A 117,821-nucleotide genomic window follows, 5' to 3' on the forward strand; every position below is an offset into this window, starting at 1 on the left:
TGAGCTATGCAACAAGATGGTGATACGCTTAGGAAATAACATGAGGAAGAAACCCCAAAAGGATAAATCCTTAGGTTCCTCTGATATGTCCCAAACGATGAAGGCTTCAACCTTAGAAGTAGCTAGGGATGCAAGCATGATGCCCAAGGTGCTCAACATGGAAGAGTTGGCCATAGATCTATTAAATAAGTTGAGCCAACAATGGAAGATAGAAGCACCAAAAGATGCTCCCAGCAACCCCCATCTATTTCCACAAAGAGATAACATACGGTGTGGGGTATGCAATGGAAATTATTCCACTAAGGAATGCCCTCGTCTTAGAGCCAGACCAGCACTCTATTGTGCTCATTGTGTTGGTTGGGGAAATCATGACACATCCCAATGTCATTATCCTAGGGTGATTCCTCAACCCATGTATCAACAAAGGCCGCATCTACCAGTGCTTGCACTACCCAATCCATCAAATCAGGCACAATTGGCAATACAAGGAGCCACATCAGCCAATCAAGGGAAATTTAGGGCTCAAAATAATCCATTACCCCCACTAGTACTGGGACCTCAACCACCACCACCACGAATTACTCCCCTAAATCAAGTATTGGTGGAAGAGCTATCTAGTGTTTGGGGAGACCCCAAACATACCTTCAATGGAAAGAACTATCCCCAAAATGGTGACAATGCAAATTGGTCTAGCATTATAAGTCACTACATTATACAAGATGGCCAATACATTATAGTATACCACACAGCACTAATTCCTCAAAAAATGGGATATATGAACAACCTGGACAAGACACCACCCATTCAATGCCATATGTGTCAGGGGCCACACCCAGCCAATGAGTGTCCATATAAGGGGCAATCTAAGAAGCCAATCACATGTGCACCAGCATCTGATATACCACCACCATTGTGCACTGGGTGTGGTGTGGACCATCATTTTAAGGATTTCTCAATGAGAACGCCATCTAAGACCACAAGTCTTAACTTGCTAAGCATTGAGAGAGGCCAAGTGTCTTCAGTATCTTGAATGTAATCACGAGGTTGCAAGCTAAAGCCATTAATAAAGAGCTTCACAAACAAGCCAAAAGGGATAAAGCTAGCGCGTCACAACCTAGAGAGGCAACTGAATTAGCACGAGTAAGCACCAACGGTGCAACAAAGATTGGGAAGGGACAAAATAAGGTCCCACAAGAACCTTCCACTGTGAACAATGAATTATCTTCATCCCTGACAGCTTTCTCAGCTGAAACTTGGGCTTAACAAAAGCAAAAGATCTCTGAGACATCGTAATCCTACTCACATTTGATACATAGAACATATATCACTTTATTAAGATGAGTATCATAGAAGTGGTACATATGGGAGATCGCAATGTTCAATGGTGCAACACTCACAACAAGAAACATGCCAAGAGTAGATCCACAAGAACCTTATCCTAAAAATGGAGGAGCTCCACAAGAACCTGCTGCTGCAATCAAGGATCTCAAAGAACTTCAAGCAACGTTGTTGCCAACGGGATGACAACTACTCGCCAACAAAGATCTCCATTGTTGTCTTAGTGACTCTCCTTCAAAGTGTATCAGACTTACACGAGGTCCCCAAGAGCGATACAATTCATATTCCTTTGGTGGTCTACAAAATGATGTTCTTGCTAGGTCTGGGTCACAATTGGTCAATGTGTCATTGCACTCACCTTTCGATGTACTCATAGGTACTAAGGCCTTTAAGGTGAATAGGAACTCAGTTCCAAGTGTTAGGTTTAGGTGTGTTCATAAAGAGCAATAAAGTTATTACTTGTGGAAGTCCAAGGTGAAAATAGGCAGTCAGTCCTCTTCAGGTCTTCAGCATGGCACACTCAGCAAATCACAACTTCATCAGCCTAAGGGCTCCTTGGTCGGGAAGATAAGCTACAAACACTATGGAAATTCAATACACCAATCAACATCAACAACAAATCCCATTAGCAAAGCCAAAATAGAACAGGGCACTAACTTATGCCTAAGTCAACAAGGTCTTGGATTTGAGTTCACACATGGAACGACAAGTGGTTCTCCATAAGCAGCTCTCGAGGATACATTCAGCTGCAAGGTGAAGGTGATTACAGCAATATGAGTTTGGATGAGTTTCTTGTGACCCTCAAAGCATTTTTCACATTACTAACATCACCATTAACTATCTAACTTCTACTCATCCTCTTTTCTTTATTTTTCTTTTCTTTCAATTCTAGCTTAGAATCCTTTCCTAGAATCCCACTTCCATAAACCTCTTCAGCCATATTCCTCATTTTAAGGGGTTTGTATGCTTTATTATCAGACTCCTCTCGATTTCATGGCTCAGACAAATAAGCTCCAGATGGTGCCACAACCTTATTGGGCTCAAATATTTCTAAGCAAAGCCCTCAATGAAATATAATCCATAAAATGGATTTTAAAGGAACTTCAGTGTAGAGAAGCAAGACAAAATGTCATGCAGAACTCCGGACATTCAAACATGGCATGTCAAAGACATAGTCTAATGAGAATCCATTAGAAGTCCCACTCAAATCAAATATGGGACTTAAGAGGAGCATGAGAATACACTTTACTTACTCTGCTAACACTAACACCACTAAGATCTTACATCAATCCCTACTAACACCTTCTCCCTAATAACTTACCCCTTAGATTTTTCTTTTTCTTTTTCTTATTCCTTCTTTGAATGGTCACAAGTACTCAACTCAGCTCACTCAAACCCTGAGGTGCTAGTTCCATAAGAATCACTCATCCATACATCCAACAATCATTCCATAACAAGGAGCCAATACATCCCTCTATTGCAGTGGACCAAAAGAAGCTTCAGCCCAGTGCACAAGAAAGACTACTTTGCATGATCTTCATTGTGACAACAGTCCAACAACCATGAACATTACACAATCCAGAGGACTAGATCGAGATCAAGAAGGGGGGCATGTTAACCAATTGGTTAACAATATGCCACTGCTAGTTAGTGATGTGATTTGATGGACAGTGGCAAGTCCGTATAGCCAGGATTGTGTCTTGGAGCTAGATGGGCCCAAGAGATGGTAAAAGAATGAGAACAGAGAGTGGTATAAAGAGATTAGGGTTGGCCCTCCCTTCAAAAGGTGACATGTATAAAAGGCCAAGTGGTTGAATTTGGTCTTCATTGTTGTATGCACAAGTTTGGGATACAAGCTCCCTCTTCTCTTTGAAGAGTGTCTTTGGGTGTTCTCTTGTGTCCTTTGTAGTGCCTTTGTATTTGCCACTCCATCCCCCTTCACTCTCTCCTTCCCTTCTCCTTCTTCTCCCCTTCTCCCTCTCTCCTCTCAAGGAAACACATTGCAACAATCTAAGAGCCGCTTAAGTGACACTTGCGGACAGCTCCTGCTTTGCATTGCTATCACAAGGAGTAGTTTAGAGTGGAGGCTCCAGCGGCATTCCTTTAAGGTCCCCACAATACGTGAGTCACCATTGAGACTACACAACTTCTTGGATTGCTATCACAAGGAGTAGCTTGGAGTGGAGGCTCCGTCGACATTCCTTCAAGGTTCCCACGACACGTGAGTCACCATTGAGACTACACAACTTCAGCTGTGGTAGCATTTTCTTGGAAGCAAATAAAAGATGAACACTTTGTTGTCTTCTCCCTTTTGGAGCAAAATGCTAGCCAATGTATCGCTAGAATTTCCAACATTGAGATAGAATGTTCCCTCCGAAATGGAGTATCTAAGAATGGGCATCATTGGCAAGACTTTCTTCAAAGAATCAAAATTGGTTTAGATTTCTACTGTCAATATATGTAGAGAACACCTTTGTGAAGAAACTAGTGAGGTGTTTTGCTATGCAAGAAACATCAAAGATGAATCTTTGATAATATCTAGACCCAAGAATCCACGGAGTTGAGATACATTTATCAAGGCCCTTGTACCTGGGACTTTGCTTATGTTTGTCTTGATACTTTCTAATGAAATAATATGGCCAATCATCCTTTCTTCCCTCATCCCTATCCATTGGAGTATTTAGGCATCCCCAAGCTTCATCTATCCTTTGAGAAGGCTTTCTTTGCTTCCCCTAAATGACTCAGCTAAGTACTATAAATGGCAAAATTGTCAAGGTAAACTTGCATGAAGACATATCAGATAACGTGCAAAAATATTATTAATTAACCTTTGGAAAGCTGTAGGGGCATTGTTGTACCCCTGTCAAGATCAAGGTGAAGGATGGAAGAAGGGTTTCTTGATCAAGTATAATGGAAGATATGTAGGTAGAATTTCATATCAATGTAGGCCCTTCGAAGTATAAGCGTAGCATTTCGATCCACCTTCGCTTTTTTTAATCCCCTTGCGCCATCAATATCATTTAAATCCTTTGATGTAGTCTTTGATGTCTTCTTTATCACGACCCGCCATGAACAATTGGAATGTGGCCATACTTACAAGTTTTTTGCTTTCCCATCTAGCTTTTCTAGCTAGAATTCGAATCCCTAGAGCATCACTTACCCCCATAACTAAGGGTTTTGTTTTTCAACCCCAACATAGAAAGCCTATTCTAGTGGTTCTCCTCAACACAACCTGGTTCCTAGTAAAGGATAACCCTTCTTAGTACTTTGAAGGCTGGTGGAGGTGTGAACTTTACTTTTGACTTTCCAATCACTGCCTTCTTGCGCACTAATTGGGAATCCCCCCACACTTCAAAGTTTTGGATGCTTAGAGATCCTGCATACTCCCATTCCAAGATTAAAGCATGATACTCAACTTGATTAGAAGTATCAATTGGTGCCAATGGCTCTAACAGAAACCATAATTGCCTCTAGAGGAGTCACTACAACTCCATTCCCAGCTTTTCCTTTCAAGGGTTGATGTGCATCGTCAAAGTGCAGCTGCCGCTGTGAGATGAGTAGAGGCACAAGATGCTAACATCCTAGGTAACATTATAATCAAGGAAGAATGAAGGGGTGAGAAGAGGCCAACACTTCCATTGACTGGTCTATCCCAAGCCACAATGCAATCCTTTATTGATAAAGAACCTTCTTGTTGACAAACACGATTATACTCAATCAAACCACAATTCTCCTAGATATATAGCAAGCTTGACAAGCAACAAACCTTTAAAATGTGCTTGTGAGTCAGCACAAATGTCCGCCTCAAACGTCAAACTCCATAGCTATAAAGATCTTGTAGAGCTCAATACTCTTATTTTTCATTAGGGGAGATTCGGAGTCCAAAAGGGCCCTTTACTTAAGGGGCTAATTTGTGCTCTAATAAAAAAATTAGGAATCTGCCAACGAGGAGGCTCAAGCATTTAAAGAAGGTTAGAAATTTTCCTCCTCCTCATTGGTGGAAGGAAAATCGTTTCAAAACCTTTGCCCCCTTCAACCAGGTAAAGAGAATTTTCAAAACTTAAAAAGGGACCTTGGCCATTGGATTAGGGGCAATCATCAGTGGTCTCGATTTATAGCCTTCATGGTGTGAAGAGAGTGGGAGAGAAGTAAGGAGTCTCACTTGCAGCTTTCTCACATACACAATGGGGGAATATACACAAAGGTGGAGGCTAAAAACAGTTTTCCTCTTCTTAAATCTGAAAGCCAAAAGAACTCTCTCTAAGTACAAAAGGAATAGGTGAACCCTATATGTGGGTCTCAAACCAAACTCAGCTAACCTAGGTGGCATACTAATTGAGCCACGAACTAGAGTACATAAAGATAGCTGCCATCTAGCTATTATTCATGGGCGGTGTACCAACCGCATCTGCAGCTAATAAGTTGGTGACATAAATGCACAACGGTTACCCTGGCATATCACAAGTGGAGCTTGATATCTCAACACATGGCCTATGATAGCCATTGATCCCGTGAGATCCAACGGATTGGATCCCTTTTTGTAGGTGGCTTGTCGCGGCTCTACATGGCAAAAATACCTTAATGGCATGGGCCACTCTATATTCATGGCCATTGGAGCTCTCAAGATCCAATGACTGAGATCCACTGGTGGTTGCTGCAGATTGCCATCAACTACATTGCCGCAAACTCGAGCACGCATCTCTTTATGAGGCTTATCTCCATCGTTGGATGGAGATATGCATCAACGGACCAAAACGCACACCAAATGTGAGCCTTTGATTACAAATCGATCCTATGGCTAACGATACATGATGCCGAGATCCACGAGTAGTTGCTGGCCGATTGAACCACCACAAACTCAATTTGAATGCCACATGCGCCTCTTTGTGAGGCTTAGCTCCATCGTTGGATGGAGATATGCGTCAATGGAACAAAATGCATGCTAAAATGCGAGCCCTTCGATTACAAATCAATCCTATGGCTAAAAATAGGTGATGTGCATGAGCCCTTGGATGACCACCATGATCAAATGGCATACACTTCGAGCCTTTATCCACCATCGAAAACTCAACAAGGTCCATCTACACCGTCCATAGTTTCAAATTTCAAATTTTTAAATTGGGGGCACGTCCTCAAATAGTGAAACTATTCATTTAATGCACCTTACCATACAAAAATTTGCCTAATATTAGTGAGATTACCCATTTCAAATCCGTATGAGGTTTTTCTAAACCCTGATGATGGACCCTCCAAATTCATCCCCCAAATTCCCTATGGATGTGAGGCTATGGGTGCTTGAAGATCCCCCATAGTAATACGATATTAGCTAGTCATCCCTTTGAGATTACAGGTGAAGTCAAATGCCCACATGGTTACCTCAATGCATTGAGAATTGAAAAGGTGGGTTCAAATGTTTGTGAGATGGACCTCCACATGGATCTCTTTTTTCATGAATTATCTTCATTTATCACAAAAAACTTCTCATATTGTGAGTGCCACGTGTCCATTTCTGTTAACCTTGCAAATGCAAAGCTAGAAAAAAGAATAATTCTTCTTTTTTTACAACTCCATGGCGATGATGTGACTATGTGGCACGTTGCGGGGTCCCTGGGGCAGCTTTAGAGTGGGGGAGGGGGTGTGAGAGCCAAGGAGGTAGGGAAGAGGAAGTGGAAATGCAAGGAGGTCAAGGGAGAAGTCAAGTGAGGGAGAGCAAGGGTGGTCGGGTCGTGATGAGCGGACAGTGAGTGGAGACACTTACCGAAAACGAATGCAAGTGAGTAGAGATGTAGGGGGAGGGCCTTAGTGCAGCCAAGGGGCAATTTGTGATCCAAAAGGGGGAAGACAGCATTTAGAATCCAATATAGAGTAAATGATAAATTTGAACATAAATGCCATCCTATCTTCCATATTTGGGATTTCCACCTACCGAGTGATTTGACAAAGTGAAAGAATTATCCTCCATAGCGTCAATCTATTCCATATCTTGAACATGCTACAATTCTCGAACTTCAAACCTTACGAGTGAGCCTAACCCCTTCCATCCATCCTTCTTGTCCCTTACCATATCAAAAGCACTTTAAACAACAATAATGCGGTGATGCTAGCTTCCCCTATCCTAAACAGTTAGACCTTGGATCCTTGGATTGAGTAATGTGCAAATCCTCAAGGACACCTCCGCATGGCTCCCACCTATCTGCTGCTCTCCTAAATTTGGAAAAACTCTGACTTCTGCCTTGAAATCCTTCTCTGTTCCCTAAGCCTGAGCCGCCCCAACCTCTTGCATGGTTAAAGAAAAACCATCGTCTACTCTTATCTATCTTCTTGAATGAACATGCTAGATGTTCACCTTCTAAACTCCCAAAAGGCCAATAAAACTTGAAATGATTACAACCCTATTTTAAGCATACCATGTTTAAATTACCTATAAGAGCTTTTGAACATTTACTCCTAAATAAGTGAGTTTGTCTTGCTTATATTGAGCATTCTTACATTTTTCTTAGAATGGTTTGTTCTTGTAGCTAGACAATTTTGTACTCCATCCCTTAAGAGTTTGTTTTCTTTGATTGTTGACCAATACTTCACCAAATCCATATATCAATTGAATCTTTTGCCAAGTAAAGAGTGAGGATAAAAACTCACATGTGGCAATAAAAGGGAATTCAAACACGTAACAATTTACAATGATTAACATGGAAAATGCTTTTAAACTCATTCATGCTTTGTCACAAACATATCAAAAAAGTATCATGGAATGTACTCTTTTTAGTTCACTTGATCTCTTCCATGCTTATTTAGGAGAACGCTGTCATTATAGGTTGGGGCACAGTGCCTTATACTTCAATGGGAAGTCATCATTGTAACTTGGACATAAAGAGGTGAAAGGATACACCAGAGGACCAACCTTGCGATTTTGAAGAAATGTTAGAAAAGAAATATGTATTTACACTATGATCAAAAGGATCAAACCAACACTTTGCTTATGGCACATGGGATTCAACCAAGGCAACCTTCACAATCTCATCATTAAGGACATCGAAGATGTATATACTCTTCACAAAAGGCCACCTCCTTATTGCAATTACTTTTGTATGAGCGCATGGATGTGGATTGAACTATAAGAAATTTATATCAAGTGTGCCTCTAGGTTTTTATGAGAAATTGATGTTTAAACTCAAGGGTTATGGAGTATTTTGTGCTTATTGCCATTAGCATATGGAGGCGCCAAATAGAGAAGGGTATGATGGGCACCAAGTTGAAACTAAGAACAAATGACTCTAGCACTTGTGGCTCGCTTGGTTGCTAGTGCATGCCACATTTTTGCTTTTAGTATGCATGGGAGATTCAAGATAGTCGAGGCACACTTAGTTGACAAGGGTCCCCTCTTCAAGATCTGCCCTTTAAATCAAGACGTACCCTTTGAATTCAAAGGTTGCCAAGAACAATGAATTATCAAAGCTCACAGTATCTCTAGAAGCCATAATCCCACAATATCTCTAGAAGTTCTATCTTTTATGAGATGTGCTCTTGAAATACACTCAAATGTTCAGAGGCCATGATAGATTTGAATAGCTAAAAAAACCTTCCTTTTACCTACACACCTCAATCTTTCTCCAAACTTAGCAGTGATCATGTCATTTTCAGGATTCTTAATCCGACTCTACACCATTCCAATAAATTAGAAACTACACACCTTGTAGGAAATTCCAAAGTTACTCTCAAAATTTGTCATTTGGTATAGCCTTGTTTAAACAGAGCTGGAATTTCCTCCGCAGAGATTATAGCTTGGTAATTACATCAAGTCACCTGCATTCCAGAACACTTTTAATTCATGCTATGTTACTGATGCTGATCCACCAAGCCATTACAAAGGAAATATCATTTCAATACATTTTTCCATGCATGATAACTTTCCATCACCTGCTAATGCCATGAAAGGCTGATTTTTACTACAAATTACTCATTTTGCCAATCTCAATTTTCATCCTCAGTGACTCCAATCATTGCAGGCATCATCATATTCTTAATGTTGTTCCCCATCATGATACTCAACGGAGTCATCAGGCTAGCATGATTGAATTGCTAGCAGCAATTCGTGCAATATTCATTAAACTGATCTGCTCAACAAAATCCGAGCATTACACCCTCAACCAGCTTTTAAAAAGCTAAAATTTGTGTACTATCAGACACAGATGACATCTATAAAGCTTCAATAATAATCCCACTTGTCAACCCGCAGCTAGTCCATTTACTGCAGGCAAAGCATCGTCTCCCTGTTCTCCGTCAGCATCTTCATACTTTGAAAATGCGTTAGGATGTTCAAGCATGCATGCCTGCATTGCTAGGAAAGGCTTGACGCAGTCCGAGCCCTGCAAGATTCACAAAATTGTGGGTATTTAAGCCAATAACAAATACATTATACCATAACTTGATGTACTAGACACAGTCTGAGCCCTGTAGCAAAGGATTTCAATATAGTAATAAAGAGACAAAATCTATTGTAGCAGATGGCATTCAAAGTATGCAATAACTCCAAACATTAATAATAAGGCTAAAACCACGACTTGGTGGAGCAATATCGGAACCCAATGCACAGGAATCACTAAGTTTACTGCATTTATATGGATTCTGTCAATGTGAAAAGTTTGGCCTAAAGATATGATGTATTCCTTGACCCTTCTCAAGAATTGAATTTTAGTTCTCTTGAATCTTTCGGAGAAAGTATGTGTTTCTGCTGGAGTAAACAAAAATGTGGTTCTTCTTAAACAAAACTTGCCTAGTTCTTTGTCTTCAGGTGAATAGAACAAAACAGCTTCTAATTCTTTATGATCTTTTTGATATTTTCTATTTTCCATCTTTTCCCTCTAAGTTGAAAATGCCTTCACAAAAATATGTACCACACTTTGTGATGCCTTTGTCAAGGCTCGAGAATAGCTTATGATCTTAAGGACGTACAGGGTCAGATGTATTATCTTCATTTGATTGTCGAATCAGCAGAACCATCTGGCATTTCATTGCTAATTGGTTGATGGTGGGGAGTTACCAGTTCCACACCCTTCTCCCCCTTTTTCAAACATATCATTTGCTTCCTCGGAAGTCGATTCCGATCCATCCAGATAGGTGAGAGCTACTGAAGGATTTCCTCCTCTCCACATATGGGTTGGAGGCAAAAGAGCACGATACCCACGAGTTCTAGTTAGATGTGATTGCTACATCTCATTCGTCGAATCCCCTTTTTTCCCCGGTCTATTCGCAAAGCGAACCAGATATCGAATTCAATCCCCTTCTTTGCTTCTACTGACCAGTCTAACCATGAAAAGATTCCCGAGTCAATGTATCGAGATGTATTACGATCTAATTCTTCAAGCAACTTCCTTGCGAAACAACATGTGGGATGTATTATAAAATACTAATGTCTCATGCTTGAGGTAGAGTTTCGACAAACGTCTCCAGTCGAATCTATCAGGACCTATTCCACGCTTCACGTTGAATTTTTCCATCTATGTCGAGCAGATCTCATCCTTGCAGGATTTACTAATTGAATTGTAAGGAGTGACTCATGTCACCACAAACAAAGATTAAAACAAGTATTGGGTTCAAAGCTGGTAATTAAAGATTATCGACTAACTTACTACACTCCATGAGAAGTCACACTGGGTTTCGTCGATTTGCTACGCGACGATTTTATCGAAAAGACCAAAGCCGTGGTATATATTTCACTCAGGATTGGGTATCCATGCCAAGTGTATTTCCCGTAGCCTCAGGAGGTATCCATGTCTGGCATATGCCTGCTCTAACTGAAATCTTCGGAGATGATTCTGTCTCACAGTTCAGCAGAGGAACCTTGGGACACCCCTGGGGAAACGCACCAGGCGCCGTAGTTAATCAAGTTGCATTGGAGGCTTGTGTACAAGCTCATAATGACGGCGGGAGTATCATTCACAGAATATCTGTATCTCCTTTCGGAGAGGATGTAGAAAAAGCATTGCAATAGTTATATGGAAAACTGGAATCTGGACATTAGCACAAATTATTTTCCAAAACAGGGTTGACAGTGAGTCACGCTGAAACATTTTTCCTTAATGCAAAGCCCTGGGGCTTTGCATGGTACAACCCAGCTGCTTTACCTTCTTCAATGTTTTCCTTGCCCCTTCTCTTGTTCAACCCGTATTTTACTTGCTGTGTGACCACCTTATTCCCTGTTTCCTTCCCCTTGTCTACTTTCAGTGAGCAGCTTTGCGCAGCTCCCTTAGGGGAGACCTTTTTAACCCTATAGTCCCTTACGCCCTTTGTGGTCTGTTTTTTCTAGTTGTTTACCTCACGTTTCCTCCCTCTCCCTCTAAAAAGCTGTTTTCAAGGGATCTCTCGCTCCGTCAGCCAACACATGCAGGTAACCATTTCTGTTATTCCCTTCTCTAAGTTCTCCTCTTCAATTGACTTAGGCACCCAAACTTGAGCAAATGCCTACCTTTCAAGCAGCTCCCCCCAATGTCAGTTCATTTCAAAAAACTAATGGCAGACAATACGGCACAAGGTCTTCCCATAAGAATACATATTTATATTTAGGTTTCCATTCCTCTTTTGCCTTTTGTAAACTAAATACCTCGGTTGCACAAAAGTCCAGCTGTGGCTGCAACCTTGGGGAAATATGAACTACTTAGCGGTTGCACACATTTCGATCATGTAATGAAAGAAAAAAGAAATCACAGACAAAAGAGTTGAATCATGACAAGTGGTAGTGTTGAAAAGAAAATTGTGATGCCGACTCTACAAAATTTTGAGAAGACGTCATCAATTCCAGCCACCCAACAGGCACCCTGATAGTGATTTTAATGGTCCATAAAGTGAGGATGAGATCGCTTCAAATGGATGTGAGAATCTCCAAGGCATCATGAGTATGTCCATCTATCACCTATGGATATTGAGCCTTCCGAGTTTGCCATTTGACAAGACTCTGAACCCTCTAATCTAAGTGGCCGTGCCTTGAATAATGTGCCAAGCTATTCTTGAAGACATTCTTAACAGTGACGATATGTTTCTCTTTAATAAGCCATGCAACTAATCCCTAAGTTAGTAAAGATGATTTGAATGCCAAAGGAGTTGAGCTAAACCACATTAAGCTTCAACAATACCAAAGACAATGTCTAGAGCTCAAGCAGCCATCAAAAGAAGTGTGCGTTGAAGGTGCAAAGGCAACCTCTCACCAATGGAGAACAAGTGCAAAGCAATTACAAGTTGGAATGTGCTCGAATTATTAGAGAATCCAGCTTTCAGGTTCAAAGCTCACTAGTGTGCACATGTGAGTTTGTCCCTTTGCTATTTCAATAATATATACCACATGTCATAGCTGCTAATATAGATACCATCATCATGAGACAGGCACCAATGGCTTCCCCATGGCCAACATTGCAGCAAGAATTATGCCAATTATCACAGCCTATCCAACATAACTACCAATACACCATTGCCAGCACCTTAGCCATAATAACCCTGCTCTCAAGACTTCAAGACATTTTTGAGAAGCAAAGGTCAACAACAGCACCATTTTTCTTCAGCATCTTATCGATGTGGTTTGCCAGAATACATTGTTTGACGACCTTATTACACAACACAGCAGCACTGAAAATTGTTAAGTGCACCATAGCAAATACATGAATGGTGTCTAACACAAACACCATGGCAAGACTTTGCCATTCTTAATCTTCAATGACCTAGCTCCCTTTCATTAATGAGGCCCCTCAAAGTACATCCTCCACCCCTGATCATCGTAGATACAATTCTGCAGATTGAGCAGCAACGGAAACTTATTACTGGATAAAGTCAAAAAGGAGGCGGGAACATCCAGAATGAGGGTGTGCTAGAATAGTTATTCGACACATAATGTAATATTGTGAGTCATCAATCTGCCAAAACAGTTAGAACCAACAAATGCAGCTAGATGGTAGAGATGAAGACATTAGTTGCAATCACAATTTTCTAGAGAAAATCTCTCCATTTTAACAATAGCAGTGTGGCCTTTTTTGTTAAGAAACTATCTTCACACCATGCATGCATCTTTAGGTTGATATGCACAAGCTCTCAAATACCTTTACAGAAGATAACAGGAGTGTTGCATTGTTAATGAGGCCAAGCCACCAACCTGGTTTGAACACAATCTACTAAGGGTTAGGGGACAAAATCCAGGAATGAGTCCCTATCAGAAAGAACTGTGCAGCAGTGTCAGAGTAATCTCTAGGGTGAGTGAGTATGCTGGGCATATGCATAGAGAGTGCTCCTCTGTCTCCACCTCTCCTAAGGTGCAGAGTCTGCATATCCGATGCTCTCTCAGTATCCCGGTGGCTCTGTGTGCCTCTATTCCCAGTTGGTGGGATGAGACTCTCATTTGTCCGATGGCAATCCTGAGCGAGTGTGAGATGCGTCTATTCTCCAAGTATGAGGGTCTGATGAAATGGTCTCGGTAGAGACCATCTAGTGATCCCTGAGCTCCTAAAGCTGCTGCCCGCTGCCCCGCCAACACCTCCCTCCCTACTCCGCCCCCCCTGCCCTCCTCCTCCTCCGCCTCCACCCCATCAACTCCTCCCCCCGCCGTCTCATCCACCCCCCTCTCCTTCTTTGCCGCCCTCTCCTCAGGCCCCCTTCCGCCGTCTCCTCCGTCTCCCACCTCCTCCCCTCTGCCGGCTCCTCCGCCCCCCGCCATTTCTTCCACCTACCCCTGCCTTCTCCTCTTCCTCCCGTCGCCATCTCCTCCTCATCCTCCCGACGTCCCCCCCACTCCCCCTTCCGCTGCCCCCCCCCTGCCTTCTCACCTTCCTTGCCTCCCCCCCGCCCTCTCCACCTCTCTCCCCCCATCTCTTCGCCTCCTCTTCTCTGCCATCCCCCCCCCCGCCGCCCCTCTTCCCTTTCCCACCTCCTTCCCTGCCTTCTTCCTCCTTCCCTCGTCCCCTCCCCGCCTCGCCTCGTCTCCACCTCCTCTGACATCTCTCCGACTCACCCCCCCCCCCCCCTTTTTTAATCTTCTTCCTCCCTGTAGCAGGAGCGTTTGTGCTTGTTTGGCGAAAGAAAATCTTGGTGGTGACCTTGGTCTGCCAGAGGGACTCTATGGCAGCACCCTCGAATCCCACAGCCATTAAGGTTCGTCTTTCCCCAACCGACACGCAACAGGTACATCAAGCAGTGCAATCCCTCCAGGACAAGGCGATCGTGGGGTAGAATTGTGGGCCTCACTCCCACAAGGAGACAGGTGCAAGAGTGGATCCAGGCGAGCTTGGCACTAGAGGGTGACCACATTCAGGAGGTCACTATCTACGGAAGAGGCTTATTCCTCATCTAGCTGAGCTCCCCCGATACTGCCTCGACACTCGTGGAGCAGAGCCCCATCCTCCTTGGCCCGCATCTGGTGTACCTCTTCCCTTGGTACCATGGCTTTATAGTGGAGGACATGGACATGACACACCATGTTTCCCGTTTTCTGGTTACGCTCCGCTTCCCATGGCTCCCAAAGGAATATTGAGCCATCCTCCCCTCCATTGGTCAAGCATTTGACACTATGCTGGAGTCTCCGCCAGATTCGGCCGCATCAATAGTAGCAGATGACGGGGTCCCTAGGATCAGACTGGTGGTTGAGAGCCCAGAGTCCCTCTCACAGATGATCCTCCAAGAGACCCTCGAAGGAGGTACACTTCGCCAACGAGTGGAGATTTTTGGGTTACCAGGATAGCGTCTTCGTTGCAGACAGATGGGTCACCTAGCACGAGATTGCCCCCGCGACCAAGGCCAAGCTCCTCCCCCCCCACCCCCGCAGAGCAAGCAGAGTTAGCAGGCTAGAGTCCAGCACCACTCCAAACAGGAGTAGCAAGAGTCTCAGACCCCCCTGGGTGACCCCTTCAGAAGGGGACTGGACCCAGGTTAAAACCAAGCAAACACGCCCGAAAGCGCCGCAGGCAGAGGGCTAGACGCAAAGAGAGAGAGAGAGTTTTTCGAGAGGCACCTGAGGAGCAGCAGCAGTAGCAGCCCATATGTGGATAACCACCCCCCCAGCGACAGGGGCCACTGCCTAGCCCGGTGATCCTCCCATGATGGAGGTTCAGCATCCGCATTCACCCTTGCATCAGTAGCGAGCCCCAGGAGCTCCTGATGCTGCGATGGCGGAAGCTACAGACGTTAGCTCGACAGCGGCTGAGGAGGAGCGGATCCAGAGCCCCGGCAAGCTTGATCAGCAAGGGGGGCCTATGGTCGCCCCTACTCCCCCCCGCCCCCCTCCCCCTCCAAATGCCTCTCCCTCTCCACTACCCCCCCCCCTCCTAGATTCCCTCCGCCCCTTCCCCCCTCCTACTATGGTCATCCTCACCACCCATTCCCCTCCCCCTCTGCCCCCCTCTCCACCTCCTTAGCAAGTTCTTCAGCCTCCCTCCCCTCCCCTACCTCGATACCCCTGCCAACAAGCAAGGGTAAGATGGTGTCCCCTTCCGCTTACCATAGCATCATGTCTCCTCGCTCCATTCGGGAAGGGAGCCAAAGAAAAGGGGCTCATCCTCCCGGTCAGCAGCTCGCCTGGGCGTCCCTTACCACGGGAGTTCTAGAGATTGGGACCCTGGAATTATTTGGAGATTCCAAACTCTTACCCTCGACCCTTAGAGGTAACGCATGTGATCTTACAACCCCGAAAAGGGGGTTCGATCAGTGTAGTGGGGTCCCAGACACAACCAGTTTGGAGATTCCAATTCACCTCCACAGGGTTGGAGAAGTGGTTCCCAATGGTGTTTGATGCTATTATGGGAGATCAAATTTCACGCATGATGGACGAGTGGATGGGGCCACTAGGACTGGACCTGGGAGAAGCCGATGTGTGGTTTGGTAGTAGGAGTTATCAGAGTGCCGCTTGAGGCAAAGGTTGATCATGCATACTACTGGCCACTCCAAAAGTGAGGAGTTGTTCCGAGTGGAAGTCTCCTTCATGATGAAGTGGGAACGAAAGATTGGCATTGAGCCGGCGTCCACCTTAGTATGTCGACGTACAGACACAGACTATTCGCCCTCCAAACCCCCAGCAAAGTCACATAGGGCAGTCTTTCTTAAACAGGCACCCACTCACAGGAGAGCCTTGTTCTCTGCATCCCGGTCCTCATGAGCTGGACCATAGTGAGTTAGAACATGCACGGGCTCCATGACCATGCTCGTAGACAGCCGAAGTACCTGATCCTTTGGCAGGAGTTGCAGAGGGCAGTGGTAGGGCGGGCAGCGGACATCCTTTTGATTCAAGAGCATATGTTCTCAGCATCAGACATTAGACACCAACACCACCTTCTCCTCGGGAGAGGCCCAGAGGTGTGGTCCCCTGCAGTAGGACGGAGCGGAGGGGTCTGCATCTCGGTCTCACAGACAGTAGCTCTAGAGGTTTATGATCAAGTCGAGCTTATCCCAAGACGAGCAGTTTGGATGGGAGTTAGGATGGGAGAGTCCAGGATTGAAATCCTGAACATGTATGCCCCAGCGTGCAAACAGCACCATCCGGCCTCTTGGGGGAGGCCGTCAGAGTGTCTTCGAATTGTAGACTCCTGGATTAGTGGAGGGGACTTCAACAACCTCGAATTTGGGAAGGACAAGCAGGGCAGCGCCTCCTTCTCTAAGATGCCAATAGCAGAGCGGAGCACCTAGGAGCAATTCATTTTCATGATCCATGGCAGAGACCCGTGGCAAGAGCCAGAGTTCCGCAGGATACGTAGCAGGCTCCTCTTCTCTTTCAAATAGAAGAGACATGATGGACTGCTTGAGAGGATAGACCACTTCTACGTTGGGGACTGGGCACTGCACAAAGGAGACTCTACCGAGATTCTGGCAGGCACCACGATGTCAGACCACTCTCCAATAGTACTCCACTTAGAGCAGCCCCGCCGAGGCCTTCCTCAAAAGGGGGTCTGCATTCCAAAGGACCTCCTGCAAGATGAGAAGATTCAGCAGGTCATGGCAGAGATTTGGCAGTAGGCAGAGACGGCACCGTGCAAGGGTTGCGCTTTGTGGGTGGCCGATGCAATCCAGAGGAGTAGTGAGGAGTTGCAGGCTCATGCCCTTAGGCAGAGGAGGGCTCTTCAGGAGCGTGAGCGGACACTGCGGAGAAACTTGGCCTCCATAGAGAGGCTCAGGGAGCAAGACCCAAGATCTCAGTGGCTTAGTGGCAAGTTTGAGAGCACTTGCCTTGAGCTACAGGACACGGACATTCAGCGGGCTGAGTTCTCCTATCACTCTTCCCGGGCCCAGTGGGTACAGCAAGGGGACAGGATGATGAAGCAGTTCTTTCAAACCATTAGGCCCCGATCAACGGGCATGCAGCTGCAACGTCTTCGAGATCCGCAGGGCATCATGCACACTGACCCGCATGAGATTTTAGACCTGACAACAGGTTTTTACAGCCAACTCTTTTAGACCAAGAGGATGACTCCAGCTTGTCTTGTGGCCCGTGAGGTAGTTTGGGATCACGTTCCAACAGTGGTCTCGCAGGATCTATGTAGCAGTCTGGAGGAGCCTTTCACGGATGAGGAGCTTTGGGAAGCCCTCAAGGCTCTCCCAACCCAGAAGTGTCCTAGCGAGGATGGCTTGACTCAGGCCTTCTTCCAGAACTTCTAGGAGATCATCTCCACCCCTTTCCGACTAGCTTGCCAGGAGATTTTCGACACGGACTCGCTTCTTGAGCAGGGGATGGATTTGTTTGATCCCAAAAGGGGGAGATAGGTCAAACATCCGGCAGTGGAGACTAATCACTTTGCTTGATATTGCATACAAGATCCTCGCCAAGGTCTTGAGTTTGCAGTTACGGCCCCATCTTACTGACATCATTCACGACACAGATCGGTTCGTCCCGGAGCGCAGCTTCACGTTTAGGGAGGCAGTGGATTGGTCCAGGGAGGAGTCACAGCCGTTGGCCGTCCTCTTGGATTTTGAGAAGGCCTACAACAGGGTGGAGTGGTCTTTCCTAGAGGGTACTATGCGGAGATTGGGTTTCTCAGAGAAATGGATCAGAGGAGTTTCTGTGCTTTATGTGGGGAGCTCTAGCCAGAGGCTTATCGGAGGACACAACGGTGAGGGCTTTCCTCTCTCTCGCGGTCCGCCAGGGCTGCCCCCTTGCTCCCTTCCTCTTCTTGTTTGTGGCAGAGGCTTTGGGCTACTACTTGAGATCACACGTGGCAAGCCTCACAGGTTTGAGGCTCCCAATTAGACAAGAGAAGGAGCTATTGAACTCTGAGTTTGTAGATGACACAGCCTTGTATGTAGAGGGCACCACAGCGAGTTTGGAGAGAGTCAAGGGAGCCCTAGCTATCTACTATGAGGCCTCGGTTGCGTAAATCAACTGGACAAAATCCATAGGTTTCTTCACGGGCTCTGAGGAGACGGGAGATTCGAGAGTGGGGGAGTGACTTTGGCTTCAGATGGATACTGCGGGGCCAGACAACAAGATACCTCGGATGCGGGGTTGGTATTGATATTATAGCAAAGCAGCAGATCGTCCCGATCCTCGAGAGTGTTTGGCGCAAGCTTCTCTACTAGAGCTCAGCCAAACTCTCCCTAGCGGGCCGTGCCTTAGTAGCAAACCAGGTCCTTCTTGCCATGGCCTGGTATATCGCCTCCAGCTGGTGTGTTCACAGAGGGTGCATTGGGTAGCTCCAAAGGGTGGTTTGGAACTTCCTTTGGGCATGTTCAAACGGCACGAGGAATACTAGAGCCTGGGTTGCTTGGCATACGGTGATCATGCTACAGGCACTGGGAGGCTTGGGTATCATTGATCCGGAGATCCAAACCAGATCCCTCTTGGGCAAGTTGTTTGTTCGCAGCGTCACCCCAGGTGCTAAGCATTGGAAGCTTCTCTTATAGCGAGGGCTTCTCAGGAACACCCCACGCACTGGGGGGTAGTGGGAGCATTCACACAGATGGATCTTCTCAGAGGCCCCCCTTACGGAAAAGGGTTCCCCCTTGATGAGGAGCCTCCATAGGGTCTAGCAAAGATTAGCAAGGGGCCTCATTCGTGCTCAGCCTAGATGCAGAGAGGAGTTTGAGCATCAGTCTCTTGTTTGGCACCCAGAGATAAGAGATCAGGAGGGGTGTATGCTCGGTCAGTGGACTGACATTGGTTGGGCACAGTGAGACAGTGGACCGGCCGGCTCCTTTGGCAGATGGAGCAGATTACCCATGGAGGCAAAGGCGAGGCTTGGCGCCTTAGTGCATTTGTGAGGGACAGGGCAGCGGATGAGAGAGATTGACCTAGCCATCCCTGAGTCCTGCTGGAAGGGACTTCGCATGTGGATGGACAGCAGATGGTTAGACTGGTGTCCCCTTGAGGATGATGATAAAGCAAGGTAGCACGGAGCCCGGTTTTTTCTGTGTAGGACCTAGAGGCCTACTCCAGGCACTCACTGAGACAGACCCAGAGATGGATGGGAGTCTAGATAGGATTCATTGGCAGATGATTAAAGTGGTGGGACGTTTGGGAAAGGAGTGGCACATTGACCCTCCCAATATCTCAGAGCAGGATGCTCCCAGATGGCGCCTCTGGCTTTGGGAGGGTAGGCCCTTCAGGAAGGTCCAATGGGATCCAGGAGAGTGGTTATGGCCCTCCAAGGGCGGCCTTGCCGAGCAGGTGGACGAGGTGCCCTTCTTTTCCTACACCACACGGATTGGCAAGAGGCTTCAGATGGACTCTTTGATGTGGACCCCTTTGAGGGAGGGGCATTGGGTGGCCTAGAGAGTGCCTCGGGATTCGGTTATGATCCAATTTGCGGCCGAGGAAGATCTACTTCTTCTGGCTGGCCTCCCACAGAGGCTTGCCCATCAGCACGTGGTTGGAGCAGATGCGGGTGGAGGGGCACTGTCATTGTTGCTTTGCTGGTTTTCTAGAGACAATCCCTCACTACCTCTGGAGCTGTCATAGCGTAGGGAGGATTTGGATGGGAGCCCTCAAGATTATGACCTGTATGCAGAGCCTTCAGAGGAACTACACTTGGGGGATGGTGGCCTAGTTGACTGAGGGAGGACACGTTTCCAGATTGATGAGATCTCCCCAGCTTACCGGATACAGGATCAGAGCATTCAGAGGATAGAGCTCCATGAGGCAGTCCCTCCTAATCATAGTTGCACGAAACGGCCGTTTCTTGCCAGAAAACAAAAACGGCATTTTCGTAATACCTTTTTTTCTTTTTTTTTAAATAGTGGGTGTGGGTTTGTTTGTTGGGTGGCTTTGCGTAAAGGGGAGGGGGGGTTTGTTTTGTTGGGGGTGGTTGGCTCTCTTTCGATTAAATTATTTTTTGCCCTCTTTTGATTAAAACATTTTTCGCCAATTCGTCGCCTCATGTCGTCGTTTCCGCCACCTCCTGTGCTGCTGCTCTCCATCCTGCTGCTCTCCAACCTCTCCATCTTTGATTCCTGGGCCTTGGCACCCGCAGCCTACTCTCCTCTCCATCCCTCCATTCAGTAGGTTGCTCTCTACCCTACAGGCTGCAGCCTGCTCTCCATCCTGCAGGCTGGCAGTTGCTCTCCATCCTCAGCCTGCTCTCCATCCCTCCACTACCTCTCGTCTCTTACCTCTCCATCCTCCTTCTACCTCTCATCCTCCTCCTCCGACTCCTTCTACCTCTCCATCCTCTTTCACCTCCCCATCCTTTCTCACCTCTCCATCCTCCCTCTCACCTCTCCATCCTCCCTTTCAAACTTTGGATTGTGATAACTTCAAACTTGTTAGAACTTGGAACTTGGAACTTGGAACTTAGAACACATGTTGATTGTTGAAGCATCATTCATGGATAATAGATGATACGAGATAGATCAATCATCATAGGAATTTAGAATCATAGAAGCATGCATGATGCTTCAAGTATAGATAATTGTATTATGTATGATTTGCACTCTATTGATAATTATATTACGTATAAAAAATAAATTTTTATACATAAATTGTATCATATTGCCGTTTCTTCCGTTTTTGTTTCGACACGAGCCGGAAACTCCATTTCTTCTGTTTCTTTTGTTTCTTCCGTTTCCGTTTCGGCTGGCAACTATGCTCCTGATAGCCTCACTCCTCCGGAGGAGGAGGAGGACAGCATATGGGAGGCAGTAGCCAGTATTACTGCGTGGAACATTTGGGTTGCTTGCTGCAGTCTGGTGATGGGTGAGCATCCGGTTCCACCCTCCGCTACCTTGGTCACCATCTAGCAATATATCATCTATACCCTCGCTCCACCTGGGAGCATGGGACCCCAGGCTCTAGGGCAATTGTCGCAAGGCGCGCTCGATTCTGCAAGGCCTGGCCTGCAGGAGTTTTTACATACTCACTCTGCAAGGGATTTGCTGGTTGTATAGTCCCCCCACCTGGCTGTGGCCCCAGTACCAGAGATCCCCTAGGCAGTGAGCTCGGTTTCTCTGGAACAGGCCGGTTTTTCTTTCAGCCTTTTCCCGGTTCTTTTCCATACTCAGCACCTTCGGGGATGCTGTTTTGTATGAAGTCCTTCAAGCATTAATAGAAGATTCCTTTCTTAGCGCACAAAAAAAAAAAAAAAAAAAACTCTAGGGTGAGTATTCAAAAAAGTGAATACACACCAAATGACATTAAAGGAATGCATTATATCGTCTATTACAAAATGTGCTCCTGAAATACAAAGGCATCCCTCCACTTTCCATTATGTATGAGATCCCCTAGGGTACCACCTGGCATCTCCCCCACTGCATCTCCTCAGATCTCGTTGAGATTTTAAAAACTTTATACATCCATTGTGAGCAAAGGCCCCGATCTGAAGGGACAAAGGGGCAGTAGGCACCACTGCAGCATAGGGGGCCTGCACATAGGACCTCCAAGAGCGGCTGGAAGAAGGCTGGCTGTAGGGCAGCAAAGGCCCTACATCAGGGCCTTACATAGGCCCAGATTTGGGCCTGGTTGGTCGGCCAAATAGCCGATGGCAGGGTGCCCCATGGGGATGCTGCCCAGGTCGGCTGAAGTGGCTGAGTCGGCCCTTTCTGGTCGGTTGATTTGCCCCAGCCCCTGGGCTATAAGACGGGCTCATATCCCCCCCATCCAAGGCTCTTGGCAATATATTTACTCTCTTTTCATAATAGAAATCCCTTCTTGCTAAGAAGAGGGTGTTCAAAAAAGAAATGGGATGTATATTAAAAGTCAAGGATGAGAGAAGGTGAAAGTAATTCGATAGAAAGAAGATGGAGCACAAAAAGGAGCAGTTACAATAGACAAAATAAATAGTCAATCTGACAAACTTGGATACAAAAGAGGCAGGTAAAAGCACTTTCTAAAACATGCAAAATTAGAGCAAAAAATCATGCCTGCACTGCATCTTTGAGCCTGAAAAACTGCAGCCATAATCCTTTTATTTGATGTTGACAGAAAATCCATGTAAAGACTCAATGGTACATATGACCAGTATAGAATAAGAGGAAACCAAAGACCATCTTCCCTGCCTAGCTAGCAAAACTAACTAAGACATTTGAAATGTGCACCTTCTCTTCAGCTGTACTTTTGATAAAGCATACAAAAGCATCAGAGAAAGCCTTTCCACATGGCCCTTCTCGTAGCTCAGCAACGCAAGGACAGTCCAATGCCCTTTGAGCCTTTAACTCCAAGTCCTGTACAAAATATCGAGGTTTTAGAAAGTTCCTTGCTAGTCCATAAACAATATCAAAGCATAGCAACTACAAGAAACTTCCCATGTGATTTCAAAACAAAAATAGAAACAATACAAGACCCTATCAACTGCTGAGAAAACTCGACAACTCAGTTTGAAAAGAGAGAACATCATTGAGTTGGTTCAAAATGCTGATTTCTTTATAAATTTTACATTGCTTGAAAGTTAGCTCGATCACCCAAGGATTCTAGATGCAGCAAATTATCAAATTGTATCAAACTGTACACATGAGCTAAAGCTGATTCCAAGCATGCAGCACCTACTAATAGGGGCAGTGGAGCATTCGAGCTTCTAGGAACACTATGAATGGTTTGAAACTCCTATTTTGGCACGTAAACATAGTCCCCAAAATAGCTTACCTTTTGCTACGATGCCTTTTCCACCTCCATTCTGCTCGATTCTGCCAGTCATCACTCCATCTCGGCTCTCAGCCCTCTCTTAGTGCTCGGGCCCTCCCAAACCCCCTTTCCTTTTCAGCCCTCTCTACTTTGACAATTTCAATTGATCATCTACTTTTGATTCATTGATATGTGCCACTTTAATGTCACGTCATAGGCATGTATACATTATTTTATTTTTGCACTAGGGCATAGATCTTGCCACTCGGATGATGGATCAGAGATATCAATCATTTATGTATAAACGATGCATATCTAGTATCTCACAGCTCCTTGATAATTGTGTAAGGTTGAATTTTGACAATTTCCCTATGCTTCTCTCTATGTCCCGTGAATGCCATAGTGATGAGATACCTTGTACACAAGGCCAATGCGCATATTCTGAGAATATTTTTGGCTTCTCAAATAAGCATGTTGACATTCTAAGAAAACTCAAGGCACTTCTAATTAGCATAAAACTGTGCTCTATCTTGAGCACTTGATGCTTTCCCTTGCTAACTGCAACATATCTTGTTGCTGTTGCAGCCAATCAATAGCAGAGCTCACCTTGACATTTTATAAGCCAACTTCTCAAGGGGCTCTAGGCTCTTATCCATACATTAACACGAATCGACCGTTTTGGGTTGCTGATGCTTAGCACTATAGTACGCAAGTTCCACCAAAGGGAACCTTTCGAATTAGACTGCCTTAGGGAGGCATAAGCTCCCCAATTTCTTGAGAACAGCCTGCCGGAAATGCCCAGTAAACTTAGTGTCTCTGCCATTGACTATTTCAGCCGGTAAGCCATAAAGACTACACAGCTTCTCAACAAACGAGTGAGCAAGCTGGGTGGCTATAATAGTCTCTCATAGGTATGAATCTAGCCAACTTGGTGAGTCAGTCAACAATTACCCAAATTGCATCATGCCCACGAGAGGTTCATGGTAAGCCTACCACAAAATCCATGGAAATACTTTGCCGTTTATTCTTAGGTGTTTCCAAAGGAGGCAACAATCCACCTCAGTCTCAAACGCTTTGCTTTATTGACTTGGCATTGTTGACAGTTTCAAGCATAAAGTTCGACATCCACTTTAAATTTGGGCCAAAATAAAGTTATTTTGACTAGATCCAAAGTTCTTTGTACCCCAGGATGACCCGCACTGGAACTGTCATGACATTCAAACAAGATACGTCTCGTACTCTCACCTCAGGTACCCATACCTTACCCTTTCGGAAAAGCAAACTATTCCGAATGGATTACTCTCTTAGTTTACTCCTTAGAGAGTCATTCCTAGCTTGTACTTTATCCCAAACACTTTGAAAGAATTCATCATTGTAATAATGGCCCGTGAGAGAGTCATACAGATCAGAATGGATCTTTGTGAAACAAAATTGATTCACAGTACCGATTCTACTCAAGGCATCAGCTACCTTATTGGTAGAACCCTTTCAATAACGAATCCTGAAGTCAAATTCCTGCATCAACTTCAACCAATGAGCTTTTTGCCCCTAAGATCAGAGGCGTTGCAAAAATACTTCAGAGAACAGTTATCTACATAGACGACAAAAGTAGAGCCACATAAATAATGTTTCCACTTTTTCAACGCATGAATAACAGCATACATCTCTTTTTCGTGCATTGGCCACCTCTACTGTAGCTCGGTTAGCTTTTTACTCTCAAAAGCTACTGGTCTACAAGCCTAGACTACAGCTGCTCCAACAGCAAAGTCACTAGCATCTGTTTCAACCACGAATGGTTTACTTGGATCGACTATTTGTAATATAGAAGCTCTAGTGACAACATGTTTTAATTGCTTAAAACATGTGTCAAGTTCCTATGTCCACACAATGGGTCTATACTTATTGTATTTAACCTTCTCCACCCCTTTAGACAAATCTGACAGGCGTAATGCGGCCGACCCACTCAGCCCCTCCTTGACCGACTTTACTGCCTCAAAATGCCCCTTTTGGGGCTCACTTTTCAAGGGCCTTTGGCCCACACTCCAAGGGCTTTAGCCCTCCTTCCAAGGCAGGGTCCCAGCCCCTTCTGTCTGCCTATATAAGGCTGGTTGGAGCCTTCCAAGGCAGGGTACCAGCCCCTTCTGTCTGCCTATATAAGGCTTGGTTGGCTGGCTCCAACCAGCCCCTCCAAGATGGCCGACCCTCCTGCTGGTACACACACCACAAGCCTTGAAGTGCCTCTGCCAGGCTGCTGTGCTGCCAGCATGGCAGTTCATGTGCTGCCCATGTGGCAGCCCCTTGTGGCTGTCCTTTCCCTGTGAGGTGCTGCCTATATGGCAGCTCCCTCCCTCACCTTTTCTTTTGGGCACATGCCCTAGGTCTCCCTCCCCCATGCTCTCCTCATATGCATTAAGAATGAATTGGTACATAGTACAGCAGAGCCCCCTTTTATTTGTGTGGGCATGGCATCAATTACAAGTTTACTTATGGGATTGCCAGCCTATGATGCCATGTGGCAACTTATGGCTCCCTTACTAAAGTACTACACAATTACAAAGCCATTTAAAAGGCCCACCATTCTACAAACAAACTAAGTAGATTTACCCTTTGGTATAGTCACCCGGACCCAAAAGAGATTTGCCCTCAAATTGGCAATGGCTGTAACAAGGAATCACATCACTAGAAATGGACAAGTGTCTCATATCTGGTCAAAACATGCTGCGACAGCAAGTCCAAGTGACGCAGTCATCTCTTATACATGTTGGTCTGCAGCAACAATGACCTTTCCAACACCCCCCACATGCCTTCTTGACTTTATCATGGTCAATACAAACACCATTTATCAAAATGACATGTGTCCAACGTACATGAGTTCCCATTTGAAGAACTCACATTTACTCTATTTAGCATAGAGATTCTCTGTTCCCCCCCCCCCCCGCCCCCCAAAGAAAGGAACCTTCTATTAATGCTTGACAGATTTCATACAAGACAGCAGCCCCGAAGGTGCTGAGTATGGTAAAAAACCGGAAAAGGCTGAAAGAAAAACCGGCCTGTTCTTGAGAAACCCCAGCTCACTGCCTAGGGGATCTCTGGAACTGGGGCTAACAGCCAAGTGGGGGGACTATACAGCCAGCGAATCCCTCGCGGAGTGAAGATGTAGAAAACACCTGCAGGTCAAGCCTTGCAGAAGCGAGCACACCTCTCGATAGTCGCCCTGGAGCCTGGAGTCCCGCGCTCCCAGGTGGATCATAGAGTGTAGACGATATCCTGCCATATGGCAACTAGGGTAGCCGCGCGTGGAACCGGGTGCTCACCCATCACAAGACTGCAGCGAGCCACCCAAATGTTCCAAGCCGTGATGCTGGCTACTACCTCCCAAACACTGTCCTCCTTAGGAGGAGGAGCTAGACTGTCAGGGGGGACTGCCTCGTGGAGTGAGACCCTCTGGATGCTCTGACCCTATATCCAATAGGCTGGGGAGATCTCATCAATCTGAAGCGCATGTCCTCCCTCTGTCAACCAAGCCACCATCCCTCAGGTGTAGTCTCTATGAAGACTCTGCATACAAGTCATGATCCTGAGGGCTCCCATCCAGATCCTCGTTGCGCTACGACAGCTCCACAGGTAATGCGAGATAGTCTCCAGGACACCATCAAAGCAACAATGGCACTGCCCGTCCACTCGCATCTGCTCCAACCACGGTCCGATGGGCAAGCCTCCATGGGCGGCCAGCTAGAAGAAGTAAGAGATCTTCCTCGGCCGCAAGCTGGACCACAACTGCATCCAAAACCTGGAGCGCACATCCCGGGGCACTCTCTTGGTCACCCAATGTCTCTCCCTCGAAGGGGTTCACCTCGACGAGTCCATCTGAAGCCTCCTGCCAATCTGTGTGGTGTAGGAAAAAAAGGCACCTCATCCACCTGCTCGAGGACCAAAACCACTCTCCCGAATCCCACTGGACCTCCCTCAGGGGTCTACCCTCCCACAACCAAAGGCACCTCTAGAACCTGGGGTGAGGCCATGAACCACCAACTTGCCCAGAAGGGCCCTGCTCTGCATCTCCGGATCAATGACACCCAAGCCTTTCAATGCCTGTGGCATGATCAATGTCTGTCAAGCTACTCGGGCCCTAGTGTTCCTCGTGCCATCTGAACCTGCCCAAAGGAAGTTCCGTACCAACCGTCGGAGCTGCCCAATGCAACCTCTGTAAAAGCACCAGCAAGAGGCGATATACCAGGCCGTGGCAAGGACCTGGTTTGCCACTAAGGCACGACCTACTAAGGAGAGTTTGGCCGAGCTTCAATAGAGAAGCTTGCGCCAAACACTCTCAAGGACCGAGGTAATCTGCTGCTCTGCTGCAATGTCAATACCCACTTGGCATCCAAGGTATCTCGCTGTCTGGCCCTACGGTATCCAGCTGAAGCCAAAGTCACTCCCCCACTCACGGATCTCCAATGTCTCCTCAAAGCCTGTGAAGAAACCTATAGATTTCATCCAGTTGATCTGTGCCCCCGAGGCCTCACAATAAATAGCTAGGACGCCCCTAACTCTCTCTAGACTCGCTATGGTGCCCTCAACATACAAGGCCATGTTGTCTATAAACTTCGAGTCCAGTAGCTCCTCCTCCTGTCTGATTGGGAGCTTCAGCCCTGTGAGACCCGCCACCTGTGATCTCAAATAGTAGCCCAAAGCCTCCACTACAAACAGGAAGAGAAAGGGAGCGAGTGGGCAGCCCTGGCGGATTGAGCGAGAGAGAGGAAAGGCCTCTCCTGTGTGTCCCCCGATAAGGATCTGGCTAGAGCTCCCTGCATATAGCGCTAAAAATCCTCTGACCCATCTGTCTGAGAAACCCAATCTCCTCATAGTGCCCTCCAAGAACGACCACTCCACCCTGTCGTAGGCCTTCTCAAAGTCCAAGAGAAGGACGGCCAACGGCTGTGACTCCTCCCTGTACCAATCCACTGCCTCCCAGAACGTGAAGATGTTGTCCAGGATGCTACACTCCTGGACAAACCCAGTCTGTGTGTCATGGATGATGTCGGTAAGATGGGACTGTAACCGCAAACTCAAGACCTTGGCGAGGATCTTGTATGCAGTGTCAAGCAGAGTGATCGTCCTCCACTGTCGGATGTCTGACCTATCTCCCCCTTTCGGGATCAAACAAATCCAACCCCTACTCAAAGACTGAGGGAGAAGGCCTGTGTCAAAAATCTCCTGGCAAGCTAGACGGAAAGGAGTGGAGATAATCTCCCAGAAGTTCCGGAAGAAGGCCGGAGTCAAGCCATCCGCACCCGGACACTTCTGGGTCGGGAGAGCCTTGAGGGCTTCCCAGAGCTCCTCATCTGTGAAAGGCTCCTCAAGTCTGCTGCATAAGTCCTGCAAGACTACTAGCGGAACGTGATCCCAAACTAGCTCTCGGGCCACAAGACCAACTGGGGTCATCCTCTCCATCTGAAAGAGCTGGCTGTAAAAACCGGTGGTCATGTCCAGAATCTCCTGCGGGTCAGTGTGCATGATGCCCTGCGAGTCCTGAAGACGCTGTAGCTGTGTGCCTCCCAATCGGGGCCCAGTGGTTTGAAAGAACTGCTTCGTCATCCTGTCCCCCTGTTACACCCATCAGGCCCGGGAGGAATGATAGGAAAACTCAGCCCGCCGCACCTCCGTGTCCTGGAGCTCGAGACAAGCGCTCTCGAATCTCTCACTAAGCGACTAGGACATTGGATCCTACTCCCTGAGCCTCTCAATGGAGGCAAGGTCTCTCCTCAAAGCCCGCTCACGCTCCTAAAGGATACTCCTCCGCCTAAGGGCATGAGCCTGCAGCTCCTCACTGCTCCTCTGCATCGCATTAGCCACCCATGCAGCCCAGCCCTCACACGGTGCCGTCTCTGACTACTCCCAAATCCCTGCCATGACCTGCTCAATCTCCTCGTCCTGCAGGAGGTCCTCTGGAATGCAGGCCCCCTTCTGGGGGAGACCTTGACGTGGCTGATCCAAGTGAAGTACCACTGGAGAGTGGTCTAACATCGTGTACCTGCCAGAATCCCGATAGATCCACCTCTGTGTAATGCCCAGTCCCAACATAGAAATGATCTAGTCTCTCTAGCAAACCATCGTGTCTCCTCTGTCCAAAGGAGAAGAGAAGGCTGCCAAGTGTCCTACTAAAATCCGGCTCTCTCCATGGGTCTCTGCCACTGATCATGAAAATGAACTGCTCCCAAGTGCTACGCTCTCTTGCTGGCATCTCAGAAAAAGAGGCTCCACCCTGCTTGTCTTCCCCAAACTCCAGGTTGTTGAAGTCACCTCCAATAATCCAGGAGTCTACATCTGGGATCCCTCCTTGAGCGGACCTGCTGCTGTGATAAGGAAGCAAAAGAGGCGTCATCGTTCCCCTGCCAGCTGGTAGGGGTGTCGAAGCGGAAGAACCTGCTGCTGAAGTGGAGAGGGGAGCAGCAGGAGAGGGAGCGGTAGGGGCACGGGTAATAGAGGAAGGGGGGTGGGTGGTAAGGGTGACTATAGGAGGGGGGAGGGGGCAGGGGGGGACCCTGGAGGGGGAGGGGGAAGTGAGGAGCAAGAGGGGGAAGGGTCTGGGGGGGGAGGGGGAGGAGGAGGGACAAGGACCACAGAGCCCCTCTGCTGATCAGGCTCGTCGGGGCTCTGGATCGGCTCATCCGCGACCCCCATCAAGCTAGCAGCTTCCGCCATCACCGCATCTAGAGCTCTTGGGGCTCGCCGCTGCTGCAAGGGTGGATTTGGAGGCTGAACCTCCAAAGCTGAAGGACCGTCTAGATGGGCGGTGGCCCCTACCGCTAGAGGAGGTGGCTCCTGCTGTTCCTCCTTCGGGGCCTCTCGGTCAATCCTGTCCCTCTCTTTGCGATTGGCCCTGCCTGCGACGCTTGCGGGCCTGCTTGTTTGTTTTCTTTTTCTTTTTAACTTGGGTCCAGTCCCAATCTGAGGGGGTAACCCAAGGGATCTGAGACTCCTACTGCTCCTGTGTGAGAGGCCACTGGGCTCGGACCTGCTGACTCTGTCTACTCTGCGAGGGGGGGGGGGGAAACGAGGGAGGCCACGGGGCAACAATCTCTGGCAAGGTGACCCATCTGTCTGCACCGAAGACACTGGCCTGGTAACCCAAAAATCTCCACCCTTTGGCGAAGTGTGCCCCCTTCAAGGGTCTCGAGAAGGGTCAGCTCTGGGAGGGACTCTAGGCTCTCAACCACCAGTCTGATCCTAGGGACTCCATCATCTGCTAAAACTGAGGCGGCCGACTCTGGCAAGGACTCGAGCATTGTACTAAGTGCCCAACCAATGGAAGGGAGGGTGGCTCCATACTCCTTTGGGAGCCTTGGGAAGCGAAGTGTAACCGGGAAACGTGGAACATGGTGTGTCGTATCCATGTCCTCCACTGTGAACCCATGATACCAAGGAAAGAGGTAAACAAGATGTGGGCCGAGGAGGATGGGGCTCTGCTCCACAAGTGTCGAGGCAATGTCTTAACAAGCGCAAATGCTCCCGCTGGAAGGAAGTCGGAGGAGGAGCGATGGAGGTGGGAATTCGAAGATGTAGGGCGAGATTCTATGTTTTGAGTATGGACAGCACAATCTGCAGATGGTGTCATTGCTCAAAGAGAGTCTTGTTGTAAATCAAGATGTCATCGAGAAAGACCACTACAAATTTTCTCAGATATGAATGAAATAAATCATTCGCCATCTGCTAAAAGGTTGCTGGTACATTAGTGAGTCCAAATGGTAACACCAAGAACTCATAGTGTCCAAATCTCGTACGAAATGTCGTCTTAAAGACGTCTTTTTCAAATATCTTTATCTGATGATAGCCCATTTTCAAATCGATCTCAGTAAAATACTTAGCTCCGCAAAGCCGATCGATAAGATCGTCCACCTGAGGTAGCTGATATTTGTTCTTAATTGTTAATCGACTAAGACCCTTGTAGTCTATGCATAGACACACACCTAAGTTTTTCTTCCTCACCAATAGCACCGGTGCATCCCAAGGTGACTTGCTAAGTCTCACGTGAGACCAGCCGGAGATCCTCTTGAAGTTGCCTGCAATTTTGCCCTCCACAATCAAACTTGTCCTATAGGGCTGCCCGAACACACACAGTGCACAAGGCACAAGATCGATCCAATGGTCAACAAGATGGATCCTTATAAATCTACCTAATGTTTCATTTACATCCCTCGATTCTCAACTGTCTGCCAATTGATCCTCAACCCTCAAATAGTAAATTGTCATGTAGATTCGCCTAACATCCCAATTCATACTTCTCTATCCACAGTATCTAAACGAAAGGACTACGCACCCAATATGATGATATCCCACCAACTTCAAAACTATACAACCGATAAGCAAATTCCAAATTCAAATATAACTACAATTTACCTAACATGATAGGTATATCACACCCATACTAACTCTTGCAACACTAATTTGAACATCTTTAACAAGTTGATGCAGACAAGTTTGATGCATAAAGTCCCCTTCAAGACCACACACGAAGGAAAAGATTGACCTTGCCAGACACGGTTTCTATCCAAAATACTGCAGCGAATCGCCCTTCGACAGATTCACCTACAGCTAACAAATCATTTCACCAAAACACACTCTATTTGCTGTAAATTCTCTCCCTTCTCTTTTCTCGACCCTCCTCTACACTTGCAAAGTGTTCTAACTTGCAAATAGAGGTAGGAGAAGCAAAAACGAAATTCCCAATACAGCTTGAACAAAAAGAAATTACCGTACAGCTACAAACTACTTGAAACTCCAAGCAAAACCTCAAAATTCAAGCGCCACAAATTCTCCATTCCACGTAATCACACACAAGCAATTGCAGCAGGCAAACAAGCATTCAAAGCTCTAGAATCAATAAGATAGAGTTCGCTTTGATAAGAAATGAAACAAGCCCTAAGCTAGGGATCCAGGATCTCCTCTATCTCCATGCTAACCTGCAAGCATAGACCAATATCAGAATAAACACACGGGGACACTTGTGGTATCTTCTAGTGTGTCGCCACCCACCTGTAGATCCCTCCGGATCACCCCTGAGCTAGAGGTCACACAACCTCTGCCCCATAGTCCATCCTATCTAAGCCATACCACACAGTCTCATCCATGCATACATGTTATTAGGGAGAGACAGACCTGGAAAGGCTCTCAACCTAGCTAGGTATTCTCAGGAGGCCCCACTCCCAAGAATGTCCAAAGTGAGCAATGGCTCTCACTTATATAGATGTAGGCTGTCTTAGGTGTCTCAAGCCTAAGACTCCCCTAGTGTACTAAAGGTACCATATGTCCTAGCTATCCCAAGTTTAGGAGACATGACCATGGGTTAACCTGACCTCCATAACACTAGCCTAGTTATGTCCATGCGTGGACATAATAGTTGGAGCACTCATGATTCTAATGGCACCAACTTTCATGATCCACTTCATCCCTTGAGCACAAACACACAATGCACACAAACAACAGTCCACCATAAAACCATCTATGTGGTGCAACTCGCGAGGGCTTGTTTCCAATAACCACTTGTTGGATATTGTTTGCAGCCTCATTGAGATTGGCACATTTGTTGATGAGCAAGGTTCAATCAAGTCTTGTGAAATGTACGGCATGGAAAATCTGGGTTGCTCACTGCAACTGGGTTATGGGCCAGCACCATGTCCCACCGTCGGCCACCTTGGTAGCCATCTCGTGGGACATCATCTTCACGCTTCGCGCCATTTGGGAGCAAGGCTCTCCAGGTTCTCGAGCTACCGTCGCACGACGCGAACGTTTCTGCAAGGCTTGGCCTGCAGGTGTTTTCTACAACATCACCCCAAGAGGGATCAGATGGTTGTCTAGTCCGCCACCCTGGTTGTTAGCCCCTATTACAGAGAATCCCTAGGCAGTGAGCTGGGGTCTCTGGCAGCAGGAGTGTCTTTCTGACAGCCAACGTTTATTTTTTCGTTGATTTTCATGGTTGGCACCTTTATGGTATTTGCCAACTTGTATGATCTACGGGATCCAAACCTCAACTCAACACTTTGCATCACAATCCCACCTAATCCCATTCTAAAAGGTGTTGCAAGTACACCACACACCATGCTTGCATGTTCTTATTCTAACTCTCTCTGCCTACCTATCCCTAGCTGCCCCTCAACTTCTCGTTATAACCTAACCCTCCCAAGCTCACATACACCCAAGGTCAAGGCACTAATTCATCCATTAGCACCTAATAATCCTAGGTGCTCAAAGCCAATTTATGCTTCTAGCCTTCAATTTCTTGCACCCCTAGAAATACATTGGAACAATAGTGTCGCTAGACAAGGCACCTAGGGGCATTGTGGCCCATGTTCATAGCACATGCATTTCTAACTCTAGAATTAGGTATGGGCATGGGTTTGCCATATGACTGGGTGGTTAGTCACATGTGATGATGCCTTCTTTCTTTGCAACTGTGTGACATGTGCGTAGAAGGGTCATAGTGTGAGGTTGTCCTTCACTTTTGGATGGGTTCATTCTTGGCTTTCTAGCTTGTGAGATTATGCAGATGGAAAGCTGCTTCACACTCATAAATGCCTAGAAGGATGTGGATAATGTGTGCCTATAAGCCTGATTAGACTATTTGGATAAAGGGTACAACATTTCACATGATTTTTTTGTTTTCCAGAGAAAAGAACTTCTATTGATGCTTGTAGCTTTCTTTCCATAGTAACAGCAGGTTCAAGATGTGGTTATCAAAGACCTTCAATACTTTTGTCATTCTGGTATTTAAAATCATGATCCTGCATAACGTCAACAGTCTTTGGAGTCCATGTCATCATCTTTTTGGCTGTCCATAAATACAGCATCAAACCAGTTTTTTTTTTTTTGCGCAAAAAGTAGTGCTAGTTATATTACTTGAAAGCGAGAGTACAAGAAGGCCTAAAGGCCAGCGGGCTGCAATCACAAAATGGATACAGCTCGAGGAGCCAAAATGCTAATTACAAGCCTCTCAGGGCATAATCATCGGAGAGTGGACAAACAGCCACGGTGGGGGGGCGTAGTGCCACTGAAGACTCTAAGCAGAGTGCTGGAAGAACAACTCCCGGTGGTCCCAGTCGCGAAGGAAGCGCCGTCTCTTTTCCTTCCCTGCCCGGGACTCCCCCTGAATCTGATCACACTGACCCTTGAGCATGTGAATGATCGTGCTCCAAATGTCTCCTAGGGTCTGGGTAGCCGAAGAAGCCTGATCTCCTACGGTCTGCGCGCATCTAGAAGTCCAGATATGCCAGCCTGCAATGCTCCCTATGATCTCCCAAACTGGGTGCCGAGTCATCGCTCCTGCATCTGTCTCTGTCAGATGCCAAGGGAAGCTGTCCATGTATGCCCAGGTGGCCTGCGTGATGAAGAAGACGGGATCCTGCCTAGAGAACTCATAAGCCAAGTGATGTCCCATCTCAGTGCTGCACCAGCAAACGGCTCCCCAAGTGATCGGTCCTAGCTCGGGTGCAGCCCTCGCTATAATCCCCATGACTCCCTTCCAAACTGTTTGCGCATGCGAGCAGCTCCAGAGGCAGTGCTTCAGGGACGACTCCTCCTGAAAACACATCTGGTAGTGCCCCTCCTGCCCCATCTGCCTCAGCCAACTGCCAACTGGTAGCCCCTTGTGTGCCACCATCCAAAGGAAGTAAGAGATCTTCCTCGGCCGCCAGCTAGCCCAAAGAGTTTTCCAGAAAGTGTGAAGAAAGACCAGAGATATCCCCTGGGCATACCAACTGTGTGCCTCTGTGGGTAGCCCGCCCTAGAGAGCCCCAAGAGCACGCCTACCTGTACGCGCACTGTAAGAGAAGAAGGGGGTAGGGTTCTCTGAGGTCTCCAATGGTGGCCAACGCCAGTCCCCTGGGTCCCACTCCACCTCTGTCAAGGAACGGCCCTCCCATATCCAGAGTCTCCAATCCTGGTCCTGCATAATCAGGGGGTCTATATGCCACGTTTTCCCTTGCAGCCCTACAATGCCAAGGCGCTGCCAGGGAAGCTGGGGGTCGATCACGGCCTCTCTGCTCTGTAGGTGGCTATCATCGGCGACGGAGAAGAAGTGGATCAAGGAGTCCGAGAAAAGGCCTGCAACCACCAAAGGAATTCCCCGTGGAGTGAACTGTCCTAGCCACCTCTCATCTCCCGGGAAGAGCTATCCGGTGACCATGGGAATCCTCCAACCTACAAGAATGGCAACATCGATCTCCGCTCGCCGAGCCTGGATCCCACGTGCCGTACCTACTGCTGCTGCTAGCTCGCCTGGGCTCAGCTGGCTGTAGACATCCCTCCAAACCCGGAGCGAGCGCACGGGCCCACGCGCCTAGAGCGCCCAAGGGATATGGGATCTCTCTCCAAGCTGGCGACCTGTATCATCTGTCACCTGGCTGCTCCAGATCAAGGGCTGTCTGTCTATCTCCTCTCAGTAGCTAGGGGGAACCTGGGAGAGGCTGTGTCGCAACTTCCTCCAGACCGAGATGAGGCTACGGAGGAAGGGGAAACGGGGCTACGTCAATGGGGCAGAAGTGAAGATCCACCGGATAGATGGCTGCCAAACACCCCCTCTCTGGGAGGTACACGCGCTGAGACCATGCTGCAGCAAGAGCTTCCACGTCTGCCCTCCTGGGGTCAGACCGCGGATGACTAACTTGCCAAGTAGTGCCTGACTCTGCAGTTATGGATCTATGATGCCAAGGCCGCCCTCTGTCTGGGGAAGAATGACCGTCTGCCAGGCGACCCTGGCTCTGGTGGTGCCCGAACCATCTGAACCAGACCAGAGGAAGTTCCGCACCAGTCTCCTCAACTGGGCTACACATGATCTCGAGAAACACCAACAAGAGGCCACATACCAAGCAGTGGCAAGAAGGACCTGGTTGACCACAAGGGCCATGCCTGCCAAGGAAAGCCGAGCCGTGCTCTAGAAAGCAAGCTTTCGTCATATGGAGGCTAGGACCCGGCAAGAACTACTGAGCTGGCGTGATGTCCAGGCCTACCTGGAATCCCAGGTAACGTGTCGTCTGTCCTCTAGGGATCCAACGAAACCCCAGGAAAATACCCCACTGTGAGCTGGCTCCCGGATCCGTAAGAAAACCAACGGACTTATGCCAGTTGATTTTCACCCCAACGGCAAGGCACAAAACCTCTAGGGACAGTCTCACTCACTCCAATGACTCAACATCATCCTGCACATATAAGGCTGTGTCGTCTGCATACTCGGAGTCCAGAAGTTCTGCATCATCTCGAATAGGGAGACGCATCCCGCGAAGACCAGTGGTACGGGCTCGTAGGAAGTGGGTCATGGCCTCCGCAAAAAATAGGAAGAGGTAGGGCGCTAGCGGACAGCCCTGACGCACCGGGCGCTCAAGGGTGAATCTCTCCCCCATCCTGCCACTGATGATAACCCGGCTGGGGGCCGACCTGTAGGGCTAGCAATACCTCTGATCCACTCGTTCGGGAAACTGAACCGAGAGAGTGTACCTTCCAAGAAAGACCAATCTACCCTGTCGTACGCCTTCTCAAAGTCGAGAAGGAGTATGGCAAGGTGCTGGCCACTGTGCTGGGCCCATTCCGTCGCCTCTGAGAAAGTGAAGATGTTGTCCAAAATGCTGCGATCTTGGACAAAACCAGTCTGGGTGTCATGGATCAAGTCGTGTAGCAGGGGGCGGATGCGGCTACTGATCATCTTGGCGAGGATTTTGTAGGCGGTCGGGAGGAGGGTGATAGGGCGCCACTGTCTGATCTCCTGACGGTCCCCCCCTTTGGGGATTAGGCATATCAAGCCTGTCGCAAGGCTCTCTGGCATCTACCCGCTGGAGAAGATATGTTGGAAGGCTGCGAGCAAGGGCCGGTGGATCTGCTCCCAAAAGGTGGTGAAGAAGGCTTTAGAGAGGCCATCCTCACCTGGGCATTTCTGCCCATCAATAGCACTCACCGCATCCTGCATCTCTGCCACGGTGAAAGGAGCGAGAAGGGAGTCACTCATGCTAGGTTGCACGAGCCGCGGTGTAGACCTCCACACCTCCTCCCTGCATAGGCGGCCACGAGGGTCTGGGGGCTCCTGCTGAAACAATGATCTGTAGATATCTGTCGCCAAGTCCCGGACCTTGTCTGGATCTGTCCTGACACTACCATCCTGTGCTCTAAGAGAACGGAGCTGTTCCCCTGCTGACCTCTGTCCATGAGTCCTGAAGAACTCTCTGCACATCCTGTCGCCTTTCCTAGCCCAGAAGGACTTGGAAGCATGAAATGAGAACTCTGAGCGACACTGGGTGATCTCCTCTAGCATGGCTCGGGCCCGAACCTCCTGCTGTCTGAGCTCCTCAGAGCCTGGAGAAGACTGCTGCATCCGCTGAATCGAAGCGAGATCTCATCTGAGACCCATCTCCTTCGCCCAACACTGCTGCCTGACCTGAATCGCCTCCTGCTGATAGATGAGGCTAGACTCAGCAAGCGCCTGAGCTACCTGTGCTGCCATATCCCCGGTGGGGTCCCAATCCTGCTCCCATAGGTCCACTATCTTGCTGTGAACCGCTGCTCTGGAGTAGATGGAGTCTGGGATCCGGCATGAGCGTGGAGGTGAGGAGTGAGAGGCTGAGTCCAGGACTAGGATGACTGGGGCATGGTCTGAGAGTGTCGTCCCTGGAACCACTCCTGACTCTCCACCTCTGCCAAGCGCCCAATCACTGACATAGAAACGGTCCAACCGCTCCAAAATTCTGCCTCCCTCCCTCCTGTAACCCCAAGAGAAGTCCAGACTCCCTGTCCATCTACGAAAGGAAGGCTCCCTCCAGCTGTCCCGACCTCCCACTGCGAATAGGAAGGAGTCCCAATCTGCCTGCTCTGCCTGAGCTATACCAAGAAACTCTGGGCCCCGTCCCTATTGATCCTCTAGGGTCTCAAGGTTGTTGAAGTCCCCTCCTACAATCCAAGAATCCATCTCTGGCAACAAGTCTGTCAAGGATCTCCAAAAAGCGGCTCTCCGTCTGAGATCGGTCGGGACATAGATATTGAGGATGCCGATACGGAATCCCTCAATATTCAAGCCCACCCAAAGCGCACGTCCTCGGATCAGAGTGCCAAAACCATACACATGCTGAACTAGAGAAGCGTCGATGGAGGTACAAACACCCCCGCTTCTCCCCTGCTCACCAATCAAAGGTTCCCAGTAGGTGTGGGAGCGTCCTGTGAGGACCTTCCCACAAATACTAGTCTGAGAAGCCGAAAGATTGTGTTCCTGTGGTAGGAGCACATCTACCCTTCCCACCAAGGCTAGCTGGAGCTCCTATCTGAGCACCATCTTCCTGGGGCCGCGGGTTCCTGATGAGTGGAACCCGTTGACGTTCCAAGAGATAATGCGTAAACTCATGAGGAGGGAAGGTGGGCCACAAACAACTGTCTGCTTGCGGTCGATGTCGAGGTGGTCGGAGGATGTCCAGTGTGCAGACGAAGGCGCTTCTGTGAGGGTTTCGAAAGAGAGGTCGGATCATTGGACCCATCCTCTAAAACCTTCAACAGAGGTGAGAGACCCTTCGTCCCGTGGTGGTAGGCTCTCTCTAACCAGCTCGACGCCTCTGCCAAGGAAATACTGTAGAAACCCGCTACCTCTGAGGTCCTCCACGGGCGGAGCCCTTCCACGTAGACCCACTCCAGAGGTGGCCGAATGATGGCCAAGAGTCGGAAACGTTTGGCGCTGTGGCGCCATCTCAGACGAACGTCACCCTCCTGCCACTGCTACTGAAGAAGCTCCGCTGCTCTACTACCGATCCAGTCCTGCACCTGCTCCTGGGACTGATCTCGTATTGTCTCCCAAACATTTTCATTCGTCCATTGCTCATTCCCTTCACTGGAGATAGTGAAGGAATAGCTAGGACCATCGTGAGGGGCAAGGACGGACACCTTTCCCTCCGCCCCCTTGCGGAGGAAGAAGATGCTGATGTCTAGGCATGTAGGGAAGGAGCCAATACCCGCTGCATCCAAATAATTCCAAGGACCTGCTCGATAAAACTCCAAAGGTAGAGCTCTAGGAGCAGCCCTTGGGTGTGGGGACGAGGATGAGGAGTCTGAACCAGAGAGAGGGGTGCTGGCCTTCTACGGGGAAGGGCCTCTCCCCTCCGCCGGGCCAGGGGGGATAAGCGCGGGGGAGGTCTGTGCTAGCTTTGGGGCTGCAGGTGGCTCAGGCAGAGGGGGGGGTTCCCTCTGGATCATGCTCGAGGAAGAGAGTGGAGCGGAATCCACCGGTGCTGGGGGGGATCCTGGAGGGGGTGGGGGTCGGGGGACCGAGGAGGAGGGGGGAGGGGAAGGAGGGTGGGGTGAAGGATGAGGGGGAGGCTGGCTGATCTTCTCCTTTCCAATTCTCCTTCCCCTTACCGGGCTGCTGCTGAGTAGTGACCACAAGGGGGGGCTCTTGCTGTAGATGGGAAGGCTTTTTCGGTCCTGCTTTGTTACCCTTCCGTTTTCTTTTGACCTCCGTCCAGCCTTCCCCTTCGGGAGGAGGTGTCGCTGACTGGTGGGGGGGATCCTGAGTTGCCTGAAAGGGGGCCTTCTGAGGTTCTGTACCCGTGAAGCGAGGACAAAAGCGCGCCTGGTGCCCGAAGCCATGGCATCTCAGACACTGATTTGGGCGACCAGTGACCAGAATGCGCTGAGTCACCACACCTGTGTTCGTCTCGATCTCGAACTCCGAGGGGATGCTTTGCGGATCGAGGACTGTCACTTTGACACGTGGCACCCCTTGGGCTGCCGCCGCATCAACGTAGGTGTCTTGCATAGGCCAGCCAAAGTGCGCCCCCAGGTCCTTGATGATCGGGCAAAGCTCGGTTGCAAGACCTGGGAAGATGAGGGTAACTGGATGGCGAGGAATGCGAAAGCGGGCATCGAAGTCCGCTACACTGAAACCCCTATACCATGGGACCATGAGGATGATCTTCCCACCCACAAAAGTAGGGGATCGCCTGACCATATCGCTCGCAGCCTGTGCTGAGGAGAGCTTGAGCCAGAAGATACCACGTCCCATGAGTGCAACCTCCTCAATGTGGCTGTCCTTAAGGTAGAAGGTGGACTGCAACCAGTCCCTGATGTCTGCTCATGAAGGGGAGTAGCCAATGACTCTCCCATAAACGGATGTCTAGGAGAAGTCCGTGGCGGCCCGCTTCACCAAGGAGACATGGTGCTTTGTCAATGTTACGCGATAGGCTGATGGAGGGGGGGGGTCCGTCTGGGCCACCGGTTCCGAGCACGTGGCCGCCATACCGCACTGACTAACTGCGAACGCTCCAAAGTCACGGGAAAGAAAGGAAACGGAAGAGGCGGGGATGGGGGATTGAGGCGGGGGAGGGAAGAGGGAGGGATGGAGAGGTACGGGGAAGCGGGGGGGGAGAGAGAGAGGTGGTGACGAAGGGGCGGGTGGCGGAGGAAGGAGGAGGAGAAAGAAGGGGGGGGGGGGGGGCAGCACAGCGCAGGGAGGGTGAGAGGAAGGGGGAAAGGGAGGTGTGGCAGCGCCGCACGAGAGGGGGTGGGGAGAGAGGCGAGGAAGGGGGGGGAGGGGGGGGGGCAGCGTTGCACCGTAGCGGGGGGGGCAGGAGGGGGCGGGGGGGGTGGTAGCGCAACGCGAGGGGGGGGAGGCGGGTGGGGGAGCTGAGTGCGGAGAGGGGAGGAGCGGAGAGGAGAGGGGAGGAGCAGAGCGGGGGGGGGAGCGACGGGCGGAGAGGAGAGGAGTGGAGCGGAGAAGCGGGGGCAGGGGCGAGCGGAGCGTGGAGAGGGGAGGAGCTGAGCGACGGGCGGAGGGGGAGGAGAGGGGGAGGAGGGCCGCGCGGGAGGCGGCAGTGAGGGAGGAGGTGGAGGGGAGGGCCGCGCAGTGCGAGGGGGAGGTAGACGGGAGTGAGGGAGGGGAGTGAGTTCGCAGGAGCTGCATAAAAGGTACTTTCCACCCACAATGTTGAGCAAGCTTGGACGGAGAGTCTACATACGTTTGAGGTAGAGCACGCGGGCTCAAGTCTACAGATATCTCAAACCAGTTAACTTCTGCTCCGAGCTCAACACGATTTAAGGCATTTCCTGTTCATATTAGTGAGCCATAGAAAGACGCTTTGACACATAATTACTGCTTTCACGAGTACAAACCTGCAAATTAACAATATCTGGACATTCACTCAAAGGCTCTTCAAATAGAGATCTCCTTCATGCATTGGATGAGGAAATGCTATCTTTTTCAGAGCAACAAAAGAAAGAGTACGTTTTCCCTACGTATCAGATTTGCTTACCCTCTAAAACTTCTATAATTAAATTGGGAGCAGACACAAACTCCTGATCCTCCTCACCGACAAGGGGGGTGCTATCTTTTTCAGAGCAACAAAAGAAAGAGTTACCTTTTCCCTACGTATCAGATTTGCTTACCCTCTAAAACTTCTATAATTAAATTGGGAGCAGACACAAACTCCTGATCCTCCTCACCGACAAGGGGGGGTCAGTACATGTCTCGTGAATTTTTTTAGTGGCTCGCATTATAACATCAATGCACAGTGCCATATACTGTGCAGCAAAATTGAGTTGCAGAGTGGAAGAATCGAACTTTGATGGAAATGGCCAGATACATGCTTAAGGGGAAGTCTTCACCCAACGAGTTTTGGTTGGATGCAATAACTATGTGCTCAATAGAGCACCCACATGGGCATTGAAGACCATTACTCCTTATGAAGCACCCACATGGGCACTGAACACCGTTAATCCTTAAGAAGCATAGATAGGACGGAAGCCTGTGATTTCACACATGCAGGTATTTTGGGTGTTTGGCCTATGCACATGTTCCTCTCAGTTGAGGCATAAATTGGAGGACAAAGCATTGAAGTGCATATTCCTTGCTATAGCTCACAAAGCAAAGGCTATAGATTTTACCAGCCTAGCACAGGGAAGGTTATTGTTAGCAAAGATGCGGTTTTTGCTGAGCATGCATCTCTCCCCTCCCCGCCTCCCCCCTCCATCTCCACCACCCCCTTTCCCCTTGCCCCCTCCCCCCTCCATCTGCTCCCCCCTTCCCCCCTCCCCCCCTTGGCTGTTAAAACGAGATTCTTGTGAATGCCTCTGATGTGTTTGATTCCTTGTCTCTCTTGCAGTCAAATACAGATTCAGATATCAATTGCAGGGTTCAACTCCCTCAACTTCTAGCAGTTCTCAGCGTCCTCACATTGATGCCGTTTATCCTGATTTGACACAGCTTGATGATCATGCTATTGAACAAGTAGTTGCAGAGAAGAGGGCTGTTATTAAACAGCAGAAAACAGTCCCCAGATGGCTTTTGGATACTCTTGGGGGGGCAAAGTAGGCTGAACCCCTAGCTTCCGGCACAAGAGGTGCACAAAGGCAGATGCATGGCAATTTTTGGGATGTTGCTTTGATTTTTACAACCTACAATGAGGAACCTTTATGCCATAAGAATCCTTTTGACAACAGGTAATGAATGGATGCTATGAAAACTGAACTTGATTCCATTCACCAAAATGGCACATGGGAGTTGTGTGACTTGCCTCCTCGCAGGTGTGCCATAGGCACTAAGTGGGTTTAAAATTAAACCAGAAAGCTGATGATAGCATCAACTGCTACACAGCCCGTCTTGTTGCCAAGGGCAATGCTCAGCTACACAGAATTGATTTCGAGGAAACCTTTGCTCTCACGTCACGCATCACTACCATATGGTGTGTCATAGCTATTGCATCCTTAGGCATTGAGAGGTTCATTTAAGACTGCATTTCTTCACGGTGATTTGCTTGAGGAAGTCTATGTCAGCCAACCTCTTGGTTTTGAGGTTGAGGCTAAGAATAAGCTATGATGGCTGCAAAAGGCCCTTTATGGATCGATGCAAGCACCCCAGGCATGGTATGCACAAATTCATGCACATTTAGCATGCCTTGGTTTTTAAAACAGCCCCACAGAAGCAACTCTCTATGTCCAGAAGAGTGGATCAGATTTGCTCATATAAATTCTTTATTTGCTCATATTAATTTCTCATTTGCTCATATTAATTCTTTATGTGGATGACATGCTTATCATTGGGCCAGATACTCAGTAAATTGCAGCCTTCAAGGCTGATTTGCAGAGATCATTTATCATGTCAAATATGGGCCACTTGCATTATTACCTTGGCATCCAGTTTGCACATTTTCCAGGGGGCATAGTCATTCCAAGTATATTGGACAGCTCTTACATCGCTTCTGGTTCAAGGATTGTAAGCTGATTTTCCCACCATTGCAGCCTAGCTTCCGTTTCTCCGCCGAGGATGGGAGTGATCAATTTGATGCTCTCTTTACCAGCAAGCTGTTGGCTGCCTTGTCTATTATGTCATACTAGGCCTGATTTGCAGTATACACTCTCTCAGTCAAGCAGGTTCATGCACAAACGTACTTCACAACATTGGCAAGCATTGAAATGTGTCTTCCAATACTTGAAAGGCACGCAGCATTTGGGGCTTCTATATGATGATAAGTCTTCACTAGTTGTGCATACTTTTACGGACAGTGACTGGGCTGGCTGTTACGACATGCGGATGTGTCACAATGGCAAACTATTTTATGCTTAGCTCTTCATGTATTGCTTGGCTCAACAAGAAATAGCCTGTAGTTGCTACTTCTAGTTGTGAGGCAAGGTAGAATTTATAGCTCCTGTGGAGTGCGTTTGGCTCCGTAAGCTACCTACACATCTTGATGTCTGCCAAACTTCTACTACCATCTACACTGATAGCCAGAGTGCTTTGGCCATTGCATCTAATCTAGTCTTTCTGCACATACCAAGCACATAAAAGTCCACTATAACTATGTTCGAGAGCGACTGTCAGCTAGAGACATACAATTGTCCTATGTTCTGACAAAGGATACTTAGCATCTCTCTTCCCAAAGGCTCTATTGCGACCCAAATTTGAAGCTTTTTGGTAGGCTTTGCATTTGGTACCCCTTGTCATGTGATTCTCCTCTCCTTGTACTATCATAGGTTGCTATATCCATCACAAATGAACATGTGCCAACAAGTTTTAGTTTCCAGGTATTCTTGAGATGTTCCCAAGATACTTCAGCCATACCATAGATGGGGGTTTGTTGCCACTTTAGCCCTGGTATGGCCTTGTACGCCAATAAGACCTTTGGTGCACTTGGGACATCTAGGACATCTAGGGGTCCACTTGGGACACCTAGGACATCTAGGGAGAATACTTGCTCCACCTAGGATACTAGGGTGTACTTGGGTCTATATGACTCCTCACTTGTACTTTCACTCTATCTGACTTGCAAGTTCACTCCATTGCATTCTCAACTTATTGTCTTCCATCCCACTGCATCCAACAACTACGATATGATTTGACCTTTTTAAATATGTGACATCATCCACCAAGCCATAACTAATACATATTATAATCAATATTTCCATATCAAGTTTAGTAATAAAGAGGATTTACCATCATGCAAGCTATGGTGGAAGGCAAGTTATGACATCTTTGAAATCGTTCCATATCTAAGAGAAGGAAGAAAAAGAACACCTTGCAAGAAAGCACATGATGTGCATATTTATATAGCAACTACATAATTTCATTTCAAGCCACCAAGAAAAAGCATGTAAAAGACCAAAAACCCAAGAGCCCCCAAGGAAAACACAATATAGAAACTTGCAATAGTGGCACTAACCTCTTCATCATGACCCTCCCCTGAAGTCAGTGCCTCTGTTAAGGTTTTAACAAAAAAGTAACAATTAGCTCTTGTCTTCAACCAAAACAATGCTATACAACCAATGAGCCTTTCCTGCTTCAGAAGCATACCTTAGATAGTGGATTGTGCATGGAGATAGAGTATTGCATGTGTGGTGAAGACTTTTTTTTTAACTCAAGTATAATAGGCCTTTCTTCGCTAATTTTCAGAGTACAAATAAAGAGGGACGATTAGACCCACATTGAGAAAATACCCAAGCCCGATACATATGTAGCCAAATTATACTAATAAACAGCAAAACAATTAGGGATAGAAGAAGGAAGCAAAGAGAGAGAGAGAGAGAGAAAGAAAGAAAGAAAGAAAGATATATTAACGTCCTCGAAAGGCATCGTGGGCCTATGGGACAAAGTACATCAAAAGAAGAAACTCATGCAAGCCTCTGTGGGCTAAACCAAAGGGTGCGCTAGGGCCCTTGCTAAGTGCTATGCTAAAGCTAACTCAAAAACTCCAAAACCCCCAAAAAACAAAAAAGTGAAAAACTCAAAATCCAAAACCCAGTGCCGTGTTGGCTCTCCAGTAGGCTACAAAGATATCCCGAATCTACGTCTATCGAGCTGTCTCTCTCTGTGGTGGAGGGCGTGGTCTCCTCGACCTCTGTATCCGGAGAAGGGGGGGAAAGGGGGGGGGAGAGAGAGAATCTTAAAAGTCTACTAAAGACCGAAAGGTTTGCGAACCTAAAGAAACCATATAAAAATAGAGGTAGGTTGCACCTAAGGGGCCAACACTACTCCGCACTTGAAGATCACCCCAAGATCACAAGATACTAATGCAAAACACATGTCAAATAAATGTGCTTTACTTAAATGTAAGAGGACAATTGAAAGAGTACTTAGATGTATAGCCAAAACAAAAAGACGAACATATGTAAGAGAGCAATTGAAAGAGTACTCAGATGAATCTCTGTTGGGATATTTGTGATCAAGGGCTTGCTCTAGTAGCAGTCACGTGTGTGTGTGTGTGTGTGTGTGTGTGTGTGTGTGTGTTAAGAAGAATCACAAGGGCAAAAAACAGATGGTTTTTATTGACGGTGCAGTTTCTTCACTACATCAATTTTTACAAAGCAACAATCTGAAACTGGAGGATGTTGTGTTTGATCCTCCTCCAGTTTGATCTTGTAACTTTTTACTTGGCTGCCTCATGACTTTTGCTCTAAGGCTTTACATGTAAATTTTCCTTTCGTAATCACTGGTAGGTTTTTACCTCTTTTTGGGTTTCCCACACAGAAATAAAAGATTTCACTTAAAAAAAAGTGTGTGTGTGTAGTGCTATGGACCATGACACAGGTGATGATGCACTAAAAGGTGTGGGGGTTAAAGTCCACTGTGCCTTAACCCCAGTTATGTACAATACTCAAAACACATATATATATGGATGATATAAAAGATCAGGGTGTTCTGTACCCACCCAAACTTATGTGGCTCTCTTCTTGCTCTCCCTCTCTCTCACCCTCTTTCGTTCTGCTTCCATTGTAGAGATCTCTCAACTGGTATCAGAGCACGGGTGTTCTAGCTGGACCCAGGTGTGAGCCTGGAGCCCGAAGTCTGCTACTGTAGCTCTATTGGAGGAAGGAGAACCTCCGTTGGGTGACTTTAACTGCATCCTAGTGTGCATAAACCTTTGGAAAGTTCTCTAAGTGATTTTGGAGCCAAAAAAACGATTTTTCCTGATTCCCCTTATCCTTTCCACGATTGAGAGTCCGGAATGACCTGCAAAGGCAACCATTGCCTACTTTTGGTGTCCATTGCACTTCGGGAGTTCAAACACCCCTTCATTCTTGAATTTGGGATCATTTCATTGGATTTCTGACTCACTATCTTTGCTTCAACGTTTTTCTACCAGTGTGTTGGAACTCCAGTTTGAAGCAACCATTCGCAAATCTGTCAGTTCCGATGGCCTCAGAGGTCCTCAAACTTCTGTGTTGCTCATCATTCACCCTCTGGTGGTGTTTACAAGCAAGTCTGTTTGCAAAAACGTTTTTTGGTCCGTGTGTTGGACCCAATAATTTGGACCACAGTTTCCAAAACCATATGTTCCATTGCATTCCGGAGGCCCCAAAACCCCTACCTGTTAGCTCTTGCATAATTCTGTGAAGACTTTGAGAACTTCCGTCTCTCTGAGACGCTGAATCGTCTGTTTCTTTATCAAAAATCCATTCAAAGGTTCAAACCTTTGATTTTTTAACTACAAACTTGAACCTTTGATTTTTTTAATACAAGTCAATTGCAAGGGTTGACTCTCCGTTTCCCATTCATCAGTTGGGATTTTGGAGTTCCAGCAAAAGAGAGATATTTGCAGATTTTCTTGCTGAGTTTGATTATGCAATAACGCCCATGTTTTGAGGCTTCTCAGGTCCTATTTTCAATAGCGATCATTGCCGTGGGGCCGTGACTTTTGGGACATACCTTATGCAAATCATTCTGGTTGCAGTCTGAGCCATGTGCGCTCATTTGTGGTTTGTATTGAGTTGCAGTGAATGCTTTACAGGCCATTTGGATGCATTGCGATCCTTCTTGGATGCGCTGATAGCCCAGATTGCCTTGTGGGATGCTTTATTGATGGATGTTTAGCACACATATGCTATTTTATAAGGGACAGCTTTGACAGCAGTTGATGCACTGATAGTGCTAGGCTCTCTTAGATGCCCATGGATGGTGTTTATGCTTGAGGCATTTGGCTCTTATTGGCATTGGGTTTGCCATTGTTTTGTCATTGCAGCTTGACATTTTCTTTTGGGCCAGATTGCTCATATGGATGCATAGTATATGCACATGAGTCAGATGCATTTTGATGCTTTGAGCCTTTGAGGTTTGGTGATATTACATTTCATTTGGCACACATTTGGGTGCACCTGGTATTTTGTGTGATTCTTTCTTACAGATACTAGCATTTGGAATTTTGCTTATTTGCATCATGGCATCCTCTTCCATGTCCGAAAATGAGTTTTTCAGCATTAAAAAGTTTGATGGGACAAACTTTTCTTTGTGGAAAGAACAGATAAGGGATATGCTTATTCAAAAGAAGCAGATTACACCCTTGGCAAGGATTGAAGCTAAGCCTGCAGATATGTATGAGGATGATTGGAATGAGTTGGATGCATTAGCAAAGTCTATTGTTAGACTTCATCTTGCAGAGTCAGTTTATTTCACAGTAGTAAATGAGTAGACAACGGAAGATTTGTGGAAGGAATGCGCCACTTATGAAAAGGAAACCGCCTCTAATAAAGTTTACCTCATGAAGAGGCTGTTTGAGCTACAGATGAAGGAAAGGGTCTCCATTGCTTCTCACTTGAATGAATTCAATATTATTATCAGCCAGCTTCAAGCTCAAAAGATGAATTTTGATGCGGAGACTAAGGCAATATTCATCTTATGTTCATTGCCATCCTCATGGGATACCTTCCGTACAGCTGTCAGTAACTCTGCACCTAGTGGAGTACTGAAGTTTGATGATGTTGTGGATAGCTTGTTGGCCGAGGAGATTACACGGAAGTCTATGGATGACAACAAGCAGGATGCAGCCTTAAATGTGCAAAGGGGCAAATCACAATTCAGGGGGAAGTCCCAAGAAAGAGAGAAGTCCCATAGCAAATCCAGGACACGGAACATTGAGTGTAAACATTGTGGCAAGAAGGGCCACATGAAAAAGGATTGCTATAAGCTGAAAACAGAGCATAAGGATAAGAAAAAGAATGCAAATTGGGGTGTAAATAAGAAGGAAGAGAGTCTAAGGGAGAACAAAGGAAAAGTGAAGATCAAGGAGATCAATGCAGTCACTGATGATAGTAACAATGATAGTCTCTTCATGTCTAGTCTACTTACAGAGTTGCTTACCACTTCGGATGATGCATATTCCCAAGATTAGATTTTGGATTCTGGTGCTTCATTCCATGTTACTCCCCATAGGAAATGGTTCTCCACTTATGACAGTGGAAAGACACATTGTGTGCATCTTGGAAATAACTATGTATGTGACATAGTGGGAGCATGTGACATAAAGTTTTCTTTTGCGAATGAGTCTGCATTTGTTTTGAAAAATGTGAGATATGTGCCTAAGTTGACCAAGAGTCTCATTTCAACGGGTCAGCTAAATAATGCTGGTTTTCAGACCACCTTTGGCTTTCAGAGTTTGAAAATTCAGAAGGGCTCTATGGTTTTGGCAAGGGGTGCCATATCAAGGGTGTCTGATCATATTGTTGCAATAACTGAGCAGCTAAGTACTTCTTGTGGCATTGCCGGTTAGGGTACATGGCCCAAAATGGAATGAAACTCTTATGCCGTTTAGATTATGTACCGCATTTGAGTTTTTCTGATTTTGAATTTTGTGAGCACTGTCTCTATGGGAAGCAGACTAAATCAGCCCATAAAAGAAGGGGAAAGAAAGAGCTTGAAAAGCTTGATCTTGTGTATTTAGACATATGTGGTCCCATGCCTGCACGGTCATTAGGCGTGGCTGAATACTGTGTGACATTCATTGATGATGCAACTTGGAAAGTGTGGGCTTATGCGATAGTTCGGAAGAGCGATGTATTCCAGGTTTTTCAGAAATGACTGGCTTTGGTCGAAAATCGGCCAGGTGAAACGCTTAAATGCCTAATGGTGGAGAGTATCTCATCATGACTTTCAACATTTCTGTGATACATGTGGGATCAAGAGGGAGCTCACGTCCCCTCGTACTATAAAACAAAATCCAGCTGCAGAACAGATTAGCTACACCATTTAGGAAAGGTTACAATGTATGCTTTCCAATGCAAGTCTTTCTGCTGCTTTTTGGGCTGAAGCAATGGAGACTGCAATGCATGTGATCAATAGATCACCTAATAAGAGTTTGGATGGTGGTATTCAGGCATGGAGTGACAAGAGGCTCTCTTACTCTCATTTGCGTCTATTTGGGTGTGAGGCATATGCACATGTGCCAAAAGAGCTTCAGCAGAAGCTAGATCCTAAGTCTAGGAAATGCATCTTTTTAGGTTATAGTGAAAGTGGAGAGATGGGCTATCATCTCTGGGATCCAAAAGCAAAGAAGATCATACGAAGACATGATGTGGTCTTCAATGAGAAGAAGATGCATAAGATACCCATGAGGGATGTGGAAATGATGAGAATCACTTTCCAGGATGTGAATCTACCCATATATGTTGATAGACCGCAAGTTGCCCATGAACCGAATGTGTAGGAAATGATGCCACCACGTACTCCCACAGGTATACAATCAAGGACAGATGATGGATCATCTATTGGTGGAAATGATGAGCCAAATGTGGCTGATATGCAGGCATGACAACAAGCTGAAATGCCCCTCAGAAGATCAGCTAGATTGTCTAGACCGCCTAAAAGATTTATTCCAAGGGCAGACTATGTGATGCTTACTTATTGCGGAGACCTTTCTTGCTACAGAGAGACTATGATGTGTGAGCATCAGCGCAAGTGGAAGTATGCTATGCAATCAAAGATGAGTTCACTCATGAAGACTAAGACTTGAGACTTGGTTTCTTTGCCACATGGAAAGAAAGCATTGCCATGTAAATGGGTCTACAAGATGAAAGTCAAAAGTGATGATGTCCCTAAGTAAAAGGCCCATTTGGTTGCTAAAGAGTTCAAGCAAGAAAAGGGTGTAGACTTCGATGAGATCTTCTCTCCGGTTGTGAAGATGACCACACTTAGATGCGTACTTGGACTTGTGGCAGCAAAGGATATGGAGCTTGTTGGGGTAAAGGCACATTGCCACCCCTTATTAAAGATAAGACATCTATGACTGTCTTAAGACAGTCATAGGTTAAAACCTAATCCTAATAAAACTAATGAGTTTGTGGTGTGACTCATCACTTCACACCCGCACACTTGAGTCTTCTCTCTCTCACACTCTCTCCCTCTTGCTCTTCTTTCCCCTTCTATCCCCCTTCAACTGGTATCAAAGCCACTTCTCCCTCTACCCTTGCCTACCCACCCCCCTCGAACTCTACCTAGCCTCTTCACGGGCCAACGGGCCAGCAGGTGACAGCGCCGTACGGACGTACATCGTCCGTACATCCGTACGGACGGGTGTCGCAGGTCTGCAGGCAGCACCGGCGGCAAGCGGAGCACAGCGGCGCGGACGCGGGCACAGATCACGGGCGCGGGCATAGAGCTGGGCGCGGGCTATATAGCAGCTTGCTAGCTGCAGCAGGGCGGCGCCGCGTCACGCCAGCAGCTGCATAGCAGCTGCTAGCTGTTAAGCCCTCGAGCGTCGCACAGGCTACAGCAAGGTACACGACCGTACGGCCGTCCGTACCGTCGTACGGACTCCGTACGGGCGTCCGTACAGTACGGACGACGTCGCCGTACCTACAGGGAGCTGCATCAAGGGAACTTTTGATTTTTTTTTTTTTCCTTCTTCTGGGATTCCGTGTACTGCACAGGTACAGGAAGTACAGTAGGCGCAGATTTTTTTTGGGAAGAAAAAGGAGAAAGAGCTCTCTGCTCTTGATTCAGGATCATCTTTCAGTTCACAGAACTGTGTTTTCTTGAAAGTACAGCAAGTACCTTCATTTACCTCGTGCTTGAGGTGAAGAGAACCACAGTGTGTGGTTGATTGCACAGTTATCTGTTTTCGTGAAGGATATGCCTTGATTTTGCAGAGGACTTTTATGCTTTTACTGGGCTTGAATCTCAGTTTCCGGGTGAGCAAATCATAGGGCTTTTGCCTGGCAGTTGATGCTTTGTATGCCTTGAGGTAGTGTGGTGCCAGAGAGCACACATTTGCCTCGATTTCCGCAGTGTGGAGGTGACATTTTCTTGCAGGTCACATTTCTTGTGCAACACTCAGAGAACCTCAGTTGAGCCACGCTTGGCCAGGGCGCATCGAGTTTACTCGATCCCTAACTGTCCATCGTTGACAGTGCTCAAAAGGTTCCTCATTGAGTGTTTGTACGTTGGGATCTGTGTATGTCATTTCTACACAGGGCAGTATATGCATTACACTGTTGGATGATTTTGTCAGAGAGATTTTCATATTGCATGCTACCTCAGTGTTGAGGTGTTCTTCACTTGGTTCAGGTGTCAGATCAAGGGGCTTTTGCCCAGATTTTGTTTGATAGCACTTGGGTTACCGACAGAGATCTTCAGATGCATTTTATCCCCTTGGCAGAAGGGTGATTGCTTGGGATTCATCCCATTTTCTGTTGCAGGTTTGTGACAGGCTGAAGTGTCATTTTTTTTTGGGTGTTTGCCAAGTGGTTTATGCATATTAACTCAGTGCAATACCTCATCTGAGGTGGGAGAAGTGATCAGTACAGCAGTGTTTACAGCAGTGTTTGTGTTTTGTCAGCTGATTATGCACTGTTAAAGCACTTGTTGAGCAGCTGCAGCAGTCTGAAATTACTGTTTTTTATGCCTATTTGAGCACGGTACAGTGTTTCAGAAGGTACAGTAACTGGGGGAATGTTCTGTTTTGCTGCAGATTTTCTGACAGTAAAAAACAGCACTATTGTGAGTGCTCCTGGCTCTTGATAGAGCAGTTTTTTTTTCGAGAAATCAGAATTTTTATTCAGTCTTTTTTTTTACTTCCAGGGAGTCAGATACTTTCCTTATCTGATATGGCATCAGGGGGAAGTGAATCTTCAATTCTGAACATAAAGAAACTGGAAGGAGCACACAATTATGCATTATGGGCAGAACAGTGCTTGAATGTACTTCTGTTAAAGAAGATTTCTAAGCCCATAAGGGTGAAGGGTGTCAAGCCATCTGACATGGCAGCTGATGACTGGGACGAGCTTGATTTGTCCGCAAGGGCAGCTATCATGCTCACTATTTCTGACACTCTTGTGTTCAATGTTCAGGCTGAGAAGACCTCTTATGGTCTATGGCAAAGGCTAGAAGAATTGTATGCCCAAAAGAGTTCAGCCAGTAAGGTTTATTGGTTGAAGAAGCTGGTTGATCTTCGCATGAAGGAAGGTACAGCTATGACCTCACACTTGAGTGAGTTCAATGCCATCTTTACACAGCTGATTGCACAGGGATTGAACCTTGATGAGGAGTTCAAGGCTACTTTCTTGTTGTGTACCCTCCCTGAGAGTTGGGACACTTTCAAGACCACCCTGTCAAATTCGAATGTCACTCTTATGTATGCTGATGTAGAGAGCTCTCTCCTTATGGAGGAGATGAGCAGGAAGAATAATGCGAGCAGCAAGTCTTCAAATGCCTAGCAGGTACAGGATAGAGGCAGGACTCAGCAGAAGGGGAGATCTGCTAGTAAGTCCAAATCCCGCAGTCAGTCCCGTGGCAAAAAGGATATTGAATGCTTTTATTGTGGCAAGAAGGGACATGTGAAGTCTAAGTGCTTCAAGTTCATACGGGATCAGAAAGCCAAGAAGGCTGAAACAAAGGATGCAGGCAATGGAAGCAAAGGCAAAGGCAAGGCCAAGGCAGATGACTTGGATGCAGTGAATGTTGCAGCAGAGGACAGTGACAATGACATACATGATGTTTTATGCTCTTCTGCTGTAATAACATGCTTTGGTTATTGATGGCCATGACATGCACACCTGGCTCTTGGACTCAGGTGCTTCTTTTCATGTTACTCCTCATAGGGAGTGGTTTACCTCCTACACAGGTACTCATGGAGTTGTTCATCTTGGGAACAACTATGCATGTCAGATTGCAGGGATTGGCAGTATACAGATAGTATTCCCTGATGGACGCATATTTATGCTTGATGGTGTCCGTCATGTGCCGCAAATCAAGAAAAATCTGATTAGCACTGGCTTGTTGGATGACAGTGGTTACCACACCACATTTGGGGATTCCAAATGGGTGATTACTGATGGCCAGGCTGTAGTGGCTGAGGGTTTTAAGAGTGATACCTTGTACCCTCTTTATGTTTCCAGTGTGGGTAATCATGTTGTTGCCATAACCGAGCTGCCAAAGGTTTCATTGTGGCATAGCCGGTTGGGACACATGTCTGTTAAAGGAATGCAAGAACTGTCACGTTTGGGTTATCTGCCATCTCTTTCTTTTTCAGATTTGCCTACTTGTGATCATTGTATATTTGGCAAGCATTCTGTGACTCCTCATAAGAGGAGAACTCCCCAGAATAGAGCACCACTTGATCTAGTGCACACTGATTTGTGTGAGATGCCACAGTTATCACTAGGGGGTGCAAAATATTTTATTACTTTCATTGATGATGCCACACGCAAAGTGTGGGTCTATTTCTTGAAGCATAAGGGCGATGCCTTAGATGCTTTCAAGAAGTTTGTCGCTCAGGTTGAGAATCGGACAGGTCATAGGCTGAAATGCCTCAGATCCGATAATGGGGGTGAGTATGTGTCACATGCTTTTGTGCAGTTTTGCCAAGCTAAGGGCATCAAACAGGAACTCACAGCCCCTCATAATGCATCTTAAAATGGTGCAAGTGAGCGTATGAATCGAACTATTCAGGAGAAGGTTCGATGTATGTTGTCTTATGCTGCATTACCCCATGGCTTTTGGGCAGAAGCCGTGCAAACAGCAGTTCACATTATTAACAGGTCGCCAAACAAGGCTTTGGAGTTGAAAGTGCCAGAGGAGGTGTGGTCTGGCAAGCCACCTTCATATAAGCACTTACGTGTATTTGGCTGCGAGTGCTTTGCTCATGTACGCAAAGAACTGCACACCAAACTGGATCCAAAGTCTATCAGATGCATCTTTATGGGTTATGGTGACGAAGGTGAAATGGGGTACAGGTTATGGGATCCCGTTAAACGGAAGATTATACGCAGCAATGATGTCATCTTTAAAGAGGATAGTGTACACAAGGAACCCGTGCAACCTGTGGAATACAGGAGGGTTATTTATGATGATGTTGGACAGCAAAGAATGCCCATTTATATGCAGCAGCAGGCTGCTGCAGATAACCCTGTTCAAGAGGGTATACAGGCTGAAAATCAGCCAGATAATTTTGCCAATGATGCACCACTGGATATGCCAGCAAATGGGGCTGTAGAACAGCCAGATATGGTGGTACAGCCACCCGTCATGCATGACGAACAGGCTGGACAGCAGCCTAATCCGGAACATTTTGTTAGGAGGAGCACCCGTGTACAACGGCCTCCTGCCAGGTTTGTTCCAGGAGCCAATAATGTGGCTGATTTTATCATGCTGACAGATTGTGGTGAGCCTTCCAGCTTCAAGGAAGCTATGGGAAGAACAGAGAAAAAGAAGTGGGAGAAAGCCATGCAGTCAGAAATGGACTCCCTACTTCAAAATGATACATGGGACTTGGTGCAGCTACCTGCAGGCAGACAGGTTTTGCCATGCAAGTGGGTTTACAAAGTCAAAGTGGATTCAAATGCTTTACCGAGGTATAAGGCCAGATTGGTTGCCAAGGGATTTAAGCAGGAGAAGGGCATTGACTTTGATGAGATATTTTCCCCTGTAGTCAAGATGACTACTTTGAGAGCAGTGTTAGCTCTTGTTGCTCATGACGACATGGATTTATGTCAGATGGATGTGAAGACAGCCTTTCTTCACGGAGATCTCCATGATGAGATCTATATGAGTCAGCCAGAGGGATATGCTGTTAAAGGGAAAGAGCAGCTTGTGTGTAAGCTCAAGAGGAGCTTGTATGGACTCAAGCAGGCGCCAAGAGAATGGTACAAGAAGTTTGATGCTTTCATGCAGTCCCAAGGGTATCATAGGTGTGAGACCGATCATTGCTTGTACACCAAACGGGCAAAGGATGGCAGTTTGATGCTACTCATTCTATATGTGGATGACATGCTTATTGCCAGTAAATCTCAGCATGAGATTAGTGCTTTGAAGAAACAACTACATAAGTCTTTTGACATGAAAGACTTGGGTGATGCAAATCATATTCTTGGCATGCGGATTACTCGTGACAGGTCCAAGGGACTTTTGTTTCTGTCACAGAAAGAGTACATTGACAAAGTACTGCAGCGCTTTAAAATGGAGGGGGGGAAGTCTATTAGTACCCCGTTGCCTCCACATTTAAAACTCAGCAGTAAGGACAGCCCCAGATCAGATGATGATAAGGCTGAAATGGCCAAGGTTCCGTATGCATCTGCAGTTGGATCTTTGATGTATGCCATGGTTGCCACTCGTCCAGATATTGCCTTTGCGGTGGGAGTCATCAACAGGTATATGGCAAATCCAGGCAAGCGGCACTGGGAAGCAGTGAAAGGTGTCTTGAGGTATCTCAAGGGTACCAAAGACTTGTGCATATGCTATGGTAGGCAGGATGCATTGGTGCATGGTTTTACAGATTCAGACTATGCAGGGAATGCAGATAACCGGAAGTCTACTACCGGTTATATTTTCACATTTGCAGGAGGTGCTATATCATGGGTGTCTCGGTTGCAGAAATGCATTGCACTGTCAACTACTGAAGCTGAATATGTTGCAGCCACTGAGGCTTGCAAGGAAGCAATATGGCTTACTCGGCTGGTGGGAGACTTGGGCATTACAGGAGATATGCCAGTTTTGCATTGTGATAGTCAGAGTGCTATCATGTTGGCAAAGAATCCGGTCTTTCATCAGAAGACCAAGCACATAGATGTGAAATATCATTTCATCAGGGAGGTACTGGAAGACAAGCGACTTGAGCTTGTGAAGGTGCATACTGATGATAATCCTGCAGATTTGCTCACTAAGAGCTTGCCTACTGAGCGGTTTGCACATTGCCGCCACATCATGGGATTAGGATGAGACCATTCTTATTTTATGGTCTTGTATACAGTAACTGTATATTGCTGTAATTTTTTATTCTTTTCTCCCCTTTAGGCACATTGGCCTTTAGGTGGGAGGTTGTTGGGGTAAAGGCACATTGCCACCCCTTATTAAAGATAAGACATCTATGACTGTCTTAAGACAGTCATAGGTTAAAACCTAATCCTAATAAAACTAATGAGTTTGTGGTGTGGCTCATCACTTCACACCCGCACACTTGAGTCTTCTCTCTCTCACACTCTCTCCCTCTTGCTCTTCTTTCCCCTTCTATCCCCCTTCAGAGCTTATGCAGATGGATGTCAAGACAACTTTCTTGCATGGGGATCTACATGATGAAATTTACATGGTACAGCCGGAAGGCTTTGAAGAAAAGGGCAAAGGACATTTGGTTTGCAAGTTAAAAAAGAGTCTCTATGCCTTAAGCAAGCGCCTAGAGAATGGTATCAGAAGTTTGATGCTTTCATTCGGTCCCAAGGTTTCAGAATAAGTGAGATTGATCACTACCTCTACACTAAAAGGGCTAAGGATAATAGCCTGATACTCATGGTACTTTCTGTGGATGATATACTATTGGCTAGCAAGAACACTTATGAGCTGGATGTATTGAAGGCCAAGTTGCATGAAACCTTTGACATGAAGGATTGGGGACCTGCAGATCATATGCTTGGTATGCGCATCAGGAGTGACTGGAGTAGGAATTTCCTTTGGCTTTCACAGAGGGTGTATGTTGAGAGGGGGAGAGAGTAGTGGAAGAGAGCAAGAGAGTGAGAGTGAGAGAGAGTGACACTCTAGTGCGGGTGTGAAGAATGATGAGCCACACCACAAACTCACTTATGTTTTATTAGGATTAGGTTTACCCTATGACTGTCTTAAGACAGTCATAGGTGTCCTATCTTTTAATGAAGGGTTGGCAATGTGCCTTTACCCCAACAACCTCCCACCTAAAGGCCAATGTGCCTAAAGGGGAGAAAAGAATAAAAATTACAGCAATATACAGTTACTGTATACAAGACCATAAAATAAGAATGGTCTCATCCTAATCCCATGATGTGGCGGCAATGTGCAAACCGCTCTGTAGGCAAGCTCTTAGTGAGCAAATCTGCAGGATTATCATCAGTATGTACTTTCACAAGCTCAAGTCGCTTGTCTTCCAGTACCTCCCTGATGAAATGATATTTCACTTCTATGTGCTTGGTCTTCTGATGAAAGACTGGATTCTTTGCCAACATGATAGCACTCTGACTATCACAATGCAAAACTGGCATATCTCCTGTAATGCCCAAATCTCCCACCAGCCGAGTAAGCCATATTGCTTCCTTGCAAGTCTCAGTGGCTGCAACATATTCAGCTTCTGTGGTTGACAGTGCAACGCATTTCTGCAACCGAGACACCTATGATATAGCACCTCCTGCAAATGTGAAAATATAACCGGTAGTAGACTTCCGGTTATCCGCATTCCCTGCATAGTCTGAATCTGTAAAACCATGCACCAATGCATCCTGCCTACCATAGGATGCGTCAATTTTACGAGCAAAAACCTATGAGCAGGTTTATCGGAGCGTGTTTTTCAAGAGATTTTTAAAAATGTTTTTCTTTAGGAAACATGGTTTTTACACTTTTATTTTCACTAGAACTAGATCCCTTTATCATAAAAATATACAGACTAGTCACTCATTCATTTTTACACAACATAATTTTCTTATTTAGAGACATCCCTTTGTACCCCTATTATTACCTTAAAAAAGTGTTGATTCCTTTAAGAAACATTCCTCATAATCACTCTCAATATAATAATACTATGCATATATAATTACTTATTAACACATTTATATCATAGGGCAATATCTTTTTAGTGTTTTTATAGCATATTTATGGACATGTTTCTAAAGAAGTTTAAATTACTATAAATAAGTATTAACTTGGGCTTATATATCACTCTCATAAAATACATGTAATATTTAATACTATATATGGAAGATTTTCCAAAATATAACTTCTTAGATGTGCTCAAATGGGGTGTTCCGATCAATTTGAGTGGTTGAATGACTATATTTGGACATTGGATATGAAAGTTATGTCACTTTTAAAAGTGCTGTCCAAGGTAGTTTCGCCAGCGAAACTACCTTGGGAGACTTGCTTCAAAGGGGTTTCGCTGGCGAAACTACCTGGATGGCTTGCTTCAATGAGTTTTCTTTGAAGAAACTCTTTCATGAAGATAGGTTGAGAGAGGGTTTTCAATGTCACCCCCTATTAAGTAAAAGTTGTAAGAAGGATCATAAGGGAATTTTCATAGAGAAGTCTTCTCTACATGTGGGTTTCTTCAAAAGCCATCCCATTATGCTCTCACCATTCCTACAGATTCACCTAAAGATTTTTGTATAAAATAGGCATTGCTATAATACTTTGCATATTTCTAAGTGAAACTATGTTTTCTTCTGATCGATTTTTGCCATATTTATGCATAGTTGGAAGCTTTTTTTTTCCTTCGCTCGGACGCTCGGAAGATTTCGCTCAGAAAATGCTCGTCCCCCCTACCATAGCATATGCACAAGTCTTTGGTACCCTTGAGATACCTCAAGACACCTTTCATTGCTTCCCAATGCCGCTTGCCTGGATTTGCCATATACCTGTTGATGACTCCCACCGCAAAAGCAATATCCGGACGAGTGGCAACCATGGCATACATCAAAGATCCAACTGCAGATGCATACGGAACCTTGGCCATTCCAGCCTTATCATCATCTGATCTGGGGCTGTCCTTACTGCTGAGTTTTAAATGTGGAGGCAACGGGGTACTAATGGACTTCCCCCCCTCCATTTTAAACCTCTGCAGTACTTTGTCAATGTACTCTTTCTGTGACAGAAACAAAAGTCCCTTGGACCTGTCACGGGTAATACGCATGCCAAGAATATGATTTGCATCACCCAAGTCTTTCATGTCAAAAGACTTATGCAGTTGTTTCTTCAAAGCACTAATCTCATGCGGAGATTTACTGGCAATAAGCATGTCATCCACATATAGAATGAGTAGCATCAAACTGCCATCCTTTGCCCGTTTGGTGTACAAGCAATGATCGGTCTCACACCGATGATACCCTTGGGACTGCATGAAGGCATCAAACTTCTTGTACCATTCCCTTGGCGCCTGCTTGAGTCCATACAAGCTCCTCTTGAGCTTACACACAAGCTGTTCTTTCCCTATAACAGCATATCCCTCTGGCTGACTCATATAGATCTCATCATGAAGATCTCCGTGAAGAAAAGCTGTCTTCACATCCATCTGACATAAATCCATGTCATCATGAGCAACAAGAGCTAACACTGCTCTCAAAGTAGTCATCTTGACTACAGGGGAAAAAATCTCATCAAAGTCAATGCCCTTTTCCTGCTTAAATCCCTTGGCAACCAATCTGGCCTTATACCGAGGTAAAGCATTTGAATCCACTTTGACTTTGTAAACCCACTTGCATGGCAAAACCTTTCTGCCTGAAGGTAACTGCACCAAGTCCCATGTATCATTCTGAAGTAGGGAGTCCATTTCTGACTGCATGGCTTTCTCCCACTTCTTTTTCTTTGTTCTTCCCATAGCTTCCTTGAAGCTGGAGGGCTCACCACAATCTGTCAGCATGATAAAATCAGCCACATTATTGGCTCCTGGAACAAACCTGGCAGGAGGCCGTTGTGCACGGGTGCTCCTCCTAACAAAATGTTCCGGATTAGGCTGCTGTCCAGCCTGTTCTTCATGCATGACGGGTGGCTGTACCACCATATCTGGCTGTTCTACAGCCCCATCTGTTGGCACATCCAGTGGTGCATCATTGGCAAAATTATCTGGCTGATTTTCAGCCTGTATACCCTCTTGAACAGGGTGATCTGCAGCAGCCTGCTGCTGCATATAAATGGGCATTCTTTGCTGTCCAACATCATCATAAATAACCCTCCTGTATTCCACAGGTTGCACGGGTTCCTTGTGTACACTATCTTCTTTAAAGATGACATCATTGCTGCGTATAATCCTCCGTTTAACGGGATCCCATAACCTGTACCCCATTTCACCTTCGTCACCATAACCCATAAAGATGCATCTGATAGACTTTGGATCCAGTTTGGTGCGTAGATCTTTGCGTACATGAGCAAAGCACTCGCAGCCAAATACACGTAAGTGCTTATATGAGGGTGGCTTGCCAGACCACACCTCCTCTGGCACTTTCAACTCCAAAGCCTTATTTGGCGACCTGTTAATAATGTGAACTGCTGTTTGCACGGCTTCTGCCCAAAAGCCATGGGGTAATGCAGCATAAGACAACATACATCGAACCTTCTCCTGAACAGTTCGATTCATCCGCTCACTTGCACCATTTTGAGATGCATTATGAGGGGCTGTGAGTTCCTGTTTGATGTTCTTAGCTTGGCAAAACTGCACAAAAGCATGTGACACATACTCACCCCCATTATCGGATCTGAGGCATTTCAGCCTACGACCTGTCCGATTCTCAACCTGAGCGACAAACTTCTTGAAAGCATCTAAGGCATCTCCCTTATGCTTCAAGAAATAGACCCACACTTTACGTGTGGCATCATCAATGAAAGTAATAAAATATTTTGCACCCCCTAGTGATAACTGTGGCATCTCACACAAATCAGTGTGCACTAGATCAAGTGGTGCTCTATTCTGGGGAGTTCTCCTCTTATGAGGAGTTACAGAATGCTTGCCAAAAATACAATGATCACAAGTAGGCAAATCTGAAAAAGAGAGAGGCGGCAGATAACCCAAACGTGACAGTTCTTGCATTCCTTTAACAGACATGTGTCCCAACCGGCTATGCCACAATGAAACCTTTGGCAGCTCGGTTATGGCAACAACATGATTACCCACACTGGAAACATAAAGAGGGTACAAGGTATCACTCTTAAAACCCTCAGCCACTACAGTCTGGCCATCAGTAATCACCCATTTGGAATCCCCAAATGTGGTGTGGTAACCACTGTCATCCAATAAGCCAGTGCTAATCAGATTTTTCTTGATTTGCGGCACATGGCGAACACCATCAAGCATAAATGACTGTCCATCAGGAAATACTATCTGTATACTGCCAATCCCTGCAATCTGACATGCATAGTTGTTCCCAAGATGAACAACTCCATGAGTACCTGTGTAGGAAGTAAACCACTCCCTATGAGGAGTAACATGAAAAGAGGCACCTAAATCCACGAGCCAGGTGTGCATGTCATGGCCATCAATAACCAAAGCATGTGCTATTACAGCAGAAGAGCATAAAACATCATGTATGTCACTGTCACTGTCCTCTGCTGCAACATTCACTGCATCCAAGTCATCTGCCTTGGCCTTGCCTTTGCCTTTACTTGCATTTCCTGCATCCTTTGTTTCAGCCTTCTTGGCTTTCTGATCCCGTATGAACTTGAAGCACTTTGACTTCACATGTCCCTTCTTGCCACAATAAAAGCATTCAATGTCCTTTTTGCCACGGGACTGACTGCGGGATTTGGACTTACTAGCAGATCTCCCCTTCTGCTGAGTCCTGCCTCTGTCCTGTACCTGCAAAGCATTTGAAGACTTGCTGCCCGCATTATTCTTTCTGCTCATCTCCTCCATAAGGAGAGAGCTCTCTACATCAGCATAAATAAGAGTGGCATTCGAGTTTGACAGGGTGGTCTTGAAAGTGTCCCAACTCTCGGGGAGGGTACACAGCAAGAAAGTAGCCTTGAACTCCTCATCAAGGTTCAACCCCCGTGCAATCAGCTGTGTAAAGATAGCATTGAACTCACTCAAGTGTGAGGTCATAGCTGTACCTTCCTTCATGCGAAGATCGTCCAGCTTCTTCAGCCAATAAACCTTACTGGCTGAGCTCTTTTGGGCATACAATTCTTCTAGTCTTTGCCATAGACCATAAGAGGTCTTTTCAGCCTGTACATTGAACACAAGAGTGTCTGAAATAGTGAGCATGATAGCTGCCCTCGCGGACAAATCAAGCTCTTCCCAGTCATCAGCTGCCATATCAGATGGCTTGACACCCTTCACTCTTATGGGCTTAGCAATCTTCTTTAACAGAAGTACATTCAAGCACTATTCTGCCCATAATGCATAGTTGTGTGCTCCTTCCAGTTTCTTTATGTTCAGAATTGAAGAATCACCTCCCCCTGATGCCATATCAGATGAGGAAAGTACCTGACTCCCTGGAAGTAAAAAAAGACTGAATATAAATTCTGATTTCTCAGAAAAAACCTGCTCTATTCAAGAGCCAGAAGCACTCTCAATGGTGCTGTTTTTACTGTCAGTAAAATCTGCAGCAAAACAGTAAATGTCCCTGCAAATACTGTACCTTCTGACAAACTGTTCTGAGCTCAGAGAGGCATAAAAACAGTAATTTCAGACTGCTGCTGCTGCTCAACAAGTGCTTAACAGTGCACAATCATCTGACAAAACCACCAACACTGCTGTACTGACTGTACTGATCACTTCTCCCACCTCAGATGAGATATTGCACTGAGTTAAATTGCAGAAACCACTTGACAAACACCCCAAAAACAGTAAATGACCCTTCAGCCTGTCACAAAACCTGCAACAGTAAATGGGATAAATCCCAAGCAATCACCCTTATACCAAGGGGAGAAAATGCATCTGAAGATCTCTGTCGGTAACCGAAGTGCTATCAAACAAAGTCTGGGCAAAAGCCCCTTGATTTGACACCTGAATCAAGTGGAGAACACCTCAACACTGAGGTAGCATGCAATATGAAATCTCTCTGACACTTGTACCTGACAATGTGCAATGCATAGACTGCCCCTGTGTACTCAGTAACAACACAAATCACAAAGTACAAACACCAAGAAGACAAACCTTTTGAGCACTGTCAACGATGGGCAGTTAGGGACGGAGTAAACTCGATGCGCCCTGACCAAGCGTGGCTCAACTAAGATTTTCAAAGTGCGTACAAAGAATGTGACCTGCAACAAATGTCACCAAATGCACTGCGGAAACAAAGCAAATGTGTGCTCCCTGGCTACACACTGCCTCAAGGCATATACTGCAAACACATCCAGGCAAAATCCCTTTGAAATGGTCACCCAAAACTGAGAATTGCACTCAGTAAATGCATAGAAGCTTCTGCAAAACAAGCATCTGACCTTCCTGAAAGACAAGTAACTGCGCAAACACCACCACTGTGGCACAAGTCACCTCAAGCGTGAGTGACACGAGAGTACCTGCTGTACCTCAACAAATGCACAGTATACAGCTGAAATGCTTCAGGAATGTATCAGAAATGCTTCATGTACTGCGCGCACATGCACAAAACAGAGTGCTTCAGCACTATTCCTCTTCCAACAAAAATGTCTGCTGTACTTTTCAGTACCTGCAAAGTACCTGCTGTACTTCTGTCCCTGCAGAGTACCTGTGTACTATCGGTGCCTGTAGCAGGCACGCTTCCCCCAAAAATCGAGTCTTGCAGCAAAAATTGTACCTGCGGGTGAAGAAGACGCCCGTACACAGTTGTACGGCAGTCCGTACGACTGTACGGACAGTCCGTACGGCTGCCGTATGAATGGCTGCACACAGCAGCTATGCAGCTGACTGTTGCTGCGTACAGCAGTTGCTGTACTGCTGCAGCCTGACGACGCCCGCACCCGCGACAAAAAACCCTGCAGCCCTACGAAATGCGCCGCCTTAGGAGCTGCCCTGCGAAATGCGCCGCCCTTGGAGCTGCCCTGCGAAATGCGCCGCCCTTGGAGGCTGCGAAAAAACGCCGCGCAGGCCGCCTTCACTCCGCGCACGCCGCGCAGCCCTGATCTGCTGCGCCCGTATCCGTACTGTGTGTAGTCCTGCGCCAGATCCGTCCGTACAACCGTACGGACGACGTACGGCCGTACGGCTCTGTCCGTACGTCCGTACGGTAGGCTAGGGAAAGGAGACTAGGGAGGCAAGGGAAGCTAAGGTAGGCTCTGATACCAGTTGAGAGGGGGAGAGAGTAGTGGAAGAGAGCAAGAGAGTGAGAGTGAGAGAGAGTGACACTCTAGTGCGGGTGTGAAGAATGATGAGCCACACCACAAACTCACTTATGTTTTATTAGGATTAGGTTTACCCTATGAGTGTCTTAAGACAGTCATAGGTGTCCTATCTTTTAATGAAGGGTTGGCAATGTGCCTTTACCCCAACATATGTTACAAGAGTATTGGAGCGTTTCAATATGGAGGGAGGGAAGGCAGTAAGTATTCCATTGCCTCCATAAGTAGAACAGAGTCAGGCAAATAGTCCCAAATCAGATAAGGAGAGGGCCATTATGGCCAAGGTTCCTTACACATCAATGGTTGGGAGTCTTATATATGCTATGATAGCTACTAGAGCAGACATTGCATTTGCAGTGGGAGTTGTTAGCCAGTTATCCAAGAAAGAGGCATTGGGAGGCAGTTAAGTGCATCATGAGGTACATGAAGGGTACCAAGGAGATGTGCATCTACTTTGATAGAGGAGAGATGTGTGCACTTAGGTACACAGATTCAAACTATGCAGGGCATGTGGATAGCAAGAGATCCACTTCTGGTTATGTGTTCACCTTTAGAGGTAGTGCAGTGTCATGGATGTCTCGCGCACAGAAGTGTTGCTTTGTCTACCACAGAGACTGAGTATGTTGCAGCCATAGAGGGTTGCAAGGAGGCTATATGGCTTGATCGGCTAGTGGGAGATTTGGGAGTTCATACAAGTGTATCGACATGCATAGTGATTCCATGAGTGTTATTTAGCTAGCACGGAATCCGGTCTTTCATGCAAAGACCAAACACATTAAGGTTAGGTACCATTTCATCAGGGAGGTACTTGAGGACAAGCGCATAGATCTTGTATAGATGATAACCCTGCAGATATGTTGACGAAGAGTCTACCTAGTCAGCGGTTTGAGTATTATTGTGTATTGATGGGCATTGGATAGTATGCTCACTGGCTATTCTCCCTTAAAGGCACATTGACCTTTAAGTGGGAGGTTGTGGGGGTTAAAGGCCACTATGCCTTAAAACCCCAGTTATGTACAATACTCAAAACACATATATGGATGACATAGAAGATTAAGGTGTTCTACATCCATCAAAACTTATGTGGCTGTCTTCTTGCTCTCCCTCTCTCTCACCCTCTTCCGTTCCGCTTCCGTTGTTGAGTTCTCTCAAATAGCTTGTTGCCTTTGCTACCACAATTTGACACTATGGAGCCTCATCCTCGTGGTGAAGACTCTTCGGCGCCACTTTCAGCTAGGGATGAGCAGCATGACAGGGCACTGGCACTTATTGGTGTGAGGCTGGTTGACAAATTGCTTCATCAACTTGACCTCACTACTTCAGCCAAGGAAGACCCTAGACAAGCTCAAGAATTTTTATGCTATATCTACTAGACCTGAGCAAGAAGCTTCATCTGCTATGTTGCATGATCTATTCCTCTCTGAGGTGGTAGATGATGCTTAGCTCTATGTGTGTTTGTGTTGAGTCAATAAAGGTTCTCAGCCTTGAGTTGTCCCTCTAAATTGAATGTATTTGGAGTCAATAAGAGCTACTCTGCCGTGGGTTATCCTAAATGAATGTATCATCTTTTACTTTGGTTTGATGGTATTGACCACCCATATCAGAGTAAGGGAGGGTGACAAGTGATGGTTTTCCCTTGCCAGTCGCAAGCTGACTCAGAAGTCACACTCTATTGCGGTGGACTTGCTCTTTGCAGTATTGCGGTGGAGGGGGGATCGGCCTACTCTTTGCGTGTTGGGTCTCACACTCTTTGCTGTGAAGGGGGGTGTTGGAGATATCATAGCCAAAGAGTGTATTGATGTGATGTGAGATGTGTAGTACTAGGAGATCTAGTACTAGTTCATGTGTGTGAGTCATGTGTGAGTGCCAGTGTCACTATGGGACCAGCACCCGCTGCTCTCCTGCACACTGCATCTGCTTCTGCTGCCCCTGATTTGCCATACAGTACTGCCGCACATTTGCTGTTGCTACTGTGGCAGCCCTTGTGCCCTTTGCTTGAGCTCATGGCTGGGCTCTTTCCATCCCCACAACCAGCAGCTACTGTTTGGTGGCCCTTTGGGATGCCCCAAATAAACCCTAACAAGGACTATGGTCTGCTGCCCATATGGCAGCCATGTTGCTGCCCACATGACAGCTTCACCCCTTCCTCCTACAGGTTCATTTATGCTGAGGTATCAACCCCATGAGCTCTCCTCAATTGGGGCTCAAGGTGGGGCATTGACCCTTATTCTCCAACAACAATAAGGATAAGGGTGAAGCCATTCGAGTGGACATCCACACCCATGACTCAAAAAAGAAAAAAGAAACTACTACTGAGCTACATCAGTTATAGACTGAGTCTCTTTAAGTTTAGATTTGAACTCTTTCATGAGGACCTTGCCCTCACAATAAACTGCCCATTTGCTGTCCTTTATGGCTGCCTTTATCTTTGCTAACTTGGTTGCGTTTCAGTTCAATTGGGCTCAAGTAATCTCCTCGGCTATTCACACATTCATATATTTTCAGTTTATTGAATTGTCGGAGAAAGAGAGAAAAGAAAAGAAAGAAAGATACATTACCGTCTTCAGAAGGCCTCGCGGGCCTACAAGACAAAGTACAATCACAGATTAACTCATACAAGCCAAAGTGGGCTGGAGCAGAGGGCTCGCCAAGGCCCTTTGCTGAGTTCTATGCTAAACTAAACTCAAAGCTCAAGAGACAACTAGTACTCACTCTCAGAATCGAAATACATAGCCAGGTGCCATGGAGGCTCTCTAGTGAGCTACGAAAATGTCTCGTATCTGAGTCTACCGGGTTATCCCTCTCTGTGTGGTGAGGGGTGTGGTCTCCGTGATCTCTGCATCTGGTGGGCCATGTTGAGAGTGATGACTTTGGTCCGGCGAACCCTTCCGAGTAGAGCTGTGATGGGCTGAACCTCCATCGTGCATGCCCTGGTCCGTCTACGCATCGTGTGTGGCTCCTGCATCTCTAGCTGCCTCTCTCCTCGTCATATCTCATCCCACTAACCCACGCAGCCCTCATATCATCTATCTCCTCCTCTACTCCGCCATGTCCGGCGGCAAACTCAGATGTGTAAGAATCTATGACATGTCGTTGGGCTCGATCTAGCTCAGTCTCATGTGTCACTGTCTCCTGCTCTTTGCTCTGGTGCAACAAGGTGTCGTATCTCCATCAAATATAGACCAACACAAACCTGGCCTGGAAGTGGATCAGCCGGGAGAGAGGCCCAAAGCCATGCCCCTCCTGAAATAGGCAATGGTATCATCCTCGAATCTCATAGTAAATGGGGCAAGTACACAAGAAGTGCTCCTTTTTCTCCACCTCCTCCAACGTGCATAATCTACAAATCCGCCACTCTCTGGGTGTACCAATGGCTCTCCCTACCTCAATCCTCAACTGATGGGACGAGACGATGGCGATCCTCAGGATGGTGTGAGACTGTCTATCCTCCACACACTGCAGTCCAAGAATCACTCCGTCCTCCGATACTCACGGTAGAATTAGAACTTGGTGGGAAACTCCTGATTACCCCCCCCAAGTCCGTGATGTATAGAGCGGGAGTAGGTCAAACGGTTGATCCCATCCCTTCAGAGCAAAGGATCAGGGGCATCTAAGCTGTACTAAAAGATTGGGAGACGGTCCATTTGAATGCCCTGACTGCGAAACCATTTGGTTATTGTGCATATAAAGCCATGCTAACCCCACTCTTAGCTAGTCATATAGATGACTTTAGTGCCAATCTTGGGAATCTCCCTCTAGGTAAGGTCCAGACCTGTGAAGGTAACTGACCGTCTCGAAGATAGCATCAACCTGGAGTGGTGTCATGCTGAACTCTGCCTCTATAATCTAGAAGGGCTTACTCCGAGTCACCTGCAACTTCTCGAAGCGCCACCAGTAAGTCGCTGATAGATCACCTCCCAAAAGTGTGCTTCATACGTGGCTGTCGGTATCACTAGTGTGTCAAATAACCATTCCTTTGTGTGTGTGTGTGTGTGTGTGTGTGTGTGTGTGAGAGAGAGAGAGAGGGGGGGGGGGCGGGGGGGGCTATTAGTGTCTGTGAAAGGCCAAAAGAGCCGATGAGAGACCAAGAAACTGAAGTCAACATGAAAGTACACCTCCCATGGGAACTGGTGGTGTCTATCATTCCCGTGAAAACAAAGATGAAGTAAGATATCGGTAAACCTAGGAATGACAACAAAGACTCCTATATTGAGAGTAGTTCTTGTCATGTCCTAGCATGTATCACGAACCAAGTGTCGGTCGTGAGTGGTATGAGCTGTGTGTGGGCCCGACTAGGGTCACATCGGGACTCTTGGTGGCTTTGGAGCATGTTTCAAATCAACTATTGCTGTCCTCGACTCCTCTATGTAGGCCATACATGGGGATGGCGTGAGGCTGCTTGTCCACTAGTGCTGCAATGACGGTACCCCTGACGGGATGGGTGCTTGCAGGGCCTATTTCCAATCTCCTACTCACCAAGAGTGCTTGAACGTCAGGGTCATGATCTCAACGTCTCCCTACCATCTCCTTGCCTGTGAAGAAGAAGTGTGTGATCTCCTGTTGTCTATGAGTATCTCCAAATGGTGGACCTCATGAGTCTTGACCTGAGTCAATTGACCTCATTTACAATGCGTCTGGCACTTCTTTGATCGGGGTAGTCAATGATAATACTACTCATATCTCCCCCGAGTGTAGCACATCTTTAGGATACTCAATGACACTACTCGTATCTATGTATAATATATGGGATATCGAATCAGGACAAGCTCCTTTGTCTCCATCTCATATGTGTGCCACAAAGTGTACAGAGCTTCAAGTCACTACGATGTAATCTCATGCCTTGCCTCGATCTAAAACCTGTGGGATGAGATCTTGAGTTGGCCCATAAGGTGAGTCTATAGATGAGTCTGTAGGTGCCAAGGTCTCTAGATGAAGCCACACTCACTCAGATGAAAGAAATGCTCTCGATAGAAAGATATCTTGGTTAGGAGCCTTGTAAGTGAGACATCCATGTCCAATGGATGTATACTTGCCATGGACCATCCTAGATGATCTTATGAATCTTCAACAGCGAAAAGGGGGTATCAAGTGACTATTGATATGTCGGTAAACGATCAATGTCCATGTCCCACAAACAGAACCGTCTAGAGACTCATGCATACCAGCATTGCTCGTCTCCCTCTGCTTAAAGCCGTAGAGATGAGAGGGCCTCCATGGCAGTCTTTGTTGGCCTGCATTATTCAAGCCAAGCTGTCTGACTTGGTCTAGATAGGTGATGATCTGGAATGAAGCATCTATGTGGAGACTCTGCCAAGATAATGTCGTGCGGAGGGCACCTATTTTCTCAGATCATGCAAGATAGCATCATGACGTATAGTCTCCCCACTCACCTCTCTGAGGTTTGCTACCCAAAAAATACCTGCATTTAGGGCAGCCATGGGGAAGGGGCAAACACACCTTGACTTTTTGTGGGTTGACAAATTAGGGTCCCAGACCTTTAAATTTCACAACTTGCAAAAAGCACCACTCATGCAAGGACACTAATAGTGTGCGACACATTGGGAGTCCAATGACCCCTCAACCTTAACTCTTAAAGCTAGTCGACCCCCCCCCCCCCTCTCTCTCTCTCTCGCCCCCCCCCCAGACAACTAGCAGAGAGCGGAGTAGACACATGGTGTATACCAAGATGAATCTAGGAACATTCCCAAACTCATCCTCTAAAAACACAACATAGTGCACTTTCAATCTCACGATAGTCACTCATAAGATTGAAAACCATAAACTCCATCATGCATAGCAGGGACTAGCTACTATGACATCCCCACTGATGTCATCAGTGCCCAACAGTGGGGGTAGACCATAGTATAAAAATATGCTCTCACACATACAAATCCACACACCCACACATACTTGAGCATCCATTTATACAAAGTCTTCGTACTGAGTTTCTGTCGGCACTCTGGAAGTGAAGGGCAGACTTAGCCACGACAAAGGCTAGCACTAAAGGAGAAGGCTAAACAAAAAGTAGTCCAAAACCTCTTCATTCAAGCTACAATTGCTTGTGAAGTCTAAATGATTTCATTTTAGTCTCTCCCAAACGAGCATCAACGCACCATTTAAGATAGAAAGAATTATCGCAATACCAGCAGGCCGCAACTTGGTATGCACGTCATCCACATAGTTTGCCAAGCACGGTATTCAGATGGACAAGCTTCCCCGCTTTTAGTACAGCATGGGCGCGCCACTTGAGTCAATCCCACGAGATAAGATTAACCGTATCATACGGTTAGACCTCCTCCAACTCCATACATCTTGGACTTGGAGGGGGGACCAGGAGCTCCCTACCAAGATCCAGTTCTATCGCGACCACTTCCTGAGAGTATCGGAGGAGGGTTTCATCATCAAACCCCAGTACCTGGAGGACAAAGGAGCCTCACATGCATTGAGGATCCCCATCGAATAGATGCGGGTTTCGTTCCATCAGCTGAGGATTGAGGTTGGGAGAGCCGTAGGTATACCCAGAGAGCAACAAATATGTATGTTATGCACACTGGGGGTGGTTGAGATAGAGGAGCATTTTCTTTATGTCTGCCCAGCCTACTATGAGATCCGGGGACAATACCACTGTCTCTACCTAGAGGAGAGCGGCTTCGGTCCACTCTCACGACTGATCCACTTCCAGGACCAGGTCTGCATTGGGCTCTATCTAATGGAGACGCCAACACACGGAGACACTACTACAACAGATCAAAGAGCAGCAGGAGGCGACCAGGCCACAAGGTACAGAGGCTGACCAAGCACAGTGGCGCGTCACAGACTTCTATGCATTTGAGTCAGCTCTAGGGCACAATGGGATAGAGGAGGAGGAGTTAGTTGATATGAGGGAATGGATCAGCTGAGGGAGCCAACACAAGAGAGGGACGTAGAGACCACTCGCAACACAGAAAGCGGCTAGAGTTCTCAATGGGGTATAATGATCTGTGGGATCCACCACGATCAATATGCTCCTGTGAACACATCACGTCCAGGAACCTCGAACAACAAACTCCGTAACACGCCCTGTCCATATTCTCTACGACATCAAGCAACAAACCTCGAACATATCTGGTCCATAGCTCCACAGCCTTAATGTGCCTACCAGACTTTCAGTGATAGGGGCCATTGTCAGCCCGCACTTCCACCCACATGCCCTCTTTGGCTGTGACCCATGCTCAAAACTAGTGCTAGAAAGCTAGTGCAGTAGGGCAACTACTGCCTTAGAACCACCAGATTGGGTCAAGGATGTATCTGACGCCGTATCTTGGTCCTTAGATTTGTTCTTGGACCAACAATCTTGGGCCACATGCCCTCTATTTCCACAAGCACAGCACTTAGAGACCTTCCTTTCTTGAGCACTATCGAAAGTGCTTCACCATCTGGAATAACAGGGCTTGCCTTGGGAGACAAAAACCAATTCCTCCTCAAGGAGAAGGGAGCACAAGTCATCAGAGTCCAACTAACTTATTGTAACCTAGCACCTTAGAGCTCAAGAGACCATGTCGTAATCTAAGGGAAGCTTGGTTAGGATGAGGGCCACCAATTGGAGAGATGTGAGGGCAGGACCCATTGCCTACAGCTAGCCTGCATCAAGAATGGTTGCATGGTACTCCCTGTACAGAACTCGAGATTGTAAGCTGTCCTGCAGAGTGAGAGCCCGCATCGCCGAATCCCTCGCATAAAGATCTTCCAATCTCGACATACCCATACGCATTGTTCAGCATTTGTGTTGCCGGAGAAACCCCTTTAGTTATCATTTGGACCAATGCTGAATGTGCCTTTGAGTCACGCTCTTCCCAATCCTTGAGCTTCTCCACAACTTCATGTAGTGAAATAGGTTAAGTTTCAGCATCTACAAGTTGTCCATTAGGCATTGTAGTGGATGATCTGTTTTGACATTTAAACATTATCATTCCACTGGCCAAGTGGTAACTGATGTATCAGAGACACATTCATTCAATCAGTAAAGACCACCTCCAGCTTTTTCCCCTTCCCAAACAAAAGCAAGGATCCGTCTTTTTAATATGCCATGTAAGAGCGTACTAATGTCTTTCACAGCAGCTCACATCAGCACAGTTCCCCAAAAACTCCAGTCCTCTCCAAAATCTGGCATCTCCACAAAGCCACTTTATGTAAGCATCTACAAACCACTTACTACCTGTAACCTTTCATACCTAATACATATTCCTCAATATTCCATGGAAATGCACTTCAAGTTTACATCAGAATCTTATTTGCGATGAGATGTTCAAAGATGTTCTCTTCTTTTGACAGCTCAATTGTCTATTAGAGCCGATCAGATGGTGTTGTGGAAGTGGCGCTTTTTTACTTGCCTATTATAACACTGTCACAATCAGTAAACCGTCTGTATTTCTATTCGTGTTCTCTTCCCGGACATCCTTATGATACATAGCAGGTCCTTCTCACGAATTGCGCAAAGCCAGAATAGACACCCTCCCGGACGATTGCATTTCATGAAGGCATCGACTAAGCTTAAATGATTTTATTTTACTTTGTACACATGTAACAAGACCAGGGGAAAAGATTTGTACTAAGAGCGAAGGAAGAGCGGTGGAGCAGGGACATACCGTCAGCCAAAGCCTGGAAAGGGGAAGTGGAAGATTGAGGATCAAGATCTGGATCTGGTTCATGTGAGGAACGAGTACTCATGCTTTGTGCCTGTTCCACCAAGCTGTGTGAAGTTTAATCAGCATCACTTCCCTGGATTTGTGACAATGTTGGTTGATTAATGACGTATTGGGATAACGTTCACGATTAATGAGGTATTAGGATCACGTTCACGATTAATGAGGTGTTAAGATCACGTTCAAGGTTGGTTGATTAATGAGGTATACTATTAGTATCACGTTCACAATGTTTGTTGATTAATGAGGTATTAGGATCACGTTCAGATTATGAGCTGATTGAGGCATTTCATGGGGAAGTCCCCATAACGTTCTTCAAGTTAGATGGCCCCAGTTTTGAAATAGGCACAGAGAGTGTGCGGTGGTCGTGGGGCTAGCTCTATTTTAACCCTCTGTGAACTGGTTTTGTTAGACTAGGCATGGCCCTATGGGGACACCTTCCCACCATCGTACCACCACCTCCCCTCCAGCTGACAATACCCTGCAAAGATGGGGTGCATCTTTGCGAGCAAGGTGGCCACTTAATGGTGGGCTTCATTCTCCCTCCTAGTTGGGAGTGTTCTTGTACTAACTTAGTCGCACATGTCTCTCCCTGGTATGGGTTGCTCTTGATGGTGCTTGCATGGCTTTTGATAGATTTTAGAGGTGGTGGGAAAAGACCTCCTCCTATATCCCTCTCGATGGATGTTCTAATTCAATGTGACTTTTTGGCCTCCTTTCCTTTTCATTCTCAATGTAGGTTGGGTATGCAGCCTTTAGACTAAAGTAGAAAACTAGATGCTAAGCAAGAAAACACCTGCACTAATGCAGGTGTATGAAGTTTTCAGTGGTATGCAAATCAGATATTTGGGATGCCTGTGGGAATTGGGATTACTTTGGAGCAAAGATTTGACTGTTTATTAAGATAATTGAAGACAAATTTGTTAAATGGAAGCATAAGAGACTCTCATTTTTGGGATGGTTAATGGTTGCTAAACATATACTATCTTTAGCATTAGTATATGTTTGTTCACTTATACCTTTTTCCAAGTCATCACTTGCTAAGGTGGAGAAACTTATTTGTGATTTTTTTAGCTAGAGTATGATTACGCTTGCAGAAAAGGCAAGAGGTTTGGGATTGGAAGACTTCAGAAGCAAACCAAGAAGGTTATGTGTGGTGACCAAGATTGGATCTACTCAACCATGGTCAGTGTTGGTTAGTGGTGGACTACTATGAGCAACATTGCATGTTTTAAAGGAAAGGAAATTAGGTGGCAACATGTTATTTTCTTTGACGCGGGCTTTAAGTTGGCTGATTCTGAGTTGGTCAAGTAGCTCATTCTGATATGGAAGGGTAAGCTAGCACAAACAAAATGGAGAGGAGTAAGGTATGTGACATTTCTCAATATGTTCATCAAAGGTTCCTTTTGTTTACATTGAGCCACCAGTTTTTAAGCACGGCAAGATTGCCATGACTATGCATAAGAAGGGAATTATATGTTTTGACAACTTGTGGGATAGCAATAGGCATATATGGTTAGATGTCAATGCAATGCAGCATAGAATTGGTCTAACGCAACGGGAAAGGAATTTCTTAGGTCAAGTGGTTGGGGCTATCAAGGTCGATTAGTTAACAAGTACTGGAAAAGAGACATGGTTGGTTTAAATGGATGGCTTAATGCTAAGGGGAAGGCGCTCAGTAAATGCACCAGTTGAGATTGGGGTGAAAGGGTGGAAAATAATTCCTATAGACAAGTACAGAATAGATGGTCTCTAGTGGCTCCTTACGATTGTGATGACATTTGGGCAATGAGATGTAGACATATTTAGAGGGCTACTCCTTTTAAAAGGATAAACTTCATGCTTTGGCGAGTGGTGACATGCAATCTTTTTGTGAGAGGTCGGTTAGCAAGATGGCTTGACATTAATCCGATGTGTGCACTATGTGAGAGGGAGCTAGAATCTCATTATCATTTATTGTGGGACTAACTAGAAGTTCGAGTGGTTTGGCAGCCAGTTTTGAGAGGGCTCAAATTGAGATGCAAATTAGTTGGAAATGGGCTATATTAGGAGATCGTAAGGGGCTTAATGTTATCCAATGTTATTCAATACAAAATATTTCAGATCATCAAAGGCATTACTTTAATGGGCATCTAGACTGCTAGGATAAATAAAGCATGAGAAATGTCCATTTCAAGAGGGATTTGGTTAAAGTGATAATAGAACAATTGTTAGAGGTGCAAGAAGCTCTAGGAAGGAAGAATGATATTGTGTGTCAATTTACAAGATGCTAGATAAGGCTGTTGTCTCCTTTTGAGACAGTCGTGTAATTACTTTTTTGATTGACTTATATAGATGCAAAGGCACTTTTTTTTTCACAAAAAAAGAAAGAAAGCACAAACACTTAAAAAAAAGAGACGATACATAATCACATATGGTCACAAGAGCTCACAAGAGCTCATAATCCATTCTTCTTGTAGTCTATATAATATTGTGACATGGACTACAACCATATGAATAAAGGTGTTGTCATCCTTTAATCTTGCATCCAACTTGGCTATCTTTGCTCCCTCGCATCAAAAGAGAGGAATGTTGTAAGAATCTAGATTAAAAACAATCAATTTTGTATGAACAAGCAATTTAAAATATTTGTATGCTAATATATAATGTACTTATTATAACCAGCATAGTGTGGGCGGGGAGGTGGCATGCTTCCTTCCCCAAAGAACTATAGTAATCCGAGGGAATGGGCCCTTCTCTAGGCATCATCTCTGACAACATCACGAATATTAGAGTCTAGTAGCATGCGAAGAATTCTCATGAATGGATAGATACCGACATATTACCTAAATATCAGTAGTCCTATTCATATTGCAATTCGAGAAATCAATGTCTTGCATGCACCAGTTAAGTAGATTTCTTTCACTTTCTGCAAACATGGGAAGATGCATTCAAAACAAAAGGCATATTAAAACTGGCAATCCATTATTCTTAAAGAATGCTTAAATCTCGATACATTGTGAAAACACAAAATGTTAAAAACTTGCTCCCTCTAACCTTGACAATCTTAATAAAGAAAACGACTCAACTGCTACCAAGAAAAATCATGAGACTTCTAAAACTATTAGGTCTAGCATATAGCTTGGCATACACATATTTTTACTAGTATGGTCCCAATTTTTGTTATTTTTGCTAGTCCGGTCTCAAATTTTGTTGTTTGCTTGTAAATTATTATCAAGCTAAGCATGTAATGCAATTCTCTTGGCCAGTGCATCTATTGCTTGCTTAGATATTTATCTCCTTGGAAGGATTTCAATTGTCCATCATATTATCACTTATCCGGATAGCTACCTTGCTGCATAGTTTGAAGCAGGTAGAATTCATAATCATCAGGTGGTCATGCAGCTTCGGGAAGCGACACAGACATGCTGGCGAAGGGGTTCTCAATGTCTGTTGAATCTGTTCGGCCTAAACGTCCAGACATGTTGGTGAATGTACCTCTTAACTTGGACTCTACAGTTGGGAGGAGCCAAACTAGTGAAGGGGGCTTCGAACGCCCTTGGACCCGTTGGGTCTTGCATCTCCTCATTCAATCTCTCCGTCTCATTGGAGCTAGATGGATCCTCCTATTGGGGTCCTATTACAGAGTGGGAGCTAGGAACCGAGCTTCTGGTTTGGACCGACCCCCAACTGCGGCGAAAGGTGGGCTGAGCGTAGCTCGAAGCAATGTCCTCAGGTGTGGGCTCTTTGGACAAAATTCTACCAAATCACAAGTGCATGTATAAGACCTCGAAAAGGGCACACTCTAGCTGAAACTTTAATTATGTGTTTTTTGGACTACCCCAGAGGTATCTCGGTGGGCGTGGGGATAGGACTATGGCAACGGTCATAGGGATAGGCTAATACGTCGATGGGTAGCACCACGTGTCAGCAGGATAGGACACAGGTGGTATCCCCATGGTCATGGGGATGAGCTAAGACTATGGTCGAAGGGATGATGAGGTCAACGGGATAATGGTATGGCCACAGGCGTGGGGATAGCAATATGACAACGGTCACAAGGATGAGTTTAATGGGACTGTCTTGATGGGATATCTAGATTCGTGGGTTACGAATATAGCGATGGGCGTGGGGATAGGACGATGGCGACAATCGTGAGGAGAAGATTAAGGCACCACTGGCAGGATACAAGTGTGGCCACGGGCTGTTAGATATCAATGCTCCACTCTCGTGTAACTACGCGGGAACCAACTAACTCTACTTGCAAGCCCCCCATATAAGGAGAAGGCATTTGAGTACCTCGGTTATCTGGTAGGTCCTGGTTTGGACACCAGATGGGGGCCATGTGTGGCATGATGGCTGGACGGCTTCAGATAGAGTTGGCACACCGCAAACTAGGCTACATGTAAGTGCGGGAATGCATCCCTTGACTAACCGCACTGAGGGTAGACGGAGCATTTCTCAGGGCAGCCCACCACTCTCGGGTTGCGGCGTTTGGAGCCTCAGATGATCTCGGATGTCTCTGGGCCGAACGGAGATCGTAGGTTAGTTGCTTTGTTTTGCGCACTAGTTCTATCGTATGGTCGGTGGCCTATTTCGCCGACCCCTAGTCGACCGTTTTGGGCGGACTGGGTCGGTCACCCAATTGAGCCTAACCGACTATGTCTGGTGGCTATCTAAGAGCAAGCCCGTGAATCCCATTTCATAATTGGCTACAGCAACCCTGATTCCTTAGCATCCAGCCTCTGTCTTCTACTGTTTCCAGCACACCATCGAAGCTTCTTTCACAGGAGCGCACGGTTGGGAGGCAGCGCCATCTATTGTATCAGTTCTACAGTAATCAAATTTTTGATTCTCCATACTATCTTGTTTTCTCTCTTGCGTACGAGATCCTGTTATCTGTTGAGCACAGACGTTGTATTATTTTCTTACATGGTATCAGAGCCTGGACTCTAGCAAGAAGATTTGGTAGTGTGTTTTTGTTTGCGAGTAGATTGTGAGAGATGGCCCAGCCCGCAAGACTACGAATCCCACCGTTCGGCGAAAGCGAAAAGTTGGACGGCTCTAACTATCCACTCTGGAAGTTCAAGATGAAGACCATCCTAAGCACATACGAGCTTTGGGACACTGCTACTGGGGTGGACGTGAGGCCGGTTGCGAGATCGGATCCCCAGCCAATGCAGGACAACAAATAGTACCAATTGTGGATGAGATTCTCACGTGGACAAGAAGAAATGCAGATGTGCTGTGTTCTATTATTTGCAGTGTTAGTGATTCCATCATGGCGTTAATTCAAAATGTCACCACAGTGGAGGAGGCATGGACGGTCTTGAAAAATCAGTACGAGACCACGAATCAGATGCAGATTCAAAATCTGGAGACACAACTCACGAACGAGAAGTTGTCTGAGTCTGAAGCGACAGAGAAGTTCATCACCAGGTTGAAGAATCTGCGCGATCAGATGACTGCGATTGGCATCACCATCACCAGCGAGAATCTAGCACGAAGGTGCATACGAATTCTCCCACCAAAGTACGACGGTCTTGTTACGGCGCTGAATATGTAGAAGTGAATATGTAGAAGAGAGATCCGCCCCTCAACTTTGAGGATTTCAGCGCGATGCTTCTTGAGGAGGAGATGCGTCAAAAGACAAGGACTGGAGAAGATTCGGCTTTCTGGACCGGATCAAAGAAAGGTAAGGGTAAGGACTCTGGTAACCCATCTTCTTCTGATGATAAAAAGAGAAAGAAGAAGATCAAGTGCTTCTATTGCAACAAGGCAAGGCATAAGTAGAATGGGATGAGTTTGATTGCATAGTGAATCTGTCATGGGGAGGACTCAAACTTTCTAAGATTCATTAGATGCCACGTGTACAATCCTACGTGGATAGTTCAACACGATTGGTCCAAGCATATACTTGTAGGTGATTAGATGTCTGGAGCGGTTGGCATGTGCATGGAATTCATGTGGTAGCATCAACACTTTTTTTGAAGTAGCATGATATGGTAGAGACTCTAGAGGCTCCTATTTGTTTGGAGAGGCAATACTTTGCACCTTCCTTACTAGGCCACGAGTTTGCACTCTCTCTCTCTCTCTCTCTCTCTCTCTCTCTCTCTCTCTCTGCTCAAGGGCAGAGGGACGATAGTTGAGTCATTCACTCCCTGAAACTGCGCATGTAGAAGAGTCTAGTCGAAGTGTATAGAGGCATCTTCCTTTGCCAAGTGCAATGTGTCGCCCATGTAGTCACACCACCACCTAGTACACTCTTGTATGTATCACGACCAATCATCTTCTCTCGCTTTGCATGGGCCAATCATAATCTATGCTAAAGAAACCTTAGAACAACATCACGCTTCATGAAGATCCACTCCCCTATGAGGTTGAACACATAATGAACATTCTAACAAGGGAGGGGGAGAGAGAGAGAGAGAGAGAGAGAGAGAGAGAGAGAGAGAGTGTGTGTGTGTGAGAGAGAGAGAGAGAGAGAGAGAGCATGGTAGGAATAGGGGGGGAGAGGAAATGTAGGAAAAGAGTGGTCGGGGAAAGAGAGGAAAGTGGAGAAGAGGAGAGAGGGAAGAGGAGAAAGAGAGAGAGAGAGAGAGAGAGAGAGAGAGAGAGAGAGAGAGAGAGAAATAATGATGACAAGAAATACTAATAATTTATTTCAATGGGAATGTGGCACAGAGAGACAGACAGACAGACAGATCTAGAGAGAGGGAGAGAGAGAGAGAGAGAGTATGCTTGCAATAAACTTGGGATATGTTGAACTTTCAAAGCCGATTTGCAAGAAAACTTATGTCACAAGGGATGTATTTTTTAAAATGATTGTTTCCAATTTTCAAATGAGAACAGAAGAAGTTAAATTGATCTTTAAGTGTCTTTGAATTTACCCTTATAAAATTGAGGTGGATATCTTTACACTTAACAAAACTTGAATGGCTTGGGAGGGGAAATGAATGTTTGCAACAACTAATGAAAACCACTTTCAATTATGGACTACTGAGTATATGAATGGATGAAGTAGTTAGGGTAATAGTTTGATAGGAAACACACGCATGCACATGCACATGTACAATTGATTTCATGTGCACACACATGCACAATGTGAATGTGCACATAGGCATGCATAGTGAGAATGTTAACACCATTGATTCACATAGATTTTGTGATTAGATGTACCAAAAATAAGGGGAAATCTCCTCAACTCAAAGGGGTCTCCTAAGAAAATCAACACAACTAGCTCAAGTGGTGCACTGCTGGGAAAACTTGCTTAGAACATGTATCAAGGGATAATATTTAAATACCTAGCCACATATGGGTACTACATTCGTTTCCCTTTAGAGACATTCTAAGTGTCATATTTGTGAATGATAAATCCCTTCTAAGTATGTGCATTTATGTGAGACTTTACCAAATCAAAAAACACCTTATATTGTGATCCCACATCCTATGGTTATATACTTTTGGATGCACCCTTGGGATGACCAATTATCACCATAGTCGGTCTCTCCTTAATGTCAATGAAATTTCTATTTGCAAGTAGGTTCCATGAGCAAGCTGGTTCGTAGTTGTGTAGTCTTGATGGTGACTCATGTGTCGTGGGGATCTTGAAGGAATGTCGATGGAGCCTCCACTCCTAGCTACTCCTTGTGGGAGAAATGCAAGGCACGAACCTTTGCATATGTCACTCAAGCGGCTTTTGGATTGTTGCATTGTGTTTTCATGAGAGAAAGAGGGAAGGGGGAGAAGGGAGAAAAGGGGGGAGAAGGGAGGGAGAAGGAAAAGGGAAGAGGAGAGTGAAGGGGGATGGAGTGGCAAACAGAATGGCACTACAAAGGAAATAAGAGAAACCCAAAGACACTCTTGAAGAGAAGAGGGAGCTTGTATTCCAAACTTGTGCATACAACAATGAAGACCAAAGTCAACCATTTGGCCTTTTATACAAGTCACCTTTTGAAGGGAGGACCAACCCTTTTCCTTTTAGCACTCTCTCTTTCTTTACATTTAAAAGGCTCTTGGGCCCAGAGGGTGCCAAGGCATCTTTGCTATCCTTTCCATCTCTCTTCTACTATTCAACTTTGGTGTGTCAAAAATAGCACTTATGTTAACCATATCAGAGCGCCAAATAGCACTTGTGTTAGCCTCGCACCTCCATGGCCGAAGCTATTTGGGGCTCAAACCCCCTAAGTCCTATAGCCACTTGAGATATTTGTGGCGATTTGTGCCTTAAGCCTGTAACCGCTTGGGATATTTGGGGCTCAAACCCCTTGAGACCTATAACCGCTTGAGTTATTTGGGTTCAAACCCTGTGAATCTTGCACTGTACTCCTGCCATGGCTGCAACCATTGAAGTAAATCATGAAGCCTAATCACCTCTAATCACTCACTGATTACCCTGCATTCTGCAATGATTGTACCCTGTGGATGTTAACATGCCCCCCTTCCTATTGTTGAGCCACCCCTGGATCAATCGCATTGGAGAAGGTGGGTGGAGAGGACCGTCTGGAGGACAGCGTAGCAGTCCAGTTGGCATGGAGCGATCCGAGTCAGGTACGAGTGAAACTTTCAAAAATGGGTGGCATGCATGTCCTTGTATGTGCGGATGTGATGGCCATGGAGATTGCAGATGCGGAGGTAGAGGCAAAGGTCTTGAAACTGAGTGGGACTGATGTTGGGGTTGAAGACAATCTGAATATTTAGATTGTGGAGCCTGGTGTCCTCAATCAGCTAACCGTGGGCAGGGAGATCACGAAGGAGTAAGAGGAGAAGGTGGTTGAAATGGACCGCTGCCACGATGATTGGATTGGGGATAGAGCCTTATGTGTCGTTGAAGGACTGAAGGGAGAAGCAAAATCCCTCCTATGTCATGTATTTTGAGAAGTTGTACTTAGGAAAATCATACAACATGTTGGGGTCCCATTGCTAGAGATCGCGAAATTCACCATCAACGTTCCATGGGCATGTACAAGGGGTGGATCTGTCGATCGACATGGACTGCGGTAGTAATGCCAAAATTGCTACTTTTTTAGGAATGGGATGTGCCAGTGAGGTTGTAGATCGGCATCAGCATCAGTAAGGGGAACCGGAGTATCGGGGGCAAGCTGGTAACCTCCTCATGTGCACTTTGGATGCTAGCGCCGCCAGTCATTGAAGGATTGGATGATGAATTGCATAAGGGGGCGCACCTCCACGATTTCGTAGAGGTGGAGGTGGGAGCCTTCGAGCTGCTACTTCCAGTGGTGCATAAGGGCACTGCCTAACAATTCCTTGGAATGACTGCAAGTCGAGTCTCCACTGTACCTCTTTCAGTAGGGAAGAGAGAGGAGTTTGCGCAACTTCATCATCTTCAATTGGCATTGGCTCCTCCTCCGCTGTCTCTGTGAGTGTCGTGTCGACAAGCGTATGTACAAAATTTGCTGACTTGAGCAGCGTATTGAGGGCCTCTTTCGAGAGGTCGACTGGAGTAATAGATGAGATGGACGGGGAGGTCCCATGCTATGCGGTGCTAGTGTTAGAGGCATTAGACGAGTACTCAGGAAGAGTGGTGCATGGAAGGGGGGGTGGGAGGTGTTGGGTGGTTTGTTGGGTGGACTGGGCAGGATCAATGGGAGGAGGTTGTGGAATCTTAGCAAGTGGGATGGAAGAATTGAATATTTTATAGCTTCTTGGCCCTCCTCCTCGGCAACTTCCTCAAGGTATGCTATGTGAATCGTTTTAAAAATTGTAACCAAGGACTCAAGTGAGCCTTGGAGAGCTTATAACACCTAGTTATAAAGTATTATTATGCTGAGGGGATGGTAGGCGATGGGTTGGTAAGCCGTGGGATGGTAGGCGGTGGATTGGTAAGCCATGAGATGCTCTTTGTATTTGTATTGCAGAGTCACCACCGCAGCTCTACATCCAATTCATGTTAGCTTGCAGACTATCTAGAGTGCAGACCCATGGGCTAAGCTCCTTGGGCTTAGCTAATTGCATCACATCATCATCCGTTGAATAATTTGTGGACTCTGTGATGACACGCACCATGCTTGGAAGTTTAGCAAAATTGGATGAGCAGCAAGGGTTTGGAGGTAAGAGGGGCAAAGGAGAGAGAGGCAAGATGGCTGAAGGTCTACGGAGAAGTAAGATTGCCGACTCTCAAAGTACACTGGGTAGTCCAGGTTATGCTCCCCTGGTTGGACTAACACACACCCGATAGCGAAATTGGAGGCATCTATATGAACATGGAATATTAGACTCCAATCCGGGGCTCTCAATACCGATGCGTTGGCCAAGGCTAATTTGAGGGTTTCAAAGGATTTCTGGCATTCCTCAGTTCACTCAAATAATACTAACAGTTTGTATAATGGGTGGGCTATGTTCTCATAGAACAAGATGAACCTTCGATAGTAGCTTGTGTGGCTAGTAAATCTCTATACTCCCTTGGAATTGGTGGGGGGTGGTAGTTCCAAGATGAGTTTGATTTTGTTGTGGTCCATGGACATACCATTCTTGGACACTATGTGGCTAAGAATTACGCCATGTTTAACCCCCAGAATTGGCACTTTAGGGGGTTCAAGTATATACGATACAACCGGCACTTTTGCAAGACTAGTCTAAGGTATTTTAGGTGATCATCCCCGTCAAGCTCATGCATATGTCATCCAATTAGACTTCCATGAAGTCCCTCAAGTACTCCTTGAAGATAGTGATCATCAACCGTTGGAAGGTGGCATGCACAGTGGTCAACCCAAATATCATTACTCTAGCTGTATGCACACCCCACTCGGTTGTGAAGGCTATTTTGTGTTGATCCTATGAAGCGATTGACACTTGGTTGTATCCATAGAATCTGTCTAGGAAGCTATGGGCTTCCTTTCCAACTACCCTTTCCAAGACATGTTCTGTGAAGGGCAAGGGATAGTGGTCGCACTTGGTGGTAGCATTAACTTTTTTCAAGTCTATGCATACTCGAATCTTCCCATTCTTTTTCAGGACTATTACAATGGGTGATACCCAGTCAGTATGCTTAATCTCATAGATGAATCCCGCATCTATGAGTTTTTGGATTTCCTCCCTCACAATGAGCATGTATTTGGGGTTCATAGGGTAGGGACGTTGACGTGCCATCTTGGCATTGTCACGCATGGGTATCATGTGCTGCATACACCCCTTTCATATCTATGTATTTCTAGGACATAAAATCCTTGTATTCTCATAGGAGAGACATTAGATCGTTCTCCTCATTGGGGGAGAGATCATCGGTGATGAATACAGTTGGGGGTCCTGACCTTCCTGAGCCAAATTTACCTCCTTGGGCCATCATATCCTTGGGAGTACCCGTCTTCTCGAGATCTTTTGGCTTGTTGTGGTATAATATCTTGTGATCCTCGATCGTGATCTTCCTGGTTCACAAGCATGGTCTTCAATGCTTATACTTATTTTTATGTCAAGGCCGGGTCCTTACACATCTACGACTACAAAAAGCAATTAGAAATATTTCTATAATAATATACAATATAATTATTATAACCATGCATAGTGTGGGTGGGGAGGTGGCATGCTTTCTTTCCTAAAGAACTGTAATTCAAGGAAATGGGCCCAGGGTGTCTAGTGCAATTGCGAAGAATTCTTGAGTGAAAAATAGTTTCAAGATGAAATATACTAACCTATTACCTAAATGTCAATACTATATTAGTATTCATATTTATCAAAGAGTAATCAGCAAGGTAAGCACCCCACCAGATTCATCACCCACATGCTTTCCAATACTATCGTTTGTGTTGCTACTTTCTTCTTTGGATATTGGTCATTCAATAGCTACACACCACGATCACTGAATTCAACAATGAGAGTGGTATCTATGGTACTGTGGCTCTTGCGACCTCTATCTTCCATCTTCCTTCAAGATGTGCACCAAATGCAATCTCAAAGGTCCCAGTTGCAGCTGTCTATCTATCTTTGGGTGAAAGTAACCACTATACCCACCTCGAAGACTATCATTGTCACTAAAAGCGATTCATAGTTCCTCTAAAGGAGCTATTGTGGGGGCATGCTCTAACATTGTATGTGCTTCACTCTAGTCCTTGTAAATCATTATTTTTTTATTCTGTAGAAATTGTGATCCGTTGAACTTGTTGGTTGTGCTCACACGCACTGTCTAGGGCCAAACTATCCCTTAAACCCATCACAAACACAATGAAGTAAAAAGTGATGAGGGCCAGTAGTGAACCAACAGACACACAACCATGGCCAATTACCAATAGCCTTGTCCTTTGCAAAATCCTACTACTTCAGGACATATTTGGTGGTGGTAATAGCAAGACAACCTCTGAGCAAGATGGATGCCATGAACCGCACATGCAAGCGCATCAAATGTTAAGCTAAACCCATGAATTTGTTTATTCCCAACAAAAAAAGAAGCATCGATGTGGCTATAATTGTAGTCATAATCTAGGGAATGGAGAGCGGGATGCCTTACAAAATTGCCATGGTAGTGATGAATTTCATGGAGAATGTAACTCTCCCTAGTAGTTTGGTAGCAATGTTCACCCTCTTGGTTGTCATGGAAATTATAACTCTTCATGACAAAGCTTCCCATTCTTAAGAGGACCTTTTTGAAGGATTACCCAATAACCATCATATCCCATGATCAGCTCGATGAGCACTCTCCTTTCCTAAGTGAAAAGAGTTTCCAAATAGATAAGATACTAGCATATTACCTAAATGTCAATACTAGGAGGATTACCAAAGAGCGAGCAAGGAAAAGTGAGTGAGCCCAATTAAGCGAGCGTGATTAAACAACAGGCAAGCGAGCAACCCTTGATCCACTATATGATTAATCAAATGTCATTGGAGAGAGGAGTCATGCCCCAAAATGATATTGGTTCCCTCCTTCCTTCTCATGCTATCACATTAGACTCATTATGGAGAGAGATTCAATAGTATATAAAATATATGATTCACAAAAACAAAGACTAATCAGAGGGCGCATTGTTCGAATTGCACGTCTCCTTCCTTCTCATATATTTACATTACAATAAATTTGGCAAACAAACAAATAGTGGTATTGAATAACAAACACATAGTGGTATTGAATACGAGATTTGAAAAAGAACTAACATTGCACACAAGTTTTACATTACATATCATGCCTGCCATGCTTATATGATTACATATTCCATACATGCATCAAGAAGACAAATATCACGCTACACATATCCTTCCTCTCCATACTTGGTATCTTCCTCCATACACCCATCCAAAGAAAAGGAGTAGCCTACACATCATATTAAATACCTTTCTCTCCTTACTTTCACACTGAAATCCTTATGGAGAGACAACAACATAGGAGCATGTAGAATATAGCCAAAACGTGCTCATACTCTACATGTACATATCACGCCTTCCATGTTTGCAGAAGTACATCTTCCAAACATCTGATCCACAAAATGGAAGGCATGTAGAGCAAAAAAGCACATTACATCTATTGCATCTTCTACTATTCACATTAAAGGCTAACATATCTTGCCTCTAATGCTTGCAGAAGTATATCCTTACTTCGATTACAAAAACATAGAAGGTTCCCTACCTCTATAATCCGCATGTTCAGCAAAGAACAACAGAATGTCTTTCACATCATCTAGTCTCTGGAAGATGGATTTCTTTTTCCAGCTAGTGCTTGAAACAACTCAATCTTAGTCAACACTGCTTGATGCATAAACTGATGCACTGTATCACTCAATCCCAGCACTACAATGAACACAAAGTATATGTGCTTGCAAGGCATATAAGGAGTTTTACTTGTCTCCCTTTGAGTGAAATCAAGACATGTACAACTTGGGAATTCTGAAATTGAGACACAGTATGTTAGCCCCTTGGAAATTGAACCTGATGTACGAATGTGGAAAAGATGCACCTCATTTGGAATAATAGTGCTCTCTCTTACAACCTCCCCATTCTCTGCAACTGCCTTGCTTATCCTTTCTTTGAATTCTTTATTCAACCTAGTTCTCCATGACACAAGCTTTCCATCATGACGAGATGGGCGCACATGGCTTGGCGTACGGATTTTTTGCATACGAGATCGGAAGCTCATGACACCAATAGAATCATCAGTCTCAAATACAAATCTTGCCCTTACCAGGGTCTCCCTCTCATCCATAGTAATTGATGTCCCACATGCAACCTTCCACACACCTAGAGAGTTTCTAGGAACACCCTGAATGGAATTATCCACCTTCCATGTATGGGTCACAGTACTATTGCAAAACCATACAAATTGTTCTGTCAATCCATTGGAATGTTGCCTTCTTCCCTTAAAGCAAGGCACTGGCACACCATTGCTTGCACTTCTACCAAGCGCATTGATCATTGCCCCACACCATCTCTGACTTTCTGTCAAGTAACCAAAGCATGTGACAACACTATGTGCTTCAGTTCTCCTAATTGCCCAATTGGCATCATGAATGCTTGCCTCTCTACAAACTACCTGGTTTGTAGGATTTAAAAAATCAAGTTGTTGTCTTTTTCCAATCACTCTCTTTGTAGTGACAGTGATGTATTCAGGGCGATGACTATCAAGTGCATGGACCATAGTTGAACATGTAGAACACCTCTTTCTTCTCATACTTATCGGTTCTGTCATCGGTTTATCCATCTCTAGAGAGTGTAACCCAGCCTCTTCAATCATAGTGTGTGACAAATCAACAAGCCTATTTCTATCTCCTTTACTAGATCCACCACCATCAAGTATTCTTTGTCGTAGAACATCCAAATTCAGACATGTACCCAAGGGTTTTCCATTCAAAAAGGCATTATAGTGAGCACTCTGAAGGACACTCATTGCAAGATCTGCAGCACAAGCTTCATACAATGTTATGTGTCTTGCATACCCATGTGCTGCTCTCATGCTAGAGTGTTTTGTCTCCGAAAGATTTACTGTAGGAACAAACCTAGAATTTTTCTCTTGCTACAAAAGCATTCCCCCCCATTGGTTGACTCTAACATCCCACCAAGCCAACCATGTGTGGAGTGCTGGCAACTCACCTCTTTCACATGCAATGGAGACCAATACAAGGTCAATGTTCTCTTGCATTGATCTGCAGAAGCAGCTATCATTGCCTCCCTCCATTTCCTACATAGAACCTTATGCTCCTCCTGAAATTGTGGCTTAATGCATCTTTTGGTATGCTCAACCATGCTCATCTCCCAGTGAAAACCACAAGTCCTTTCTTTACCCTCCACTACATTTTCAGGCCCACCATTGTAAACTGTGCGGATAGCAAGCCAATTTGTTCCTGCTCCATCTGCCATGAATCCTCAGAATTCAGGTGGTTCAAAACCATTCTTCTCCATCTGACTATTCAAAAGCTTCCAGAATTGGGAATACTAAAATCTTAAAAAACTTTCATCAATTTTTGTCTATGCACCTCAAATTGATTTCGAAATTGTGAATCCTTCTTCTCCTCACATCCTCATCCTCCAATTTTTCAATCTTCCAAGACCTCTCTAGTGAGTCCTTAAGCATTTGGAAGAGCCATGGCGTTAAGCATTTGTAGGAGCATTTTGGATACCCTTTCCATTAAAATGCACAACGCGTTGACACGCTGTCCATTTCAATGGAAAAGGGCATCTAAAATCCTCCATTGTATCTTTCATGTACCACCTTCATATTTGAGTAAAGAAGGAAATTTTGATGCTTGTGACACCAAAATGGACAGCGTGTCAACGCGCTGTCCATTTCGGTATCCCAAGCATCAAAATTGGCCTCTTTTAGGCTTCATAATAGGTTTTCAGTGGGGTGGCATTTAGTGTCTTTTGCTTCAAAATGGACAGTGCGTCAACGCGCTATCTTTTTTGGTAGAAAGAGCTTCATAGTTTAGGACATTGACATGCTCCCACACTTGCAACAGTCTTCCTACAATAAGATTGGTTGTTGGGATCAAGAATGCTCCCACACTTGACCTGCATGGTGACTTGAAAATAAAGTTAGCTTCGAGATCCCAGAGTTACTGGGTCAAGCCATCTTGTGTCAAGTCTTGCTCAATAGTGGCCTTGTATTGGCTTAGCATTTTATATGCCCTTTTCACCGAAATGGATTGACGCACTGTCCATTTTGGTAGAAATAGCACTAAAATGCACACTACTAAGTTGTGCTTTCACAATTGCATTCAACCTATACATTTTAAGATTTTTATTAAATATGAATGCTCTTTGGACATAAGATCTCAAAGAGGAAGAGTGAAGTAGATATAAGGTCGATATAAATGTCATCTATGTAGCTTTCAATTCTGCAAGTTATTTTGACCACAAGGATGATTTTGCCAACACATTGTATGCTTTTTCTTTTAATCTACATTCTTGAATCATGCCTCAAGTTAAAGGTGGAACTCCTTAATTGAGGAAAGTCCTCTATGGAAGGGGGTGAGAGTTTGTGGAATATTAGGAGAAATCCCCCAAAAGATGGCCACATGTACATGTATTACACAATACATGTATATAAATAGACATGCTTAAGTATTCATAATGTATGTGTGTTATACATTTATTGTACATTTATTTGTGTCCATATGTCATGTATGAAAATGTCAAGATGTATATATGGAAGTCTGTTGTAAATGTAAACATATGCATGGAAGATGCAATCTCTTCCATTAGCAAATGAGTGCTATATGGGGTTGAGAGTTTGAGAGGTTATGCATGTATATGCAGATATAAATTCATACATAGATAAGTTTATACATGCATACGTAAAACTATTTACATGTGTTTTTTAATTTGTACATAGAAAAGAATATGCATACATATGCATAAATATGTGAAAACAGATGTGTTTAAAGATAAATAAAGACATGTGTATAAAGATAAATAAATATGTTTAGATATTCCTTTATACACATCTATGTATAGGAGTTTGAATGTTAGCTCTATGTATCAAAAATAGTATATTAGTTTGACTGTTAGCTCTATGTATCTATAATAGTATAGGAGTTTGACTGTTGGCTCTAAGCTAAACTAGACCCTAAATGCATGAGTTCAAAATGATAGTGTAAACATGTCTCTGGATAGTGTTTAAAAAATTTAACAGTTGTGCTCACATTGAACTCTTGATCTTCATAGAATGTTTTGGAGAAGAATAGCATGTGCCGTGAACAATAGACTTTTTCTATAATTTGCTATGCTATATTTGGTCTTGGGTTAGATTTTCATTGTCTTGCAATCTCATTTCATATGTGACTAGTGTATGAAAAGGTGTTATTTTTGTATTTCATTTCAGGATGACTGGAAGGAAAGGTAAAAAGCCTCAAGAGGCTCTGCCTCCAAAGTTACCAAGAGGAAAGAAAATAGATCTCCCTACCCAATCATCAGTAGGTGGGACAGAAGAACCAGGGAGTGCAGTAGGTTCTGATACATCCTCTGCTCCAAGAGATGACAGACCAAGATTGGAGGAGGTTGAATTGGATGACACTGAAGTACAAGTGGAAGGAGGAGGTGATGTGATTGGAAAATGTAGGATGCTTGATTCAGATCATTGTCCTCGCATTCCATTATGTAGATTGATCCCCTATGCACGAGTACGAGGACTGCGTGATGATGTGTCTTCACTAAAAAGCGCATTCCAAGTGGAGGGCTACCTTCCAGAGAAAGGATCTTTCATAGTGTCCATTTGCAAAAGTGATGGAGAGGAGGTAGTAGTGACTAATGATATGATGGAGAGGTGGTCTCCCACTTGGAGAGATGTTGATGAAGAGTTTGAGAATGACTTGCTATCAAGTCATGAATTTAAATTTATGTCAAGAAGGATGTTTTTTGTTTGGGAGGGAAATCATAGGACTACTACTTGGATGAGTGTTATAAAGGATATCTTTCCTACAAACAAAAAATGACACATAAGAGTGGTTTGCACAATAATTGATCCTAGAAAAATAAGTGAGATTGCTCTATTGGCTAGCCTACAACGCATGAATTCGTAAGTACTTTGATACCTTTTTTTCTTTCATTATTTTGTGTTGTATAATTCTTTACCTTCATTATTTTTATTTTTTACAAACGAGCTAATCTTTTGATGTATCTTGTAGTATGAATGAGCATGCCATCATCAAACCTAGCCTCCGAGACACACTTATAAATGCACACAACATTTGTGAGTGTGATCCTACGATATTTATGAAATCATTATCTCCTAATGAAGTGAAATCCATAGAGAACTGGAGGGCTCATGAGAGTAAAGGAAAAAGGCCCTGGTTTCCATTGACAAGAGGCTATCTTGCAAGATTGGTCTTTCAGGTTTAATGCTACACTTCTCTTGGTGCTTATTCTCTTTCATTCCTTTTCTTTCTATAAAAGGAAATATTTTATGTAGGTTGAGTACAATACAGAGCTTAAAAAAGCAATTGATAAGATATCCACAAAGATGCCTATAGACCAAAGAATAGAAGCTGAAGGAAAGCAACGCGTCCTAATTCAAAAGAGAATTGCTGACAGGATGGGAAAGGTGAGAGTTTAATTCTTCTTGTTGTTACATTTTTTAATCATTTTATGCATCTAACATGCAATGCTTGGATAGGTTTTGAATTGCATAGATCCAGGCTTGGGTGAGGCCTGGTTGGAAAAGTTATTTGCCTTGCGATTTGCGATTTGATGGTCTAGACTCTTGTGTAACTTTGGAGAAGCTGCAACTCATAGCAAAGTCTGATTTGAGATTGGAGAAAAAAATCATTTTTCTTTCCTTGTTAGAGGCTACCAAACTAATGAGGGATATGTATTTCATGCCTGTGGGGGATGTGGAGTATAGAGGGTGAGTTGTTCCTTTCATAAATAAACTTATTTTGCAGTGTTTGTATGTATTATAGAAGTGCCATAAGTTGTTTTTCACTTGTGTAGATGGATTAATAGAGAGACATTTCTTGAGAAAGTAGAGACCCAGGCTTTGAAAGTTCTTGATGACTTGAGGATTGTAACAACCATGGGCATTCCTTTAGAGACACCAAAAGATTACACAATGCAATAGTACATGGAGGACATAAAATTAGAAGGAAGAAAGCATTTGTTCTTAGCTCTACGATCAAAGGATTCAAAGATTGAAAGTAAGGGAGGAAAGAAAGCAGACGGTTTCTCTGAGTTGGACATGGCCGCTCACAGGGTTGTCTACAAGTTGGTCCCTTTTAGTTTTAATAATGGTGCTTTTCTATTTGTTTTGTGAAGCTTATAACAACATTGAACTTGACAATCATTTTTATTTGTCTCAATTTTTTTGTGAACCTTTCTTTATATAGGAGGTCCAAATAATTAGTGATTGTTGATTTGTAGGTATCTTGCTCATTTGGCAAGAGAGAGAAAGATCTTAGAGATTCCAAATTTGTGCAAGAGTTGGGTGGAAATTGGTCATGCTGCTTGTATGTATCCTCCTGGCATGCACAATCACTCTCAATGGGAACTTGCAAATTGTCCTTGGTGGATAGACTTCCCCAAGGGACAAGTCTTGGTGCGTGAGAGAGGCTTTCACAAGAAATATGCCTCATCTTAGGACATTGAAGAGAGTAAGGATAAAATGGGGGGAAGCTCTAGAAAAACAAAAACACAAGCACAAAAACAAGAACAAGCTCAAAAGAAAGGTAAGAAATATACATACATTTTGAGTTTCTAATGTTGTTTATGATGAGGGTTTGGAATAGTATACTAATGTTATTCTTTCCTATCCATTTAGATGAGGAGCCAACCAGTCCACCAAGGCAAGATAAGGATCAAATGGAGCATGCAAGTAAGGTTCTAGTTATTTTTTGTTCTTGCTATTGGTGCTTCAAAATTTCCTTTGGTTGTGTTTGATATAAATTTTCCATGTAGGTTCACAATCTATCACAAAGTTAGTACAACATTATGTATTTCATAAGGCACAGTCACCGGATAGTCTATCGACTCGTGGTAGCACTCCATTATATGCTTGTATGGTGGGTGATTACATAACCATGGGCATGGACTTTTCAGAGTCTAAGAAAAATGAAAAGTATACTATTTTGCATGAGTTTTTCATGAATGTAGTTAGCCCTGTGATCGAGACTACATGCAGTTGGGTAAGAAGATTAAGTGGGCTATGGATTTTATATTATTGGTTGACTTTCCCACACTTGATGAGAGAGAACCCATCCCAGTTTGGAACCTCTTATTGGAGGACCATGTTTGTTATGGGCTTGCCGTTGCAGCAGCTTCATTATCAGATAGTGGTTGGCTGGCAGTTATATGTCCTATGGCAGGTAAGGTTTAGTATCTAGCACTATTGTTGTTATATGTCCTCTATTCCCATTTTTCTTGTATGAGATAGTGTCATTTGATTGTAGGACACTGTATTTCATGGATGGAGCACTTTGCATTTGTTCAAGGCTTGGAAGTTGTCAGACGTGTAGTCATTCATGACAAGCTTCCACATGGATACTATAAATACCATGGTATAACTCTTAAGGTATGCTACAATTCCATGCATGGTGTGTTATAATGCTACATTCATGAACTTTTTAATGTGTTTCTTTATGTGGGATTGATAGATGCCATGTTACATGTAGTATGCATGCTAGGTTTTGATGGTAAAATCATATATTTCATTGCATTCCATATGTGTGGTCACATGTAGTCTTTCATGCTATGATACTTGTTGGCTAAGGTCATTCTTCGGTATGTGGTTCTCTATGCATGATTCATAGATGCAGTCATCTATGTTGGCTCTAGTACATAGAGCTAAGAAGACTCCATCAATTTATTTGGAAGAGAGTGTTCCACTATTTCAAAACCTTTCCATTGATCCGCTATCTGATTTATGGACTCACTATGTGCCTCTCAGTGAGAGGACAATAGTGCCTATGTCTTCTCAGATGGCTCGAGGTGGACTTAAGCGATGTTGCTACTTTGTTGGGTGCCTTTTGTCTCTCTTGTGTGTGCTTATGCAACCAAGCTACCTCACATGCAGCCATTGCTACACCCCTGTACTCAGCCTCTATGCTCGACAAGGCAACTGTAGGCTGTTTCTTGCTGCTCCAAGTGACTGCAGCACTCCCAAAGGAGAACACATATCCACTGGTAGATCGTCTATAAAAAATACTACCAGCCCAATCAGCATCAGTGTATACATGCAATTGTATCTGAACCCCAGCCTCATAAAATAGTCCATACTGCAATGTGGACTTCACATACCTGAGTATGCATCTAGCCACATCCAAATGTGGTTTCCTTGGAGCCTGCATAAACTGACTTACCAATCCAATAGCATAGCTCAAATCTGGCCTGGTAATAGTCATATAAATCAAACTTCCTACTATGCGTCTGTACATAGTAGGGTCTTCCAGAAGCTCACATGCATCTGCGCTCAGCTTCACATTCTACTCCAAAGGAACTGAAATAGGCTTATAACCTGTCATCCCATATTTAGATAGCATGTCCAATCCATACTGCCTTTGCAAGAGCCATATCCCACTTGGTGATCTAATCACCTCAATGCCCAAGAAATAATGCAACTCTTCCAAATCCTTCATCTCAAACTTCTGCTTCAATAGCATTTTCACATGAAGGATATCTTCATCACTATCACCTGTGATGATCAAATCATCAACATAAATGACAAGCAGCATAATACCTTTCTTTGTTTTTCTCACATAGAGTGAGAAATCTGCCTTGGAAATCTGAAAGCCAATAGTGACAAGATACTGTTCTATCTTGTCAAACCATGCTCTAGGTGCTTGCTTCAAGCCATACAAGGCTTTCTTCAGCCTGCAAACAACCTCAGGATGAATAGCATGAACATAACCTAGTGGCTGCTCCATAAAGACCTCTTCTTGCAAATCACCATGCAAGAAGGCATTCTTCACATCCATCTGATGTAAAGACCATCCCTTTGATGCAGCCATAGCAATGACTGCTCTTACGGTTGCCATCCTTGCAATCGGACTGAATGTTTCTTCATAATCAATGCCATATGTCTGTACAGAATGTTCACAGAACCATCTGCATTGTGCTTCACCTTATAAACCCACTTACAGCCAATTGCATTCTTGTCTTTAGGCAAAGGCACCAATTCCCATGTAGCATTTGCTTCCAAGGCATCCATTTCTTCATCCATGGCTTTCTCCCATTTTTCTTTTCCCATGGCTTGCTCAAAAGAAGTGGGTTCTGGTTCCTGTATCACTTTGACCATATAGGCATAGTGAGTGGCTGTAAATCCATCATATTTCAGCCTATCCATAGGATACCTAGCTCTGGTAGACCTGCGCAAAGTAGGCTCACTTCCAGGTGCTCTCAAAACATCCCTAGTCTTCCTTACTCCAGGTGTAACAACAGAAGGAATACCCAACTCATCATCAATGCTCTATTCTGAGCCACTGGATTCACCATCCACATAAGAGTGACCTGCATTCACATCAAACATGGGCTGATCTACCTTCTCTTTTCCCTTTCGTGATACCTGCATACCACTATTTGCATTGCTTTGAGGAGATTCTCCTGATCTCAATCTACCTGTCCATGGTGAAGTATGTGAACCACTGCTAGAGGACATTGTAGGTCCACTAATATTTTGTGATTACTGCTGTGAATTCTGTGCAGCATTACCATTTTGTGCATCTACATCATCAATCACATTTATTGGTTTATACCAACTGCTCATCTCATCAAAAACAACATCTCTGCTCACTATAAACTTACGAGTAGAAGGGTTATAGCATCTATACCCTTTCTGCTGTAGAGAATAACCAATAAAGATGCACTTCTCAGCTTTTGGATCCAACTTGGACCTCAACTCATCTGGCACATTAACATAGGCAATGCAACCAAAAATTTTCAAATGAGAAATATTTGGTTTCCTACCAGTATACATCTCCTCTGGCGTCATGCCATGTATTGCTGCAGTGGGAGCCTTGTTCATTATGTAAACTGCTGTAGTAACTGCTTCAGCCCAATAATAATCTGGAAGGTCTTTTTCATTTAGCATGGCCCGAGATACCTCTCCAATATGCCTGTTTTTCCTTTCTGCAAGTCAATTTTGCTGTGGGATATGACTGCATGAATATTGTTGCTTTATGCCATGCTCCTGCAGGAACCTTGCAAACTCATGTACTCTCCCCCTCCATCTGACCTTAGGCATTTTATTTGCAGGCTTGTTTCTTTTTCAACCATAGCATGGATGATTTTTTCAAGTTAGTTTCCTTAAGAAGCTAAATTTTTATATTGGAATTGAAAGTTGTTATGCTTTATTAAAAATAAATGTTTGAAATATTCGCCAGGATTTGAAAATTTTATGCAAAAAAATTTAAAGTTTCGCCAGGATTTACATATTTTCCTTCAAAATTCAAAAGAAAATGTTGAAAAAATCACTATATTCTACCAATATTGTGAAACTTTAAAAATGAGCTTGAAAACTTTCGCTAAGATTTTATATTAATATATAAGCATAGCTTCGATAAAAACATCCCTGAACCATAGCTTTAAAAGCTTTGAAGTGCCCAAACACTTCACTTTTCTTTTTCATAAAATACACCCAAACTTTTCTGCTGTAGTCATCAATAAAAGTGACAAAATAATGACAGCCTCCAATAGATGCAGCTTTAGTGGTCCACACATCAGAGTGGATTAATTCCAATGGCTTCTTACTCTCTTGAACATGCCTAGGAAATGGTTTCCTTGCCTGTTTTCCAAATTGACAGGCTTCACATACCTTATGCATTTCTACAACCTTGAATTTAGGCAATCCTGCAACAATATTTTGGGCCTGCATTGATTTAAGTCACTGTACGTTAACATGACCAATGCGTTTATGCCAGATATCAATATCTGCACAGACACCAGTCCCATGTGCAAACATTGCTGCACTCAATTCAGGCATGTCCGCATCCAACATAAACATCCTGCCCTTCTTCTTTCCTTTTGCTATCAAGCGACCATTATTTTTCATATCCTCAACAAAGCATTCATGAGGATTAAATCTGACCTGCAAGCCTTGCTCAACCATTTGACCAACAGAAACCAGGTTCTTGGTGATATTTGGGACATGAAATACATCAGACAGGTATTTCTTTTTCCCATCCTGCATAGACAAAGGAATTTTACCAATCTATGCAATAGGATGTGCAGGATCATCACCAGTCTCTACAAATCCTGGTCTTTCTATTTTCCTTGCATCCTACATCCATTCTGCATGACCTATCATGTGGTTTGATGCACTTGAGTCAACATACCACACATCATTGCTTTCTTCTGCACTTGTCACAGAATTGGTCATCTGTTGCACCATAAATAAATGCTCATTTCTGTCATCACCCTGTCTACTAGAGGATGCATAATTGCCTTGCTGCAATTTTCCATTCATAATGTCATTCTGCTTTTTGTAGCACTCTTTAGCCATATGACCCATTTTACCACAATAGTAGCATTCGACATTGATGTTTGCATTTTGGCCTCTCTGCCATCCACCACGACCTCTTTGGCTCCCCCTGCCTCTAGAGTTACCACGTCCTCCTCCAAAGGATTGGCTTTCTTGAGTTTGCTGCATATTCTGATTTCTACCACGGCCTCCAGATCGGCCTCCTCTACCTCTACCTCTACCTCTACCTCTTCCAGCATTTGAGTAGAAGACAGTTTCTTTTGAAGTTCCTCCTGAAGAATATGCACCACCATTTCTCTGCTCTTCAGAAATTAAAAGAGCAAACAACTCCTCAAAATCAGGAAATTTTTGACGGACGGCAATGGATGTCCGGAACTGTGCATAATCCTTTCCTAGACCATTCAAGGTCACAGAAACTAGATCATCATCTTCCACTGGCGACCCAATGGAAGCAAGTGCATCTGCAATTTTCTTCACCTTCATGTGGTAGTCATTGATGCTCATATTTTCTCTCTACACATTATGCAACTCCTGCTTGAGTTGCATTTTTTTGGCTTGCGTATTTGTGCTGTACATTTTTGCCAAGGTATCCCATGCCTCCTTTGGCGTACTTGCATTCTGAATATGCACAATCATAGAATCTGAAATATTGATAGACACCAGTACATAACTTTTCTGGCTCTATCATGCCATCCTTTAAATGCCTGCATTTCCTATTGATTGGGAACATTAGAAAGAACTAGTTCTTCTTCATTCCCTGTAATGAACTCCCAATAGCCTTTCCCATAAGGAAATTCGTCATTCTAAACTTCCATGCTTGGAAGTTGTTCTTGTCAAGCTTTTCAGTGACAATCTGTGAAAGAGAATCAGACACCATTACAGAACAGTGCAAAATATTCTGTCACTACAAAAAAACATAGCTTCTACCTCACACGGGCAAATCTGCAAAACTGACGAAAGTGGTATTTGACCACAGAGTCACTTCCTAGTGACAATTTTGCATCAACATGCAATAAGGATGATTCTGTATCTCCCAATATCTCTGCGCATAGGCATACGATGCAATTTCTGTGGTAACTTTTCACCGACCTACAGAGCAATCGTCGCACAGCAAAAACATGGCCTTTTTTCTGAGTGCCTGCGAAGAACTTCTGCCTTCAAAACCGGCCCTGAAATGGCCTCGAATCAAAAAAATAAAGTCACTTGCCCGTAGCATATACTGCCCTCTCGCCACACCGCAAAGGGCATCTCAATCTGAGACAGTGCACTCTTGCACTTTCGGCTATGCTACCTGCAGAGATTTGCTCCCAAAATCAAAAAAGGAAAGCAACACTAGTCCTCTTACCAAGACACCGCAAACTTGGTTTGCTTTCTTGAGCTCCTTACCACGAACTAGGCTTTGATACCATGTGAAGATAGTGGGAGAGAGGGAAGGAGTCTCACTTGCGGCTTTCTCACATACACAATGGGGGAATACACACAAAGGTGGAGGCTGAAAATAGTTTTCCTCTTCTTAGTTGTGTAAGCCAAAAGAACTCTCGTACAAAGAAATAGAAGAACCCTATATGTGGGTCTCAAACCAAACTCAACTAACTAAGGTGGCATACTAACTAAGCCACGAACTAGAGTACATAAGGATAGATGTCATCCAGATATTATTCATGGGCGCTGTACCAACCGCATCTGCAGGTAACAAGTCGGTGACATAAATGCACAATGGTCACCCTGGCATATCATGAGTGGAGTTCGATATCTCAACAGAAGCTTGGGCCATCTCATGGCTCAACAAGAACCAACCTAGTGTGTCTCATTCTTTGTCCAAATTGGAGTACTAAATGAGAATGCATGGCATCATGTGAATATTTCTTACTTAGATAGGTCTACAAGGACATGCTGTTTAGCCAAAGTGATAAAGTTGTGGAGATCTAAGCAATAATTAGAGTTGCATAGCAATCACAAAGAGCTCAGTGTTCCACAATAGGATGAAACATATCAAGGTTCATTACCACTTCATTAGGGAGTTTATTGAGGATGGGCTTGAGCTATAGCCCACAAAGGGAAATGAAGATTGGGTGTAGACCCACATTAACTCATTGAGAGGCGGTGTGGAGATCATTGCCTCAAATGTGAGCTCTCAAATGAGGAGGATGGAGAGGCAAGTGACGATACGAAACTCAATATTTAGAGCAAAGATGAGGTTAAAAAGGGGATAACTTGGTCTTCGAGACTAGGTTCCAAAAGGTAGGAGTCTCGAATTAGATTTAGTTGATAAGTAAACTTGTTGATATCTTTGACACTTTGGGTAACCATGCTGACAACTTAGAGGATGCATCATAGTATTGATTTGAGTGTTGAGTCCAACTTTGGAAATCAAGAAGAATCTCTTTGTGATTTTCATTCCATATTTGAGGTGCCAATCACAAATTGACACCACCTCCATTTGGAAATAAAAAAGAATCTCTTTGTGATTTTCATTCCATATTTGAGGTGCCAATCACAAATTAACACCACCTCCATTCACAAGATGATAGTGATGAAGGGAGCTCAAGTCTACAAAAGGCCATTAACTAGTACACAATCAGTGCTAAGCTAATTTTACTGGGAATAACATAGTAGTTGGTGTTAAGGCTACTAAACATCGTTGCTTGGAGTAACATAATCCTTGAAGTTATCAAGAGATACTATTAGGAGACAAAGCATCATGGTTTATCATAGTTACAAGTTCATATAGTAGTGTAACCTAGTTGCAAGTTGAGGTCCAGCAGAGCCAAGACAAAGCTTTCTAGCATAACCTAGCCATGGCAAAGGCCCACAACCAAAGTTGCTAAGTTGGTCTTAGTGCATGCATAGCCACAATTCATACAATTGAGTGAGCACATAAGACCATGAATGATTATTAAGATCATCAATAATTATTCTTGGAAAATATGGATATACTTCTTGAATCAATGAGGGTGGCTCCAGCACTGTACATTCAAAATTATCTTTTGATGGCATAGTCAAAGTAGTGAAGACAGAGAAGATGAGGAATTATTCTCATTAGATATTCAAAGAGGAGTTGCCTGTTCTTGTTCACATGAGGTCATAGCTACCTAGATTGAGGTTACAAAGGTCAGGTTCATGTAATCTACAAAGCCCATGAATCCCATGGGATAGCAATATCTAGCCCATTTCAACATGTCAATCTATTTTAGAAGATGGCTTGATTTCAAGGCTCTAGTGCCCAACCAATTTCACAAACAAAAATCAAGCTAAGCAAGACCATCACAGATATGGTGGTGAAAATGGCGATGGTATGCCACTTAAACGATCTAGAAACTACCAAAATCCCATTTTGAAGGAGCTAGGGGCAATATGAGAAAAGGCCAACGTGATTAATGATCACAAAGTTCGGAAGAGTAGTAAAATATCAATTTAGAGGGAGTATAGGAGAGCAAGGATAGGCCCACACAACAACTCTTTCAAAAGAAGGATGGAAACGCTTTCGATGGACATGATAATATTCATGTTGGTCATATTTCTCAATTTCATCCAAAGACTGAGTATCAGTAGGCAGCTACAGTTGGGACCTTTGAGGCTGCATTTGGTGCACATCTTGAAGGAAGACTAGAAGTCAAGTTTGTAAGAGTCGTGGCACCATAGATATCACTCTTGTTGGTGAATTTGGTGATCCTGGTGTGTAAGCTATCACACAACCTATATCCAAAGAAGAAAGGGGTGATGCAAGTGGTAATATTGATGAGATGAATCTAGTGGGGTGCTCACCTTGTTGATCTCTCTTCAATGAATATGAATATTAATGCAATATTGACATTTAGGTAGTATGCTAGTAATGTAGCATAGGGGTAGTCAATAGAGCGAGTGAGAAAAAGCGAGCGGGCCCAAAAAAGCGAGCGATCTTTTCCACAATCCCTTATAGAGATAGCCAACATAACTCTATGAAATCCACTATTTGGGAAGAATCTCCAAAATGAAACTCAACCTACTTTCCATATTTGGGAGAGTAAAGCAAGTTGATAATATATTATTATTATCTTGATAATGTAACTTGGACTTGGTAGCATACTAGGAGAGACTAAAGCAGCTAACACCTTTCCAACAACTCAATTCTCATATCCTTTAGTGAGTCTATTGACGATGACTTGCACAATTTATTGATATTTCATAGTCCCTCATATGGTTGCAAGTTGTATATTCATGCCTATGAGTCTCACTATATATGCATGTCAAAAGCTTTTATTGATTTGCTTTCTCTTCATCAAGATCCTAGGTATTCATTTGCCTCATATAAAGTTGCAAACATATCTCATGCCTTTTTTAATGTTTTCATTGTATTTAACTATCCAAGCACAACATCTTGTACATTTTGCTTTCTCAAATGGTAATTGTATTTGTCCTTCCTATCCCATTTAAATTGTGCATGTGAAATACATTGTGTCTATGAAATACATGTTTCTTGAAGTTGACATGATTTGGGTGTCAAATGACCTATATACAAACCCGAGGTCAAAAAGTGATGTTTTGGACTAACAGTACAAGAAAAGATACAAAATTGATTAGAATTATCTCAATAATGTAACTTCCAATATGTGTCATTAGTAATCAAAAGAAAGTGAAGTGTCACTTCAAAACGTGGGATTGCATCACATACACAACAATTCTTCTGCATTCAAAATGGGTTTTATTTTCCTACAATCCAAACATCCACATTGCTTGAAATTATACTTAATAACATTAATACCAGTTCACCCATATGTGGGAGAACCCAAGTGTCATTTGAAAGCATAGGATTGCATAATACATAGAGAAATATTACCACATTACTGTTAGCTCACCCATATGTCAAGAAACGCAAGTGTCATTTGAAAGCATAGGATTTCATAATACATAGAGCAATATTGCCATATTCAAAATGGGACTTCTTTTCACAAGTATCACCAAGCTCTCATCAATTTGGTCTTTTAAATCATATTCTACTCCTCTTGACACTCATCATCAACAAAGTAAATGCGAGCTCGTGGCCTATCTGAATGCCTCTCATCATATCTTCTTTCAGTTGACATGAATCTTGCCATTTCTTTAGCGTAGCATGGTAACAAACTACAATCAAACATACATTTGAAACCATAGTAAGTCAAAACGTTAAAGACACAATAACAACAATCCAAAAATATCCAAATGTCATCAAAGAAAGATCTAAGTTCAGTACCATACTAATCATCATATGTATATGTGATGGGGTCCACTCTATCTTCATCCCCATCGCCATCATGCTCTGACCTCACCCGTTTCCCGGAATGGTCTGCTACAAGTGGCTCAACAATGGTATCCATAATACTGCTATTTGAATCAAAAGAAAAACAAGGTCTACCAGTAGCCTGACAAGCATGCATGAGAGGAGCTATGCCACAACCCATCTCTAAAACCAATCCTCCTGGAAACTTTATGATATGCATCAGTCTACAGATGGGCCAATTGTCATTTATTGTGACAACATGAGCAGTATACACTTAGCAAATAACCCAGTCTATCATGCTAGAACAAAGCACATTGAGATGCATTATCACTATGTGTGGGAGAAGGTTTTACTAGGTCTTATTAATCTAGTTTATGTCAGCACAGAGGATCAGGTAGCTGACATATTCACGAAGGCATTGGACGCAGAGAAGCTGCACAAGTTCAGAGACCTGCTTGGTGTGCTGGAATTGGGATTGAGCTCGAGGGGGAGTGTTGAGATATCGAGCTCCACTCGTGATATGCCAGGGTGACCGTTGTGCATTTATGTCACCGACTTGTTAGCTGCAGATGCAGTTGGTACACCGCCCATGAATAATAGCTGGATGACAGCTATCCTTACGTACTCTAGTTTGTGGCTCAGTTAGTATACCACGTTAGTTAGTTGAGTTTGGTTTGAGACTTAGATATAGGGTTCTTCTATTTCTTTGTACGAGAGTTCTTTTGGCTTACACAACTAAGAAGAGGAAAACTGTTTTCAGCCTCCACCTTTGTGTGTATCATCATTTATTTCATTTCCCCCTTCAAATGGAGATATGTTTGCATTTGATGAACTTTGGATCACACCAATCTTCCAAAGTAATCATCAATCCTCTATTACCACATTCATGGGGCTTGTTTTAGCCCATACAATGCTTTCCAAAGTTTCCATGTCTTGTTCCCATGGGTCCAAAATTTGGGTGGCTACTCCACATAGTCATCCTCCTTGAGATCTTTGTTCAAAAACATTGACTTATGTTCATTTGGAAGATGGACCACTCTGAATGTTTTTACACTATGATCATGGTTTGTATTTCCTCCATTGATGCAAGGGAGTGAATCTCTCTTCATAGTTGCAAACCCTCTAGCCACTAGGTTCACCTTGAACTTGTCATCACGTGTCTTGTCAGACTTGTACTTGACCTCGGACATCTGATTTGTCCATATGACCTTGTGTTGTGCTGGTATGCAACTAGAACTCAAGTTTTATTCCTCCCAATGGATTTTATTATAGATTACGAATCCATCCTCTTCTTAAAGGGACTTGGCTCATTTATCAGTTTGAATTGACCCATTAGACTGTATTTCACTATTGGAAGATATAGAAGTTGTGTGTTTTTTAGACCCTTTTAGAACTAAACTTTTGGACGCTGGCATTCCCATAAACTTCTAGTGTCTTCTTACAATAGAGTGGTCAAATAAAAGTTGAAATTTCTTCCCTCAACATTCTCAATCCATCTCAAAAATCAATTGATTCTTTGTTCTACCACCATCATTTTTTTGGGATGTTGTTGAACCCCTAGACCAAAGGGTTCCAAGAATGAGCAAAAATCTAGGTAAAATGAATGAAGACTAAAGTGAGCCATGACTAAAAGTTTGTATCATTTAGACTGAACTATAATGAAGCTCTAAAAGCAATGGAGAAGGTGCACTGAGCAAAAGGTGGCCAACATCATGAAGGAATTTCACCAACAGGATGAGCAAAAGGGTGGCCAACACCATGAAGGAATTTTGCCAATACTCTCAATAGGAATTGTTAAATTACACGGTGCAGCAGAACTGAAATTGAACAAAGAATAGAGAGTACACAACAAACTGAAGAGGAACAAAAATTTTCTTCAATCTTGATGTAGTACAGATGATGGCTCCATCCACCCGTGCACTCCCACAGTGGAGCTTAGATGGCGATCTAGACAGATACTAGGTGAAGAGCTACTAGTTGGAAGATATGATCTGATCTAAACTGATCTAATACGATGGACTAGGGAGGTCGCCTCTTTATAGCTATGAGGGCAGTAGTTGGATCAATGTAGTCGGTGGAACCGACTAGTCAACCTAGTCAGTGGAGCTGACTAGTCAACCTAATCAGTAGAGCCAACTAGTCATCCATGGAATATTCAAGGAATATTCCCTATACCGTCGCCTCAAGGGCTCTCGCCCCCAAACCCCCCACCAGGGGGGCCGCTAGCCCCAGCAAGAATAAGGGGCTCCCACACAATCACCTTTCTACCATCAACGGTCTCATTGATAGACCTCATCTGACATGCAAGTCAGGATCTATCCAGTGTCATGGGCTCACACATGGCTTCTCCTCATATAGGGGCCTTACAACTTGAGCACCTTGAACCACTAGTGGTTACCAGGAGGGTGGGGCATTGAGCATATCTAATAGGAACTCGGTTGCTAGTCTCAAGAGTATCTTCATTGATGTTTTGGATTCAAAATGTTGAGTGTCAAGTACACACCAACAATCGAGAGGGAGAGAGTATTAAAATTTATGAAAAATTGTGAGGGAGAGAGTACAAAAAGTGGGGAGTACACACCAAGAATTGAGATGGAGAGAGCATAAATATCCAACTTGCTTTTGCTAGTTTTCCCGCATAGCATACAAGTGAGAAAGAGCTTCTAGTAGGAAATTTGTAAATAGTCGTACTACATTTTTATAATGCAAAGCATTGGAGCAATCCGATGCATATCTATGTGAATGAATCATAGTAGTAGTGCTTCATAGTAGCTAATAGATGTCCTTGCAATCATAGTTGCCTCTTCATCTTAATTCCTTGTAGTACCTGTTGAATTTGGTTCTATCTATGAAAAGGGTCTTCAGCTTCTTCTTGGACTGATGGTTAACTTCACCTTCCTTTCCCTGAATTTGTAAAATGCCTAAGACGTCTTGTATAGAGTGTATACACACATCATTTGATTGAATTCATTGATGAACATGAAGAAGTGCAATGCTCCAATGTGTGACGTTGTAGGCATTGGCCCACATATGTTTAGATAAACCAAATGAAATTTGTCTATCGCACAATTTGTGGGCAACTATCAAAATGAATTTCAAGTTGCTTGCCTTTAGTACAACCCTAACAAGCTTTGTGATTGTCTATGAATGGTGGTATCCCATCCACCATTCTACACCTTTGTATGGCTTCTAGGATGAAATATTTAGCATGATCAAATCTCTCATCCAACAGTTGTGAGGAATCTTTGTGTCCATCACCATCGGTGCATTGATCTTAGATATCTTTGTCCTCTAGCTCACAGATAGTAAATCCTTGCATAGATCTAGAATGCAAAGTACATTCCTAAGTAATTTCTCCCCTCTGGTAGTTTAGAAAGGCATTGTTTTGATTCCTTGATGAGGTAACTTTGGCTATGTACCACCTTCATGCTAGATCAAGACCCACTCCGGAGAGTGTTTGGAACCAATTCTAGGACTTCGGCATGTTATCGCATGCACCTATGTCGGTATACCAATCTTCACCCACTATGGAGAGTATTTGGAACCACTTCTGGGACTTAGGCATGTCTTCCATGCACCAATGTCTGCATACCAATCTTCACCCATCAAAGTTTCCATGAGTTTCAGTCACTCGAGCAATAAACAAGCCCTCACATTTTTTTTAAACCTTTGATGTGCCTCCTATCATGGATTTGGACTTTTTGGACTTAAAACCCCTCATTTGGCTTGCTTTTGCCAAGTTTCCTTTTGCTATTCCCATTTTCAAGAAGGTCTTGTCCTTGGATTTTCCATCTTTCTACCTCTTGCAAGAGCAAAGGCACCAATTCTTCAAAAGTAATTGGTGCCAACCTTTGTCCTACTAATCATGGACCCTATGAAGCTTCAAGGAAGCATGCCTGATACCAGTCTAGCAATCCAAGAATATTACAATTTTTGAACAACTACCACAAGTTGATTATTTTCACCATCATGATGTAGTCCTGTACCAAATCTCCCTCACCTGTGTTCATGTTATAAAGATTGGTCTCAAGGCCGAGTATTTATGGTTCATTGTTCACCGCAATTAGTAAACACTTCAAAAGGTACTTTTAGTAAACCATCATGAAATTGTAAACTCCAATCACTTAAATGATTTAGTGTTGTGTCAAAGTGCAACACCAAATAAGGGACTTCATATATTGCAAAGATATTACAAAATTAGGGACGTGATTGTGAAATTGATAACAAAAATCAAGTATAGGATTTCACAAAAGCTATGGATCGTAGATGACTCTACTAATAGGATGGTTGGAATGGCATTACAAAATCTTGAAGCAGATCATGCCTTGCACAATAAAGACTAAAGCAAGAAGTGGATGCTCCAACCCAAGCATGTAGAATTACAAGGCAATGTATCTCACTACAAATAATCAAGAGTAATTGCAATGAGTTGTACCTTTTGGTACTTGATTAATGGCATGATCAAGATGATTGCATGATGCTAGAAGTGTCCTTCCTTTATCTTTTTTCAAAAATGTGATTGATAGAGCATTTTATGTTCTTCCATGCATACTATATAGTTTAGTTCACACTAACTATTGCTACCAACTTGTGCCAATGGATGCCATTAGGATATATGGTTCTTCAATCTTAGACTTCACCTTAAATTCCAACAACATTTGTTCTATACCTTACTTCATCAAGGTAAAGGCTAATGGATCTTTTTCTTTTCTTTCTCCTTGCATCTTAGCTTTATGCTTTAAGGATAGGGTGAAATATGTGTAGCCTAGAATGAGTGGAAAAATGTGGAGTTTAACTTGTGTGATAAAAGAAAAAGACTATATGAAACAATTTATAACATTAGAATCATCTCTCTAACCCAATATATATTTTGAGCCTATATATGACTCCAACTCTAAAGAGATGATGCATCATGTTACTATCCCCTAATGGAGATTTTTTTTTTGGGGAAAAAAAATAAAGTGACTTTATTACTTTATAACATTTTGTACATCATCAGAGTTCAACTATACTAGCAGTGCTGATCACATAAGCACTTACATCTTGGAACCATAGAAGCAAAAACATAGAAAGTACAGTCCTCAAAAAAGACTGAGAGGAGCTTCTCAAAGGTGGAAGGAGAAGCTGAAGGTTTCCTCTTTAGAGTCACTATGAAGGGAATATAAAGCAATAGTAGTAGTAGCATCAGTGGAATGACCAGGAGCAGCAGCAACACCCTGAGAAGGGTCAATGAACATAGCATCCAAATCTTGCCCTGAAACAGGTAACACCACAGCTTGTCCTTGAATCTGATGAGAAAGGGCAGAGGGTAGCTAAGTAGAGACACTAGCACAAGGAACTTGAGTGTAGGATCCTGGAGAAGCAAAAGCTAGCTGATCTGAAGTGTCCACATCCATAGAGGGGGATTGGTTGGAGAGGCTAACCACAAGAGAATAGATAGAAGGACAAGCAACATCTGAGGGGCACTAAACATAAGCAACATCAATAGAGGCTGCTGAGGGGGTGAAGAAGCTCTGAGAACTAGTATCAATAGCAAGAGGGTTGTGTGCACCTGCAACAACAACAGTGGAAGAAACCTTGGTTGAGGAGCCAGCCAAATCAGAAGGAGCTTGAATGGGGCCATCAAAAGGTTGAGGGGAGGGTCCTAGAGGAGATAAGGGTATCTGAATGGGAGAATCAGCTATTGATGTTTTCCTCTACAATAAATTGGGCAGCTTGGCATGTTCATCTGAGATTAAAAAATGACATTTATGTCTGGAAATGTCTATATTTAATATCTGATGTTCAAGGTTGTAGGCACTAATGAAGAAGTCAAGTCTTCTCTTTTCTTGTCCCACCATGAAGCAAACAGAGAATCACTACATAAATCTTTGTGATTAAATTGAAAATTATTTCTAGAGACCCATTTGAACCATAGAGCATGGGCCCTTATTTGGAACCAAGGCTCATGCCTTACTTTGCATGCATCACCTAGTAAGATGGCTTTCCAATTTAGAGGTTCACCACACTCAATATGAATAAACTTCCATACTCTTCTGGCACGAGGGCAAGCAACAAATAAATGAAAAACATTCTCCACAGAGTTTAGGAATCTCATACATTTGCGATCTCCCTTACCAATTCTAAGTCCTCTAGAGTTAGACCACACTGCTTTGTGAAGAATAAGCCAAGCAAGGCAAGACATTTTCTCACGCACATTCCTATCCCAAATTCTATGGAACCTGGCATACCACTTTGATCTATCATCTTTCAGCTTCCATTTGTCATTGAGGGTTCTAAATAGATCCTCCATGTCTATAGTAGGTGTTGGTATAGGTAGTGAAGAGGAGCACCCTACCCAGCTGAACTCTTTGTGTAGGCAAAGGACTGAACGTCCCTTCCAACTAACCTCTCCCTCCCAACTAACCTCTCCCTTCCATAGGTCCAATCTTTCCATGTCCAGTCCTTGATGTTGGTTAGTTAGGGAAAATTCCCTTCTAATTTCATGCCATGACTTCCATCTGAAAAGTTATTTATTCCACAGCTGACCCCAAGATTGGATACCTTTCTTGAATAAGATGGTAGCAAATGTAAACTGATCATCTGTCAATGTGCTGCTTCTGAATATTGAAAATACCCAAACTAAGTCAATGGCCATAAATTCTGCTTTTTCTAAGAATTGGAGGAAAGCTTTTATTTCTTCAAATGCACCCCAGATAGACTTCCAAAGAGGACTCCCCTTGGTCTTATAGGGTACAGGGTTAAAGAGAGAAGAGGTAAAAGGATAATTCTTCCAATTTGGAGCCCTGCAAGGTCTAATGTGTCTCATGTTTCTCATTTAGTAGAGATGAGACCAATCATCATCTGGATGTAATAACGCTTTGATAATCCATGTGGCAGAAAGACTTTTGGCAGCAGAAGAAAAATTACTGCCCAGTACAATTCTCCTTAATGAGGATACTCAGAGAGCTAGATAGTTATGTCAAATCATAAGGGAGAAGGCTATCAAACATTTTGATCTACCCTATTTGGAGAGACTTTTCACTTTGGAAGAGTTGAAGGAAACTGTATCAGTCATGGTAGATGGTAAGACACCTGGTGAAGATGGGACCTATTGAGTTCTATAAGTCTTTATCGGAACTAGTTGGCCCTTATTTATTATTGCTATGTCAAGAAAGTTTAATGAAAGGTGCTCTCCCCCTTCACATTAATGGGGGCATTATCAAAATGATTCCTAAAGAGGGCCCCAAAGATGAGCTTAAGAACTAGAAACCCTTGACAATGTTAAACTACAATTATCAGATTTTTGCAAAAGCTTAGGATACAAGGCAAAATGAAAGAGTAGATTCTCTTAGAGCAAAAGGGGTTTATCAAAGGACGTCACCTTCTTGAAGCCATTATTAATATATGGGAAGGATGTGTGTATGCTAAAGAAACTAAACAGGATATATGCATTCTTAAAGTTGACTTTGGTAAGGCTTATGACAAGACGGAATGGGATTTTATAATTCAATATTTATAGGATATGGGTCTGGGCCCTTCTTTTGTGTCAAGTGTCAAACTTCTTCTCACTAATGCTACATCCAAGGTAAATGTTAATAGGAAGATTAGTGACCTCATTTCTTTTAAGATATCAATCAAACAAGGATGTCCCTTAGCTCCTCTTGAAAATGTTGTTGGATGAATTCAACATTTTCCTCTGTATTTATAGAGTGAGAGCCATTTGTTCTTTTAAGAAGGGGGATCTCCTCCTACAATCTCTTTCTTCTTATTATTTTGAATGTTTCTTTGATGCGCCTATCAATCTTGCCTACCCACTGATCCCTAAAATATATTTTAGAATCATTTAATCTAATATGTTCTTGTTTCTTGAGAGCTTTTTTAGCATTTACCAATTCTGCTTGGGCCTGCACATCTCCAGTTCTAGATTTTTTTCTAAGGTACTGATGCTATTCTAAATACTATCCATTCTTTGAGCTCTGATCTCTGAGCTCTTTTCTTTCTAGCTATTCTTAAAATGATTTGAGTATCATTGACAGTCTGTGCCCAAGCTTCTGAAGCTGAGGTGTGCTTAGAGAAAGCATTATGCCAAGCCTTGCCAATTAGAATTTGCACACTCTTTAACAGGAAGGGTTTAGGGTTCAGCTTTGAGCCAAGAAGAGATTCTCTCACTAGAACCAAAATCACATCTAAGTGAGACAGGTTTATGATCTGATAAACTTAAAGAAGAGAAAGTTTCTATTCTCAAAGAAAGATGACTATTCAGTAAACCCTGAGAAACATAGAACGTGTCCAATCCAGCCGCCCTTCTATTATCCCTAACTTGACTGTTGCACCAAGTGAAGTCCCTACATGATCCCACATCCAACAACTGCTAGTAATCCTTGCACTCTTCCCAAAATAGCAATTGAGAGCCTCTGATGCATGTTCCCTTTCCCATCCATCTTTCTGCCTTGCTTCCCACCATATTAAAATCCGCCATTGCAATGCAATTACCATCTGCACACTATAAAGACTCCCATAATCCCTTCCTTTCCAAAGCTGAGTTAGGGGCATAGAGAGAGATAACTGAGAAATTAACTTCCTTCATACAATATTTCAGCATTATCCATCTATTGTGATCATCTACTATGACTTGTGAGATAGTATCCTTGTAATGATATAATATTCCAATGGTTGTGCCCCCTTTACCCTTCTCATGTGAGGCGAAGTACCAAGTTCTTCTACTATCTATCACTTTTAGTCTATTTTCTAGAGTATTTCTACAAGCCTTGATTTCTTGGGATGCTAGAAAAAGACGTGATAAAGAGTTAGCTCTCAACTAGAAAGCTAGCGCCTCACTCTTGCCTGGGTCTATCAACCCTCTAACATTAATAGTCAAGAAAGTAAATACTTTATCTAACATTCTTCTTCTACCCCTTGTTAGCCCTGGGTTTGGGGCTATTCACTTGAACTATAGCAACCTTAGATTGCTTCCTTTTGTGTTGAGCTACCGTGAAGGCCTTAACATGACTAGTGTCCTCTTGAGTTGTTGAAGTGGCTGGAGTACCCTTCCCTTCATCTTCCTCTAATTCTTCCTCACTCTCTTCTACCTCTTCCATGGCATCCTCTCTGTTAACATCCTCTTCAAACTCTTTGGACCATCCATCCTCTATCACCATGTTATCTTCGTGATTGATCCTGTGACTATTCTCCAAGCTCTCCTCTTGATCCCTGAGAGGCTCAAAGGAGTTTTTGTTTGTTGTTTCTAGCAGACTGTGATCCTTGTCCTTTTTATTTTAGTGACGTTTTGAACATTAAGTTGGTTGCTCACAAGAGGGATTTGAGCTTTGGGAACCCACCTTTCAGGTGGAGTAGCTTGTTTAGTAGCACAGGGTTCCGCTTCTTTAACTTTGCCTCTCTTCAAAGGGTAGTTTTTTACCACATGGGTGGATAGCCCACACAAAAAGCAAGATTAGGGAAGATTTTTATAAGTCAAAGGCTGTTCTCTAAAGACACTACCATTTCTATTAAGAATAGTGAGAGTCTTGGGCATCTCCTCAGCTATATCCATCTTGATGTAGATCTGAGGATCGCCTTTGGGATTAATAAAGTTCTCTAGCTCTACACCCAATACTTCTCCTAGCCCACAACATAAAAAGGGAAGTTGGTTACAGAGATAAAGAGGTAAATCATAGAGTTCCACCCAAACAAGGATCTTGGTAGATCTAGGGGCATCAGGAGAAAAATCCTTGGACCACCATTCCAAATAAAGGGTTGATTCCTAATAGTCCATAGACCATGTTGCATAGCTCTAGAAGCATCTCAGGTTTCTCAAAAAGAAAGACAAAAAATCCTTTCTTCAAGAATCTTACATTCAAAACATTGATCCCTTTCCTGATCCAGTTCATTCTGATCCAAGACTCAATAAAGGTAAGTGGAGGTTTGACCTCAGGCAAAAAACCCACGAATGCATGAGTTCTCAACCAAACCACAGAGTCATGCAACAATGTGTCATCCAGGATGGCCATTATTATTTTACATGTTCCAGCTGCTTGATTCTCTCCATCAGACTGTTGTGTTCCAGCATCTTGTTGTGTAGCATGCTTGGGTTCTAGGATTGATGGTGGCGGGAGACCTTCAGCTTCCTCCTCACTGGATGTGGGGAGCCTCGACTCTCCCAGAGTCTGCCTAGGATTGTGACTATCTGCTCGTTCGTCTTTGCCTGTTTTGTCTCCACTAGTTGAGGGTAGCCCGATTCTGGACGCGTTTGCTCCACTTCCACTGGCTTTGTTTTTTTTAGTTCGATTAGCTCCTCCTTCACCACTTGAAGTGGTTGCATGTGTAGTGGCGAGGCTACCGGAGGTTCCTATAGGAGCTCAATTTTTGGAGTCCCATCTCTGCACTGGGGAGGAGCTGCATAGGCTTTGTGTAGCTCTCTAGAGGCCAAGGGTCCATCTGCACTAGAAGTGCTTGGAGTAAAACGTGTTCCTGGGGGAAGACTGAAGAAGCCCTCCCGTGGCTTTTGAGCTGCATGCACATAAGAGGGGCACACAACTCCTCCTCTCCCACCACAGTGACTGGCTTGAGCTCCATAATGTGGAGTGGGTAGACCACGTTCTTCCAAGGAACCAGGAGCCAACGCTAAGAAGTGCAACTCATCTTTGATGTTCAGGCCCTCTAGCAATAGAGGAGAAGCACGAGCACCAAAGTCGTGAGAATACTCCAACAAGAAATCCGACGCATACAAGCGGCGAGGTACGTCAAAGAGGATATCCAAGGGGTTGATAGGGGATGCAGAGTAAGGGTGGTCAGTCCTAACATCACCCTCAAAAGCTTCACCTATGTCACTATCACTGTCATCCTCCATCTCCATCGTACCTCCCCTCTCCGATACCTCTAATGTAGATTTAATAATGCTTATCTTTGGCAGGTCCTCCTTGAGCATTCAAATCATCGCTATAGCCCATTTTATATTTTGAGGTTGTGCATTACTCCAACTCTAAAAAGGTGATATATCGTGAAATTGGTTCTTTACTACCCCTTAATGTAGATCTAATGATGCTATCCTTTTCCAAGTCCAACTTGAGCACAATTATTGCATGTAATATGAGTTCGGGAGATACTGCATTGAAATCCCCTCATATGAAGATCTTGCCACATCATGAACAACATACGGTGTCTAGAAATATATACATAAATCATGACACTCTAGCATTGTAACTAAACAAGCAAAAGAGTTGTCTGGTGGAATAGACCATAGATCTCCCTAGATATCATGGATGTCCCCCGTAGTTTGCACCCCCTATGATAACCAAAAGTGAAGGGGGATTGAAGGGGTGCAACTAGTATTGTCAATCCTTGTGATCCTCAAACCCCCCCAACGCCTCTTGTGATCCTAACCTAAAGTTTGAATACAAACTCTCAAGCATTTCATGATCCATTCTGTAACAGCCAAAGAGGCTTATGTGATAAATTTTACATCTTGATCTCTAATGACCTCTTAATATTGCATGGGATCAAGCAAATAATGGCATCGCAATTCCATGCCATCAATATTGTTTTAACTTCTTTTATTCATCTCATATGCATCATGCAACCTTTTAAGAACCTTTTTACTATACACTTTGACTCCAAAACTCCTGTTAATTAACCCACTTCAATTGTTCTATCGTAGCTGCAACATGTCAATTTATGCCTTCTCTTCTTGGTTCTATTTGTTTTGGATATTGGTTAATAAAGATATGGCCACCTTTTGACTATCTTTTAAAGTGAAAACACTTTTCTTAGCCTTAGGGTGTATGATAGCACAAGTGCTTCGCATTTTGGGTCTTACATCACCTTGCTAGCCCATGTTGTCCCTATGCTAAGCTATACAATGTCCATTTTTTAAATGTTTTCTATGTACGTAATATGATGTTGAAGCCATGGAGGGATGCCATCTTTGAAATCTTTAACTTTAGGAAATTATGGCCTTTATTGATTGATTCATTGAGAGAGAGAGAGAGAGAGAGAGAGTCAAAATTTTTTTCAAAGAGAGTCTTAATAAAGCTTCCTTTGTAGAGAAATGCATTTTGTAAAACGTTATGAAATGCTTTTTACATTTTGACACATGAAAGTTGAATGTCTAACTATGTTAGCTTTGCATCTTTGTAATATGGCTATTAATGCAAAACCGTCTCAATAAACACTAATAATCATATGCTAATATTAGCTATGGAGTGCTAGCCTTTGTTACCAAGAAGATCTTGTTCTTTCTATTATCAAAAGTAGATAATTCTTTTTTAAAAAGCAAACATGTATTCTATCTTTTACTTGGATGCAATATGCATATTGTGCAAGCATATTTCAATTATTGAATAGATTGCCAAATTGAAAAGATTTCAAGAAAGTATTAATTAGTGAAAAGGAAGGGAGGGAGGGGGGCAAAGGCAAGGGGAGGGTAATAAGAACGTCCCTTTATTAAAGAGAAGAGGGCCCCCTCCTCTCTTTATTTATGTGGGTGAAAATTTATCACCCTTATCATCTCCTTCTTACACAATATCTTTGTGTAGCCTGTTGTAAGACCTTGAGAGTGACTAATGGAGGTTTTGAAGCTAAGCTATGGGGCTTTCTATTTTCGAGCAAAACCATCTGAGCATCCGAGCAAATTGTATCTGGAATGTATTTTTTCCCCTCAACGTCCAAGAAATGAAGCCATGCATAGGGAGCCCTTTTGTGAAGGAAGGGATCTACGAGCCTCTTTTGTTTACATTGCCCATATTGGGGAATTTTAAAAAAGAGGCTCAAAGACCCCTTTCTTCGAAAAAAGGGGTTTTCAGGCTGCTTTTTTTCTCATGAAAGCAGCCCAAAAATCCCTTTCATTGAAGAAATGGGTCTATGGGCCATGTAGAACCATAGACCCATTTCTTCAATGAAAGGGATTTTTGGGTTACTTTCATGTCAAAAAAAGCATGCCAAAAACCCCTTTCGTCGAAGAAAGGGGTCTTTGGGCCTCATTTTTTCACATGGGCCATCTAAAAAAAAGTAGGCCCAAAGTGGTTTTTAGGCTGCCCTTTTTCACATGAAAGCAACCCTAGGACCCCTTTCTTCAACGAAATGGTTTTCTAGGTTGCTCTTTTTCACATGAAAGCAATCCAAAAATTCATTTCTTCAAAGAAAGAGGTTTTTGGGCCTCTTTCATTTCCATGGCTCATTGGAAAAAAAAAAGGCCCAAAGACTCCTTTCTTTGACAAAAGGGGTTTTGAGGCTACTTGGATTTGAATAAAAGCAGCCCAAAAACCCGTTCTGTCAAAGAAAGGGGTCTTTGGGACTTTTTTTAACATGGCCCATCTGAAAAAAAGAGGCCCAAATACCCCTTTCTTTGATGAAAGGGGTTTTTGAGCCTTTTCTTTTCACATGGACCATGTTTAAAAAACAGGCCCAAAGGCCCCTTTCTTTTATGAAAAGGCATTTGGGCTTCTTTTTTCCAAATGGAGCTTGTAGTAATTATGCATGGTGGATGCTTAAGTTGAGAGGATGCTAAAATTAAGTAAACATGTGGGGTAGTATTGTGAATAAAAGGGTCTCATGAACAATATTTATATTTGGAATGTCAACAAAGCATTACATATTTGCAAGCTGAATTAGTAAGATGTTCAGTGTGGTTAAATGGGCAATAAAATATAGCATCTTTGTAGGGTGGTTTTGTGAGTAAAGGGGTCTACAATGCTGCAATAAATTCTTTAGCTAAAGACAATATACACCACGCTCAAAATTTTTTGCTCAAACCAAATGCTCAGAGAAAGGACACACCCGCTGAGTTCAAGTCCCCCAATTGCATGAAACTTTGAAGCTGTCTCTTTGACCATACCTTAATTGGGGTACTTGATATTAAAGGCCTTTAGAATAGGTAGATGGGAAGTATAGATGAGAGAACTAATGAGGTAATGTTATCTAATTTTCCTTTTCTAATACATAATTTGAGCTTAGCACGATGTCATATGAAACTCTTAATGCCTCGCCCCACTATATCTTCAATCTGTTGAAATAAATTATTGAGCCTAAGGTTTAAAAATGGCTTTTACATTATAAAACTTTGAAAATGTACTTTGATTAACATTGTTTATACTCTTGCACTTATTACTTTATAGTAATTTAAATTATATTTGTTTATATTTGTGAGAAAGCCTAATGTATTTTATGCACAGATAATGACAACCTCATGATCTCAACATGGAACTCTTCTCAAGCCCTTACGTAACCACATGACTTAAGAATACTTACTTTTGGAAAGAGCTTTCACAAATTCAACCCAGATCTTAAACACATGTACTAATACAAACTAATTACTGTATCAATTTGAGGTGTATATTTATCTATGTTATCATCCTCTTGTTGTTGTAACGCGTTTAAATCATTCTTTGTACATGTATTGCTTTTAAAAAAAGCAAAATTCTATTATGGGCATTTGCTACGTTACAACATTTAGCAAATTTACTTATAATAAAATGAAGCTTCTATAAATGCCTTTTCAATTGGCTTTTCAAATGCAAGTGAAGGGAAATGTCAACTTTACTTGTATTATCCCACATGTAGAGTATTACTTGGAAGTGCTTGCCTAAAGGAAGGTGCAAAAGTTCACCTTGAAGAATCAAGTGAAAAGCATACCAAATTTTGGCTTATAAATTGTGATACTTGAGCACAATATAGTCCAAATACAAGTCATGGGCACCCAATTCACTCAACCAAAAGAGAAAGGTATGTGGATGGAAATTGATGATGCTTTGTTCAAAGCGTATGCTAAAGCTTTTTCTTATTAAGTGGAAATAGTT

The 117,821-nt window shown here is 44.4% G+C and overlaps 1 protein-coding gene across 1 annotated transcript; it reads right to left on the bottom strand.

Moving 5' to 3' along the window:
- Positions 1-8,992: 8,992 nt before the first annotated feature.
- MIA40 (Cox19-like CHCH family protein) lies at positions 8,993-73,619 on the bottom strand. The gene is made up of 4 exons (XM_087393817.1): positions 73,439-73,619; positions 45,013-45,047; positions 22,822-22,947; positions 8,993-9,704 (listed from the first exon to the last, which is right to left on the bottom strand). Exons 1-4 carry the CDS (start codon positions 73,518-73,520, stop codon positions 9,564-9,566), a joined length of 384 nt encoding a protein of 127 aa, XP_087249943.1. The 5' UTR covers positions 73,521-73,619; the 3' UTR covers positions 8,993-9,563.
- Between the last annotated feature and the right edge of the window lie 44,202 nt (positions 73,620-117,821).

Source organism: Dipteris shenzhenensis, chromosome 22 (genome assembly GCF_047967505.1).
Source record: "Dipteris shenzhenensis isolate YYH24624 ecotype China chromosome 22, Dip_SZ_1.0, whole genome shotgun sequence".
NCBI lineage: Eukaryota > Viridiplantae > Streptophyta > Polypodiopsida > Gleicheniales > Dipteridaceae > Dipteris > Dipteris shenzhenensis.

Coding starts and splice junctions, on each gene's coding strand:
- MIA40 (XM_087393817.1), bottom strand. CDS start 73,520: ATGAGTACTCGTTCCTCACATGAACCAGATCCAGATCTTGATCCTCAA. Junction 45,048..73,438: donor TTTCCAGGCTTTGGCTGACG/GTATGTCCCTGC, acceptor AAACCTTAACAG/AGGCACTGACTTCAGGGGAG. Junction 9,705..22,821: donor AAAGTACAGCTGAAGAGAAG/GTGCACATTTCA, acceptor TGAATCTTGCAG/GGCTCGGACTGCGTCAAGCC.